The 144,179-nt window shown below is 44.3% G+C and overlaps 8 protein-coding genes across 11 annotated transcripts; all 8 read left to right on the forward strand.

The window, feature by feature from the left end:
* Positions 1–8,826: 8,826 nt before the first annotated feature.
* On the forward strand, positions 8,827–17,358 carry LOC129323534 (olfactory receptor 1019-like). Its single transcript, XM_054970068.1, has 3 exons — positions 8,827–9,728; positions 10,849–10,892; positions 17,309–17,358. The coding sequence occupies exons 1-3, from the start codon at positions 8,827–8,829 to the stop codon at positions 17,356–17,358; spliced, it is 996 nt and encodes a 331-aa protein (XP_054826043.1).
* Position 17,359: 1 nt separating this feature from the next.
* Positions 17,360–18,847, forward strand: LOC129324177 (olfactory receptor 1019-like). 4 transcript variants are annotated; one of them, XM_054971235.1, is made up of 2 exons: positions 17,360–17,809; positions 18,476–18,847. In XM_054971235.1, exons 1-2 carry the CDS (start codon positions 17,360–17,362, stop codon positions 18,845–18,847), a joined length of 822 nt encoding a protein of 273 aa, XP_054827210.1. The 4 variants fall into 4 exon arrangements, with proteins under 4 accessions (XP_054827210.1, XP_054827209.1, XP_054827211.1 ...); XM_054971234.1 differs by having other exon boundaries at positions 17,360–17,791; positions 18,449–18,847; XM_054971236.1 differs by having other exon boundaries at positions 17,360–17,788; positions 18,458–18,847.
* A 17,016-nt stretch (positions 18,848–35,863) lies between these two features.
* LOC129323535 (olfactory receptor 1019-like) lies at positions 35,864–36,820 on the forward strand. The gene has a single exon (XM_054970070.1). The coding sequence runs from the start codon at positions 35,864–35,866 to the stop codon at positions 36,818–36,820; it is 957 nt and encodes a 318-aa protein (XP_054826045.1).
* Positions 36,821–51,391: 14,571 nt separating this feature from the next.
* LOC129324222 (olfactory receptor 5I1-like) lies at positions 51,392–52,330 on the forward strand. Its single transcript, XM_054971354.1, has one exon. It carries the CDS (start codon positions 51,392–51,394, stop codon positions 52,328–52,330), a length of 939 nt encoding a protein of 312 aa, XP_054827329.1.
* An 11,315-nt stretch (positions 52,331–63,645) lies between these two features.
* LOC129324221 (olfactory receptor 5I1-like) lies at positions 63,646–64,584 on the forward strand. The gene has a single exon (XM_054971353.1). The coding sequence runs from the start codon at positions 63,646–63,648 to the stop codon at positions 64,582–64,584; it is 939 nt and encodes a 312-aa protein (XP_054827328.1).
* A 34,053-nt stretch (positions 64,585–98,637) lies between these two features.
* Positions 98,638–99,603, forward strand: LOC129323536 (olfactory receptor 1019-like). Its single transcript, XM_054970071.1, has one exon. The coding sequence runs from the start codon at positions 98,638–98,640 to the stop codon at positions 99,601–99,603; it is 966 nt and encodes a 321-aa protein (XP_054826046.1).
* A 14,072-nt stretch (positions 99,604–113,675) lies between these two features.
* On the forward strand, positions 113,676–124,211 carry LOC129323537 (olfactory receptor 1019-like). Its single transcript, XM_054970072.1, has 2 exons — positions 113,676–113,735; positions 123,285–124,211. The coding sequence occupies exon 2, from the start codon at positions 123,318–123,320 to the stop codon at positions 124,209–124,211; it is 894 nt and encodes a 297-aa protein (XP_054826047.1). The 5' UTR covers positions 113,676–113,735; positions 123,285–123,317.
* A 17,214-nt stretch (positions 124,212–141,425) lies between these two features.
* LOC129324149 (olfactory receptor 1019-like) lies at positions 141,426–142,385 on the forward strand. The gene has a single exon (XM_054971180.1). The coding sequence runs from the start codon at positions 141,426–141,428 to the stop codon at positions 142,383–142,385; it is 960 nt and encodes a 319-aa protein (XP_054827155.1).
* The last annotated feature ends 1,794 nt before the right edge of the window (positions 142,386–144,179 follow it).

Here is a 144,179-nt window from a genome sequence, read left to right on the forward strand (position 1 = left end):
TCCTCCCATAAGAAAGCGAAGGAGCAGCATATTGTTAGCATGCTGCTGCTAATCTTTCTTCATTATCTCCTATGGGGGAAAAATGAAGAGGCAGGCTTCCTTTGCCAGGGGTGGCATTTTGCATGCAAAATGCCCCCAAGCCCTCAGGGGCCCTTCTCCCACCCCTCCTCCCACCCCCCACCAAGGCTCAGCCTGCTCCCACTTGGGGGGGGCCATTTCATGGCCTCCCCAAGTAGGTGCTCTAATCTCTACCGCTGACAGCTGGGGGAGGCTTGTGTTGCCAGGGGTGGCATTTTGCATGCAAAATGCCCCCCAACCCTCTGGGGCCCTTCTCCCACCCCTCCTCCCACCCTCCACCAAGGCTCAGCCTGCTCCCACTTGGGGGGGGCATTTCATGGCCTCCCCAAGTAGGTGCTCTGCTCTCATCTCTACCACTGACAGCTGGGAGAGGCTTGTCTTGCCAGGGGTGGCATTTTGCATGCAAAATGCCCCCCAGCCCTCTGGGGCCCTTCTCCCACCCTTCCTCCCACCCCCCACCAAGGCTCAGACTGCTCCCACTTGGGGGGGGCCATTTCATGGCCTCCCCAAGTAGGTCCTCTCAGCCCCTAAAGTCCACCCCTTACAGCCCCACACAAACCCAATTCCCCCCCAGCTGCCACACACAGACCCAAATCCCCACATTAGCCCCTCACAGACCCAAATCCACCCCCACCTGCCCCACACCCATAACCACAGGAACAGGCTGGCAAAGGCCAGCCCTCTCCCTTTGTTCCCTATGCTGGGAACTTCTAAACTCTCTTTCCCTGGGCAATTCTGCACAGCCCAGGGGTGCCACAATGGTGGGCACACTTCTGAGTGCCAGCTGGTCCCTGTGAAAGAGCACCTGAACCACAGACACCCTCCCTCAAATTCCCCCACCACCTACAGAGATGGCTGGCCAGCCAGCCCCATTGTTCCCTATGATGGGAACCAACTGCACAACAAAGAATAAAACAAGAACAACACAAAATAAAGTTTTAAAAAAATTATTTTCTCCCTTCCAAAGTACAAGTAGGCAAAGCATTATGACACATTACACCAGCAGTCCCCCACACAGAAAAATTAAAACAAAACTCACTTAACATCAGAGAATCACAAAACACGATTCCTGTCAAAAACACTTTATTTCTTGAACAGCTTTAGGTTACACAGCAGGGGGGAACACCAAAGGGCATGGCAGCACTATCTTACACAAAAATAACACAACTCACTTAACATCAGAGAATCACAAAAGCACAATTCCTGTCAAAAACACTTTATTTCTTGAACAGCTTTAGGCTACACAGCAGGGGGGGAACACCAAAGGGCATGGAAGCAGTATCTTACACAAAAATAACACAACTCACTTCACATTAAAGAATCACCCCAAAAATTGCTGTCAAAAGCACTTTATTTCTGTAACTGCTTTAGGTTACACAGTAGGAAGGCACCACAGAGCAGGAAAGCAGTGTACTACACAAAAATAACACAACTCACTTCACATCAGAGAATCACACAAACACAATTGCTGTCAAAAACAGTGAAGTGGGTTGTATCATTTTTTGTAGTACATTGCTATCATGCCCTGTTGTGCCCTCCTACTGTGTAACCTAAAGCTGTTCAAGAAATAAAGTGTTTTTGCCAGGAATTGTGTTTTTGTGATTCTCTGATGTTAAGTGAGTTGTGTTATTTTTGTGTAAGATAGTGCTGCCATGCCCTTTGGTGTTCCCCCCTGCTGTGTAACCTAAAGCTGTTCAAGAAATAAAGTGTTTTTGCCAGGAATTGTGTTTTTGTGATTCTCTGATGTTAAGTGAGTTGTGTTATTTTTGTGTAAGATAGTGCTGCCATGCCCTTTGGTGTTCCCCCCTGCTGTGTAACCTAAAGCTGTTCAAGAAATAAAGTGTTTTTGACAGGAATCATGCTTTGTGATTCTCTGATGTTAAGTGAGTTGTGTTATTTTTCTGTGTGGGGGACTGATGGTGTAATGTGTCATAATGCTTTGCCTACTTGTACTTTGGAAGGGAGAAAAAAAATTTAAAACTTTATTTTGTGTTGTTCTTGTTTTATTCTTTGTTGTGCAGTTGGTTCCCATCATAGGGAACAATGGGGCTGGCTGGCCAGCCATCTCTGTAGGTGGTGGGGGAATTTGAGGGAGGGTGTCTGTGGTTCAGGTGCTCTTTCACAGGGACCAGCTGGCACTCAGAAGTGTGCCCACCATTGTGGCACCCCTGGGCTGTGCAGAATTGCCCAGGGAAAGAGAGTTTAGAAGTTCCCAGCATAGGGAACAAAGGGAGAGGGCTGGCCTTTGCCAGCCTGTTCCTGTGGTTATGGGTGTGGGGCAGGTGGGGGTGGATTTGGGTCTGTGAGGGGCTAATGTGGGGATTTGGGTCTGTGTGTGGCAGCTGGGGGGGAATTGGGTTTGTGTGGGGCTGTAAGGGGTGGACTTTAGGGGCTGAGAGGACCTACTTGGGGAGGCCATGAAATGCCCCCCCCCAAGTAGGAGCAGTCTGAGCCTTGGTGGGGGGTGGGAGGAAGGGTGAGAGAAGGGCCCCAGAGGGCTGGGGGGCATTTTGTATGCAAAATGCCACCCCTGGCAAGACAAGCCTTCCCCAGCTGTCAGTGGTAGAGAAAAGAGCACCTACTTGGGGAGGCCATGAAATGCCCCCCCCCAAGTGGGAGCAGTCTGAGCCTGGGTGGGGGGTGGGGGGAAGGGTGGGAGAAGGGCCCCTGAGGGCTTGGGGGCATTTTGCATGCAAAATGCCACCCCTGGCAACACAAGCCTCCCCCAGCTGTCAGTGGTAGAGATTAGAGCACCTACTTGGGGAGGCCATGAAATGGCCCCCCCAAGTGGGAGCAGGCTGAGCCTTGGTGGGGGGTGGGAGGAGGGGTGGGAGAAGGGCCCCTGAGGGTGAGGGGGCATTTTGCATGCAAAATGCCACCCCTGGCAAAGGAAGCCTGCTTCTTCATTTTTTCCCCATAGGAAATAATGAAGAAAGATTAGCAGCAGCATGCTAACAATATGCTGCTCCTTCGCTTTCTTATGGGAGGATGGGGGGACCTGCTTTGGGGGGCCATAACATGGCCCCCCAAAGTCCAATCTGTCTGAAACTTGGGTGGTTGTTAGAGAAGGGTTAGAGGAAGGTCCCCACCAATTTTGGGCTTATTCGGTGGGAAAATGCCTCCCCCAGACGTCCGGGAAGACGGAGGCATTTTCCCATTGAAAAGCCGAAAGAAAGCCGAAAGAATCCCGAAACGTTTCGGCTTTTTTCTTTCGGCTACCCGAAACGTTTCGGCATTCCCCGAAACGTTTCGGCATTCCCTGAAAGAAGCCGAAACACTTTTATTTCGGCATTCTTTCGGCATTCTGAATGCCGAAACGCACATCCCTAGTTGCCACTTATAATTTAGTGTATCTCCAGGACTGGAGCATCAGAGAATGAATATTTTAAAAACTGGCTGAATTTTTTATATATCTCTGTGGAATTATTAGATGTAAACCTCACATGCAATGAGGAATCTTTATTCTTTAAAGTTATAAAGCATATCATAAAGAATAAGTCATAAAGAATAAGTGATCAGCATTTTCACTGCCTCTCAGAAGGTTTCACAGTATCTGTGAAATGATTTAATAGCCCCTGAGAATCAATATAATAACTGTTTAAAATGTACACTATGAGAAATCAGGAGATCTGACCACAAGGGACATCCCATATGAAAAGCATCTCCAAGGGCAATAATATCAGTATGAATGCTGCTTTGATATCAAGGTCTCCTCTATCACACTCTTGGTTTGGATGAGTAGAGCTCTTCATCACACTTATTACACCACCATTATCCCCATGTCCTTTAACATTTTTCCATATTTCATGAAGGTCACAGAACAAAGGTAAGTCAGCATTTACTTATTAAGGAGCTAGCCAGCCCTTTCTAAAATATGTTAACTGGGTGTTATACATGTAAAGAAATATAAGGAGTTGCAAAAGATATTGAAGTTCTGCTTTGCGCTAAACCCTAAAAATATGATATTAAATATTTTACCAAGTAATATAATAAAAGAGCATAGTAAACTTTTTAAATATATGGTGACAGCAGCGATAGTAGTATATGCAACAAAATGGAAGGTAGAATCTTGTCCAGACCTGACTGATTGGATGAATAAATTGTATGAATATGCATCAATGGCAAAATTAACTTCTTATATACATAATAGACCAAACCAAGAATTTCAGAAAAAATGGAAAGTTTTTTTTAATATGTAGCTGCAAACCAAGGAGAATTAAATATAATTGATATTAAAATAGTTCAATTGTTAGGTTAAATAGTTAAATTAATAAGCAAATATGCTGAACATAAGAAACTGAAATAATATTGAATATAAAATGTAAAATCTAAAAGGTTGTCCATAAAGTATCTTAAGTATGTATGGGGATGGAGAGGAGAAATATTATATAGTTCCACTATTCTGATATCCCCCTTATCCCACACTGGCTCAAAGTGCCAAGGGGATGGCAACGTATGACTTACCATTCGTGGCTGTCATACGGCTAAGTGTGTTGGGTTGGGGAAAGCAATGGTGAACTACCCTGTAAAAACTTCACTGCGAGACTCTGCGGATCTCCCTCGACGCGCTATAGGACAGAAAGGCCTGGAGGGGGATCGGGATTCTGATATACATTTTGTTTTTATCTTTAATGTGTTATTCACTGTTTATTGTTTAAATTAAAAACTGAAAAATAAAAAGGTAAGATTAATAGGGAAAAAAAGAAATATGAATGATAATTTTTCACCCTCATTGTACCTATTGCAGAAACATGGTTTAGGGAGAAATATGACTGCTTCACATGTATATTTGTTGAAAAAGAAGGTGGAGGAGCTCAGTTGTATTGAATAAATATTTGACATGAGATTTTAAAGACTTTTAAAATAGCTAAGAGAAGAATGTACTGAAAAACTTGAGCCAGACTTCTTAAAACTGGAAATAATACAAAATTTACATACATTTACCAAAGACTGTTCTTCAGTAACATGGTAGAGAAGTGATGCAAGTCCCTCTTGTTCACCATGCAGCTGTGCATTGGTAATGTAAGGGGGAAAGATGCACATAGGAACTGAAGACTGTGGCCAACTGCATATGTTCCAGTTCAGAATTAATTTTAAAAATTCTCCTACTGATACCAGCACTGAAGAGGAGTGGAACACCAGGCAAACCAAACTCCTGAACAATAAAGGAATGGCACTGAGGCCACTCATCCCTAGTTTGTGTTATAAGCTATTTGTATGAGGCAGAAACTCATGTATTCTTCTGTCATGCTCTTACAGCAACCACCCATGCTGAAATGTATTATCCAGTGCAGTGTTTTCAGTAAGTTTATCAGCAAGAAGGCACCTCACTTTGCTGCACCTCGCTGCTGCACACAGGGGAAGAAGGTGGGCATTGTCTTCCTGCCTCCTCCCAATTGGATACAGGGATGAGGGCATCTTGGGCACTGTAGCCGAGAATACCCAAAATCTTTGAACCAGCCCCTCTTAGAAGGTGCACAGCTCCATCAAAAAAAATAGGTCACATGCAGGAATACAGCATACAATGCAGCACCTAATGGTCTGTAATATAAGATGGTCATACAAGATTGTCATAACCCTACTTTCTGAACGTAAAATCTACGAATTTATGAAATTAAACAACAGTGAATATTCTCATATATGCTTTTACTGGACAGAAGAATGATTCTGTTCAGAAATGTTACAGGATCCCCCAAAAGTCATTCAATAAAAATATGGATATAATATGACCAAAAATAAAAATTGTGATCTTACTGTTTATTATTCTGAAATCCACACTGGTTTAATAACCATAGTATATCATAGCAATATGTGACTATAACAAACACTGGGAGAAATTTAGTTCAGTCTGGATGGCATTAAAGAAGTACTTAACCATTCAAAAATTAAATAATAAAAATGTACATCCATTTATCTAAGAGCAAGAATCTATGCAGATAAATATTGGGCATCCATTATCAGTGCAATCCTATGGAAAGTTACTCCAGTCTAATTTCATTGACTTCAATGGGTTTAGGCTAGAGTAACTCACTATAGGATTGCACTGTATATCTATGGGGTGCATGTTTCCTTCCTTCTACTCAAGCATTAAAAACATCAAGAAACATCTTTTGCTTTAAAGAAATAGTCTTTCTTCTGAAAGAATCATGAGGGACATAGTACAGCTGAATTTCATAAAAAATGTATCTGACAAATTTTTCAAAATTCAAAATAAAATAAAAGTATGAATTATAGATTTCTACATGTAAATTTGAATCATGTGTATTTGCATGAAATGCCCCCCCCCCCCCAAAAGAATTCCTTTCAGCTCTATGTTGAATGTTGGTCTATCAAACCAATCCCCTTCTCATCAAGAAAAAGAGATTAAAATATTAGGAAAAGGGAAATAAGTAAGAGAAATCTAGCATGGGAGTTTTATAATCCAAATTCTTCAGAAATTGACCATAGGAAAATTTTGGGATCAAATGCATCAATGTGATAAATGTTCATCAGACTTTTAAAATTAAGCTATCAAATTTGGATTTTGAGACACAGAGTAACGGAATGCCTTCAGAGATGGTTAACATAAAAAAGAATCAAAGCAATGTACAATCAATAAAACACAGTGGCCGTTTCCACACACGTTGAATAATGCACTTTCAATGCACTTTAGTTATCCTTTAGAAGTGGATTTTTTGTTCCACACATGGAAAATCAGTTACAAATGTGCACTAAAGCGTATTGAAAGTGGATTATTCAACGTGTGTGGAAACGGCCAGAGAAACGTACAAAATAGAACAGCAGTGTAAAGGAGGAGGACTGTGGGAGCTACAGTCTGAGGCTACTAATTAGAAACTCTGATGAGTGGCACAACATATACAAAGAACAGGAACACGCAAAACTAACAATGCAATCATAAAAAGAATTATACAGAGCAATCCCACTAACTTTGAGCAGTATTAAAAGGAGCAGTAATTAAAGCATTAAAAACATTAGAACCAAAACTACACAAGCATATTAAATAAATTATAACAGAAATAATAAAATGCTTGATAAAACATCATCATATTTGCGTGGCAATCAGAGACATTAGATTTGGCATCAGATTAATAGCAATGTGAACAACATTCCATAAATGAAATGCAACAACACAGAAGACCCTGTCGTTGCTGTCATCTTCTTGGTCTCTAAGCGTTGGGGTACATGGATCAGGGCCTCTCAAGTAGTAATAACTACTTGAGAGGCCCTGATCTCAGGAAGGCTCATATAGACAACACTGCATGGGACTTTAATGGTAAGAATTCACAGTTTCAACTGAGTCCAGAAACAAATTGAAAGTGGAGGTTTTTCAACACTGTCAAGATTTGTTCCCAAATATTGGTACGTGGTAGCTGTCTTGTTGCCATATTTTGAGCAAACGGAATTTTCTGGACCATCTTCAAGGAAGCCGCACATAGAGTACTTTGCAGTAATCTAATCTGTGAATAATTGGAACTTGGATAATGGAAGACAGATCACATTTTCTCAAAACGATTAGTTAGGTTCATGTTTCAACAGATCCCAGGGCTCTACAATGCCCCCTTTCATACCCAGAGATGCCAAACTCACAGGGAGACTTCAGCAGGCTCTCCTCCAGCCACCCTCCAAGTAGCTCTCTTCAGGATCTCTTTGCTGACTTTTCCCTACTGTTCTCCCATCCTCCTGCTGCTCTGTCATGCCCTCCCCTGCCTCCAAGTTCTCGAAGGAAAAGCCAAGCAGAGTGGATCTGCTCAGGATCTGCTCCAGGGAGCTTGGGGGCGGGGGGGGGGGGGGGTGAGAAGGCATGTCAGAGCAGCAGGAGGACAGAAGGTAGAGAGTCAAGGAAGGGATGCTGAAGCTGGCAAGCAGCAAGCAGTGGCAGAAGGAGTTGCTGAGGCTGCCACCACCGCTGCTACTCCACCATCCCATTCTTAAAAATGGAGAAGGAAAACAGAGAGGGGAAGGAGTCTCCTACAGTTCCCAGGTAAACTTGCACAGACCCACCACATGCAATTCATCATTTGTGGCTTTGCTCAGCGATCAGGTTGGCAGGGAGAGCTGCCTATCAAGCTTATGTGGGCTAAGATAAGGGTTTCCACAGCAACAAAAGGTCTGCTGACATTCCAGGCCTACATTGCCTAGGGAATCAATGGATTGGCGCCAGCTTGTCTGGCATCATGAAACATTCACAAATCGAATTAATCAGCCCCAAAAGTAGTGAATTTCATGAAAAATGCAGCCCTATGAAACTTGTTTTCGTGATCCATGAATCAGCCCAATTCGTGACAAAATTTGATTCATATTTTGATTCGTGCCCATGTCTAGTAGCTATGCATTTGCAGACATGGATCTAATAGCAACCACAAGCTGCAAGACAGCTGTTTTAGGGCAAAAGTAAAGGGTAAAGGTAAAGGTAGTCCCCTGTGCAAGCACCAAGCCATTACTGACATCATGATGTTTTCTTGGCAGACTTTTTTGTTATGGGGTGTTTTGCCCCTGCCTAAAACAGGTAGAATCCCAATATGCATTTCTCTCCATAACTTTTAGAGCACCTACCTTCTATCCAATTTTCACTGCAATGTTAGTTTCCTACCTCAGCCCAAAGCAGCCAATTAGTTTAACTTTCACAGTCCATTCTGAGTTCTGTAATGGTCACTGTTTCTAACACATGACTTATTATTTTTCTATATTACAGATCTGATTTCATCAGTAAATCAAATTCTATCAAGAGATTACAGGTATAGCAGGGAAATGGATAAGCAAAATCACACAAAGATGACAGAATTCATCCTCTTGGGATTAGTCGACAATCCAAAAATGAAGCAACTGTGCTTTGTTGTAGTGTTAATTATGTATTTAGTCACTCTGACTGGAAATCTTGGAATCATTGTGTTAATCAGGATGGATTCTCAACTCCAGAACCCCATGTATTTCTTCCTCAGCCATTTGTCTTTCTTAGATTTTGGATATGCCTCAGCCATTGCACCCAAAATGCTGGAGAATTTTCTAGCAGACAAGAAAACCATTTCATACACAGACTGTGCTGCACAAATGTATTTCTTTGTCTTCTGTGCAAGTACTGAGTGCGTTCTCCTAGCTGCAATGGCTTATGACAGATATGAGGCTATCTGTAATCCTCTCATGTATATGGTTAATATGTCCCCCAAAAAGTGTATCCTGATGGTAGCCGGATCCTACTTCATTGGCTTTCTGAATGCAATGACACAAACAATTTCTACCTTCACATTATCTTTTTGTGACTCCAACATCATCAACCATTTCTTCTGTGATGTTCCCCCACTGTTAGCTCTTTCTTGCACTGACACAAGCCTCAATGAAATGGTGCTCTTTGTGTTTGCCACAGTCCTAGGGATATTCACTTCTGCAGAAATTTTGGTCTCATATACATTCATCCTTTCTGCAATTTTGCAGATTCGTTCAGTTGACGGAAAGCAAAAGGCCTTTTCAACATGTGCCTCACACTTAATGGCTGTAACCATTTTCTATGGAACAACGGTCTTTATGTACTTACGGCCAAGTTCTAGCTACTCCCTGGACCAGGACAAGTGGGCCTCCGTGTTTTATACTGTGGTGATCCCCATGCTGAATCCCCTGATTTACAGTTTGAGGAACAAGGAAGTGAAAAATGCCTTAAGAAGAGTTCAAACACTGGAGATGGCTTTCTTGAGGGGCATCAGGAAGTTATAACCATTTGTCAATGGAAATCATTTTGCTGCATGTCACTGGGCAACTGAGATAAATGAGATTTAAATATATTTGTTTGTATCCAAAATGTTCAAGTAATTGAACAAATCTTCCTGGGTAAATTAATGTATACTACAGAACTGAGTAAAGTATGATTTTTTAAAAAAATGCATACCTTGGTGACTTGGTAAAACACCTGCTGTTTGCCTAAAGTTCATATACATGACATCCTAAGAAAAGAGCTGTACCTAGGAATAAGGAAGATTATTGAACAGAAGGTACAGTCCTCAAAATATATTAAACACCATCCTTTTAAAATTATAATCTAGCCCTATTTGAATTGACACAAGAGATGAAAATGCCTGCATTTCATTCTAAGAAGACTTCCACTAATTTAAGTGACCCATGGATGGCTTCAGCTTTGCTAATTAGAGTGGTGAGGTTTGGCCTGTAAGCTTACATCATTTTCAATGAAAACCAAAAGTGACATGACAGATGATCTAGCAAGTTGCAAAAACTCTGTGGTTTTACCTAATGAGGACCAGGTATTGAAATATAGTTAGAAGTCCAGTAAGACAGTTGTGTTAGGGGACTTTATTTTTCCCAGAAAGCCTCTTTCTGCGGGTGTATTGCTCTATGTTTATAGCATACCCTCAGTTCATTCTTCTCCATTTCCATAATTGTTCTCTTATTTAGTCAATTGTTTAATATCTGGCTAATAAATGAATACTTTAAGTTCACTCTGCCTGGATCATTCATGCCTTGTTAACTCACACTTGTCCTTTAAGTAAGGCAAGCCCCAACAGAAGAAGGAGATTCTGGGGAAGGTGTTATAGGGAAGGTGCTCTGGGACCTCTCTAGTCAAGCCCTTGAAGCAGGATGGTGGTAGCCAGCCAAGGCCCTTGTCTGTTCTGGGGATTAAGCTCAGGAGGGAAGGAGTTTGGTGGGGGCTGGGGGCTGGAAGGCTCCTTTCCAAGGACTCCTCTCACAGCCTCATCTCTTCACAGCCATATCTTTTCCTAGAATAATGAATAATTAATGTATGCAATAATTCAGCCATTTTTGCAGGAAAAACACAGGCAGCAAATTCATAAGAGAACCCTTGAAATACCGCATTGAAATCTGAAGGGGGAGTTAATCATCCAGAATTCAGAAGAAAATTCAAAGATGTATGGGGCTAAATGTGGCAAAAATCACCCGTGCAAAAAAAGCCAACAACTCAGCATTCCATGCCACTCAAAAATATCCCATAGACTATCCAGCAAACTAATCAAACATCAGATCAGGCAGGATGGCATCATCACCTTAAAAATTAGCATTTCCCCAGGCCTGACATTGGTACGCTGCAGTACTTTCTATCTCCATTAACCTTGTCACCTGAGCCACCCCAAAAAAGCCAATAGTATTAGATTCTTAGGTATTCTATGAGGGTCTTGACTAGACATGGGCACGAATGGCGGGGGGGGGGGTGGAACCCAAACACCCTGTTCGTCGTTTGTTGCCATCCATGAACAATGAACAACGAACATGGACGAACATGAACTGTTCCAGGACATGTTCATTGTTTGTTGTTCGTGCGGGCCAGAACCACCTCCCAACACCACCACTTAGCCCCCCTTCCCTCAAACCCACTTACCTGGCCCTTTAAAGATCCCTTTAAACTATCAGCTGGCAGGTGGGGGGGGCTGTCCTGGCAAAAACAGCAGTGTCTGCTGGCAGCTAGTTTGAGGGGTTACAAAGGTGACCTTCCCAATGTCCAATACACACCAAATTTGCAGGGGACATAGTCCTCACTGTCCTCTGAAGACCCCCCCCCCAAGTTTCAGAAAGATTGCACTCCGGGAAAGGCATGATCCATGGGTCTCCCCATTGGCTGTCATTTTCTCTTCACAGTGGCAAAAACGGGACTCTCTGCTGGAAGTACTTTGAAGGGTTAAAGCCAGAAGGAAAGCCAGAAGGAGTTCAGACAAAGTTCAATCCCTCCCTGCCTCCGGTTGCCAAGGGGATTGATTGCAGGTGCCAGACTGTCTGGCTTGACAAATGGCTGCGAAGGCAACTAATGAGGCTTGCAATGACCACCTGTTCATTTAGGATGGGGCCTCACGAACTGCTTGTTCAAGAACAGAAAATTAGGCTGGTCGTGCGTTTTTTCTGTTTGTAATGCTGTTTGTGCCCATGTCTAGTCTTGACTGAGTCCTCCTGGACACAATTACTTGGTACTAACTGAAAGAACTGGTACAAAAAGGGCTCATAGCACCACCATCATTGTAAGTTTATTGTTTTCCAAACCCTTTCCTACCATTTACAAAAGAGTCCCTTCTTTAAGACAAGCAGAGTATGACAAAATTTCCCCCTTTTACCTTTCTTCTTTGAACCTCAGCTTCATGCCCTGCCTTTCCTTCCCACAGCATAGTTCTGATCTCTCCACCCCACCCAACCTTTAGCTGGCTGGTTTTATTATCCTCTGGTTTCCTGCAGCCTTCCCATTATTCCTTGCTCTACTAAGGACTCTTTTTCCCCCTATCCTGCCTTCCTCTACCTCCTACTCTCCACATTTGGGGTTATTTCCATAAACTTTCTATTCTTCCCAAGTGGTTTTTCTTTGAACTAGACAAAAGGAAGGAACACATTATTTTGGGTTAAAGTAACTCTACCTGGACACTGCATTCTAGAAAGTGAGTGCTTCTATTACTAAACTAAACTGTTACTAAATTATTGCGCTTATGAGAATTGCTGATTAAGACTGATTTTTACTTTAAATCTATTGTTTTCCTTTTCTTTTGTTACTCTGTATCTTGGTTAAAACTATAAAGTTACCCTCTGATTGAGCGCCTATTTTTCTCTCCTTCCTTGTTTGGTGGTATATGAAGCCTTGTTTTATCTGTATATACAAAGACTTCAAGGTCTTCCTGGACTCCCAGGGAAAATATTTTAGGGGCCATTTGAGGCTGTGAGAAGGGTGAGACAAAAAAGGAGCACTATGGGTGGATATCCTTCTGCCCATAGAAACGCTACTCTGAATTCCAGCCATTGTCTGGACACAATCACTGAGATAGTGCACTATCATGCTTCCATTGCTATGGGTACATGGATCAGGGCCACAGCAGAAGGTCAATGGCCATGGCCCTATTTAAAAGTCCATCTCTTTTGTCTATGTGTAGACCTGCTGACCAACTTGAATCACCCTAAGCTGCTTTTAAAGATCATTCCTTCCCAGGAATTCTTTTAGCCTTCTTTATATCATTGTCCTTATTCATGGTAGCACTTGTCTTGTAGAACAACCCACCATAAAAAGTATATGAAGTGCCTTCTCTAATTAGATTTCATAAATTGCATGAGATCATCTTATTACAATAACCATTTGCCACTTTGGCACTGGTTTTTTATGGTCTTTGCTTCCTAATTATGGCCAATTAGATCATTGTATTTAGCTGGGCTGCTGTTCTTCTGTCATGTTATGTGATGCTAGTCTTTAAAAAAATATATAATTTTGGACACAGTTAACACTAGGGAATATTTTTTTAAAAAAATAAATAAATAAATGGATAAGTACATCATACGGATATACTTATGGTCCTTTGGATGAGAAGTCTCAATTTCATGGACAGATGTCCTTTGGTTCACAGAAATTTTAGATAAGATCTAACACAGCATTTCAAATTGAAACTAACACACACTGACATCATAACCAAAGTTACACTCTTCTAAGTCAATGAGCTCAGAAGGGTATAATTCTGTATAGGATGGCACTTCCAGCCTAGAATCCACATCAGAGCCTTAACACTATGCTGCTTTGGTGAACAGAAATGCCAAGAAGTATAAAAGAAATTAGGAAAGTTAAACCCTCATATTGTGTTGCCATTTGTAATGTAGAAACGCTTCCTAAAAAATCTTGTGTTGAGTTTTTGAGTATATCTCTGGTGCATTATTAGATACAAACCTTTTATTATTTTACAATGTTTAATGTACAGTGTCATAAAGAATAAATGATCAGCATTTTCATTGTGTCTCACAAGATAGCACTATATCTATGAAATAATTAACCCCCTCTGAATCAATGTATTTGTTTTGTTAAATGTACACTCTAAGGAAACAGGAGATCTAAACCACAAGGGACATCCCATAAGAATTATAGTTCTAAGAGCCATGATATCAGTATGAATGCTGCATTTACTAGCAGGAGTCTAATCTCGATCATTCTTCTGGTTGGGATGAGAAGGACTTTCTGCAGAGACTGACTCAAGTATACATGTTATACATGTGGTTATCCCAAACTTCATGAAGTCTGTGTTACGAAGGTGAGTCAATAATATGTTTACTTAAGGACTGAATCAGCCCCTGTTGCAGTCTTTAAACTGAGGCTCATACATGAAGGAACTGTAAGAAATAATAATGATGTTTCAAATGCAATGTAATCAATTGTAGAACTGGCAGCTTCTCAGAGTGGAAATACACGTTGCGAAGTACCTGGGGAAGCTCAAGTGCAGGATTTTATTTGTGATCCTCAATTCACATGCAGGCTGTTTCTTGCTTGGCACAGGCTTTCACCAGAGCTCTCTGTGTGATTTTATTTACAAGTGAGTCAGGAGAGCAGAGCACCAATTCAGCTATTTTTGCAGTGAGAACTCTCTAGGTTGCATACTGTAGAGGAAGTATTGTAGGCTCCTAACTTGTCAATTTGCATTTCTTTAAGGTATGAGAAAGCGTCAAGCTCTGTATATCAATGAATGGAAGTGGGAGGTGAGGAAAACTGAGAATTTGGCAGTTTTAAACAGAGAACCATAATACTAGAATTCCAGGACACCCAATGAAGTTGACAGGCTATAGACTCTTGTCAGGATTTAGTTTCCCCTTGTTCACCCTCATTCAGCTCATTACTAACTCCAAGCACTGGTTAAGAACATCAGCAACATCCATGGAACTAGGTGGGAAAGAAATGTAATATTAGATATAATCTGCATATTGGTGACACTGCATCCCAAACCTCCTAATGACCTCTCCCAGTGGCTTCATATAGCATGGGGAATAAGATTGAACCTTGCAGAACTTCCTAGGTCAAGGGGCAGAGGAGGAATCCCACAGCACCACCTTCTGAGACCTACCTCCCAAATAGGACTCAAACCACCATTAACACAGTGCCCCTTCATCCCAGTTCCAGGAGGCAGCTCAGCAGGATACTACGGTGACAGATCCAGCAGGACAAGCACGGTCACACTCCCCCTGTCTAGTTCTTGTTGGAGGTAGTCAACCAAGGCAACCAAAGCAGTCTCTGCTCCAAACGCTAACCTGCAGCCTGATTGAAATGTCCGGAATACCAGTCTCTTCGAAGACCCCTGGAGCTGAGAAGCAACCACTCTCTCTATGTCCTCGCTCAAGAATGGAAGTTTGGACTCTAGCCAGAAGTATTCCAACATAGCAGAGCTTTTCAAAATTAGTCTAATCACTACCTAGAAATAATACACAGCAAACCTGTTTAATTAGCCAATGCACTGCTGTAGTAGCATGGTTTAAAAAACTGATGCAAGTCCTCTCCTCCTCACACATAATTGCAGTATAATCTAAGCCCTTACAAGAGCACACAATTGCTTGAAAGACCACTTCACATTACCCTGGTACATATGCTTAGCTAGATGTGGTGCAGAGGAGTGTTGTGAGTAGACATGGGCACGAACCACAAAAAACCCAAACCATGAGGTTCGTGGTTCGTGGGTTTTCATGAACCAGGAACCATGAACTAGCACGAACTGGGGCATGTTCACAAATCAGTTCGTGGTTCGTGGTTCATGGGGTTTAAATGCCCCTTTCCAGCCACTTAGCAGCAGAATGGAAAGGGGCATTTGACAGTTTAAAGGGCCCTTTCCTGCCTTGCAAGGGGCAGGTCCCTTTAAACTATCAGCTGGCAGGCAGGGGGAATCCCTCCCACAGCCTGCCAGCTAATAGTTTAAAGGGACCTGCCACTTGCAAGCTGCAGGAAAAGTTTATATGGCCATGTCCCTGGGGAAATGGCCATTTAAACTGCCCATTTAATATGAATCAAACAAACCAGTAGACCAGTTCATGGAAGTTCATGGAAATGAGCTTCCACGAACCACTGGTTTGCGAACCACAAACCGGGCTGGTGCGTGGGTTTTTTTGGTTCATATTTGAGTTCATGCCCATCTCTAGTTGTGAGCCCTTATCTCTACTGTGAAGACATATGGTAACATGACGTAAGGATGAACATATTTTCCTTGTTCAGTAATAACCTTAGATACTTGAATGCCCTGACTATCCTGCCCCCTCATTAATTTCAGCTGAAGTTTCAATTCTGGAGTATCAAGCCAATCGTATCACAGATTATTAAGACATCTATATTAAGTAACCCCTCTCTTTCATCAGGAAGAAGAGTTTAACATGTTGCTCAAAAAGGAAAAATAAGATGATTAACCACTGAGGATTCTTGTATTTTAGTTCCACAAAAAATGACTTCTAAATATCTTCTCAGACTGAACATGAATAAATTTGGGAGTAAATTCCAATCCAAAAGATAACAGTTCATTATAAATTTTAAAATTTCAGTCTCAGATTTGGTTCTTTAAGGGGTAATTTGTCAAACGTCACAGGGAACTAAACGTCTTTGGCAAGGCCCTTCTTTCTCACACTGAGCATTTCATCTGAAAAACAAATACAATAAATAGAGTATGAAGCAGGCTCCAACCACTACAAAATGCAGCCAGTGATATGGAAGGTAATTTTTGTACCTTAAGAAAATTAAACATTGCCTCAAATTACTTCCAGGAAGAATTTCAGCATTCTCCAAAGCCATGTTCACTTTAAAATGCACACTTTAACACATGCATTGACCCAGATTGTAATATTTTAGATACTGTGCATAAGTTTTAACAATGAATTTCAAATGGTTATGGACTTCATTGATTCAATATGGTAATGTGCAATTGTGAATTGATAGACCACTACCAGTTGCTATAAGCAGTTGAAAGGGGGGGGGGGTGATATTTCTATACATAAGTAACAAAGAAGGCAAAAAACCAGAGCCAACCATTAAGGCCAGTTTATGATTATCTTGATTTCACACTGAATTATGAATTGCAGATTCATAATTCTGAATTTTGAATTTTTGTTGTACAAATTCTTACCCAAAAGTTTATACAACAAAAATTTAAAAAACTTCAATTTTTCTGCATGAATGTGGCTTAGGTCTAGTAACTTGTGATAAAGTCTAGATACTGAGAGAAACAGAATATATTTGCCTTGGTCCAGTAAATCTTGGTCCAGCAAGCATCTGAAACATACCAGAAAAGCTCTATGGATGCAAAACTATATACTATGATTAAGTTGGCAATACTGCCAAAGTCTGCCACTGACAGGTCCCTCTGCCATTTCTGTAACATCTACTCCTTTGCAAATAGTATCTGACCTTCAATATTAAAGTGCACAGTACCAGATAATTATATTCTTCCAATAAATGCCACATTACATCAGGATTCATATAATTGTATCTTACCGACCTTTTTTTCCTAAATTGCAGGTAAAATTTCATCAACAAATTCTAGCAAAAGATATCAGATACAGCAGTGAAATGGCTGAGAAAAACAACACAAAGATCACTGAGCTTGTTCTTTTGGGATTGGTGGACAATCCAGAAACAATGCCCGTGGGCTTTGTTGTGGTGTTAATTATGTATTTATTTACCCTGGTAGGAAATCTTGGAATGATTATGTTGATCTGGATGGACCCTAAGCTCCAGAAACCCATGTATTTCTTCCTCAGCCATTTGTCTTTCTTAGATTTTGGTTATGCCTCAGCTGTCGCTCCTAAAATGCTGGAGAATTTTATAGCAGAGCAGAAAACTATTTCTTTCACAGGCTGTGCTGCACAAATGTATTTCTTTGCTTTCTGTACATGTACTGAGTGTATCCTCCTGGCTGCAATGGCATATGACCGGTATGATGCTATCTGTAATCCTCTTATGTATATGACTAACATGTCCCGGAAAAAGTGTATCCTGATGGTAGCCGGATCCTACTTTATTGAAAAAGAAAAGTATGGCCGTTTCTGCAACCGCAGTAGAGACAAGGGAGGGGTTACCCACAGAAACGTTTGCACTCTGTGTGCACGCCGCAACAATAATGAATGATTATACAATTTTCAAAGTGCAAGTGCCTCTTGTTCGTTGAGCCAATATTGCAATTCATACAAAGACCATTGCTCCTCCTAAGAGGAAGAGAACAAGCATACCTACTAACCAGGCGATGAGAGAAATGTAGTGGTGACATTCTATTGGGGAGTGTTTATGGCACGCTCCTGAAGAAGGTGGCACGAAATCTGCGTTCGTAGCCGGCCCCAGATTGAGCGTGGCGGTCTCCACTCCCTCCTTTGGAATACATTTGGGCTTTACACCACCTTTGGGAAGAACTAGTTGAAGGAGAGGAAGGAGTGAATCTGTATAAAATTCATTGTATTACTTATATACCTGGTATTGTAGAGCTGTACTGCACCAGAAATGAAATTGCACATGTATGATTTTGCACTTGTACGATTTGCACATGTATGAATTGTCCTATGAGCAATGGTCTTTGTATGAATTGCAATATTGGCTCAACGAACAAGAGGCACTTGCACTTTGAAAATTGTATAATCATTCATTATTGTTGCGGCGTGCACACAGAGTGCAAACGTTTCTGTGGGATCCTACTTTATTGGCTTTCTGAGTGCAATGGCACAAACAATTTCAACCTTCACTTTACCTTTTTGCAGTTCTAATATTATCAATCATTTCTTCTGTGATGTTCCTCCTTTGTTAGTTCTTTCCTGTACTGACACAAGCCACAATCAAATGATACTCTTTGTATTTGCTATAGTTCTAAATGTATTCACATCAATAGAAATTTTGGTGTCCTATATGATGATCTTGTCTGCCATCTTGCGAATCCGCTCTACTAAGGGGAAACAAAAGGCCTTTTCAACATGTGCCTCGCACTTAATGGCTGTAACCATCTTCTATGGAACAACAGGCTTTATGTACCTGCGACCAAGTTCTAGCTACTCCCTGGACCAGGACAAGTAGGCCTCCGTGTTTTACACTGTGGTGATCCCTGTGCTGAACCCTCTGATCTACAGTTTGAGGAACAAGGAAGTAAAATATGCTTTGAAAAGAATTCAAACACTAGAGATAGCTTTCTTAAGAGGTATCAGGAAATAATAAACTTCCAATTTGGTTTAGCGGTTACAGTGACAAACTAGGATCTAGGAGACCCAAGTTCAAATCTCCACTTTGCCATGGAAGCCTGCTGGGTGACTTTGGACCAGTCATATACTCTCAACCTACCCTACCTCACAGGTTTGTTGTGAGGAAAAATGGAGAGAAGAGCAATAATGTGGTACACTTTGGGTCCCCATTGGGGAGAAAAGTGAGTTATAAATGACTAAATAAAAAATGGCAAAAATATTTTTTGAAGAAGTGGACATTCGTCCCTGTTTTGATTAGCTGGCAGGAATGAATACTAAAATATTTTTTGCTAGGAAATCCCCACTAAGCCAAGTTCCATAATCCCCAAAATGATAGTGTAAATTTATTTTAGGATTAATTGAAGATTACTTTTCCTGTACACTTTCCTGTCATACCACCAAACACAGCTGTGAAAAAGGCCAAAGAAATATTTATGTCTGCCCAGTGCCTAGCTTCTATTAATCGCTAGCTACCCCTGGAGTAATTTCTGATGGCGCTTCTGAGGTAATCTCTCAACCTCAACATGATTGGTTATAACCTTTTCCACCTTTAATTCCAAGGGGGGAAACAGCAATTTAAAAACAGTAAGAAAAAATTTATTTTACAGTGAGGAGAAAGTATATTAAGGATGTTTAGGATCAACTTTATACAAATGCAGCTTAGACAGTGAGATACAGATATGGAAATACAGTTGCTTTATTGATATATATGTTGGCTTGTTTTTTGTTTGTTCATTCGTTTAAAATATTTATTATTATTTCCACCTTGCAGGAACTCAAGGTAGCTTACTAGATAAATAAAATAAGAATAATACAAATACACTTAAAAACCTAGAATTTCAAAACACTGGTAAGTAAAGAAAGCTAATTTAATTAAAAGACGTTCCAAATAACACTATCTTCAGCTGGCTGCTAAAGATCAATAGTGAGGAGGCCAGGCATATGTCCCTGGAAAAGTTATTCCATGTTCATGGGACTGCCATCAAAAAGATCCTCTTTCATATACCGAAACAAGTCTGATTCTTTACATATGGAGATAAAAAGTACTAACATACCTTTATATGTGTGAGTGTACTTTGTGTATATATATGTATTTAATACAAGGGTATGGTACTTATATGTTGAACCACAGAAATGAAAGGCACTGGTAGCATCTCTGTGCACCATGAGGAATTGGCAGGGGGTGCGGAGCAAGGGTTTTCTCCTCCTTGCAAAGGATCATGTTATGCAAATGAGGGTAAACTTAAAGGGACCACAACAAAAAAGTAAACATAAAGCTGGTGGTGCTGCTCTCCTGTTTAGGTGTCAGCCCACTGCTAATGATTTGCTTGCAGTTATTTGCCATAGGAGTCAGTGAAATGACAAGTCTACACCATCAATGCCTACTCTGTGGTCACCCAACACCAACCACCTTGTTTGTGTGTTCTGGAAACTCAGTGAGTCAATGGCTCAGAGGGATGACTGTATTCTGTGAGATTTTGGTACCATTGAATTCAAATACAGCTGTCTCAGAATCCCCAATTGGTCCCCCCTTCCTCCATTGAAAAGAATGGCCATGAAAACCACTAGAACAAAAGAAAACAAAATTGAGTCTGACCTGGTAGCCCCAGATATGAAAATGAAATGGTAATTTTCAAAATGTACACCCCTAGTCACTAGCGTGTAGAATGTGACATATTTGTGGGGTATCTTTGTGGTTGTTGGAGAAATCTTTATCTCAAACAAGATTTTTGATGAACATACTGTTTCAGTGCAGCTGGAAGCAGCTAGCTATGGGTTTGGGATTTATCAAAGATGGCCAGCATCTAGCAAGGATATTCTCTGCCTAACTAATCTCCATAGCATCCTGAAAGTTGACATTACAGGGACCCCCATTTCATCCACCTCTTCACTAATACTATGCATGACCAGGTTGGTGAGGCACAAAACTGAACTCCTCACCAACTATCGCAGGAAGAGGGTATTGACCTGGCTTGCATAACAGAGATGTGGTTAGAATAAAATGATGTGGTGTATCTGCCACAATTAATTCTGCCTGGCTATGCAGTCCTTTACCAACTCTACACAGGTGAGTGGGAAGGAGAGGCTGCTGTCATTCTCCATGCGTCCTTTAACTTCCACAGACTCCTAGTACAAATTATAGCTGGCATTGACTGTATACTCCTTACATTGGGAACTAAGGAGAGATTAGGTTGTTGCCAGGGACCCCCCTCCTCCTGTTATGGGGCCTGCCATGGACTATGTCAGTTTCCTGTGTTGCTGTTTTAAAGATCCACCAAAGACTCTGTTTTGGGGCAGCATTGCCCATGCCTGTATCCTGTTCTCCCTGCTCCAATGAACTGTGCCATCTATGTCTGTTTCCTGCCTCCTTGAGCACCTATCTCACCTGGGCCCAGAGCCATGCTACTAGCAGCACAGTGCCAGCTGGAGGGAATCTCCACGAGCCTGGCCAGGCACCCCCTGGTCAGGTCCCACGGAGAGGCCCTTGCCGGACAGTCACTGAGTCTGCCCTCACCACTGGGCAGCCTGCTAGCAAACCCCAAACTGTGCCAAGGAAGAAGCCATGTTCCCAAGCAGTAAAGAGCCAGCCTGGACAGTTTACTTCAAGGCTGCCGTTTCGTGAAAGCAAGCCGGTCACATCCGCAGCAGCCAGCCTCGCCCTGCTATGCATATCTCGGAAGCTGCCCCAGAATGGAAGCTACGTGCCGGCTGTCCAGGACACTTAATGGACGCATCTCAATACAACTGTCGCATTCCAGAGCTGATGCCATCAAGACAATGCCAGCTTCCTGGCAGATCCAATCAACCCGCCCGACACTCCCCTCCCCTCCTTTGTCCCCTCTTCCCGAGGTGTCATGATCATACAATTAGACACTAAAGTGGCCCATTAGGGATAGTTGTAGAGCCATTAAGCCTTTGTTCCCCTTTTGAGAACCACATGGAAGGCACCAGCCCCAGGGTACGTATTGGGGTACTTAAGCAGGCTTCCCCTGCCATGAGGTGCGCGTGCCATTCCTATCCTGAACCTCTGCCATCTCTCTGCATGTCTAGTGCAGGCATTAGATACTGCCATGCTTTGCTGCTACATCTTTCTTCCACACCATGACCAGGTGAGTATACCCAGTTCCGTCGATCTCAAGTGGGTCCTCCTGCTAATGCAAATGGCTCTATTTTTCCTACTCTTTATTTCCTAGTATCTTGTATGTACCTTGTTTGTGTGTGTTATTATAGGCATACGCAACACTATTAGTAAAACACATTTTATCTTTATTAGTCTCGTCTCTTTATTGCATGAGTAATCTGGAAGAGGGACTCTGGTATAGCTGGTTAAGATCTGCAATAATTAAACCCAGACTGCAGCTAATTTCCCCATAAAACAGCAGTTCTGGTAACAAGGTATTCTGCTTGTTTACTACTTCCCCAGTTAGCATCCTTTCTGACTGACAGAGGTGCTCTTGGACATGGTACGCTCAATCACCTAATCTGATTGTCTTGGGTGACTTCAACATGCATGCTGAATGCACTCAGCATTACTGACCCAGGATTTTATAACTTCTTTGGCAGTCCTGAGTATCTTGCAAATTGTGTTGAGCTCCACACATGACAAAGACCACTAGCACAAAAAAAAAAAGGTATTATTTGGATCCAGATATTAGGGATACCATAAATATTCTGTATTCCTGATGTTGGAGTTTGAATGAGCATTCAGATTTGATTTTATTTGGGAACCCCAAATATATTCAGCCGTTTATTCTGTATGGAGGAAATTATCCAAGTGATTGGAGGGGCCATTTTTCAAGCAAACTCCACCAAAATTTCAAGTAACCTAGTCCTTACTGTCCACTGAAGACTTCCCAACTTTTAAGAAGATTGGTCCCAGGGGTCACCTAGCCACTCTCCATTGTTTCCTATGGGAGTAAAATTCTAAGGCTTTCTAGGGCAAAGAAACTTTAACCAAACACACAGGGCAATCCCTGATCAAAAGCCAGGCCCAACACAAGCAAAACCAACAAAGACCAACAGAACCCATGCCAAATCAGAGAATCTCAGCAAAACCAATGTGAAACTGGAGATTCCCAGCAGAACCAAACTGAAGCAAGGGACACTGTTGCAAGCCCACCAGAACCAACATCAAACCAGAGAATCTCAGTATGCAACCTAACAAGCCAGTAATAGCAAGGCAGCAGCCAAATCTGGCAATAGCATATAGCAGGCAACACAGATACACACACAATGACCAACCCACCTGAAGTCTTTGAGTTGACTTTGAGGGGAGACCTATGTTAAGTGCATTGCAGTAGGGGTGTGTGCTTCAGGTTCCCTGTTTGGAGAAAAAACGAATCAGGCCCGATTACTAAAGATTCAATATTTCCTAATCGGGGCCGGTATGATGGCCCCAATTTGGAAATACCGAGTCAAAGCTTCCCAAAGCAATTCAGGTCACTTTGGGAAGCTTTGGGGACTTTTTAAAGAGCTCCCTCCCACCACCACTCCACTTATCTGGGACATCCTGGTGGTGGTGGTGCAGGTAGCACGGGTGGCACAGGTGGTGGAGGTGCTGGCTGCGGCCTTCTCCGCCACTCAGCTGGCCACTGTGGAGGAACCTGCTCCAGCCTTCCCACCACCCAGCTGGCCACTGCAGAGGTGGAAGTGGCGGTGCGGGCAGCAGAGGTGCCAGCTGCAGCCTGCCCCACCACCCAGCTGGCAACTGCGGAAGCAGAAGCAGTGGTGGAGATGGCAGAGGTGCTGACTCCAGCCTTCCCCACCACCTTGCTGCCTGCTGCAGCAGAGGAGGCACCTGCTCCAGCCTTCCCTGTCACTGAGCTGGCCACTGCAGGGGCAGAGGAAGCAGCGCAGGAGGTGGAGGAGCCAGTTCCTGCCTTCAGGATTCAGTAAGTGGAGTTGGGATTGGGGGTGTCAGACTGTGGCTTGAACAAAAGTTGCAATCCAGACTACCCCTTGCAATGAGACAATAGTCCATCGATTTCAAAAGGCTTTACTGTAGATAAACAACCAATATAAGTCCACACTCCAAGATACAGAGATCATGGCTGAGCTAGATATTGTTACGAATGACAGGCAAAAGCAAAGGTACAGAATAGCAGTTCCCTGTGGGCCCCATCCTCCCCCTCAGTTCTCAAAACAATCGGCCCGAGGGTGAGAAAGTGAAAGTTTCCCAAGGGTGTCTGAAAGGCAGAAATATGTAGACACAACATTCCTCTTCTCTCTGTGATCTTACAGCGGAAGGCTTGCCACCTGCAATGAAAACACTTAAAATACAGACAGGATCAAAATGGAGTTTCTTTGGTTTAAACACAGTCAGAACCTGACAGGGGGAAGGGGGCTTGGTGGTGGGGGGCCTCACTTCAGTATGCTCCGAATCATTACGAAGAATACTGAAGCAATTCCGATAACCTGAATCCGAAGTGGCTTGCCGCTTCTGGTTTTGTGTTATTCCAAATCTTTTTCCCACTTCGGGTAAACCCAAAGCGGGAAAACCAAATATTTCCCCAGTGCACACCCCTACATTGCAGTAATCAAGTCTTGATGTTACCATATTATGGAATCATATTATGGAACTCTGTCTTGTCTGGGTTCAGTTTCAATTTGTTTGCTTTCAGCCAATTGACCACAAGTTGTCAATAGTAGAGGCTTAAGACCTCTACTACATCATCCAGGGATTTGCATAATGAAATATAGAGCTGGGTATCATCTGTGGAATGATGACTTCCAGTTCCTTAGCTATAAATTATTTCTCCTAAAGGCTTTATGAATGGGGATTTATTATAGAGTACTCTGCATGCCAATTCAACCCCCCCCCCCTTCAGCCAATAACCTCACACAGAATTAAATCACATCAAATCAGTGATCTATAAAGAAAAATGGATTCTTTATTGTTTATCAATAAGCCAGATGCATATTTTCTCTCTCTTTGGATCATATGTATAAAGACTAGTTACATCAGGGGATCTTATATACCCTTGGTGCTAGTTGTTTACAGAATGGCTATTTGTTTACAGAATAAAGGATTAAAAAGGTTAATACAAACAGTTCTTCAGAATTACACTTCCCAGGATACATGGCACCCAACAAGTCTGATTGACAGGACAGTCAGATCTCACTGTATTGTAAACACCTCAATGCTGAAGTCATACTTTTGTTATGGGTTCGAGACCTCTCTGGAAAACTGTTCTTCCAAGACCAAAACTTAGTTGCAAAGTATAAAGAAGAGAAAATGTTTACAGTTAGAAGGAATTTTCTTGCTTCACTATAAGATTCAGCTGACCTGTAGTTCCATCTCTACAGTTAAGGAAAAAGAATTTGCCCACCGAGGCAAATTTGCCTCTTGTGTATGTGTCTTTTGCTTGAATGTGCTCACACATAGATTCTAGAAGAGAGCTCCTAAAATCCCTTGTCCAGGGTCTGGGACCCAGCCCCCAGACTTGCCAGGAGGGAACAGTGGGAGGCAACTGGGAGGCAGCGGCCCTGCCACCCCAGCCAGCAACCAAGTCCAGAACCTGCCTACTCCAGGGGTATGGGGTGAAAGGCCAAAGCCTCAGAGAGCTGGAGGAAGCAGGGAGAGACCAGCTAGTCCCACCCTCCAGGAGGAAGAGAGGGGGCTAGGCAGGCCAGAGGAAAAGGGCCAAGGCAGGGGGAATAGGGGCCGAGCAGCAGCCCAAACAGAGCTCTTACCAGCCAAGGAGGAGAAGCAGCCACTACGGCCCAGAGCCACACCCCGGCTAGAAGACAGTAGCCTGGCTCAGGAGTTGCTAGGAGCCAAGCCCCTCCAGGTGGAGCTGCCACAGGCATTCTGGGGAAGGAGATGGGTAGCCCAGCACAGCATCAATGAGCAGGCAGCCCAGAAGCTGGCCAGGGCAATTCCTCACGAGCAAGGCCAGGGAAGCTCAGCAGCACAGAAGCCGGCTGGGGCAGCTCCTCATGAGCAAGGCCAGGCAAGCTCAGCAGCTCAAAGGCCTACTGGGGCAGCTCCTCATGAGTAAGGCCAAGGAGACCTCAGCTGGGGATGGCTCGCATTTAACCCCACCCTGCCAGCAAGGCAAGGAAGCCTAGAAGGGATTAGTGATAGGAGGGAAACACCTGAGGGAAGGCACAGCTGGGCCAAGTCAGGAGAGGGAACAAGCCTGGAAGGAGGGCGGGGCAGAGACAGGAAACCCTATAAAGGTTGGCTACAAAGAGCGCTGAGGTGGTGGGTGTGAGTAAGGAGTGATGGTGTGGAGTGAGAGCAGAGCAGTGTGAGAGTAGATGCTTGGAGGAGAGTTCTGGGAGGAGGAGATGATGGAGGATGCAGGGGGTGAGCAGGCCAGGTTGAGCAGGCCAGTGAGTGGACTGAGAGAGAGTCTGGGTGATGTATACTGCCCCTTCTTCCACAGAGCAGGGTCCTGCAGCATCCCTGGCGCCCCTCTGATGTCAGGGCTGGCCCAGATGGTGCCCCGCCCAGTGGTGGCAGCAACAAGCCCTGACATCCCTTAACATTTTACATACAGGTTGAATAACATGGGGGTAAGATTGCTTCCTGTGGAACCCCATAAGATTATTTCTAGTCTGAATATAGCTGACCTCCCACAGCAATCTTTTGAGGTTGATCCATGAGGAATAATTTAAACCAGTCTAATGTGTGTCCCCTGATACCTACTTGTCTCTAGGCATCTTAACAGGAAGCTATGATCTACTGTGTCAAAGGCTGTGGATAGATCTGGGAGGGGGGAAAGAAATGCATGGGCAAAAGATCTACTGTGATCAAAGGCTGTGGATAGATCTGGGAGGGGCAAAAGAAATGCAAACAAGAAGTTGTCAACTAAAGTCTCTAGAGCCATCACTGCCCCATAGCCAGGCCTGAAACCAGACTGAAAAGGATCCAGATCATCAGAATTATCCAAGAAGGCATTGTGTTGTTCTGCTACTATTCTCTCAATCACCTTGCCAGATTAAAGACTGGGCAATAATTGGCCACAGCTTTTTTGTATAGGGATAATTGTTTAAAATAAAAGTAAAGGTAAAGGTAGTCCCCTGTGCAAGCACCGAGTCATTACTGACCCATGGGGGGTGTCACATCATGATGTTTTCTTGGCAGACTTTTTATGGGGTGGTTTGCCAACTGCTTTTTTGAGTGGCCAAAGGAAGCATCTTTAGTTAGTGATTGATTTATGATAGACATTAAATGTTCATCGATGATTTTAGCAGCCATGATGAGCAAGGATCCAGGGCACAAGTATTGACCTTCAGGGACACCAAGATCCTGTCACTTTCCATAACTATAATGGGATCAAAATGCTCCAAAAGTGGACCAGGTGGTATATCAAACATTTATTCTGCCTTATCTAACTTACATCTAGCATCAAGTTCAGAGCATATCCATGCTGTTTTATCAGTAAAAAATCTTTGCAAAGGTGTCACAGCTAATTATCTGTTTCTGAGCCAATAGAGATTCAGATTTAGAAGTCAGATGATGTCAAGATACTTTAAACAACTGGGATGGTAGTGAACAGTTGCAGAGAAATGATGTTTCTTTGCTGCCATCACTGCCAAATTATAGGTCTTCCAATGAGCTCTGTAGTTACATGCTATCAGATTCAGCATGAGTTTTCTGTCAATGTCTTTCTAGATGTCTTCCAGCCTTCTTTAGGTCTCCCGGCTCTGTAGTGAACCACAGGGTTGGTTTCTGCCCTAAGGGTCGAAGATGTCATTGAAGAGCAATATTGTCAATGACTTCAAGGAACTTTGCATTCCAGGCTCCCACTACAGCTTCAATCAAGCTTGTGTTTGAAATTCTATAATCCCCTAGAATATTTTGAAACCAGAAGGATCCATGAGCCTCTGTGGACAGACTATCATAATGGGTTCCCCTCCTTTTGCAGTGTATTGGGCAGTGTATTTGCAGTGTTCACCTTTGCCTTGTAGATAATGATCAGACCATGGTTCAGGATGAATCTCTAATCCTGAAAAAAAACCCTCCACTCCATGTGCAAAAGATTAAGTCCAAGGTCTGGCCTCTAGGGGTGTGTAATTCGGCTGAAGAATACCAAATATCCAAAATACATATTTGGAATTATTCAGATATATCCTGATAAACCTGTCTTATTCTGATATATTCAGAAAAAAACAGTATTTACAATTCCTAATTATCTGGATAGATTCAGGAATATCTGAGAATCACATTTCAAACGTTGCAGCAGCTTGTTTCCCTTCCTGTGCAGGCTTCCCAAGCAACAGAAGAATGGTAGAGAGAGGCAGCATTACCAGTAGAACAGCATAATTTGAGTACAGTGACACTTCAGAGATCAAAGCTTTTACCCTGAAAATCTTGTTACTGTACTCAAATCTCAGCAACTTCATTTGGTGTAGAATGTCTCAGCTGAGCTCAAATCCTGGCTGAATCCACATTACCTTGGCACGTCCTGGTGTTGCACTAAATGTTTGCTAAACACACGGAAGTATAGCGTCTTTCAAGCGAGATTTCTGAATCACGCTAGAAAGATGCTATACTTCTGGGTGTTTAGTGAACATTTAGTGCAACACCAGGACGTGCCAAGGTAATGTGGATTCAGCCATTATCAGAAGCTAGGCAAAGCATGTACATCACACCCATTCTACAATCACTCCATTGGCTACCCATCAGTTACCAAGCTCAATTCAAGGTTTTGGCTATCCCATACAAAGTCCTCCAAGGTCTTGGTCCCTCATACCAATGGAACTGCCTCTCTCTCTGTCATCCACTGTGGCAGCTTCACTCATCTGAAAAGGACTTTTTGCAGATCCCACATCAGGGCCACAGCAGAAGTTCTATGGCTATGGCCATATTTAGAAGTCCATCTCTTTTGTCTATGTGTAGACCAGCTGACCAACTTTGGAAGTTCATTTGGCCTTCTGTATATCGTTAACCTTATTCATGGTAGCACCCATCTTGTAGAACAACCTACCAGAAAAAGTATATAAAGTGCGATGTATTGTCGAAGGCTTTCACGGCCGGAGAACGATGGTTGTTGTGGGTTTTCCGGGCTGTATTGCCGTGGTCTTGGCAATAATAACACTTTGTAAGCCGCTCTGAGTGGGCATTAAGTTGTCCTGAAGGGCGGTATATAAATCGAATGTTATTGTTATTATTATTGTAGTTTCTTCAGAGGTGTAGCACCAAAAGACAGAGTGACACTGAGAGATCTCTGTCTTTTGGTGCTACACCTCTGAAGATGCCAGCCACAGCTGCTGGCGAAACGTCAGGAACTACAATGCCAAGACCACGGCAATACAGCCCGGAAAACCCACAACAACCATATATAAAGTGCCTTCTCTAGTTAGCTTTTATAAACTGTGCAAGCCCATCTTATTTCAATGACTCTTTTCCTGGTTTGGCTCTGATTTCTTATTGCTTTTGCATCCTAATTGTGGCCAATTAGATTATTGTATTTATCTGGGATGTTGTTCTGCCATGTCATGTGATGCTATTTGTAAAAAAATTCTTTTTATAATTTTGGGTGCAGTTAAAATTACAGGATAATTTTTAATAATTAAATAAATGGATAAGTACATTATTTTGGAAGCTTGGTCCTAGGCTAGGATGGCTATGATATCTATAACTACGTTGACAAGCTTTCTGCCCAAAAGAGTTAATCTTAACACAAATGCATATTGCATATGTTAATGAAGCATAATAGTGCAGACAGAACCAGTACTTAAGCTTCCAACAGCAATCCATCTCTGAGGGATCTAATACATTCCAAATCAAGATATCTCTCTATATATACACTATTTTTGGAAAGACAGAGAAAGCACCTAGTTCTAAATTATTAATCAATAAACAGCCCGATTGCAAATACCAGGCCCACTATCATTCCTTCCAGAGTATACGTTTGTTATAATTTTAAAATACTAACTTGCACATCAAAATCCAAACGCTTTGGTTATGCACAACAATTGAAATAGGTAAACCATGTTATTTCCAAAGCTAGAAAGAAGTTGCAAGACCAATAAGAGGTTATAAATACAAATTATATCCTACTTAAAACTTCCATACATTTAAGGGGGTGATTTTTGCCAGTTCATCCCTCCTGCAGCAGACCTCTGACCTCCCCAGCTATTCCTAGGGGTCCCCATCCCATAGAAACAGCATTTCATGGAGTATTTCAGATTGCAGATAGACGGGAAGGCAGGGAAATCCCAGTTTCACAGACAGATGTCCTTTGGTTCACAGAAATTTTAGATAGGATCCAACCCAGCATTTCAAATTGAAACCAACATACACTGATATCATAAGCAAAGTTACACTCTTCTAAGTCAAAGGACTTAGAATGGTATAATTCTGCATAGGATGGCACTTCCAGCCTAGAATCCACATCAGAGCTTAAACACTATGCTGCTTTAGTGAATACTCTGGAAGGAATGCCAGATAGTATATAATAAATTTAAAACCCTCATATTGTTTTCTCATTTGTAATGCAGGATATTTTGAGTCTCAGGCAACCTTCCTAAAAAATCTAGTGATGAGTTTTTGAGTATATCTCTGGGACATTATTAGATACAAACATTTTTCATAATGTTTAAAGAACACTGTTATAAAGAGTAAAGAGTCTAGTAGCACCTTTAAGACTAACCAATTTTATTGTAGCATAAACTTTCGAGAACCACAGCTCTCTTCATCAGATCCATGGAGGGTATGAAGAAACTGGCCAGAGGTATATAGGTGGTGAGGGGAGGAGGTAGAGGGAGCAGGAAGTGAGGGTCATGTAAATGTAAATCAGTTGCAAAAGTCATGAGAGAGGTGAAGTGTGCAATCCAGGCTGGGTGTGACCCCTTCCCTCTATTGCTGAATCTGAATGGAATGAGTGAAGGCAATTACTTTTGGTAATGAGGTAACAATCCAGAGTCTCTATTCAATCCAAGTCTGATTGAGTCAAATTTACATGTGAATTCCAGTTCAGCAGCCTCCCGTTGGATTTTGGTTTTCAAATGTCATAAAGAATGAGTGATCAGCACAGTTCCATTGTGTCTCAGTAGATATCACTCTATCTGTGAAATAATTTCATAGCCCCTGAGAATCAATGAAAGCACTTTGTACACTACAAGGAATCAGGAGGAGATCTGATCACAAGGGACATCTCATAAGAAACATGGTTCTAAGAACCATAATATCAGTATGAATGCTGCCTTAAAGTAGCAGGAGTCTAATATCTATCATACTTCTGGGATGAGAAGAACTTTCTGCAGAGACTGGCTCAAGCATACATGTGGTTTTCCCATACTTCATGAAGCCCATGTTACAAAGGTGAGTCAATATTATGTTTAAGTGAGGACTGAACCAGCCCTTTTTGCTGTTTTTAAACTTAGGTTCATACAAGGGGAAACTATGAAAAATAACAATGATGTTTCAAATGCAATATAATTGAACTGGCAGCATCTCAGAGAGAAAGAAAATTTGGGGTTGTAATGGACAGCTTGAGGAAAATGCCAACTCAGATTGAGGCAGCAATGAAAGGCAAACTCTACGTGCAGGTTTATTAGGAAAGGTGTTGAAAATAAGCCAATATTGTAGTGCTGTTGTATAGATATAGGGTGCAACCTCATTTGAAAAACTGTGTCAAAAATGGTATTGCAGAACTCAAAACAATGCAGAAGAGGCAATCTGACTTGGGTCTTGAGGTATGAATTTTAAATAGATAAATAAAATAAATACATCAAATGGTTAAATGGTTAGAAAACCTTTCTTTTGGTGAAAGGCTGAAAAGCCTGTGGCTTTTCAGTTTAGAGAAAAGAAGACTTTTGCAGTGGAATGAAATTTACATTAAGCATGGGGCGAAACAAATGGACAGAAAACTTTTTCCTTCTTGAACCATAATACTGGAATTCCAGGACACCTAATGAAGTTGACAGACAATAAATTCAGAACAGACAAGAGGAAGTACCTCTTCACTTAAACAAATTATTAAGTTTTGGAATTGAGTGTCAATTCATGTAATGGCTAGCTTTCAATGAGTATTAGACAGATTCATTGAGAATATGTCCATCAATAGCAATTAAACATGATGACTGAAAAGAATTTTCACATCCAGAGGCAATAAATCTCTGAACACCAGCACTAGGAGACAATGGAAGGCAGAGGGTTAGGGTTAGCTTAGCTATGCTCTATAAATATTGAATTGAGGAAAAATATTTCTGCAGGCTTTTGAAGTATCTAAGAGGAGCTAAGATTAACTGTATTGAAACAGCTGAGAGCCAGTTTGGTGTAGTGGTTAAGAGCATGGGACTCTAATCTGGAGAGCCGGGTTTGATTTCCCACTCCTCCACTTGAAGCCAGCTGGGCGACCTTGGGCGAGTCACAGTTCTCTGGAGCTCTCTCAGCCCCACCCACCTCACAGGGTGATTGTTGTGGGGTAATAATAACACTTTGTAAACCGCTCTGAGTGGGCATTAAGTTGTCCTGAAGGGCTGTATATAAATCAAATGTTATTATATTATTATAATACTGTTTATTTTGGCAATGAGGCAATAGCATGGCTAAAAAAGTGGAGCAACTCCTCTCTTCCACGCATACCCTTCAGTTGTTTGAAAACCTACTTCACATTTCCCTGGCATGTACATTTAGCAGGATGTGGTGGAGTGGGAGAGCATGAGCCTTTATCTCTACCATGTAGACAAATTGTAACATGAAGAATGAATGTATTTCCCTTGTTCAGTTATTTTTCTAGATGTTTGCATTGCCCTGAGAATCCTCCCCCCATTACTTTCAGCTCCAACTTGAATTCTAAAGTATCAAGCCAATCCAATTACAAATTATTAGGATATCTTCATTAATCCCTCCCTATTTCATCAGGAAAAAGAAATATGTTGCTCAAATAGAAAAAAGATTATTAACTACTGAAAATTTTTGTATTTCACAAACATTGATTTCTAAAATTCTTCTGAAACAGAACATGGGCAAATTTGGGAGTAAATTGCATCCCAAATGATAACAATTCATCATAAGTTTTAAATTTTCAGTTCCAAATTTGGTTCTTTAAAGAGTGATTTGTCAAACATGTCGGTCCTTCTTTCTCACACTCTGTCAATTCATCTTAAAAACAAATCAAAACATCTATAGCATGAAATGGAGTATGAAGTAGGCTCCATCCACTACAAAATACAGCCAGTGATCTGGAAGGTAAATTTTGAACTGTAAAACAATTAAGCATTGCCTCAATTTACTTCCAGGAAGAATAGTTTTAGGGGGTAGCCATGTCGGTCTGCAATAGAACAGCAGAATTTGAGTCCAGTGGCACCTTAGAGACCAACAAGATTTTCAGGGTCTAAGCTTTTGAGAGTTGGAGTTTCTGAAGAAGGAAGCTCTGACTCTCAGAAGCTTATATCTTGAAAATTTTATTTGTCTCTAAGGTGCCACAGGACTCAAATCCTGCTGTTCCAGCCAGAATTTCAGCATTCTGCAAAACCATAGCCCAGGGATGCCTCCATTAAAGAGTATACTTTTATATGTGTGATAAAGATCAAAATATTTTAGATATTGTGTGCATAAACTTTTACAATGTATTTCAAATGGTTATGGACCACTGAATTAAATGTGGTACTGTGCAAAGGTGAATGGATAGACCGACTAGCCAATTGCTATAAGTAGTTGAGGGGCCAGGCTATAATTCTATGCATATGTAACGAAGGTGCAGAAAAGGAGAAAGCCAGCCATTAAGGCCAACATATTATTATCTTTCTTTCACATGGATATCCTATTGCAGATTCACAGTTTTGAAGTTTGAAAATTTAAGAAATTTCCACCAACAAATTTGGCTTAAATCTAGTAATTGGTGATGACTCCAGATAACAAGAGAAACTGAGTATTAGCCTGGTCCAGCATTACTTTGTAAGTAGAGATGGGCATGGACCAGGAGGCGGCTACGGACCACCGGTTTGTGGTCCATGGACTTTCATGGACCACGGACCACGGACCATGAACTTTTAAACAGACTGGTTTGATTCAGAAAGGCCTTGTTTTTCCCACAGATTTTCACTTGAGTAGACTTTCCCCACCAAAGGTTCTCATGTAACACACCTAAATTATCACTTTTCCAAAGACTTAGACAAATAACAACTTCCCCTCCCCTATTCTGACTGACCCTTACCCGCCCTTGGTGGAAGGAGGGAGACTTGTGCTCCTGTCCAGGAGAGGTGGCTGTCCACAAAACCCACCTACATGGGGCTGCATCAACAATAGATGCCCTCCCCGGGGGCGGGGAGACCAACTCCCTATGATGGGAAATGAATGGATCTACTTGAGTGAAAGCCAACTCTGCAACAGGAGATCATGTAGCAATTCAAAGGCCCCTTGCTGGAATGGAAAGCATGGGAGGGATGGAAAGGATGTCTTCCACAGCTTGAGGGAAGGAGACTTATGCTACCCTGTTCAGAGGGAGTCTCTTTGGGCAATGGACAACGAGTCCCACCTCAGTGACGTGGTGTGTCTGCTTGCTTGGCATGCTGCCAATTGTCAGAGAGTGGGTGTTTCACAGAGGCCAGTAGCAGCCCTCCCTTGCACCTCAAAAGCCAGGCAAGAAAGCTCCCCCAAAGTCACCCACTATTTAGGGAGAGAAAGGCTTTGAAAGAAACCAAGCAGAGAGAGCCCCCAAAGTGAGCTGCCGGTCGCCAGAGAGTAGGTGTTTCACAGAGCCCAATAGCAGTCTCCTCTTACACCTCAGTAGCCAAGAAAGGAAGTGGGGGAAAGAAGGAAAGAACTCAAGCAGACAGCACCCAAAACTGCCTTGCACCCACTGCGGGTCTGCAAGTGGGTGGGGTCAGAGCACAATAGAACCCACCGGCAACCCAGAAATAAGGGGGGGGGGATTGAGCCCCAGAACCCAAGGATTTGAAAGTGGAAAGAAATCAGAGTAACCCGATAGTACGGTAAAAGGATTTTTTTAAAAAAGTGCTCTCAAGAAAACCAGAATTGAAAGGCGAAAAAAATTAAGCAGGAATGGAGAATAGAGTAAGCTCTTTTGCAACCAAAGCCCCAAAGCCCTTCCTAAGGCACAAGCCGCTCTCTCGCAAAAAGAAAAACTTCCCCGCAGCAAGCAGTTGCTAAGCTAACTTGTGTCCCTGCGCCAGCAAAATGAAGCGGGGCTTCGCACACTTTGTCTTTTATACAGAAACGCTAGGTTTCTGTATAACCTTGACAGAGCTGCCAATCAAGGTTTCCTGGGCTGAGATTGGTGTATTCCAAATGGGGAAGGTGGCTTCACACCGTTGCCTAGGAAATTGTTTGAGCAGGGATGGCAGGAATCCTGGCATAACGAGCCAATGGACAGACGGACAGAACGCCCCAAAGTTCGGCGCTTTTGTGAAAAGAACACGCACCCACGGCCCGCATGTAGGTAAATTTGTGGGGAAATTAGGTCCATTATGCAGTCCATGCCCAGCTCTATTTGTAAGCATTTAAAATATCTCAGAAGAGCTCTATCTATGCAGACCTAGATATTATGATTCAGTTGGCAATACTGCCAAAAAGTCTGCCAATGACAGCTCCCTCCTGCCATTTCTGTAACATCTACTCCTTCACAAATGGTAACTGAGGGCCAAGCTACACATGGCGAATGACACTTGAATGGCAAGTGGATTGAGTGGAGGGCAAGTGAACAGGGAGAAATACACTTGCTGTTCAAGTGTCATTCGTCGTGTGTAGCTTGGCCCTCAGTTTCAGTATTAAGTACTAGTCCACAGTACCAGATAATTATATTCTTCCAACAGAATCCATGTGAGATCAGGTTTCCAATAAGTATATCTTACATGTTGTTTTTTCCCCTAAATTGCAGGTAAAATTTCATCAACAAATCAAACTCTGCCATAAGATATCTCATGCAACAGTGACATGGATGAGGAAAACAACACCAAAGTCACTGAGTTTGTTCTTTTGGGATTGGTGGACAATCCAGAAATGATCCCTGTGGGCTTTGTTGTTGTGTTAATTATGTATTTATTTACCTTGGTAGGAAATCTTGGTATGATCATGTTAATCTGGATGGACCCTAAACTCCAGAAACCCATGTATTTCTTCCTCAGCCATTTGTCTTTCTTAGATTTTGGATATGCTTCAGCCATTGCCCCTAAAATGCTAGAGAATTTTTTAGCAAAGAAGAAAACTATTTCTTACACAGACTGCGCTGCACAAATGTATTTCTTTGTCTTCTGTGCAAGTACTGAGTGTATCCTCCTGGCTGCAATGGCTTATGACAGATATGAGGCTATCTGTAATCCTCTCATGTATATGGTTAACATGTCCCGGAAAAAGTGTATCCTGATGGTAGCCGGATCCTACTTCATTGGCTTTCTGAATGCAATGGCACAAACAATTTCAACCTTCACTTTACCTTTTTGCAGCTCTAATATTATCAACCATTTTTTCTGTGATGTTCCTCCTTTATTAGCTCTTTCCTGCGCTGATACAAGCCTCAATCAAATGGTACTCTTTGTATTTGCTACAGTTTTAGATGTATTCACTTCAGTAGAAATTTTCGCGTCCTATATGATGATCTTGTCTGCCATCTTGCGAATCCGCTCTACTAAGGGGAAACAAAAGGCCTTTTCAACATGTGCCTCACACTTAATGGCTGTAACCATCTTCTACGGAACAACAGCTTTTATGTACCTGCGACCAAGTTCTAGCTACTCCCTTGACCAGGACAAGTGGGCCTCCGTGTTTTACACTGTGGTGATCCCTGTACTGAACCCTCTGATCTACAGTTTGAGGAACAAGGAAGTAAAAAATGCCTTGAAAAAAATTCATACACTGGAGATAGCTTTCTGGAGAGGCATCAGGAAGTTATAGACTTCCAGTGTTGTTTAGTGGTTACAGTGTCAGGCAAGGATCTAGAAGACCCAGGTACAAATCCTCACTGTACCATGAATGCTTGGTCTCAGCATAACTTACCTCACAGGTTTGTTGTGAGGAAAAATGGAGAGGAGGACAATCATATAGATACTTTGTATCTCCACAGGGGAAAAGGGTGAGTTATAAATGAAGTAAATAATTAAACATTGACAAAACATTAATCAGGCATGGAAATTTATTCCCTGTTGAGATAAGCTGGGTGGCAGGAGTTGACACTAAAATAGTTTTGCTAGGAAACTCCCAGTAAGCCCAGTTTCACAATCCTCAAAATGGTCATGTGAATTGATTTTGGGATTAATTGAGGATTACTTTTCCCAATGCACTTCCCTGTCACACCACCAAAAACAGCTGTGAAAGAGGTCAAAGAAATGTTTATTTGCCTGTCAGTGCTTGGTTTCTATTCACCACTAGCTACCCCTGAGGTAACTTGTGATGGCGCTTCTGAGGTAACCTCTCACCTCAACAGGGTTAAACCTGGTTATAACCTTTTCCACCTTTAATACTAAGGGGGAGATTTAAAAATAACAAGAAAAGTTTATTTTACAGTGAGTAGAAAATATATTAAGGATGTTCAGGACCAAGCTTATACTAATGTAACTAGGGGTGTGCAAGCCAAAAAATTTCGGCTAAAGCCGAAAGCCGAAAGAAGAATCTCTTTCGAATAAGCCAAAAGCCGAAACGGCCAGCCGTTTCGGCTTTCGACTTTCAGCTTTGTTTCGGCTTTCGGCTTTCAGCTTTTCAATGGGAAAATGCCTCCGTCTTCCCGGATGTCTGGGGGAGGCATTTTCACACCGAATCAGCCCAAAATTGGTGGGGACCTTCCTCTAACCCCTCTCTAAAACCCCCCCAGGTTTCAGACCGATTGGACTTTGGGGGCCATGTTATGGCCCCCCAAAGCAGGTCCCCCTATCCTCCCATAAGAAAGCGAAGGAGCAGCATATTATTAGCATGCTGCTGCTCATCTTCTTCATTATTTCCTATGGGGAAAAATGAAGAAGCAGGCTTCCTTTGCCAGGGGTGGCATTTTGCATGCAAAATGCCCCCTTACCCTCAGGGACCCTTCTCCCACCCTTCCTCCCACCCCCCACCAAGGCTCAGCCTGCTCCCACTTGGGGGGGGGGCATTTCATGGCCTCCCCAAGTAGGTGCTCTGCTCTCATCTCTACCACTGACAGCTGGGGGAGGCTTGTCTTGCCAGAGGTGGCATTTTGCATGCAAAATGCCCCCCAGCCCTCAGGGGCCCTTCTCCCACGCCTCCTCCCACCCCCCACCAAGGCTCAGCCTGCTCCCACTTGGGGGGGGGGCATTTCATGGCCTCCCCAAGTAGGTGCTCTAATCTCTACCACTGACAGCTGGGGGAGGCTTGTCTTGCCAGGGGTGGCATTTTGCATGCAAAATGCCCCCCAGCCCTCAGGGGCCCTTCTCCCACCCCTCCTCCCACCCCCCACCAAGGCTCAGCCTGCTCCCACTTGGGGGGGGCCATTTCATGGCCTCCCCAAGTAGGTGCTCTGCTCTCATCTCTACCACTGACAGCTGGGGGAGGCTTGTCTTGCCAGGGGTGGCATTTTGCATGCAAAATGCCCCCCAGCCCTCAGGGGCCCTTCTCCCACGCCTCCTCCCACCCCCCACCAAGGCTCAGCCTGCTCCCACTTGGGGGGGGCATTTCATGGCCTCCCCAAGTAGGTGCTCTAATCTCTACCACTGACAGCTGGGGGAGGCTTGTCTTGCCAGGGGTGGCATTTTGCATGCAAAATGCCCCCCAGCCCTCAGGGGCCCTTCTCCCACCCCTCCTCCCACCCCCACCAAGGCTCAGCCTGCTCCCACTTGGGGGGCCCATTTCATGGCCTCCCCAAGTAGGTCCTCTCAGCCCCTAATGTCCACCCCTTACAGCACCACACAAATCCAATTCCCCCCCAGCTGCCACACACAGACCCAAATCCCCACATTAGCCCCTCACAGACCCAAATCCACCCCCACCTGCCCCACACCCATAACCCCAGGAACAGGCTGGCAAAGGCCAGCCCTCTCCCTTTGTTCCCTATGCTGGGAACTTCTAAACTCTCTTTCCCTGGGCAATTGTGCACAGCCCAGGGGTGCCACAATGGTGGGCACACTTCTGAGTGCCAGCTGGTCCCTGTGAAAGAGCACCTGAACCACAGACACCCTCCTTCAAATTCCCCCACCACCTACAGAGATGGCTGGCCAGCCAGCCCCATTGTTCCCTATGATGGGAACCAACGGCACAACAAAGAATAAAACACGAACAACACAAAATAAAGTTTTTTAAAAATTATTTTCTCCCTTTCAAAGTACAAGTAGGCAAAGCATTATGACACATTACACCAGCAGTCCCCCACACAGAAAAATTAACACAACTCACTTAACATCAGAGAATCACAAAACACGATTCCTGTCAAAAACACTTTATTTCTTGAACAGCTTTAGGTTACACAGCAGGGGGGCACACCAAAGGGCATGGCAGCAGTATCTTACACAAAAATAACACAACTCACTTAACGTCAGAGAATCACCCCAAATTATTGCTGTCAAAAGCACTTTATTTCCTTAACTGCTTTAGGTTACACAGTAGGAAGGCACAACAGGGCATGAAAGCAGTGTACTACATAAAAATAACACAACTCACTTCACATCAGAGAATCACACAAACACAACTGCTGTCAAAAACGGTGAAGTGGGTTGTATTATTTTGTGTAGTACACTTCTATCATGCCCTTTGGTGCACCCCCCTGCTGTGTATCCTAAAGCTGTTCAAGAAATAAAGTGTTTTTGACAGGAATTGTGCTTTTGTGATTCTCAAGTGGGAGCAGTCTGAGCCTTGGTGGGGGGTGGGAGGAAGGGTGGGAAGGGGGTGCAAAAATGCCACCCCTGGCAAGGAGGAAGGGGTGCAAAATGCCACCCCTGGCAAGACAAGCCTCCCCCAGCTGTCAGTGGTAGAGATTAGAGCACCTACTTGGGGAGGCCATGAAATGCCCCCCCCAAGTGGGAGCAGGCTGAGCCTTGGTGGGGGGTGGGAGGAGGCGTGGGAGAAGGGCCCCTGAGGGCTGGGGGGCATTTTGCATGCAAAATGCCACCTCTGGCAAGACAAGCCTCCCCCAGCTGTCAGTGGTAGAGATGAGAGCAGAGCACCTACTTGGGGAGGCCATGAAATGGCCCCCCCAAGTGGGAGCAGGCTGAGCCTTGGTGGGGGGTGGGAGGAAGGGTGGGAGAAGGGCCCCTGAGGGTAAGGGGGCATTTTGCATGCAAAATGCCACCCCTGGCAAAGGAAGCCTGCTTCTTCATTTTTCCCCATAGGAAATAATGAAGAAGATGAGCAGCAGCATGCTAATAATATGCTGCTCCTTCGCTTTCTTATGGGAGGATAGGGGGACCTGCTTTGGGGGGCCATAACTTGGCCCCCCAAAGTCCAATCGGTCTGAAACTTGGGGGTTTTTTAGAGAGGGGTTAGAGGAAGGTCCCCACCAATTTTGGGCTGATTCGGTGGCAAAATGCCTCCCCCAGACGTCCGGGAAGACGGAGGCATTTTCCCATTGAAAAGCTGAAAGAAAGCAGAAAGAAGCCGAAACGTTTCGGCTTTTTTTCTTTCGGCTAGCCGAAACGTTTCGGCTTTCTCCTAAACGTTTCGGCTAACCCGAAAGAAGCCGAAACACTGTTGTTTCAGCTTTCTTTCGGCATTCAGAAAGCCGAAACGCACATCCCTAAATGTAACTTATTGAGAGAGAGATGGAGATACAGTTTCTTTATTGATTTACATGTTCTGTGAAGAGAAACGGAGAGAACACCGGTAACAACCAGACTACCTTGGATTCTAAATGCTATTACTTTCTTTCACAGTCTTCTTAACTATTTAGAGTATATGAGAGTCTTCTTAAATTACAACCCTCCATCTGTCCCACAGATTCCAAATAACCGTGAAAGACAATGAATAAGAGCCATAATCCAGTATTTGCCATGCCAGACCTCCACACTAAACAGCCCACTTCTACTTGAATTGACTGGAGATGATTGACTGGAGATTTCTAACTTACCTAAGGAACTTCTAAACTCTATTTGTCTCAAACAGCAGAAAAACAACTTCCTTTTCCTCTATACCTCCCCTCCCTCCTAATGATCCAAGAGCCCTGATTGGTAGTATCTGGCTTTCTCTCCAGACCATCAAGGTACAAAAGGGGTTGGTTGGCAGTAGAGGTTGGCATGGACCAGGAAAACTCCATGGATTCTCGGCCCATGGTCCATCGCATTTCACAGACCAAGGACCATGAACTTTTCACAGACCCGCCCAGGTTTGCAGACTGTTTCGTCAGTCTGTGGTCCATCAATTCCGGGGGCCCTAGGACCACCCCCTTTGCACTCAGAGATGCCAAACTCACAGCGAGTCTTCAGCAGGCTCTCCTCCAGCCACCCTCCAAATTTGGCCAAGATTGCATTTTGGAGGTCCAAGTTACAGACCTTCAAATCAGCCACCCCAGGTAACTTCCAATAGATAGAATAGGAGCCGCAAATGCCAATTGACTTGCATTGGCTTGCAGCAATTGGCAGAGCCCTAGGCAAGCCCAACACTCCACAATCAAATAAGAATTAAAAGGGGGGAAAATGAGATAGAAGAGTGAGCCCTCAAGGAGACCAATAAGCTTGGTCCCAGAGCCTGACTGCAGCTCTGAGACTGAGATGGGGCAGAGCCCTAGGCTAGCCCACCACCCCATAAGTAAATAAGAATTGAAATTTTTAAAAAACGAAACAGAAGAGTGAGCCCTCAGCCAAGGAAATCCAATAGGCTTGCTCCTACCCAGAACCTTGCTACAGCACAAGGACCAAACCTCCCTCTGGCGCAATCCAAAAAAACTCCCACAACAAGCAGTTCCTCCCTCGTAACCAGCTGGAAAGTGAAACTGTGGCTCAGCACTGGTTGTTATATATAGTACTTGCTCTTATAGAGAATAATTGAAGCTCTCTTGGCAACCAGAGCTGCCTATCAAGGTTTTCGGGGCTAATATTTATTTGTTCCAAAGGCAGCAGAAAGTCTGCAGGTGACTCCCCTACGTTGCCTAGGGAATTGATTGTTCAGTGCCAGGATGTCTGGTTTCATGGACCAACAGACTGACAGACTAGCCCCAAAGACATCACCTCCATGAAAGATGTGCATCCCATGACCCACCACTTCACAAATGCCAAACCGGGTTGGTCCATGTCAAATTTTGGTCTGTTTTTTGGTCTGCGCCCATTTCTAGTTGGCAGATATGAAAAAGGGGCAGACCTGGCTGTGTCCATCAGCATTAACTGTTACACAAATGGAGGTCTCATTAGGAGAGGTAAGGAGAGACAGAAAGAGGGAGTAATGAGCAAGATGTCCACCTGTGTATACAGGGATCGTTCCTCTAGACAATTCTTTTAATAAACAAATGGATGTTCAATCAAAAAGTTTTTATTTATAAAATAATAAAAAACAATTGCTCACAAATCACACAGCGCACACACACATAGCTAACTAGAAACACAGGGAGGAGAATTGGAGAGAGTTGTAGAGTTGGGTGACAGTTACATATGCAGAAGACAAGGGGGCATACATGGGAGATTAGCATTGAGCAACCAGTGCTTTGCAACATGAAAATGAGAGGCTCAGACGGGGGTCTGAGGGTGAATGCTGGATCAGAAGGCATGCACACAACTATGGCAGAAGGGTAGCCCAATTATACTGAGGAATGTACCCTGGGGTGGGATTGCATCTTCTGCCCCAAAACAATAACTTAATGGCTGTCTTCAGAGCAAGACAAAGAACTGGGAAAGCTTGATTAAACGTATCTGGGCAAAACTAAATTTATCAATGATAACTGATGATCCGTAATGGCTGGATGGGAGCAGCTATCAAAACCCTCAATAGCCTGGAATGGGACAGTGAATAAGGAGAAGATCGAAAGGGTGTGGAGATTAATTCAGGAACTCCTGGAAGACCCTATTGACTTAGGATCATTGCACATCCCTGAGGTATGGGGCTGAAAGCTAGTTTTGCCCAGTGAATCACATGCCAGTTATTTTCCAGTTCCCAGCCAGGAGCTGGCAGCAATTTCATGCCTTGCTAGGCAGTGTTTCTGTGTCTAAAACACATGAGGAGAGGAGCTTATGATGTAGCCATATTCATAAACTTTCTATTAACGTGAGGGCAGGTCTGACTGCTAACATAACCTCATAACCCTAATGGTTAGAAGTACGCAGGGTGAAAGGGCTGGCCTCCCCCATCCCTTTCTGAGTGTCTTGAACTCTCAGGAAGTTCCATCATTTAATTTATTTTAATTTATTAGATTTCTTGCCTGCCCTCCTCATGAACAGGCTCAGGGTGGGTTACTACATTATATAGTAATACAATAAATTAAAACAACAATACCTAATAAAAGAGAAAACACACAATTTCATAATTCAGTACAAAAGTTAAAACCACAGACTAAAATGCAGCATGTGATGATTCACCATAATACATCCCACATGCCAGTATCATGGAGGTAGGACAGGCAGATCGACAGAATGTAAAACAAATGGACCAAAAGGTCACAGCAGACAGGCCGACCGGGCAGTTCGCCTATGCCTCAACTACCACCGTAAGCCTGACGGAACATCTACATTTTATAGGCATGGCAGAACTATAAGAAGTCCCACAGGGTCCTAGTCTTGACTCAGAGAGAGTTCCACCAGGCTGGGTTCAGGGCCAAAAAGGCCCTGGCCCTGGTCAAGTCTAAGCGAACGTCCTTGGGGCCAGGGATCATCAGAAGGTGTTTGTCAGCAGAGCAAAGTGCCTTCTGGGGAACATATGGTGAGAGGCAGTCCAGCAGGTATGTTGGTCCCAGTCTGTTAAGGGCTTTAAATGTCATAGTCAGTACCTTAAACTTGACCAGGGAACTCAACTGGGAGCCAGTGCAGCTGACGCAAAACAGGTTGAATATGCATCCTAACCAGGGTCCCAGTACATGCCGCTGTATTCTGGACCAGCTGTAACTTCTGGATCAGTCTCAAGGGTAGCCCTGCGTAGAGCGAGTTACAGTAATCTAATCTGGAGATGACCATTGCTTGGATCACTGTAGCTAGGTCACCAATCAAGAGGTAGGGAACAAGCTGCCTAATCTGATGAATAATAATAATAACATTCGGTTTATATACTGCCCTTCAGGACAACTTTATGCCCACTCAGAGCAGTTTACGAAGTGTGTTATTATTATCCCCATGACAATTATCCTGTGAGGTTGGGTGGGGCTGACAGAGCTCTGGAAGAGCTGTAACTGGCCCAAGGTCAACAAGCTGGCTTCAAGCAGAGGAATGGGGAATCAAACCTGGTTCTCTAGATTAGAGTCCTGCCACTCTTAACCACTACACAAAACTGAACATAGAAGAATGCAGATTTGGCAACTGTCATGACTTGGGCCTCCATTTAAAGAGAAGTATCCAGGACCACAGCCAGGCTCCTCACTGTTGATATAGGTACCAGCAGTGGCCCATCTAGGGCTGAGAGCCATATTCCCAAACCCATCAACCCTTGATCCAGGTGCAGGACCTCTGCCTTCATAGGGTTCAACTTCAGTCAACTGCTTTATCCATCTGGTCACAGCTTCCAGTGCCCTGATCAGAGTATCCAGTGCAGCATCCAGCAGGAAGATCAATGGGCCTCATGTACAATGCAGCAGAATTATGCATATCAGTACTTACATATACATGCATAAATATATTGATTTATTGGCTGAATTTTTAAAAAGATAAAGAGAAAATGGGGGGAGTGTTCCACTGACACATGCAAGGCTATAGTGGAGAAGGATAGCATTCCTGCAGTGGGGGCTGCAGGTAGATTTTGGGGAGGGTGCCCCTGATGCCTGCCTATCTTCACACATAGGTCTAAAAGGGGAGTAGTTCCACTACGCATCCATTTATGAACCATATGAGAAGCACTATGTTCCTTTCAAACGGCACCACTTTCTCAGGTGCCAGAAGAGGCCATCCCTCTCCCATAGGCCAGCAGGGCTTTTGCATTTATTTAATTTAAAAAGTCAGCACTTTAATACTGCTATATCACATACCATTGTAATGATAGGTTTAGCAGGCTCTCTGCATGCCCAGCTATCTTTTTTTTTAAGCAAGTCCTGTGGAGATAGGGCTTTTTCTGGTGATAAATGCCAGAATGCAGTACCAGCACCTCTTTCTGCAGTACTAGCACCTCTTTTGGCTGGTGGCCTTGGGTCCCCAAGGTGGGAAACTTTATGAGAACTGGCACCTCTTTTTTTTTTTAGAAAAAAAGTACTACACAGAGATATAAGGGGAAAAGAAGCCAGAGATTTACTTTTTTTTTAGGACAACTGGAAATTCAGAGAACCTGCTAAACCTTTTGATATTTTTTTGTATATGCTTACATATACAAAACTGGCCCAAGGTCAACAAGCTGATTGATATAACGGTTGAAATTTTCTTTAGGGATGGAAAATGAAACCACTCATCTTCAGATTGAGGCTGGGGAGGAGAGAGTGGCTTGATGATGATAACAGTCCAAGAATTGAAAAGTGGTTTGGAGGCAGGTGGATTGGACAGTCCAAACAACACTGAAAGAAACAGTATGCTTGAGGAACACAGGTGACTCAAAATCAGCTTCTAGAAAAAGATCAGGATAAAAGTGTTGGGGGGAAAACGGAAGGAGGGGAGAAAAAAAGTGAATACTAAAGGAACACAAATGCATGTAGAAGGGCATGTAGAAATCAGGAACAGAGGTGGGCACGAACAGCAATACGAACTAAAAAAACCCACGAACAGCCCGATCGGCTGTTGGCAAACAAACCATTCGTGAGGTGCCATTGTAAACAAACAACCAGTCGTCGCAAGCCTTGTTCACTGTGTTTGTTCGCTGTTTGTGAAGCCAGACAGTCAGGAACCTTCAATCAATTCCCTTGGCAACAGAGGCAGGGAATGTCTGAACTCTGTCTGCAGTCCGTCTGTTGCCCTGAAAACCCCAAACAAAGCCCAACTTAGCTTGACAGGCAGGTCTTCCTTCCAAGTGTGGAGCTCCTAATTGGTTACAATTGGTTACATGGGAGCAGAGACCGGGGGGGGGAGAGGGGGAGGGGGTGTTCTGTAGCCATGGGCACTCCAATGTCATCCCTGCAAACCCTGTTAGGCAGTTCTGACTGCCAACCCCAGACCTCTTGCTTTTCTCTGTGGGACCTCTGGTTATAAAAGGAAGCGTGCTCCAAGTTCTGGCTTTCAGTTTCAGCAAGCAGTGGAGTGGGAGAGAGCTGTTGCTAGCATTTTGGGAGAGAGACAGGGAGAGTGCATTGGAGCTTGAATTTTTTTTTTGTGTGTAGTGGGATAGGGATCTATTTCCTCTGGTTCCAGGGCTGCTTCCAGGCCCTGGGGCCAAGCTCAGTGGGCAAAATGAGGCTTCGGGCAGGGGCCAAGGGTGGTTGTGTGGGGGAAGTGCAAAGATTGCCCTGGTTGCCCCGTGGCAAGCAGTACTAGGTGAGGCTAGGGGGCAGTAGAACCTCCTGCTCCCCAAGATTCAGCTGAGGGGGCCATGGAGGAAGCCGAAGAGCTCTTGCCGCTGTGGGAAGAGGATCTCCTTAAACATTTTGAGGAGGAGGATCAGGGTTCCATGAAGGAATGGTTGGGGTTCGATGAAACATCCATCCCGTCCCCATCCCAAAATCTCAGTGCTGTCCCTGCCTGCAGTCGACCCCTCACTCCATCTTCTAGTGCCAGCTCTGCAGAGCAGCCTGTAACCCTTCGTCCTCCTTCCCCCGGAACAGTTAGTGGGCCACTTTTCAAGCTCTCCATGTGGAGGCACTTTCAGGCCCTTCTGACTGACCCCCATGTGGTGCAGTGCTGTATCTGCAATGGCCTGGTGCACAGGGGCAATGACCTGAAGCACCTGTCATCAATGGTCCTGAGCAGGCACCTGAAGAGACACCACCCAAGCCTGTGGTCTCCGTCCTCACCCAGTGAAACATCTGGCGGAGGGAGAAAGAGGGCTACTAGCTCTTCTGACCAGGTATCAGTGGGAGAGTCACCAGAATCCACCCCAAGCAAGAAGCCTTGCCCCGAGGCTGCTGTAGATGGGAGTGGAACAGTCAGGCAGGCCACCCTTGTGGAGGTTGTTCCCTTGGGGTCAGGGACAGTGCCGCTGAAAAGGGTGAGGTCGAGGGTTCAGGAGGCAAGCATTCGCATCATGGCAGATTCCCCCTATCCATCGTGGAGGGTGTAGGCTGCTTCAGCATTTCACCCCATGGTTCTGGATGCCGTCACGACGCACTGTTGGCCATTGAGTCCTGCCTGCCCTCTACCAGTACATGCAAGACATGGTGCTCAGGGAGCTGTCGGCTGCCAAAGGCCATACCGTACACTTCACGGCAGACCTCTGAAGCAGCTGCCATTATGGCTAACTTGGCATCACCCCCCACTGGTGGCAACCAGGTGCAGCCTTAGCGGAAAGTAGCCTCTGGGTGGCCTGGCAAGCGGCAAGCGGCCAACCCCCCCACCCCCTAGAGGGGACATGGCCCACCATCACCTCCCGAAGCCTGCCAGGCCCAGCAGCCACCGACATGACCCACATTAATGCCTTGGCAGAAAGTAGCCTCTGGGAGGCCTGGCGGGCAGGCACATGGGGGGTGCAGCCAGCAAGTGGCCAACCCCCCTTCCCCTTAGAGGGGAGGCAGCCCACCACCACCTCCCCAAGTCCGTAAGGCCCAGCAGTCGCCAACATCACCCACCTTTCTGCCTTGCAGTGGAAAGTAGCCTCTGGGAGGCCTGGCGGGTGAGCACATGGGGGGTGCTGCCAGCAAGTGGCCAAACCCCCCACCCCCTAGAGGGGAGGCAACCCACCACCACCTCCCCGAGCCTGCCATGCCCAGTGGCCACCAACATGACCCACATTAATGCCTTGGTGGAAAGTAGCCTCTGGGAGGCCTGGCAGGTGGGCACATGGGGGATGCAGCCAGCGAGTGGCCAAACCCCCTGCATCCTAGAGGGGAGGTGGCCTGCCAACACCTCCCCGAGCCTGCCAGGCCCGGCAGCCACCAACATGACCCACATTAATTCCTTGGCGGAAAGTAGTTTCTGAGAGGCCTGGCAGGCGGGCACATGGGGGGTGCCGCTGGTGAGCAGCCAAACCCCCTGCATCCTAGTGGGGAGGTGGCCCACCACTGCATCCCCGAGCCTGCCAGGCTCAGCGGTCACCAACATCACCCACCTTTTGGCCTTGCAGCAAAAAGTAGCCTCTGTGAGGCATGACGGGCAGGCACATGGAGGTGCCACCAGTGAGCGGCCAAACCCCCTGCCCCCTAGAGGAGAGGCAGCCCAGCACCACCTCCCTGAGCCTACCAGGCCCGGTGGCGGCTGACATAACCCACATTAATGCCTTGGCGGAAAGTAGCCTCTGGGAGGCCTGTTGGGAAGGCACATGGGGGGTGCCGCCAGCGAGTGGCCAACCCTCCACCCCCTAGAGGGGAGGCAGCCCACCTTCAAGTCCACCGTTTGTACATGGGGCTAAAGTCAACTGCTGGCTCTAATTGTATCGAATGGGAGTTTCCTCGGGGTGTTGGATTTGGGAATGTATAACTCCAAGATATGTATTGCAATCTTGACCAAACTTGGGTGATGGCTGGAGGAGAGCCTGCTGAACACTCCCTGTGAATATGGGCTCTCTAAGTCTGAAGGGGGCCATTCTGGCCTCCACGAACAATGAACACTGAACATGTTCATTAACGGGTCATCTTTTGTTACTGTTCATCTTTTCATGTTCGTCGACGGCAACAAACAGCATGTTCATTTTTTTTTCTTCATTCATGCCCATGTCTAATCAGGAATAAACTGAAACTGTAGGGAGACAGAACTGATGGGGGGGGGGGGACTGTGGGAAAGCTCATGGTGTTGTTCCCAAAGGAGTTTGCCTGGCGGTTTTGAATGTTTTCCGTGTTTGAGAAATTTACAAAAAAGAGCTGCATTTTATGTATTGTTAAAATAATGATGCAAAAAATGAACAAAATTAAATCAGGGCTTAATTGCCTGGCAGATTGTACTCCTGAGATCTTGAGGCTTTCACTCCCTTGAGAAGTTATGTCCCAAAGCTAAAAGCTGCACATATATTCTCTTCTCTGTAGAACAGCAACTCAGTTCACAGGAGACGAGTCACTGCAGCAAAGGTACATTCGGTGAGTTTACATTTTTGTTCAAATGATTAGAACAATTTTATGCTCCTTCTTAATGAGTTAAATAGGCTATCTTGTCAGAAACTGCAGTAGCATTTATGCATCATCTCATTTTCAGGCACTCTGTGACTCCTAATCAAAGTGTTACCACGATGTGGCCTCTTTGTAACACATATGTGAATGCAAATTTAATACAAATGGAGATTTTAGATGGTATTGAAAATAAGGGCCTTGGGGTGGGGGTGGGGAATAATACTTCTATCAGAGAAGCAGAAACTAAGGATCATTCTACATGTTACTTTTTTTTAGCAGTTCTCCACGGAGCCAGCCCATGCTCTGTGCAGACAAATGTCAACTCCAGGGATTGGCTTCTATAAAAAACAAGAGTATCAATGGGCTCAGAAAGCTGCTGCTAAGAAAGGGAGAGTTCCTGCCTTTCTTCCAAGCTTTTTTCCTCATGCAAAAACAGTACAAGGGGGGAGAGTTTTCCCCATTTTTCTGCCACATGGGCATACAATACCTATGTGTGGAGCAGCAGAAATGGGGAAATATCTCCGCTCTACACTGTTTTTGCATAGGGAAAAAAGCTTGGGAGAAAGGCAAGAAGTTCTCCCTCCCCCAGTGGCAGCTTTGCTAGCCGATTTGCTCTCTTCTTGTTGTTGTTGTTGTTGTTGTTGTTTTAATAGAAGCCAATCTCTGGAGCTGACATGAGTCTGTGTGGAACATGGGTTTGCTTCATGGAGAACTCCTAAAAGAAGTAACTTGTAGAGTGGCCCTAACTCTTTTCTCCATCCTTCAGGCCTTTGCAGCAAAGCACTATTGCTTCTTCCAGCTACAGCAGAAAATGAAACATAACACAGTCTGCCAAGGTCAGAACTACCAGGCAGATTGCAGGAGGAAAGGGGGGAATGTCAGAGCACAGGATAACTATAATTACCTGTTACTCACTCTCCAATTTCCAGTCAATTAAACTATAGGGATGCCCATAACTGAAGATACATGCCCATCATAGTCAACAGTCTAATAAATTCTGTCAATCATTGGTTTATGTAGTCATATATTTAAAATCGTCAGATTAGGAGTCATAACTCTATTCCTAGGCAGAATTTTCCATAGGTTAATTGCACAACTTCTTTTATGACAAGCTGAAGCTATAGTCCTATATATATTTACTTAAGCTAAATTGAATTCAGTGAAATTTACTTCTGTGTAAACATGCATAGTATTTGGGTACCTATATAATGGTAAAAAGGCTATTTGATGTGTATATATAAAGCTGCTATACCACTGAAATACTGAAATATCTAGCTGAACATTTTAGTCTATCCTTACTAAGCTCTCCTGGGACTGAGGAGGCGAAGAAAGACATTTTCCCGCAAATGCTTCTCTGTCCTAAGATACTTTCAATACATATGTCAGCAATCAGACCTGGGATCTTACGTATGAAAAACATGTGTTCTACCACTAAGCCTCCCAAATCCCCATTCTTCTTTCAATGTAGACAAGCAAATCACACCAAGATAAACTACATAGACTCTCATCATAACTACATTCTCATCTCTGTTTCTTCACCATTTCTCTATGTGATGCTTGCACTATATTAACATATCTTTTGGCATGTCCTATCTTTCATTCTTATTTCAGATAAAAGAAGAGAGAAAATCTTGGGGAGAGAATGATCTGCACTTTACAATGTTTAATGATTCTATTTATTTATTTAATCAAATTTATAATCAACTCTCCCCGAAAACTGGCTCAGGGCTGCTAACAACAAAGGAAAACATCATACACTAAAACCATATGCAAGTATCTAAAACACAAATATTTAAAAGCTAATTGCAATACAAAAAACTAGTGCCATGAACAATCTAGAACTTGAGGAGAAGAATCTGCTGAAATTAATAAAACTTAAACAAAGTATACTCTACATGGAAGGCTTCAGATTTTGTCCTAGAGACCTGTATTTAATGCAGAGTTGAAACAGGTAATTTAATCTAGAAATAAACCATGAATTACTTTTGTGGGTTAAAAAAAATGTATTGATGAAAGAAAAGTAGGGAAACAATGGCACATAATATTCCATGCAGTAGGATGGCAGGTACAATTTCAGTGAGTGAAATGAGCATTTGTTCACTTGGCTTCCCAAAGTTACCTGTTTCTAATTGCCCACTACAATGTGCATCCATTATTAATTCAGTGTAAATTGTTGATGCTTACTGTTATTGAGCCTGCTTTATTAAAAGCTCTGTTGCCTTTCTTTCCCAAAGCACACTAGACTCTGCAGTCCAGCTTCTGCCTCTCTCCAGCAAATACCATATTGTGAAGAAATGCCAGATGATAACAAAACCACTGTAACCCACTTCATTCTCTTAGGGTTTCCTGGCAGCCCAGTCACCCAAGTTGTCCTCTTTATGATCTTTCTATTGCTCTACAGCATGATTCTGCTTGGGAACACAGGACTAATAGTTCTAATCAGAATCAGCCCCCAACTGCACACTCCTATGTACTTTTTTCTTTGCAATTTGTCACTTGTTGATATCTGCTATTCCTCGGTGATTGTACCACAGATGCTTGTCAATTTCTTGTCTGAGAAAAAGGTAATTTCATATGCTGGCTGTGGACTGCAGTTCCATTTCTTCTGTGCTTTTGCTGACACTGAGTCTTACATCCTAGCCTCTATGGCATATGACCGGTATGTAGCCATCTGTAACCCACTGCTATATAGTGCCATGATGTCTCCAAAAATCTGTATCCTACTGGTAACGCTCTCTTATTTTGGTGGTACAATGAGTGGCTTGGTCCACACTTCCTTTGCTTTCAGGCTATCCTACTGTGGCCCTAATGTTATCAATCACTTCTTCTGTGACCTTCCGCTGCTCCTCAAGCTCTCATGCTCAGATACGTCACTCAATGAACTCCTGCTCTTCACCTATGGCACTTCAATGGAAATCTTGTCTTCAAGTATCATCATCATCTCCTATATTCTCATTGTCTTTTCTGTTCTGAAGATGCGTTCTGCTGCAGCAATGCGCAAGACATTCTCCACCTGCGCTTCTCACATGATCTCCGTCATTATCTATCAGGGAACTATCCTCTTCATCTATTCCAGACCCAGTTCCTGGTATTCTCCTACCTCAGACAAATATATTGCTGTCTTCTATACTATCATTGTCCCTGTGCTAAATCCCCTAGTCTACAGCCTGAGGAACAAAGATGTAAAAGATGCCTTTTGGAAAGTCATAGACTCTAAAGTCTTAGCTAATTGATATAGATAAGGTCAAAAAAGGTTGATGATAACATACAAGATGTGAGAAGCATGTCAGAAACACACTGCTTCAAGGGGAAATAAGGGAAGATATTGTATTGGTTTTTCATGGATATCATACCTAGATAGATGTATATTTATTATTTTAAAGTCATAAGTTCTTCCCTTGAATCAGTTCCAGAAAAATGTCAACTAGTGGGTTAATTAATGTCCTTGGTTTTCATCAGAAAGTGATCATCATTCAGGTCACAAAATGCTTTTATCTCAGGTCTTCTTGATTTGCATGAACTTCAAGAAATCAAGAGAGCTATATAAGGAACTCTTTCATTCCATACTGTATTTTCTAAGTTAGGATTTCAGAAAGTGAAAAAAGGTGAAATAAATGGTCTTGGTGTGGTGTTTTATACTCACATTTTATCAGTTTCAGCCTAGCAACATGATGGAGTGGAGTGGAGGAATACAATATTAGGTTGCTTCTAAGGCATGTTCTGTTCAGATGTCCTAGCTATGTTGTGTAATAGACAATAATAAAATACTTTTCCTGGTACAGGTTATAGTTATTGATAAACTCAGAAAAATATTTTTAACTGAGTCACATGGAGAATCTGTATATAAAGGAAATGGGTTGGCAACATCAATGCATCAGGGCTGAATGCTAATGCATCACATTCTTCTTGCATTTCAAAGGTGATTTTGTTAATCTAAGCAGTGTTAAAACTCCTCCAGAAGAATGCATATTTTGACATGGGTCTCCTTTTGGTAACATCTGGTAAGCACAAGGTATCACCATCAATGGCCTTTATTTGGCTAATCATGGCAGAGGGGCGAGCGTTTTATGATCTTATCCCTTTTATAGCCCACACCCTGTGTGTTGGCATGGCACACTGTTTGGTCTTGGGCCAACACGGTTTTTTTTTTCTCAATACAACACTGTTTATGTGCTTTTTTTTACCAGTTTGGGCATTATTGTTGGAGGGGGTTGACCTATATGGCCATGTTTTGGTGAGTATGTGATCTACCATTGGATGTGTAGGCACAATGTTCCTGATTTGGTGATTGTTTGTCCTCTTTGGAGCAATATTCAGGATCCAGAGGTTAACAATGGATCAAAGGGACACAGGACAGCATGTGGTGCAGCACATGGTTGGAGATACTCAGTTTCTCTTGTGCAAGTGCTGAAAAAAAGTTGTGGGTCCATGTGGAAGCAGACTAAGGGATGCCTTGAATTTCTCACTAAACCTTTTTAGCAGACAAATTTAACATGTTTGATACTCATGATCAGACTATGAGCTGATCTGAAGAGATATCTTCAGATTTCATCAAACAACTTGAACAACTGCCAAACAAGTTTGCAGCTGCCTGTTGGTAAAAAGCCAGCTTGCAGCTGATTGGGGAAACAGCTGAGAGAATTTGTCCCATCAGCAAAATAAATACACAGTGAAGTTGCGAAAGGGAGGTCGTCTCTCCTGTCTAAACTGGGCAGGAACAGAAGCAAGGGAGAGAAAGAGCTGGGGTAGAAAGAATTCATTCCACCACCACCCCAGCCCCCCCCCCCCACACACACACAAGTTGGGCAGAGACAGATGCAAGGCTTTTAATCTCTGCATTGCAAAAGGGAGATCCCACTTCTCTCCACCTCCTTCCAAGGTGAGTAGGGATAGATGCTACACTTTTAATCCCTGCATTGCCCTGTCCTCAAGATGGATGGGGACAGATGCAATGCTTTTCATTTTGGTATTGCAAAGAGGAGAGGGTAAAGACTCAGAACTAGTTTATCTCCTTTTTTCTACAACCCATGCTAACATTTTGGGGTGGGGAGAAGTGAAGTAAAATCAGATTGGCTTTTGGTCAACCCCTTCTCCAAATTTGGGGCATTTTAGCAGATTTGGGAGACAACAAAGCTTGAAGGATGGGAGATTATCCCAATTTTCAGTTGGGATTATCCCAATTTTCAGTTGGCATTAGCTTCCAATCCCACTCATTAAAAGCTAGGTACAGAACAAATTTCTCCATCAGGAGATCAGAAGCCAACTCTCAGCTGATCCCTTATTAGCTTAAAGTTTCTTCTGATGGCAGCATGTAGCCTGTTCTTGGGAATACATATATGCAAGCAATCAAAAAGCCTGTTGCCAGAAACCCACATCCAACTCAGGCTTAGGCTGACCTTCCCCTACCCTGAGGTAAAACTTCTCCTCTTTAAGCCTATGAAACTGTATACTGGGCTGGGAAGCCTCTAGTAGTTTGGTTGGTGATGAGTTTCAATTTTCCTTCTTGTCCCACCCTTAGGAAATATTAAAAATGGTTACCCAGCAAAGTCTTAGTAGGGAACAGATCAGGGGTTTGTGTTTCCCTTTAGCAGAAACTGGCACACAAGGCTTGGGGAGGTTCAAAACGGAACTGAAGGTTTATTTACAGAAGGTTAAAATCAAAAGGCAGGTAGGCAGATGTTTGAATTTAAGTAACAGAAAGGTTTTTATACAGCAACTTCACTGCCATTTCAGGCTAGCCACATTTGGGGAGGGGGACATGTCAATCATATGCTCACTGACTGGAAATCTCAGCCTCTGAAGCTGAGTCCATCACATGTCCCACCCTTAAAAGGCCATTGCATTAGGAGTGGTGCTACAAACCTCTCCGTTGCAATGTTGTGAACCATGTGAAACCAAAGTTACTAACAATTAAACAGCATTAACACTTATATACATACACATATTTACAACATTTGGTTTATCATAACCTTACACGTAGTTTCTCTACAGCCCACACAATAGCTAGGCATTCCCTTTCAATGACAGAAAGATGTTGCTCTCTGTTTGGCTTTATACATTTCACCCCATCTGATAAGAGACTCTGTATCTCTGACTCCTGAGATGTACTTGTTTTCTTAGTACTTAATTTTGGTTTCTGAATTTTGAATCTCTCTGTTCCTTTCATATAACCTTTTGAATTACTGGCCAGCATACTTACACAGTTTATATCATTTAGATGTTCAATAAGTAACAGATAGCAGACTATTCCCCTGACGGATATTATAATGCCAGGTGCTACAAAATATAGACCCCAGTAGGTAGATTTCCAGTAGCTAGCCTTTAAGGATCCCACAATATTTCTCACTGAAGGGTGAGAATTCCATAATCCCATTATTAAGCCTATCCTTACTTTCTGTAACCAATTGCCAATGAACATTAAGACTGCTTGTAACAGCATGTGATTCCATTTTGATAAGCTAAAGACCAAAATGTGTCCCAAGTCACACGGGAACCAATTCATTTGGCACTTAGCAGTAGCCAATAATGCAACACATATGAAGAATGGTACCAAACATGTTCCAAAGTACGATACAGTAAACCAGGTAGCAACATCTAATATCACAATATGGAGGAAAATCAGGAAAAAGAAAAGGTTGTTGGGCTTCTGGAGTCCTGTCTTCTCAACAGGGAATCGCAGCTTCGGAAAGTTCATGGTTATCAATCGATCTTTGTTGGTCTCAGAGTTAGGTTGATCTGGTGCCAGCTCCACATTCAAAAATGTTCTCACGTTTTTGCTTTCCTGATTTTTATCAAGGTGTAATGCTGGAAATGCATCGGTGGTGTCTTGTTTGCCTGATCACCTGGGTGCCTCCCGGGTGTTTCTTGTAGAAGTGGCTGACATTGTAGACTTTCCTGTTGCTCACCAGCCAGTGCTCCTCGTAAGGCTAGACTTGTCCTGTGCGCAGCTCGACCTCTTCCCCAGTGAAGACATGGAGGGGAGGTCTGTTCATGCCGCTGCTCACAGCTTCCTTCTTCCTTACGGGTGCATTGTAGTTCAACTGTAGCATAGTCATCTGTGCTAGGCCTGATCGTCCACCTGCTATCTTTTCTCGGCCATGCCGCTCTCTGGTCTTGTTGATGCCTAAATGTCTGGCCCTGGATGTTTCATAGGCCAGCTGTAATACTTGCAGCCGGTACCATCTGGGAACCACCAATTGTTTTCTCTTATCCCAGATAACAGAACATTTCTGCCTCATTGTCAGTCTGCATAGTCTCTGTTCTAGGACCCTGAACACATTAGGAGGTTCTGGGCTCAGTTCCTGGGTTCTTGCTTCTGCTTTCTCCCACAAGTCTCTCAGCATCTCATCTGCTCTTTGCTCAGCTATGAATTCTTCAGCTTGAGGTCCCTGTAAAAATATATCAACTTCACTAACATTGCGCTCTGCTAGCACTGCCTGCTGCTCTTCTAGTACTGTCTGTTGTTCTGGAGCTTGAGACCTACTTCTGGTAATTCTGTTTACATTTCTCACTTGTGCTCCCAGGTTGTTTCCCAAAAGAATAGGTATGTCTAAATCTTTCCATACTCTCATAACCCAGTTCCCTTTGAAACCTTGGTACTTGATTGGGATTTCTGCTAAGGCCACTTTGAATTCAGGGCCTCCTATCCCCTTGAAGCTGCATGTTTGCCCAGGCAAATACTGTTCCTGCTTCACCAGTTCTGGTTTAATCAATATGATCGAAGCACCCGTATCTCTCAAGCCTATTATCTTCTCCTCATTTACTTCCACAGCTTCCAAATAATCCTTATTTAAATCATTTTGGGCTGTCCATTCTTGCATTACCCTTACAGGCTGTTCTGTTGGGGCAGTCGCTAGATGTGGCTCTGAAAGCTTTTCAGCCATCTCCTCTGGCCTCTTAAGGATGTTAACAGTTTTAGTTTGGCTGTGGTAGGTTTTTCCCTTGCCTAGCTGAGGACACCTGGATTTTGTGTGTCCTTCCTGACAATGATAACAAGTAATCACTCTTCTCCTGAATGTGGTTGGAGTGTCCCGCCTTGCTGGGTTGGTTTTTGGTTGCTCAACTTTTCCTTGGGGGGGGGGGGTTGTAGTAAATCTCCCATGTGCCCTTCAATTTCATCTAGCATAGTGGCAGCCTCTTCCACTGTCTGGAGTTTCTTATCTCTCAGGAACCATCTTAACTGGGAAAGGACCTGCCTGTAAAATTGTGCTAGCCCCATCAAGTTCTTCAGTTCCTGTAAAGTGTTCAGTTTGCTCCCCTCAATCCATCTATGGAGAGCTCTGTCTAACCGACATCCCAGTTGGGAATAAGTCTCTCCTGGTTTCCTCCTGATCTCTCTAAAAGCCTTTCTGCTTTGCTCTGCTGTCAGGCCAAAACAAATTCTGACCCTTTCTTTAAACAGCTGGTAATCTGAGATTTCCTCATCCCTCATCTCTGCATAGATTTCACTTAGCCCTCCACAGATCTGTGGGCATAAATATAGCATTCTAGCATCATCAGGAATTTGTAAATCTTTGTATGTTCTTTCAAAACTAAATAAAAATGCTTCCACATCAGCTCCCTTCTGATACGGGGACATTTCTTTTGCTCTACTGAGGAGATTCCCTCACTTCTATGTGGAATTGGTAGTTCTGCCCACATTTGTAACTCTTACATTCTTAAAATAAACATATCTTTCTCATGTTCTCTCTCAGCCTCTCTCTCAGCCATTCTCTCTTCTGCTTGAATTTTGGCTAACTTTGTTCTTTTTCTGCCTCTATTCTTGCCTTTTCTTTTTCTGGCTCTACTCTGGCTTTTTCTTTTTCTGCCTCTATTTTTGCTAGTTCAACCTTTATTCTCATTCTTTCCAACTGCATGTCCCATAGCCTAAAACCAGACTGAAAAGGGCCACATGACTCAGCATGCCATCTTTGGTATGAATAATTCTGACCTGGTTAAAGGAGATCTGTGGGCAAATGAAAAACTGTTTACCTTGATCTCTTCAACCATCCCTAGCTAGTCAGCAAGTCATTAATCCCACCTGATCCCTTGTCCAACAACTTAGCATGTGAAAAGCAAGACCACCTAGATTCCTGTAGTATTCTTCAAATCTTTCCACCTGAATTTGACAGTAGTTAATTTTAAGCAGTCTAATAGAATTCTAACTCTTTCCCACAGTCCAATCTCAATCCTGGGGGACCAAACACCTCCAGATGATAAAATTATTTACCATAAAAGTAGCTTCAGTTCCTCCTGTAACTTTGTAGGAGGATTATCCTACTTGCTGCCCCTGTGATACTGCTCAAGAAGACTCCTAATGGAGTCTCTGAGCAGGCCTCGGTCTCCGATTTTTCCTTCTTCAACCTCTGGATCCCCAATCATCGCCTTGGAGCACAGCACCATTGCGCATCCTTCACCTCCCTCTGCCAGATCCTCCTTGACTCTCCCTCTCACCAGGATTAGGTTCATAAGAATTCTTTTTCCCTTTTAGCCTTCTTAGCAATCCCCTCCTAGAACTTAGATATATTAGGTAGTAGGTTTTGATTATATATCTGCTGTGGGTGTGCATGCATTACATTTGGCACTCATTTTATTTTTTGCCATCTTTATTTGTGTCATATTTTTCAATAAAGTTGAATTTCTTCTAATTTCCTGCCTGTTCCTTGCTAATTTCCCTTGTACCTGTTTACAAAGCACAGCACATGTTGGGATCCTGGTATGCACCAGGCAGTGATTCTAACTATAAATTGCCCATAAATGTATATGTTTGACCTGAGACTCCAAGAGGGATGCTCTGAAATTACAGGCCCACACGTGTACCCCATTTGGGTAGCAGTCTGATCAGCCAGCCCTGGGATAAGGTGAAGAGGGGTCATAGGGGCAACCTGACATGTGTACTGTCTCATAAAGCCCAATGTACTGTCAGCCAGGCCACACAAGCATATGTCATGGACCACAGCATGAACTCCTCATCAGGCAGAGATACCAAAGACTCAGATAAATAGGGAGTTGAATATCTCATACCACCACAGGAGGAGGCAGTGTAGACAACTCCAATAACTCCCTTTGATATGCATCAGGAGCCCCAGGAATCTGAGCCAATCCTCTCACCTTGGAATATATCTCTATCTTCTGACTCAGACTTGGACCCTGAACCCACCACCCCAGAGCTCACTGCAGCACTTGAGATCTCTCCACCACTGTCCGCTCAAGCTTTACAGGACCCTGAACCACTCCAACTCCATCAGAGTACTCATCAATGTAACTGGGCACAGCACTTTCAAGAACTGGTAGCCTACTCCTGTAGGGGCAGGGCTTCCATCTCCACCTCCTTGCAGGAGTATTTAAGGTCTATGTTTACCCTCAGCCTTGGCTGGAGCAACATTTAAGTTCTGTTACTATTGGCTTCAGTGCCTTGACTTCTGTCCCTTTCCCTTGAGCTGGTAGGGTTGCCAGATGGGGTCCAGAACAATACTGAACCCCAGGAAAAAGGGAAGAGCAGTACTAACCTGTTTTATCTGTGCACATGCACACTCCCAACTGGTGTGATGATGTCACTACAGGAAGTGATATCACCACATCGACCCACTTCCAGGCACAATGGCTGGCCATCCACTCCCAGGCAGTGCCACACGGCTGCAGGAAGCCATCCAGGCAGCCCATTCCTGCCAGCAGTGTACAGGAGGGATGCCAATTGCCTGGGCTGGGCAACAGAACTGCCAGTGGAAGAGATAAGTGTCTGGTATTTGAGGTACTTCCCTGCCCCCCAATAGTCCCCCAAAGTACCAACTGTCTAGGTGAATTACCGCAAACACCTGGCAACCCTATGAACTGGACAGATTGTTCCAGCCAGGTCTTCCAGGTACCTGCCCCCATCCCCCACCCTGCAGCCACTCACCTAGCTTGCAAGGGGGAAAGTTGAGAAGAGGGATGTATGCAGGCTTCGCAAGCCCAGGAGCTATAGCGTTTCAGCAGGGCCAATTCTCTAAGAATTCTCTGCTGAGATGCTAGAGTTTCCAGTTAAAACAGAAGTGACATCATTGGGTATGTGGAATCTATGTGCAATGTGCTCCAACCTGCCTCTGCTCACTGGTAGAGGAGGATCAGCACCCCTGCACCCCCACTTTTCAGGTAGGGGGCCTGGCAACCCTAGTTCCAGTCCATTGTGCTGCACACACAGCTACTCCTACTGATTGAGATACATCACTCAGGAACAGAAGCTACCAATGGCCTCAATTAGGGGCATAATACCTAAACCCCCAACAGGAAAATGTCTTCTCAGCCTCTGTGAAAAATGTGAGGGTGACTCAGTGCTAGTTATATATGGACTTGTGACCACAAGATTTTCCTTCAACCAAAACCAGGACTTGTTTCCATATCAATCTGCTGAAGTGCTGCGTAGCCAATGGTTTATGCCCTACCTGTTGGGAGTCCAGCTTGCTCTTGAATGATTATATAGCATTTGTGAAAGAACTCAAGTATGCTTTTCAGGATCTGTATAGGACAGAAGTAATCCATTTGAAGAATCCAGTGCCTATAACAAGGGATTGGTATAGTACTTGTGTATGCTGGTGCCTTCTACCTGCAGGACCAGCATCTAGGCTGGAAAGAACAAACCCTCTTGGATCAGTTTCAGGAAGAACTGAGAGATGCTCACCAGGTTGAATTGGGCCATGTGGAGTTGCCTGAAACCCTTGAAGATCTGACTAATTTGTGATGTCAGAATGAAGAATGCCTGAACTCTAGAAAAATGGGACATTGGAATAACCCATTAATTCTTTGGAACCCGTGCACATCCTATAGGACTGAGTCCTAGTCAGAGACCACTGAGGAGTCCAAAGAGCCAGTGATTTTGATGGGACTCATCAGGCAAATTCACAGTCAGTGTTGAAAGAGCCCTTCCGTGAAAACCAGGGGCCTTGTGCTGAGGAAACAACAACACCCTGCAGCACTGGGGCCCACAGTGGTGAGGCACAGTCCTGGGCATCCATCTTAGTATTCAGCAGCATGTGCACTTTGATATGACCTTGCATATTCCTGGAAGAGACACTATGCCAGTCAATGCTAGCACCTCCAGCAATTTCATTGACTGTGAAAGTCCTGAACAGGCACCTAGAGAAGGTAATAGGATGGATGAGGGCCAATAAACTGAAGCTCAATTCAGACATGACTGACAATTCATTGGTCAATGGAAAATCTGCTAAAGGGTTGTGGAGTCAGCCTATCATGGAGGAGGATGCTCTCTCCCTGAATACAAGATTGTAATTTGGGGGTGGGGGTTGATGCTGCTGGATCTTGGTCTCAGGCTTCCTCCATGGCATGTCGCATCTTTTATCAGATTCAGCCAATATGACAGCCTGATAATATTTGACCCATTTTAAGTTGTTCTGTATTTTATGTTACATTATGCACTGCCTGAGTTTTTAATCCTTGTATTTAATTAATTAGGTTTAAGATTTACTTTAAAGCCAGCTTGGACAGGTTTCCTAGAGTGTAAGCATCTAGATTTTCTGAATAAATATTAATTTCTAGAAATTCAGGGGGGAAAGTTCCATTTAAAATCTCATGACAATAACAATAGAAAATGCACAAAACAAAGTCAGGTTTTAATTGCTCATCAGATGGTACTCTCGAGACCTTGTGGTGCCACATCCTTGACATCTTATTCCCAAAGGCTGAAAACTGCATATATAACCTCTTCTCTGCAGACCAGCTGTTGGTGAATTCATGGAAGTCACTGCACCAAAGGTGTACTAGGTAAGTTTACATTTTGGTTCAAAGGACTAAAATTTGAAGCTTAATGAGTTAAAATTGGCCATATTTTTAGAAGTGGTATCAGTATTTGTGCATTGTGTGATTTTCAGAAGCTAACAGTACAATCCTAAATGGAGTTACACCCTTCTAAGCCCATTGAAATCAGTGGGCTTATAATGATACATCTCTAGTGAGGATGGCAAAGACACTACTATGTAAAACAAAGACGCTACTAACCCAGATCTTAGTATAACTTTTGGTCTCCTTGCAGTATATATGTTAAAATGACATACAAATGGAGATTTGGGGTGGCATCTGGTAAGAAACAGGGAAATTTGGGGGTGGAAGAGTAGCAGTTCTTCAAGTGAAGCAGAAACTAACTTTTTTTCTCTTTCCTTCAGGCCTTTGGAAATATGCATTTTACTTTTCACAGCTGCAGCAGAAAACACAGTCTGCCAGGTTCACAATATAAGGCAGGTTGAATGATGGGGAAATGCAATTTCAGCGCACAGGCTAATAATATTTACCTGCTATACAATCCAAGTTTTCAGTTGGCATGTCCCAAACTTGAAAATATATACACATCTTGGCTAACAGCCTTAATATTGTCTTGAATTCATCTACACAGTCATATTTTAAAAACCGAGTCAGAATCCTAACCAATGCCATTTTTCATGGCAGAATTTTCCATAGTTTGTATAACTGCTTTGGTCACTGACTAAAAATGCAATCCCAAACAGAGTTAGTCTAGTCTAAACCATTGATTTCAATAGGTTTAGACTGGAATAATTCTTCAGATTGTACCGTAAGGCAGCAATCCTATACACATTTATTTAAGATTAAGTCACACTGAACTCAGGGAAACATACTTCTGAGTAAACATATGATTGGGGTGTTGCTGTGATTGGGGTAAAAATAAAGTCTTTTAAATATATTGGATGCTGCATATATCTAGTTAACATTTTAGTCTATCTTTACTTAAATCTCCAGGGACTCAGGTAGAGGAAGGTTTTTTCCTGAACACTATTTTGCTATCAGAGATCCTTTAACAGAAGCTGTCAGTAATAGAACAAGGCTCTTAAGCAAGTAAAGCATGTGTTCTACCACTGAGCCTCCCAAATCTCTATCTTTCTTGCCAATTTAGTAAAGCAAACAGGAGCAAAGCACACCTTGATACTCTATATGGTATCCTTATGGCCACATTCTCATTTTCTGTATCTTTACCTTTTCACAATGTAATGCCTAAACTACATTATCTTCTCTTGTTACATGTCATTTTTTAAATTTCTCATTTCAGATAAAAGGAGGGACAGAATTTTTGGGAAAGAGGATGATTTGTACTTGACTATATAATAGCTCCTTGTGGAGCATGAGATGAGGAAATAAGTGAGATAATAAAGGTTAGAAAAAGGAGACTTCACATTGACTGCTTCAGATACTGTCCTCAAGACCTGGACTTCCTGCAGTGTTGGGGGAGCAGGGTTAACAAGAAATAGTTCATTACTCTTGTTATTTAAAAATGCATTAATGAAAGAAACATATAGAAACAATGGCCCACAGTATTCCCTGATATAGAATGGGTGATATAACTTCAGTGATTTGTACTAGGTGAACGTTTGTTGAAGTGGGTTCCCAAGGTACCTGTTTCTAATTATACTCCACTGAACACTAGCATTTGCATATGTAGTTGCTTCACTGTCATTTTTGCTGACAGTGTCTATGTAATTAAAACCTCAGTTGGCTGTCTCTACCTGAGCACTTAGAGCTCTGCAGTCCAACTTCTGTATCCCTCCAAGAAATAGCACATTGCAAAGAGATGTTGCATGGTAATGATACAACTGTGACCCACTTTGTTCTCTTAGGGTTTCCCAGCAGCCAAGCCATTCAAGTTGTCTTCTTTCTGACATTTCTGATGCTCTACAGCATGGTTCTGCTAGGGAATATTGGGCTGATGGTTCTGATAAGAACCAGCCCCCAACTCCACACCCCTATGTACTTCTTCCTTAGCAATTTATCTTTTGTTGATCTCTGCTATTGCTCAGTGATTGTCCCAAAGATGCTTGTCAACTTCTTGGCAGAAAAAAAGATAATTTCATATGTTGGATGTGGACTGCAGTTCTACTTCTTTTGCACTTTTGCTGATACCGAGTCTTTCATCCTAGCCTCTATGGCATATGACCGTTATGTAGCCATCTGTAACCCTCTTCTTTATACTGTCATGATGTCCCCCAAAATTTGTATCTTGCTGCTTGCACTCTCTTATGTTGGTGGTACACTAAGTGCTTTGGTCCATACTTGCTTTGCCTTCAGACTGTCCTTCTGTGGTCCTAATGTCATCAACCACTTTTTCTGTGATCTTCCACTGCTCCTCAAGCTCTCATGCTCAGACACCTCCCTCAATGAACTCCTACTTTACACCTATGGTAGTTCAGTGGAAATAATGTCTTCAGTCATTATCATCATCTCCTATATCCTTATTGTCATTTCTGTTCTGAAGATCCGGTCTGCAACAGCAAGGCGCAAGACATTCTCCACCTGCGCCTCTCACCTGACCTCTGTCATCATCTATGAGGGAACTCTTCTCTTCATCTATTCTCGCCCCAGCTCTTGGTACTCCCCCACTTCAGACAAGTACATCTCTGTTTTCTATACTATTATTGTCCCTGTGCTGAATCCCCTAATCTACAGTTTAAGGAACAAAGATGTAAAAGATGCCTTCTGGAAAGCTATAGATTCTAAAGTCTTTGCTCATTGATACCTGTGAGTCTCATAACTGGACAAGCTTGGAATGGGCATACTAGATGTGACAGGTTACTTCAAAAAGATAATGCTTCACATTCAGAAGAGAATGGCCATTTTCACATGCCTAAATCTCTGGAAAATTGCACAAAACTCATGGCACGACAGCATCTTCATAGCGCGATTTCCCATTTAATAACTTAATTTCTGACATCATTGTGCCATTAAATGGGAAATCAGAGGCTTTTACAAGTGTGTGAAAATGGCCAATAAGGGAACAAACTTGTCTTCTCTGATTTTCCATAGATATCAGATCTAGATAGGTGTGTAGGTTTTTTTAAGTCATAGATTCTCCCTTGAATCTCTTCTAGAAAATTGTCATTCATCGTGGTTAATTGATGTTGTTGGTTGCCATCAGAAAAGTGGTCACAACAGGTCATAACATGATCCTATATCCTTCGATTTTTTTACTTCTGTGTAGCCTGAGAAATTAAAAAGATTGCTGTTATGAACTCTTTGAACTCTTGCTCTATTTTAATGAAAAGGGGTAAAAAAAATTCTTGGCATAGTCTTTTATATCCCCATATTTTTAGTGTCAGCCAAGTAAGATGATAGATTAGAGCGAAGGAATCAAATGTTAGGATGCACCTGGGACAGTGGTTCTCAAGCTTTTTGGTATGATAGCCCAATTTAGTTTGTATGGTGAACCACGTAAAAAAACAGCATGCACAAATCAGTAAACAATAAAAGCATGGGACCCACTTTCACAGGCCTCATGACCCACTTTTGGATTTGGGACCCACAGGTTGGGAAAAGCTGACCTAAGGCATATCCCGCATACAAAAACTGGAGATGTCATATAACAGGAAATATGGGGAATTTTTTTAGTATACAACACAACTTTTAACAAGTTCAGGGAAATACATCCTTTAAAAGCACCACATAGAGACTGTAAGAGTATAACAATTTTCAGTGTTAAGCTGTCCTCTTAGGAATCATTACAATGTCACACGTATGCCCAGGGTTGCATAACTGACAGACTGATTCTCATAGTGGGAGAATCTGAGAAAGGATTACTAAACACTGGGATCTCTGATCCTTTTACTCCTTTACTCTACTGCCTTCACCACACTGATAGGGATACTGGAAGTGTGGCCCTCTGTTTAGTCTCTACACTTTCCCAGTCTGGTCACCCCTGGACTCAAACCCTGAAGATAAGGTTAGCTGGTGTCTCAGCTTTCTCCCTTGGTCATCTCTCCCATCCATAACATATTGCCTCCCTAAAATAGAATAATCTGCCTAACACAGGATATCTAGGCCTATTCCTATCCAATTCCTACTTCTCTGTATATCTGGATGAGCCCTCATCTTCTAAGTCCCTCTCATAACCTCCCCCCTCCTTCTCACATAGGATTCATTGTCTCTTGTTGGCTGGAGACGCTAGGAATTTGCATACATCTCAGAGATCAGGAATTGGCTGTCACACCTGGAATGCGTCATGACCCTCCATCACAAATGGAGGGTCAATTTAGAGTTCCCTTATAGCTAGAACAATCTCCACACTCTGTCGCAAAATTACCAGAGAATCTGTACACCATATTGAAGTAAAAGTGAAACTAATTGTACTTTTTCACATTATATCTCAAGCCCCTAGTAGCCATAATGGTAATACAATTACCACCACATCCCCTTTTCTAGGAGGATGGTGGAGAGAGCTCTCATAAGAACATAAGAACATAAGAGAAGCCATATTGGATCAGTCCAATGGCCCATCCAGTCCAACACTCTGTGTCACACAGTGGCCAAAAAACCAGGTGTCATCAGGAGGTCTGCCAGTGGAGAAGGGACACTAGAAGCCCTCCCACTGATTGCCCCCCACCAACATCAAGAATACAGAGCATCACTGCCCTAGACAGAGAGTTCCATCTATACCTTGTGGCTAATAGCCACTGATGGACTTCTGCTCCATATGTTTATCCAATCCCCTCTTGAAGCTGTCTATGCTTGAAGCTGCCACCACCTCCTGTGGCAGTTAATCACTCTTTAATCACTCTTTGGGTGCGTGAGTGTTAATCACTCTTTGGGTGAAGAAGTAAGTCATAGCTGACTTATGGTGACCCCTGGTGGAGGTTTTTTTGGCAAGAGACTAACAGAGGTGGTTTGCCATTGCCTGCCTCTGCAACCCTTGTCTTCATTGGAGGTCTCCCATTCGATTACTAACCAAGGCTGACCCTGCTTAGCTTCTGAGATCTGACGAGATCAGGCTCACTTGGGCTATCCAGGTCAGGGTTTCTAGGAGGATACATGACAGCTAAATATATGAAACAAAAAATTATTACACAACAATATTTGTTTCTGTACTGAATACTGTAAACTCCTGTGAAGGTCCAGGTAGACAACCTGAGCCTTGAGCTTCATGTCATGGGCTATTCTGCCATGTTGACATTGGTACTTATCATCTTGCACTATGGTGGCAGCTCAGCTGCATACATTCAGGCACAGAGTGCACCATTGGGAAGGTCTGCTCACAAAGAGAGCAGACAGATGAGGTGAGCAGTTGCAAAGCAGGACTCTGTTGATCTGTTTCCCCCTAGGGGATGGTAAAATACATCTGCAAGGGCAACCCAGTAACTCACTATCCTCACACTCCCGCAGGCAGGCTGAACTGCTGGAGCTGTGGGAGCAGCAAGGCAACTAGACCACTCACCATGGACAAGCTGCCACTGAATGGCCCCCAAAGCAAGGAGCAAAGTAAATCAAACAACCAAACACATCTCTTCTGCCTCACAGACTGGGGCTGTGTTCACACACAGGCAGCTGCATCACAGGGCCCTGGGGCACACAGTGCCACACATGGACTGATCCTAGGGTAACCAACATAAGGAGGAGTCCCATGATTCCCCATGGGGGACACATTCCTGGATGATGGCTGCAGTACCACTGCCCCAGGGTCCTACTCACTACCAAGGGACAGCCCTGGCCTGACAGAGGCTTTACATGATTCACACACCTGTGCTTCAATTTGGAATCTTAATCGGATGCCCCTCCAGGTACTCAGCCACTTTCCTCAATGCTAGCCACCCAGCTCCCAGAAGGCCCCCTGAGAGTGCTTCCCCACTACCCTGGCAGAAACCCCTGCCCACGTGGAGGACAGCCACACCGCATGGTGTCCATATATAATCCAAAGGCAGGAAAGCTTCTGGCTGAACACAAAGCTTTGTTGAGAATGACGTGTTAGTTACATGTTGCAATATATCAAACCCTCCTTTCTGTCCCCCCCCCGCCCCATGTCTAGCTAAAGCAGAGGTTTGGGAATGCGAAAGTAACTCCTCCAAGGTCTGTGGCTAGCTGCGTTAGATAAGGCCGTCCTGGGAACACAGATGTTTCTGTAGCTCTCTGTGAACCTGCAGACAAACAACACTCAGAATACAGCAGTTAAAGACACTCAAAAACAATATGGCAGTACTGTGGATAGCAGGCCTGACATTCTGCTTCCCCAAAGGCCCCCCCTTCATCCTTCAGCCCCCAACTTGTGTGGGTATTGTTTGTGGAACTTAGCTATGAGTTTAGGAGCATTTAGATGGGATGATTCTACCCACTCTAGGAAACTTTCATCAAAAACTTTCCATCTGATAAGATAATACAGCTTATTGTGTTTCTTTTTGGAGTCTAGTATTTCCTCCACCTCGTAGTGTATTTGTCCATCTATGAGGGTGGGATGGGGCACTGCTTTTTCTGGGTGCCATTCATCTGGTGGTGGTGCTTTCTTCAGTAGACCGAAGTGAAAAGTAGAGTGCATTTGGCGTAGATTCTTTGGTAATTCCAATTCAACTGTCACGTCATTGATTACTTGCTTTACTGGGAAAGGTCCCATGTATTTCAATCCTACTTTTTTGCCGGGTTGTTCACTTCTAAAGTTTTTTGTGGAAACATAAACTCTATCCTCAGGTTGCAATTTCCATTGCTCCACACGGTGGCGGTCGGAGTATTTTTTGTAATCCTCATTGGCTTTACTCAATGTCTTTTGGATAAGAGACCATTGTTCTGTTAAGGAGGACCACCATTCTCCCAAATCTCCCTATTTTTTGAATTCGGGGTTGATTTCGAATGGTATGGCCTGTCCTTCATATCTGTGTACAATTTTAAAGGGGGTCTCTCCAGAAGAACTGTGAACAGAGTTATTGTACGCATATTCAGCATAAGGGATAAAATTTACCCAGTTGTTTTGTTGGTAGTTTATATAACATCTGAGGAACTGTTCTAACACTTGATTAGTTCTTTCCGATTGCCCGTCGGTCTCTGGATGATGGGCGGAGCTTAAACCTTGTTCAATGCCTGCTACTTGTAGGAGCTCCGGCCAGAAGTTGGCAACGAATTGTGCGCCTCTATAAGAAATCACCTTGGTGGGAAAATAATGCAATTTTACTATGTGTTTCATGAACAAGCTGGCCAACTTCTTTGCTGTAGGGATAGTGGTACACGGTATGAAGTGAGCTTGTTTGGGAAACAAATCGACCACCACTAAAATACAAGTGCAACCTTTTGAGGGAGGTAAATCCTTTATAAAATCTATTGAAATCACCACCCAAGGTCTGGAGGGGGTTTCCAGTGGTTGCAATAATCCCGGGGGTTTTCCCCTCCTTGCTTTGGCCATTATACATGTGGGGCAAGAGAACACATATTGGGAGATGTCCCGTCTCATAGTTGGCCACCAGAATTGTCTTTGGACTAGGTGGAGGGTTTTTAGATAGCCAAAATGTCCTGCAAGTTTGGTATCATGGCATTGCTTGAGTATTTCCTTTCGTAAACTCAAGGGGATGTAGAGTTTAGAGCCTTTGATCCATTTGCCTGCCTCCATTTGTGTGAGTTCAGCTGTGGGCACTTCCTCCCCCTCTTTTTCCACCTCGCTTTTCACTTTTCCTCTCCACCCATCGGAATCAGGTTGCCGTCCCATTCATGCTTTGGTTGCTTGGCTATGAGTAGTTACCGCCCCTCCCAATTGGGTAGGTAAGAAGACGGTGTCAATAATCTCCTCCCTCTGGCTTTCATGTTGGAGCATACGCGAAAGGGCGTCTGCTAGGAAGTTGGATTTGCCAGGCAAATAGTTCAGTGTGAAGTTGAATTTAGAAAAGAATTCTGCCCACCGCAGTTGCTTAGCATTGAGGCGGCGGGGGGTGCGGAGGGCTTCTAAATATTTGTGATCTGTCCACACTTCGAAGGGGTGGCGAGCCCCTTCCAACCATTGCCTCCAGGTTGTGAGCACTAACTTCACCGCAAACGCTTCCTTTTCCCATACACTCCAATTTCTTTCTGCCTCAGTGAATTTTCTTGAGAGATAGGTGCAGAGACGTAACTTTTTACTCTCGTCCTGCTGCAGCAGTACCCCTCCCATGGCTGTATTGCTAGCATCCACTTGCACAACGAATTTGCGATTTTCGTCAGGATGCTGTAGCACCAGCTCTGAAATGAATTTGCCTTTCAAGCCTTCAAAGGCTTGCTGACACTCTCCAGTCCAATTTCATTTCGCTTGCGGTTTGCTCGCTTGCAATTCCTTCCCTTTCATTTTTAATAAGTCAGTTAAGGGCAAGGCAATTTGAGCAAAATTTTCTATGAAAGGTCTGTAGAAATTGGCAAATCCCAAGAATGATTGTAATTGTTTTCGGGTGTTGGGCACTGCCCAGTTATTAACTGCCTGGACCTTGGCCGGGTCCATTTTTAGCCCCTGACCCGATATGCGGTAGCCTAGATAGTCCAAGTCCTCCTTGTGAAATTCCCACTTTGACAATTTGACAGGCAACTTGTGCTTAATCAATGCTTGTAATACCTTCCGGATCAACTCCACATGGGAAGCTTTATCTTGTGTATAAATCAAAACATCATCTAGGTACACAATTACTCCCTTATATAAATATTCATGCAGAATTTTGTTTATGAGTGTCATGTGCACAGATGGAGCCCCTTTCAAGCCAAAAGGCATGACTAAGTATTCATATTGTCCCAAAGGCTTGTTGAAAGCGGTTTTCCATTCATCCCCCTCCCTTATTCTGACATGGAAATAAGCATCTTTAAGATCTAATTTCAGGAATATCTTACCCTGCGCCACCACACTGAGTAGGTCTCAGATTAACGGGATGGGATAGGCGTTGGACATCAAGACTGCACTGATTCCTCGAAAGTCGGTGCATAGTCTAAGTCCTCCATCCTTTTTCTTTACAAATAACATGGGAGCTGCATGGGGGGAGCTCACAGGACGGATGAAACCTCTTTCCAAGTTTTTGTCAATGAATTTTCGTAACTCCTGGTGTTCTGCCGGACTCATTGAGTATAATTTGCCCTTAGGTAATTTTTCTCCTGGTACCAGTTCAATGGCGCAATCTGTGGCGCGATGTGGGCGGAGTCCATCAGCTTCCTCCTCACTAAACGCTTGTGCCAAATCTCTATATTCCGAAGGTATCTGTATTATTTCTTCCTTGCTGAGTAGTGCAACCTCTAAAGGAGAGGAGGGCCTCTTTTCCCCATTCTTTATTCCATTCATGGTGTTGGCAATGTTCACGGCTGAATACCATCATCCCCTCTGACCATTTAATGTAGGGGTTGTGATCCCAAAGCCAACGGCTCCCTAAGATCAGGGGGTACTTGGCCACTTGGCTAATGATATAGGGTCGAGCCTCCCAATGTTTTCCCATGCTGGTTGGTATAGGTTCAGTTTCAAAATTGGCAGGATTCATATTGGATCCGTTCATTTGCTCAAATACTATGGGATTTTCCAACTCGTGGGTTTCCAACCCTAAACCATTCACTAGAGTGGGAGATATAATGTCTCTAGAGCTGCCAGAGTCTATCAGAGCTTTCACTCTTACATGGGTCCCATGCTTAGGGTTTACCAGCACCACTGGCATGAATAATATGGCCCCCCTTTCCCTCACCTTGGTAGGAGTGGTTTCCTCTTCTACCTGCCGTGGGGGCCTCTTCACAACAGATCCTGTTCATTTCCCATCGGTGAGTACGAGGGAATTGACTCTTGCGCTTGGTAGGCGTTGTCTCCACTTATTTCTTCAGCTTCCAACCCAGCCTCTGACTGCCCACGCCGTACCAGAGGTTTCCGCTCAGCTCATCCCGTGTGCAGAGCTGGGATTGGTCTTTGAGCAGCTGGCTCAGGAGTCACTCTGAGTGCGCATTGGGCCACAAAATGTCCTCCGCTCCCGCATTGCAGGCACAGTCCTTGTCTCCAATGTGTGTCCCAGGTCCCTCTAGCTAGCCCAGGACCTATCGGCATTCCCCTGCCTCTCCCCAGGGTTGGAGTGGGCTGCTTCACACCACCGGCTTAGTGTTGTTTCACCAGACGGACCACCTGAGTGCGATTTTCAACTTCACAAGCTAACTGAATCCACCCCAATAAGGTGGGTGGATCATCTTGCATCAGAGCCCAATCCAATAACTCTGGATTCAGCCCATTGCGAAATACTTCGATTTTTACCCCCTCGTGGTAATTTGGGCATTTGGTGGCCAGTTAACGGAATTGAGCCGCGTATTCTTGGACAGGTTTGGAGCCCTGTCTGATCGCTCTTAGCTCTGTGCGAGCCCTCTTGCTTTCCAGGGGGTCTTCGTATTGGGCTCTCAGAGCTGCTATAAACGCTTGCAGGTCCCAAAGTTCTGGTACCCCCATATCATAAAGGGTTACATACCACTCCGCTGCTATCCCCTCCAGCCTTGATGCTAGGTGAATGATGCTGCTTTGCTCCATTGGAAACAAGTGTCCCCGCTCGTTGAAGAATTGCAGTGCTTGAACAATGAAAAACCCCAACTTTCTGGGCTCGCCATCGAATGTAGCCTCCAGCTTAATCCATCCCATGAGAACCTCTACCCCTCGTTCCCTATTTCGAGTTGGTGCTTCTCCCTGTACATGTGCAGGACGTTGAGGGGCATTGCGCATGGGAATTTGTGGGGCAGGTCTCCTGGGCCCATAAGGCGCGGGAGAGCGGGAGCTGGAATGGTTCTGTGGCAGAGATTAGGTCCAGGGATCGGTCCAGCTGCTGGAATGGGCAGCAGCTGCAGTTGTGGCACTGGCCCCCTTCCATCCATCGGTGGCCTCGGAGGGACTGCTACCGGGACTAGAGGGCCCATCCGGTCCACTGGATTTCCAACTTGCACCAGAGGAGGCTGTGGGGGCATCACAGGAGCTATGGGAATTGCAGGTGCAGCTGGTGCAGCTGGTGCAGGGGGACCTGCGGGTGACACTAGCATCAGCCCCATGGCATGGGCCGCTTGGGTTAGCTCCCTTCACATGGCCTCCACCTGCACTTCCATGGCTGAGTAATGAGCATCGTCCATTCTCCTCCTCTCCTCCGCTACTGCCCTCTCTGCATTTCTGCGCAATTCCACCTCCCATGCTTGTTGCAGCTGTTGGGTGCGTTCCACCTCCTCTTCCGAAAACCCAGTGTCAACACCTGCCCCCAGGGTGTTGGCGTGGTTTGTAGCCCCACTTTTCACAGTTCCTCCATGGGGGGAGCCACCGTATCATGATAACTGGCTGTTGAGGATGTCGAATCAAAGGACCCTTCCTCTCGATCCTCTCCTCCTTGTAAATCCAGCGGTGCCGATTGCCCCACAGTTACATTATCCCAGGGGATCCCCTGGCCGAAGCCTGCCGCTTCTGATGGTGATACAGGGCACCTGTGCCGCAGCTGTACTGTCCACCCAGCCTTTGGTAAGGCTGGTCACCGCTAACATTTCATAGCGCATAAATTGTACTTTCTCCATAAGAACACTCCACCGGTCCCCAGTGGGCTGAGCTGATCTGCTTCCTAGGTCTGCTGACCCGATGGACCCTAGGTCGAGATTATCCCAGCTCTGTAGTTTGGGGCGGGGAACCGACCAGTCCTGAGGCATTTCCCCTCCACTTCCAACCATCAGGGGTGCCTCCACTAAACATCCTGCCGCTTCATCCCACACATATTGGGGAATCACGCTAATCCTGGCGGCATTGGCGGCTGCCATGGATGCTTGTAGGGCCTCCCACACCGGATCTCTGCTGGCGCTAGTTCCCTGGGCCTCCGTAACCAGGGATACAGGAGCATCCTGGATGAGCACTCCCAATGGGCGTGTGAACATAGTCCCGAAGCGCCTTTCTCTGCTTTCTCAGAATCGAGGTCCCCACTGCCGAGGCATTGGTACCGAAGTGACAGGGGTGATGCCTCTCCCTATGGAACTCCTCGGTCGGGCACCCAGCTCACCCCACGATACAGCTCCTGCGGGGCCCAGTTGGATACCCCCAACACTAGGTAAAGAGGGAGTCTCTCCACCCTCCAATCCAGGAACAGGAGGTTCAGTCGAAGTGTATCCGGTAGCCATCCTTCCCAGGTGTGGGTCAATGGAGAGAAGATAAGATTCTCAATAAAATGTCAGTCTATGGAATTCAAGTTACTCTGATTTCATCTCCCAACCCCTTGCTGCAAGATATCCAAGGTCTCTTGAGTCAAAGAGTCTTTATTGAAAGATTATATTCAAAGTACAGGTGTCCATATATAATCCAAAGGCAGGAAAGCTTCTGGCTGAACACAAAGCTTTGTTGAGAATGACGTGTTAGTTACATGTTGCAATATATCAAACCCTCCTTTCTGTCCCTCCCCCCCATGTCTAGCTAAAGCAGAGGTTTGGAAATGTGAACGTAACTCCTCCAAGGTCTGTGGCTAGCTGCGTTAGATAAGGCCGTCCTGGGAACACAGATGTTTCTGTAGCTCTCTGTGAACCTGCAGACAAACAACACTCAGAATACAGCAGTTAAAGACACTCAAAAACAATATGGCAGTACTGTGGATAGCAGGCCTGACAATTATCTCCTTAAAATTAACTAATCAAACTTTGCTAGCACCTACTGATTGAGGAATAAATTGGATTATTTTAATTGCTGACAATTTATTAATGGAATTGTTTTACCATCTATTGGTTGAAAAATAAATTGTATTTAATACACCGAAGTTAATCAAGAGAATTTCTTTGTTATTTTTTATTAGGTGGAAGCTGAACAGAATTCTGGATGAAGCTAAGAAAAATAGTATCAAGTTGTTTTTATTGGTTAATAAAGTTTAAAAGTTGAAAATATATATATATAAATTGCTTATATGGTTATAAGAGTTTTAAATTTTATGTTTATATGAGTTTTAAATTTGCATTCTTTAATTATTAATATTGATATGTATAATGAATATTAGTGTTTATTAACTATCCTGAGGCATTAATCATACAGTATTAACAATACAATATAATAACTCTAATATATAAAGAAGGGAATGATCCATTACTATCATAATCATATAGGTTAATTTCTTTATTAAATGTGGATTATAAAATCTTTACAACAGTAATGGCAGAGAAATTAAGAAAATGTATTCCAGATTTAATACATGAAGATCAAACAAGATTTGTCCCTAAGAGATATGAGAAATAATATCAGATATGTATTTGATGTAATTGAATATTCAAGAAGGAAAGGACAAAAAACAGCATTCACATGTTTGGATGCAGAGAAAGCTTTCTATAAAATGTTTTGGAAATTTTTGATGAAAATATTACAAAATATGAAGTGTGGAACTGAATTTTTAAATTGGATTTATATTGGTCAGCAAGCTAAAGTTTTAGTAAATGGCTTGTTGACAGAGAAAATAGAAATACCTAAAGGAACTCGACAAGGATGTCCAATTCTCCACTATTTATTATCATTTTGGAAATACTGGCTGTGAAAAGGCAAGATAAAAGAATTGCTGGAATAAAAGGAGGTAAGGAAGAATACAAAATGAAAAGCTATACAAATGTTGTAATTAGACATGGGCACGAATCGAAAAAAAACCCCAAACAAGCTGTTCGTTGTTTGTTGACATCCATGAACAATGGACAATGAACAGTAACGAACATGACCCTGTTCACAAACATGTTCATTGTTCATTGTTTGTGGCCCTTGAAAGATCCCTTTAAACTATCAGCTGGCAGGTGGCAGGGGGATCCCCCACTGCCGCCTGCCAGCTGATAGTTTAAAGGGCCCTTTCCTGCCATGTGCAAGCGGCAGGGCCCTTTAAACACCCCAAAAACTGACCTTCCCAATGTCCAATACCCACCAAATTTACAGGGGACATAGTCCTCACTGTCCTCTGAAGACCCCCCCCCCAAGTTTCAGAGAGATTGCACCCCGCAAAAGGCATGATGCATGGGTCCTTCCCTTTGCTGTCATTTTCTCTTCACAGTGGCAAAAATGGGACTTTCTGATGGAAGCTACTTTGAGGGGTTACAAACTGACCTTCCCAATGTCCAATATGCACCATTTGCAGGGGACATAGTCCTCACTGTCCTCCGAAGACCCCCCAAGTTTCAGAGAGATTGCACCCCAGGAAAGGCGTGATGCATGGGTATCCCCCTTTGTTGTCATTTTCTCTTCACAGTGGCAAAAACGGGACTCTCTGCTGAAAGTACTTTGAAGGGTTAAAGCCAGAAGGAAAGCCAGAAGAAGTTCAGACAGAGTTCAGTCCCTGCCATTGCCAGGGGAATTGATTAACATTAATAATAATATTTGATTTATATACTGCCCTTCAGAAAAACTTAACATCCACTCAGAGCAGTTTACAAAGTGTGTTATTATTATCCTCACAACAATTACCCTGCTCCCAGAAGCTGTGACTGACCCAAGGTCATCCAGCTGGCTTCAACTGGAGGAGTGGGGAATCAAACTTGGTTCTCCAGATTAGTGTCCTGCTGGTCTTAACCACTACAAACTTAACCACTACACCAAATATAGGGAATTGGCTGCCTGTCTGGTGAAACCTCTGGAAGAGGAGAGAGGGGAGCCTGTGAGAATTTGGGTAAGGGTTCTCTGCCTAAAAATTAGTTAGACAGGGGGCATGAGGTGACTGCCTGTTACTGCCTGTTGAAACCCCCAGACCTGTGAAGTGAGGTTAAGACAGTGTTCTGCATAGATTCACAAGTCCATGGTTTTTCTAATGAAAGATGATCCTGATGGAAGAAGATCTTAAGAAGGCTTATCACTTTCGAATTCTGAACCAATATTAATTCACCGTAGCTCAAAAATCAAGCTAGTCTGTGATACTAACATAAATTTGAACTTTCTCATTATCGAGCTGTACCTAGACAACCACAGTCAAGTTACTGGAAAGAAGATATTTTTAGTGGGGAGACATGGAAGGCCAGCCTCAAGTACCAGCATACGCACACAAACATCTTTTCTTTTTTCTTTTTTATTCCTTTCTTTTTAAAAAAAATTTATTTTATTACAGCAAACAAGCAAAGGTTCACATAAAGAAACAAAAACATAAAAACAAACAAATAAACAAGAACATAGAGGGAGACATACCATTTAAACATTTTACAGAATTTTTTTCTTAGTACTTAATAACTCTTCCGTAATACCCTTATCTTAACTAAACATATAACTTCAACATTACTGCAAATATATCAGCATTTTTTCTGCTTACTTCAACCTATCATTTGTTGCCAACCTTATAACTCTAATTTTGAAATCCACAGATCATTAGTTCTGACTTCTCTTTTATATACAGAAAGTCCATGAAAGGTTTCCAGATCTTCACAAAATTTGCTGTCATTTTGTCCCTAAGCAGTTCCGTTAATTTTGCCATTTCCACAATTGCCAACATGTTTATTAGCCAATCATCTACTGTTGGCAATTTATTCGATTTCCAATATTGTGCATAAATTATTCTTGCAGCCATTGTCATATATCTAATCAAAATTCCAAATTCATTTTCTATTGAAATATCCACTAAACTCAATAGACACATCTCTGGCTTTAGTTGTAGGTTGCTCTTTAATATTTTTTGCATTGTTAAATGTATTTGTTTCCAATACTTTTTTAGCAACTGGGCAGGACCACCACATATGGTAGAAGGAACCCTCATTTTTTTGACACTTCTAACATTTGTTTGACACCCCCTTAAACATATTAGCTAATTTTTGTGGGGTCATGTACCACCTATACATCATTTTATATAAGTTTTCTTTCAAGTTATAACTAGGGGTGTGCAAAGGCACACTGTTTCGGGATTCTCGTTTCGAGTATACCCGAAACGAGAATCTATTTCGGCAACCGCTAAATCCGAAACGGCAAGCTGTTTCGGGTTTAGCGATTCAGGTATTGTTTCGGGTTGTTTCAGGATGCTTTTCAATGGGAAAATGCCTCCGTCTTCCCGGATGCCTGGGGGAAGCATTTTCCCACCAAATCAAGCCAAAATTGGTGGGGACCTTCCTCTAACTCCTATCTAACAACCTGCCAAGTGTCAAACAGATTGGACTTTGGTGGGCCATGTTATGGTCCCCCAAACCAGGTCCCCCTATCCTCGCCTAAAAAAGGGAAACATGAACGTCTTTTTAGCTTGCTGCTGCTAATCTTCTTCATTATTTCCTAAGGGGAAAAATGAAGAGGCAGGCTTGTCTTGCCAGGGGTGGCATTTTGCATGCAAAATGCCCCCCAACCCTCAGTGCCCCTTCTCCCACCTTTTCTCCCACCCCCCACCAAGGCTCAGCCTGCTCCCACTTGGGGGGAGGCATTTCATGGCCTCCCCAAGTAGGTGCTCTTTTCTCCACCAATTCCACCTGGGGGAGGCTTGTCTTGCCAGGGGTGGCATTTTGCATGCAAAATGCCCCCCAACCCTCAGGGGCCCTTCTCCCACCTCTACTCCCACCCCCCTCTAAGGCTCAGCCTCCCCAAGTAGGTGCTCCTTTCTCCACCAATTCCACCTGGAGGAGGCTTGTCTTGCCAGGGGTGGCATTTTGCATGCAAAATGCCCCCCAACCCTCAGTGCCCCCTTCTCCCACCTTTTCTCCCACCCCCCACCAAGGCTCAGCCTGCTCCCACTTGGGGGGAGGCATTTCATGGCCTCCCCAAGTAGGTGCTCTTTTCTCCACCAATTCCACCTGGGGGAGGCTTGTCTTGCCAGGGGTGGCATTTTGCATGCAAAATGCCCCCCAACCCTCAGGGGCCCTTCTCCCACCTCTACTCCCACCCCCCTCTAAGGCTCAGCCTCCCCAAGTAGGTGCTCCTTTCTCCACCAATTCCACCTGGGGGAGGCTTGTCTTGCCAGGGGTGGCATTTTGCATGCAAAATGCCCCCCAACCCTCAGGGGCCCTTCTCCCACCTCTACTCCCACCCCCCTCCAAGGCTCAGCCTGCTCCCACTTTGGGGGGGCCATTTCAGCCCCACACAAACCCAATTCCCCCCCAGCAGCCACACACAGACCCAAATCCCTACATTAGCCCCTCACAGACCCAAATCCACCCCCAGCAGCCCCACACCCATAACCCCAGGAACTGGCTGGCCAGCCCTCCCCCTTTGTTCCCTATGCTGGGAACTTCTAAACTCTCTTTCCAAGGGCAATTCCGCACAGCCCAGGGGTGCCACAATGGTGGGCACACTTCTGAGTGCCAACTTGTCCCTGGGAAAGAGCATCTGACACACAGACAACCACCCCCTGACACCCCCACCACCTACAGAGAAAGCTGGCCAGCCTGCCCCATTGTTCCCTATGCTGGGAACCAACCTCACATCATAGAATGAAGCACACACACACACAATGATTCAAATTTTAAAAAATTATTTTCTCACTTTCAAAGTACAATAGGTCAACAACACATCATGGCAAATCACACAACCGTCCCCCACACAAAAGGACAACACAATTCACTACACATCAAAGAATCTTAAAAAAATTTTTTTTTACAAACTCTAAATTTTTGAACAGATTTACGTTACATAGTAGGAGGGCATAACAGGGCATGGGAAAAGAAGTCCACTAGACAAAATTAACATAACTACTAGCTTCAAATAAGAGATACAACAAAACCACAAGACCTTTCAAAAACACCTCATGAACAGCTTAAATTTACACAGCAGTAGGGCACAAAAGGGCATGATAACAGCATGCTTGCAGTGAGTCACACTACTCAAACATAACACAACTCAATAAATATCAGACAATCACCAAAGCTTCAAAACATCTGTACAAGATGTGTGTTACACAGCGGTAGGGCAAAATGGGTCAAAAACACTTTCGTTCTTGAACAGATTTAGGTTACACAGTAGCAGGGCACACCCACAGGCAGGTCAGCATTGTCTTCGTCAGAAAACAACACAACTATCATGAAATAAAAAACTTATTTGCTTAACCCCTCAACACCTCCGCCATAACAACAAAAAACACACACAAAGACATTTTCTCTTTCAAAATTTCTTTATCTCTATGCGCGTGAGCCCATCTCCCAACCATCCTTCCATAACGAAACTTAATGGGGGGAAACCACTGCAACAAGGTCCAGCAGAACCAATGTCATTTCCTGCGGCTGTGCTTTCAGTTCAGCCACACAAAGCTGGACTGGGCACTGCCCAGGCACTGCACAGTGGTATTTCTGGAGCAGTGTTGCAGAGGTTTCCCCCCACCCCCACACCAGCCTCAGCATTTACCTGGAAACATCTGCGAGACATCATCATTGGCTGGTGCCCATCCCCAACTCTTCCCGCATCCCACCCACCCACTCATGCAAACCAAACAGTAACATTTCAACCTTTTTGCGGTTTTTTTTTTGTTTTTTTATAAATAAACATTTCAACTTTGAAAAAACATTATTACAACTTTTTTTGGTTTTTTTTTTAAAGAAAATGTCAACTCTTAAAAAACATTTCAACTTTTTTGGGGGGGGTTCAACAAAGATTTCAACTCTGAAAAACATTTTAAACATTCCAAACAGCAGGATCTGACATTTTCCCATTCCCTAATCCCCACCTAAGCAATCCCCATCTAACCTATTTCTCCCTCCAGTGGCAATCCAAGTTTCTGGGCCATTATTTTTCAGAATAAATTTGGTCCCACAGGGTCTGTCTCAGTGCTGGGAGATGTTTTGAATTCCCTTGGGGGGGCGGCTTTCAAATTGCTGGGTGGATTCCCTTTGCCACTGGTTCCTAACCACCCTCCCGGTGGCCGGTTTTAACTGCGTCTACAGGGTTTTATGCAGGGGAGAGCGCGATTCCAAAGGATTGGACTCGCAGAGGATGCAGGCCACAAGTTGGGCTCACCTTAGTCACTCTGGAAGTCCAGTCCTGAGAAATCGAAGAGGCGAGAGTTGACCTTCAGGAAGGTCAACTGCTCGACTCTCCATGGGAGAAGGCGAGTGTGATGTGGGTTGACAATGTCGCCCGCATGAGAAAACACGCGCTCACTCTCCACGCTCGTCGGAGGGCATGAGAGCAGCTGCTGCGCCTCGAGGGAGAGGACCGGCCAGACCGACTCCTTCTTGGCCCAGTAGCTGAGTGGATCGGTGGAGAGCGACTCGCAGGGCTCCGCGAGGTAGTCCCTGACCATTGCCTCCACCAAATCCTCTCTCATGTTCCTCATGACCCCAGAGGGGACGAGGGCCCACCGGAGCATCTCCTTCTCCATCGGCACTCTGGTAGTGGTCGTGGGGGGGGTCCTGCGCAGAGGGGGTGTCAGAGGGAACCGCATGGCAGGGCCCCTCTCGCATCCCCCCTGTCGACAGGTGTCCCCTCTCGGCCTGCCTGCACCTCACCCAAGAGCAGAGCCCATCTCTGGCTTGGGTGAGGTTCCCGTCCCGCTCAGCGAAATTGCCCTTTATGCGCAGGTCACACATGGTCGCCAACATGTATGACTCAATCTGCGTGAGAGGAGTTAGCCTGGCAACTATGCCATGCTGCAGCCTTCTCACCAGTGCGCGCACCGCTGGAAGGAGGTCAGCACGAGGTGCGACCCGGTCTGCAAGGGTGGCCAGATTCCTCTGGAGCATGTGCACCAGGGGAATGACCAGACCAAGGGTCGCTTTGTCTGACGAGACCGCCACAGTGAAGTCCTTGAAGGGCTTCAGGACCTCCACTGTCTGGGTGACGGTGAGCCAATCCTCACGGCTGAACTCACCCACCTGACTCGCACCGCAGCTCTCAGAGAGCCATGTGTGGAGTGCAGCCTGCTGCTCCACCAAGCGCTCAAGCATGGCACAGGTGGAGTTCCAGTGAGTGCTCACGTCAGTGATCAGAGCATGCTCCGGCACACCTGTCCTGACCGGCCTCTGGCGCAGTTCGTGCGTGGCTGTCATGCTGCGCGAGAAGTGACTCGTGAGCCTCCGACATTTCTGGATCAGTAACTGGAGTTCACGAGTCTGGGTATCAAGGGGTTCCTTCGAGGAGCCCAACCCCAGCGCATCTCTCACCACTAGGTGAAGTTTGTGATCCACACAGTAAATGCACTCTTGCCTCACTAGATGCACCGCTGCCCTCATGTTCTTGCCACCGTCCGTCACCATGCATCCCACGGTGGCGGGTCCCTGGCCTACCCACTCTTCCAACTGTCTCCTCAGGGTGGCAGCGATGTTCTCCGCAGTGTGGGACACGTCGAGCACCTCGGTGTGAAGCAAGGCCTTGCAGTAGCCGGCCTGGTGGTCTCCCATCCTTTCCTGGCTAGCCGTTCTAGGCACCTCCCCCTGGCCCCCACCCAGTAAGCAACAGGTACGCTTGCTGCACACTTGGGCAGGTCCAGATGTCGGATGTGAAGTGCACAGTTCTCCTGGCAACCCAGGACAGCTGTGCCTTCACATTGTCCCTGGCAGCCCTGTAAAATGAGGGCACCACCGATCTGCTCAATGTCGTGTGAGCAGGGACGGCGTACCAGGGAAAGAAATCGTGGAGCAGCCCTGAGAAGCCGAAGTCTTCTACTATGGATAACGGTCTCCCATCCACCGCTACCATGTTGACGATGTGGCGTGTGAGGTGCCGGCTCGCCCTCTGGATCCCCTCTCTGGGCACACTAGGGCCCTGCGTACCAAGCATTTCCAGGAGAGAGGCTTGGCATCCCTTCCCTACAGGAACCCTTGGGGGGAGAGCACCAGAGGAGCATGCCTCCTTCTGGCTAGCTAGCGGCCGTGTGGCGCCACTTGAACTCTCCCCCCGAAGAAGCACCGCCTGGTGGTGCCTCTTCATGTGGGTCCTCATCCCAGACGTGGAGAGATGGTGCACATCTCTGCCACGGCTGACGCGCTGCCTACAATGCAGGCACTGGGCTGCTCGGGGATCCTCCGTTGTCTGGAAGTGCTTCCAGATTTTGGAGTAACAGGACAGCCCACGCTTCACAGGAGAAGCGCTTTCGGGCCCACCCTGAGGCACCTCCTGTGAGGTGCTCTGGCCGGGCACACCGTGTCCCACTCTTGGCCGGGCAGTCAGGGATGGACGAGGCTGAGGGGGCAGAGATGTGGGCTCTTCCACCACAGTCTCTGCCTCTTCCTCCTGCATCCTCTCCTCCTGCACAGCCGCGAGAGGCCTGCTGCTGGCCTCAGAGGAAACTGGGGTGGACCACCCCACAGGGGGTCTCACGGGCAGTTCCTCCAACATCCTCCGGGTTCCTGGGGTGATCGTGAGGGATGGAAAAGTCACATGCCCCACATCCATCCCAGGAGACACCACATGCTGCCCCTCCTCCAGCAGCTGGCTCACAACCACTGGAGGAGGAGGAGCCTCAGCAGCAGGCCCCTGCCCAGTGCCAGCCCCTGCCTCACGCACCCAGGTTGGGGGTGGCCCTCCAGCAGCTGCGTCAGGAAAGAGAGCCTTGCGAACGCTCTTCCTGTCACCAGAAGCCAGGCTGGTGAATGGCAGCGGTGCAGGGGAGGGCCTCCTCCGCTCAGATGGGGGGGCTGCTGCAGCAGTCCCCCTCTTCTTCCCCTCCTCCCATCTAGATTTCTCCCTAACCTTTCCCCCGGGGCTCCTCTCTGCTTTCCTCTCTGCCATCCTTTCCCCTCATGGAAGCGACACTAACTACTCAGAAACCAAGGGTAAACAAAGGTGCACTTTGTTTTCAAGCCCTATCTAACCTGCTTCTAAATCTGTTCTTCTTGTGGCTCTGTAACTTGTCTTGGAGATGGTCACTCAAATCTCTTTTTAAACAACCCTATTTATGTTGGGGGACCTGAGCCTGCCAAACAGCTGAATTCCTCCGGAATTGAGCTGGCCCTATACCCCCAATAACAACAAGTGAAAGCCTTATACACTAACAACACTAGTATGCCCAGGCCAGCCTGGCTCCACCACGGGTGCCAGAGATGGGCAGTGGAACCCTAGTTAGGGGGTCAGTAATGGGAAGCCTATTAACAGCTATTCAAAATTTGTATGTAGAAATCAAATATAACCTAACTCTCACTCACTAATGTTTTTCCTGCTGAATCCCTATTTAATGTTTAAAAAAAACTAATCTTGGTTCCCTGATCGATTAGGTTGAGGGCAATTAGCCACTGAATGCCTACTAACTGGCCTACCTACCTAAGACACTATTTAGCGGGAACAATGTTTCTGTGGTGTGTCTGTGTGGGGTGTGGATGCGGTGTTCTGAAAATGTACCTCCCCCCTCCCAAGCTAGCAAAAACCCACCCCTAAGCCCACCCTGCTGTAAACCCACAGACTCACTCACCAGTCCTGCAGTCCAGCGAAGTTCAGGCAGTCGTGCAGCTGGTCCTCCTCTCCTCCGCGATGCTGTTAAGAAAGTTGGAATGTTAACAGAGTCACACACGCTGCACACACAACCCCTAAAAGTCAAGGCCCAGATCTGCTTTGGGCCTAGACAGTCATGAAGCCACTGTGGGGAAGCTGTGCCAGAGGTAAAAGTCAGGTGGCATGCAAGAACCCCCTCCCCCAGAAAGGCTAGGCCCAGCCAGTGGAAAAACACAACACACCCACCCTGCAGAGCAGGCCTGTGTGGGCCAGAAACTGGCACACTCATTTTTAAGCCTGGGAAGCATTAAATCAAGCCCACAGTCAAGCATAACACAGGAAACATTAAATCAAGCAAGCACAACAAGCAGTACTGAACCCCCCTCCCACCCCCAAACATCGTCCTCTTGCCCAACCAGAAAATGTCCCCCTAGCCCAAGCCATGAAGACCGAACTGAAACATATGCTAGCAGATTGGCCCAGCAGCAGCAATAAATTCCCAAAAAGAAATTTTTAAAAAATCCCTACCAGTCCTCCTCTCCGTATGTCCAGCAACAAAGATGAACCTCCACACTCAGAGGTCTCCAGGCCGATGTCCTCCAGGTGCAGTCCAGTCCAGAAGAAGACCACGAAGACAGTCTCTCAGCAACAGTCAACTGCAACCTGTTTGTGAAGCATAATTGTAAGTGCCAGCCAGCAGAACGACTCCAGAGCCACCCAGCAGAGCTGCAGGCCTGTGTGTAGTCCAGAAGCTGGCACACTTGTTTAAGAGCCTGGGAAGCATTAGCTCAGGGGCACCAGAAACAGCAAAGCAAGCTACCAATCCTGTTTGTGAAGCAAAATTGTGAGTGCCAGCCAGCAGAAAGGCACCAAAGCCACCCAGCAGAGCTTCTGGCCTGTGTAGGCCAGAAGCTGGCACACTCATTTTTTAGGCCTGGGAAACATTAGATCAAGCCCACACTCAAGCATAACAAAGGAAACATTAAATCTAGCAAGCACAACAAGCATCATTGAAACCCCCCCACCCCCAAACATTGTCCTCTTGCCCAACCTAAAAATGTCCCCCCAGGCCAAGCCATCAGAAACAGGCACACTGGTTTTTTAGGCCTGGGAAACAGTAGATCAAGCCCACACTCAAGCATCACAAAGGAAACATTAAATCTAGCAAGCACAACAAGCATCATTGAACCCCCCCACCCCCAAACATTGTCCCCTTGCCCAACCTGAAAATGTCCCCCCAGGCCATGCCAAGACTAAACTGAAACATCTTTTTGCAGAGGCAGGCCACAGCAGCACATTGGCCCAGCATCAATAAATTTACAAACATTAAAAAAAAGATTCCTGCCAGGCCTCCTCTCCGGATTTCCAGCACAGTTGATCCTCCAGGCAGATATCCTCCAGGTGCGGTCTCTCTCCTCTCTCAGACCTCTCTCTGTCAAGTCAGTGAGCAACAGAGCTATCCCAGTCTTGCCACAAATTTAAATCCCCTGCTGCAGCCTCAGCCAAAGATTTGAATCTATTGGCTGGCAGAAGCATGCAGCAGTGGGATTGGTGACTCCTAAAGTCCCCCCTCCCTTGCATGACCTCCCACAGTCACCCTCCCTCCTGCTTCCCCTCCCCTACCTGGTCATTTTGGCGGGAATCTCTGCATGCTGTCATTGCTTTGCAAATGCAAAGTGCAATGCTATCAATGCACCTTGCATTTGCAAAGCAAAGGATTCCCTCCTATGCAAGAGGGGTGAGGGGTGAAAGAAGGAGTGAGTCACTCACTCCTTCTCCCCCCCCTCTTCTAAGAGCCTGCAGGAAGCTTTAGCTTCCAGCAGGATTTTGCTAGACGCTTGCAAAGGCAAACGCCTAGCAAAATCAAAATGGCGATTCTCAGTATCCGAAAAAAACCTGAAACAACCCGAAACATTTCGGGTATCGTTGTTTCGGGTTATCCGAAACATTTCGGAAAACCAAAATGTTTCGGAAAACCTGAAACTGTCATGTTCAGAATGCTTTTAGGTATGCTAGTGCCAAAGAGACTCCATTTTAATCCTTTCAGTATTATGAGTGCTTTCTTCACAGGTGCCAGGATGTTCCCAGGCAGCTATCTCCCAGAGGAGGAATGTTTTGGCTATCGCTGTTCCAGCCTCGAAGGACTTTCGCATTCCGAGCTTCAAAGGGATTGTTATGAGAACTATGGGGGGAGGTTGGGCCTGCTGGGATCTGTTACTTTGTGCCTCATGCTTTGCCTGTCATTGGTAACAAAATGTCAGAACTGTGGCTAGATAATGTCCTTACTCCAGACTACCTTCTGCAATCAGACAAAAGCCCGTTGTTTTCAAAAGTTTACTGAAGAAAGAATGCATTATAGTCCACGAGCCTGAATACAATATTCAGGATGGTACATGTGAATTGTTACCAATGACAGGCAAAGCATGAGGCACAAAGTAACAGATCCCAGCAGGCCCAACCTCCCCCCATAGTTCTCATAACAATCCCTTTGAAGCTCGGAAAGCGAAAGTCCTTCGAGGCTGGAACAGCGATAGCCAAAACATTCCTCCCTGGGAGATAGCTGCCTGGGAACATCCTGGCACCTGTGAAGAAAGCACTCATAATACTGAAAGGATTAAAATTGAGTCTCTTTGGCACTAGCATACCTGAAAGTATTCTGAACATGACAGAAACAACCCGAAACAGGTTGGGGGGGGGGGGGTTCGGGTATCTGAAACCCGAATTGCACACCCCTAGCTAAGAGCATTTGCAGACGATGTGATATTTATAGTATAAGATCCATTACAAGCTATGCCAATACTACTTGAGAGAATTAAGGAATTTGGAGATTTAGCAGGTTTTTATATAAACAAAAAGAAGTCAAAAATAATAACCAAGAATATGACCAAAAAGAAGCAACATGAACTGAGTGAATTAACAGAGTGTGAAGTGGTACGTAAGACTAAATATCTGGGAATAGAGCTAACAGCGAAAAATATTGATTTATTTAAGAACAACTATGAAAAGCTCTGGACACAAATAGAAAGGGATATGATAAAATGGAATAAGTTAAACCTATCGTGGTTAGGTTGAATTGCCACAGTTAAGATGAATGTGTTACCTAGAGTGATGTTCCTAATGCAGACAATACCGATTATAAAAGACAAAAAACAATTTGAAAAATGGCAGAAGAAAATATCGGAATTTGTGTGGGCTGGAAAGAAACCAAGAGTAAAAATCAAAGTTCTTTGTGATGCCAAGGAAAGGGGCGGAATGCAGTTACCTGATCTTTGACTTTATCATGAAGCGATATGCCTTGTTTGGCTAAAAGAATGGGTGTCTTTAACCAATCATAAATTACTAACTTTGGAAGGCTATAATAAATCTTTTGGATGGCATGCATATATGTGGTATGAAAAGCACAAAATAGACGCAATGTTCCAGAACCGCTACTTAAGAAGAAATTTATTATCGACTTGGCTAAAGTACAAAAAATGTATAGACCAGAAGAAACCACTGTGGATTATACCAGCCGAGGTGATCAACCCAAACTTAGAATATAAAGGAAAGGAATGGCTTACCCTCTAAGATTTAACAGAAGTAACAGATAATGAGTTGAAGCTTAAACCAAATGAGGAGTTGCCTTTTAAATATGGTTGGTTGCAATATAGACAAATTAAAGACTTAGTTGACTCAGACCAAAGAAAAACAGGCTTTAGAATCAAGAATTCAGAGTTAGAAGAATTATTGTTGGGAGGTAATAATAAAATAATTTCTAAAATGTATAAAATGTTATTGAAGTGGTTTACAGAAGATGAAACAGTTAAGGTGCAAATGATAAAGTGGGCTATAAACTGTAATAATGAAATAACGATGGAAGCATGGGAACAATTATGGAAAAATACTTTAAAAATATCAACATGTACCAGTATTAGGGAGAATGGCTATAAAATGTTATATAGATGGTACTTAACACCGAAAAAATTAGCCATAGCCAACAAACAGCTATCCAATAAGTGTTGGAAATGTAAGGAGCATGAAGGTTCTCTATTTCATATGTGGTGGACTTGTCGTAAGGCTAGAGACTTTTGGACCAAAATATGTACTGAGATGTCTTTGATACTTCGTTATAATGTTGCAAAAAATCCAGAAATGTTATCATCATTGCATTTGGAAGATGTTAATAGAAATGATAAGATATTGTTATATTATATGATATCAGCAGCTAGAATAATATATGCTCAGTACTGGGAGAGAGAAGAAATACCTGAAATTGAAGAGTGGACAAGAAAATTGTTGTACATGGCTGAAATGGACAAACTAACAAGAAATTTGAAGGAGCAAGATCCAGAAGCATTTTTGGAAGATTGGAAAAAGCTGAAAAAATATATGGAAAAGAAATGGGATGTTAAGGGACAATTATGGTCTTTCGAGGGGTTTTAAAGAAATTAAGTAAGATAAGATATAATTAAGATCTTTACTAATAGTAAGAAAAGAATAATATTAATATAGTAATAAGGTATTATTAATAACGGGGGGTTGGAGTGCTGTTGGGAGTCATTATTGAAAAGGGGGGGAGGGGAGGGGGGGAAATATATACAGGGGTATTGAAATGGAGTGTATTTGTATTTGAATTTGATTATATATTGACCCATCCAATAAACATTTATTAACCAAAAAAAAAAAGAGAAAGTGGGCAAGTGACTGTCCGGGTCTTCACAGCTGTAATTTCCCTTTAAAGTTTGAGAACTGCTACTCTTATATCAGCAATGGAATATCCCGGCAAACTGAACTGTTCTCCCGCTGGTTTTTGAATGCTGTGATTTTTGATATCAGATTTATGTCCATTCATTCTTTTGAGAAGGGACTGACGTGGTTGTTCAGTATAGAGTTGAAGGGCATTGCTGACACTTGAAGGCATGTATAATGTTGGAAGATGAACAAGTGAATGAGCCTGAGATGGTATAGCTGGTGTTGTTAGGTCCAGTGATTGTATTGTTGGAGTGAATATTGTGGGCGAGGTTGGCATCTTGGTTTATTACAGGCCCTGGTCCCAGAGTTTGTATCCATGTTGGAGAGTGCATTGCTGTGAGTGAGGAGTTGTTTAAAGTTTGGGGGCTGTCTGCAGGTAAGAAAAGGTTCACCTCCCACTGCCTGTGTGAGAGCAGTATCATTGTCCAGCATAGGTTGCAGATCATTAATGATGTGTTGAACTGGCTTGAGCTGGGAGCTGTATATGAGTACCAGTGGTGTTCTTTTGTTGTTCTGTTTGGGTTTATCTTGTAGCAGGTCATCCCTTGGCATCATTCTAGCTTTGTTGATCTGGATATTGTAATTCCAGAAATCTTTCTTGTAGATCATACAGGTGAGAATATGTCAGAGGGATTAGAGCAGATGCATCTGTAGTGTAGAGCTTGGCTGTAGACAATAGATTGTTTGGTGTGTTTTAGATGATGACTAGAGGCATGTAGATATGTTTAGCTGGTTTTTGGTATAAGGTGGTTCTTAATTTTCTGTCATGCATTTGTACAGTGGTGTCCAGAAAATGGATTTCCTGTGTGGATTGATTCATGGTTAGGTTGATGGTAGGATGGAAGCTGCTGAAGCTGGTGAAATTTCTCCAGGGCTTCATTCCCATGTTTCCAGATGATAAAAATGTCATCAATGTATCTCAAGTTCATTGGGGTGTACTTCAAGAGGGGTTCAAGAGGGATGTTAGTGGGTGGGAGCAGAGGAAGTGCTGCTCCAAGTCAGGCATGAATATATTGGCATATTGTAGTGCCATGAGAATGCCTATGGCTGGGCTATTGATCTGAAAAAATAAATTTTCACCAAATCTAAAGTAGTTGCAGGTGAGGACAAACTTGGTAGAATGGGCATATGTTGTTTTGTTGGATATAGTGTTCCTAGGGGCTTGTATTCCATCCTTATGGAGGATATTGGTATATAGATAGTCAACAACCGTGGTGGCCAAAATGGTGTTATCTGGAAGATTGTCAATAGATTGTATTTTTCTTAGACAGTATCTGGTGCCATGCACATAACTGGGGGCATTGATGGTGTAGAGTCTGAGAATGTATCCAGATTCCCCAACAGTGATGGTGCCTATGTGTGAGACAATAGGACATTTGGGTTGCCAGGCTCTATGTTTTGGACAGAAGATAGAAAGTACCTGGTTGTGGTTCCTGCGGTGTTTTTATTTGGGTGTAGGTAATTCCTTTATAATCTTGTTTAGTTCTTTATAATGTTCCTGATTGGAGTCTAAAGATAGCCATTTGTAGAAAATAGTGTTGGAGATTTCTCTATGATGACAACTGCTCCCCCTTTGTCAGCTTCTTTAATTATGATATCTGGATAGTTTCTGAGGTTGTTTATTGCATTTCTTTCGGCATGGGTGAGGTTGCATTGTGAGAGATTATGTTTCTTGATCACGTCAGTTTGGGCTTGGCAGTGAAAGCATTCTATGTAGAGATCTAGTGGCATTGTGACCATCAGGTGGGGTTCATGTACAGTCTTTTTTTCTGTAGCATTGGATGAATTAGAGAGATGGCAGTTGCTCTGTGAATTGTTGTGTTGTGAAGATGCCATCTAGTTATCCATGTTCTGTTCTGGAGCTGTATGAAAGTACTCCCTCAAATGCCGATGGCGGGAAAAGGCCTTCAAGTCACCGCAGAACTGTATCATCTGTGTGGATTTGGTGGGGTATAAGGTAACTTGATTAATGGTTGTTGGGGGTTTTCCGGGCTGTATTGCCGTGGTTTTGGCATTGTAGTTCCTGACGTTTCGCCAGCAGCTGTGGCTGGCATCTTCAGAGGTGTAGCACCAAAAGACAGAGATCTCTCAGTGTCACAGTGTGGAAAAGATGTAGGTCATTTGTATCTACTCAGGAGGGGTGGGGTTGAGCTGAGTCATCCTATGAGAGTTTCCCAGGGTGTGGAATGCTAATGGCGGGAGGCTTCACTGTAACCTGAGGAGGTTCTTTTGCATATGGATTGGTGCTTGATGTGCTAATCTTCTCTGCAGGGCTATTGTCGGGTGTGGAGTGTTTTGTTGGCCTGGTGTTTTTCAGAACTGGAGCCCATGCTCTGTTCATTCTTAAGGTTTCTTCTTTCCTGTTGAAGTTTTGCTTATGCTTGTGAATTTCAATGGCTTCCCTGTGCAGTCTGACAAAGTAGTTGGAAGTGTTGTCCAGTATTTTGGTGTCCTGGAATAAGATACTGTGCCCTGTTTGAGTTAGGCTATGTTCAGCCACTGCTGATTTTTCAGGCTGTCCAAGTCTGCAGTGTCTTTCATGTTCTTTTATTCTTGTCTGGATGCTACGCTTTGTGGTCCCGACGTAAACTTGTCCACAGCTGCAGGGTATACGGTATACTCCTGCAGAGGTGAGGGGGTCTCTGCTGTCTTTTGCTGATCGTAGCATCTGTTGTATTTTTCGGGTGGGTCTGAATACTGCTTGAAGGTTATGCTTTTCCATAAGCTTTCCCATCTGATCAGTAATACCTTTGATATATGGCAAAAACACTTTTCCTGTAGGTGACTGTTTTTCCTTGGTTGTTTGATTCATCCTGGGTTTGATTGCTCTTCGGATTTCATTTCTGGAGTAGCCATTTGCCTGAAGTGCGTGGTTTAGATGATTAATTTCCTCATTGAGAAAGCGCGGCTCACATATCCGTCTTGCACGATCCACTAATGTTTTCATTATGCCTCTTTTCTGTCGGGGGTGGTGATTGGAGTTTTTGTGTAAGTACCGATCAGTGTGAGTTGGTTTCCTGTAGACCTTGTGACCTAACTGAAAGTTTGCTTTGCGGATGACCAAGGTATCCAGGAATGAGAGTTTTCCCTCACTTTCTTTCTCCATTGTGAATTGTATGTTCAGGTGGATGTTGTTGAGATGATTCAAAAACTCCCTCAATTCTTCCTCCCCATGGCTCCAAATGATGTCTGGATCTGCATTGAGGGTCTTGATGGCATTTCTCTCCTTGCGTGTTATATTGCTGGTGGGAAGCTTTGCCTTTCGTAGAAGGAGAGAAATGCCATCAAGACCCTCAATGCAGATCCAGACATCATCATTCTACCAGCTGATAAAGGCAATGCTACAGTGATCATGAAAACGGAGGAATACAAAAAGAAGATTAAGGAACTCCTGGACCCCTCCACCTACAAAAAACTAAAACGAGATCCCACTTGCAAAATCACCAGGCTAACAAATGCGCTGATCAAGAATTCCTCACTACATCCCGACACGCACAGAAAACTATGCAAGACTGAAGCACAGCCACCTAGACTATATGGACTCCCCAAAATACATAAAGATTCAGTCCCACTCCGACCCATTGTGAGTGCCATTGGTTCACCGACATATGAATTAGCTAGACATCTGGCAGATCTCCTGCAGGACCACATCGGGAAAACCTCGTCTTACATCAAAGATTCAGCAGATTTCATCAACAAAATCAGTTCTCTGAAACTCAATCCACAAGACATACTTGTCAGTTTTGATGTTGTATCCCTGTTTACCAAGGTTCCAGTAAAAGACACTATTGCACTGATTAATCAGATTTTCCCAGAGGATGTAACAGCCTTATTCCATCATTGTCTGACAACCAGTTACTTCCAATGGGACAACGAATTCTATGAACAGATGGATGGGGTGGCCATGGGGAGCCCACTCAGCCCAGTTATAGCAAACTTCTACATGGAACATTTTGAAAAAACAGCTCTAGAATCAGCACCCCACAAACCCAGTGTATGGTTCCGGTTTGTGGATGATACATTCATCATTTGGAGCCATGGGGAGGAAGAATTGAGGGAGTTTTTGAATCATCTCAACAACATCCACCTGAACATACAATTCACAATGGAGAAAGAAAGTGAGGGAAAACTCTCATTCCTGGATACCTTGGTCATCCGCAAAGCAAACTTTCAGTTAGGTCACAAGGTCTACAGGAAACCAACTCACACTGATCGGTACTTACACAAAAACTCCAATCACCACCCCCGACAGAAAAGAGGCATAATGAAAACATTAGTGGATCGTGCAAGACGGATATGTGAGCCGCGCTTTCTCAATGAGGAAATTAATCATCTAAACCACGCACTTCAGGCAAATGGCTACTCCAGAAATGAAATCCGAAGAGCAATCAAACCCAGGATGAATCAAACAACCAAGGAAAAACAGTCACCTACAGGAAAAGTGTTTTTGCCATATATCAAAGGTATTACTGATCAGATGGGAAAGCTTATGGAAAAGCATAACCTTCAAGCAGTATTCAGACCCACCCGAAAAATACAACAGATGCTACGATCAGCAAAAGACAGCAGAGACCCCCTCACCTCTGCAGGAGTATACCGTATACCCTGCAGCTGTGGACAAGTTTACGTCGGGACCACAAAGCGTAGCATCCAGACAAGAATAAAAGAACATGAAAGACACTGCAGACTTGGACAGCCTGAAAAATCAGCAGTGGCTGAACATAGCCTAACTCAAACAGGGCACAGTATCTTATTCCAGGACACCAAAATACTGGACAACACTTCCAACTACTTTGTCAGACTGCACAGGGAAGCCATTGAAATTCACAAGCATAAGCAAAACTTCAACAGGAAAGAAGAAACCTTAAGAATGAACAGAGCATGGGCTCCAGTTCTGAAAAACACCAGGCCAACAAAACACTCCACACCCGACAATAGCCCTGCAGAGAAGATTAGCACATCAAGCACCAATCCATATGCAAAAGAACCTCTTCAGGTTACAGTGAAGCCTCCCGCCATTAGCATTCCACACCCTGGGAAACTCTTACAGAATGACTCAGCTCAACCCCACCCCTCCTGAGTAGATACAAATGACCTACATCTTTTCCACACTGTGACACTGAGAGATCTCTGTCTTTTGGTGCTACACCTCTGAAGATGCCAGCCACAGCTGCTGGCGAAACATCAGGAACTACAATGCCAAGACCACGGCAATACAGCCCGGAAAACCCCCAACAACCATCGTTCTCCGGCCGTGAAAGCCTTCGACAATATAACTTGATTAACTTTGCATTAAAAAAAGGAACTGTAAAGCTTTTGTTGTGGGAGGGGATGATGAAAGGCTTAAATGCTTATTGGCCTTTGGTTTTAGAGAGTGTTTTTAGAATGGGCAAAAATCATTTTGGCAAAATGTTTGAATTCTATAGCCTCCGTCCTGAGCAAGCCACTCCCTCTGCTTTGGTTGTATGTCCATTAATCCCTATGGGGGACTTTCGGAGTGCTGTAGTCATTGTTTTTCAACCAAATGTCTTCAAAACTGCAGTGGCGTGTCTTCTCCCTGTCCTCCAAAGAACTATCAAGTTTCAAGCAAACTGGGCAAAGCATTTGAATTCTATGGGCCATGGAACAAGCCAAGGTTTTTCTACTTTCACAATTAAAAAAAGGTCCCTCCAACACATAAGGAGGGGTGAAGGGGGAAGAAGTGGGGAGGACAGAATAGCATCTCTCTGTAGCTTAGAATTGGCTGGGAGTGCTCTTTTCTCCTCCACTGTAATGATCTGATTGGAAGGCAGAAATTTTCCAGAAATCAGTACATGTTAGACATGGGCACGAACCAGAAAAAAAAACAAACCATGGAGTTCGTGGTTCATGGGGTTTCCACGAACCACAAACTGGCACAGAACTGGCCCAGTTACAAACCAGTTTGTTGTTTGTGGATTGTGGGGTTTAAATTAATCGTTTAAAGGGCCCTTTTCTGCTGCTTGCAAGGGGCAAGACCCTTTAAACTTTCAGCTGGCAGGTGGGGTAATTCCCTCCCTGCTGCCTGCCAGCTGATAGCTTAAAGGGACCTGCCACTTGCAAGGCAGGGCCCTTTAAACAGCCAAAACCTGAGCTTTCCAGCCCCAACCTCCACACCGTCAGCCCCAGACCCTCACCCCCCCCAAGCCCCAGCCTCAGCCCCACTTACCTTCCCTCTGATGCTGGGGTGGTGGAGGCCTCCTTCGCTGCCCTGCAGGCCTGCGCAGCAGAGAAGAAGGCCAAAAATGCCCTTTCTGCCTCTCAAATGCTAGCCACGTACCCTCAGGCCAGCGGAGGAGGAGGAAAAGGGCCCTCCCGCCCTTCAAATGGCAGCTGCGGCTGCCATTTGAGGGGCAGATAGGCCATTTTTGGCCTCTTCCACTACCCTGCATGCCAGCTGCTTGCAAGGGGCAGGACTCATTTAAACGGCCCTGCTGCAGGTCCCTTTAAACTATCAGCTGGCAGTGAGCAAGGGGGGATCCCCCCTGCTGCCTGCCAGCTGATAGTTTAAAGGGACCTGCCACTTGCAAGTGGCAGGAAAAGTTTAAATTTAAACTGGCCCTTTAATATGAACCAAATGAACTAGTAGTCCAGTTCGTGAAAGTTCGTGGAAATGAGCTTCCACAAACCCTGGTTTGCAAACCCCGAACCGGGCTGATTCGCAGGGTTTTTTTGGTTCATATTTAGGTTTGTGCCCATCTCTAGTACAGATTCAAAGTGAAATGTGAGCTCATGCTGCATTGCTGGTAAACTCAGGAACTAAATTTTTTTTTCCAGAGGTGGGGTTCATGACTAGACATGGTCACAAACAGAAAAAAAATGAACATGGTGTTCATTGTTCATTGCCATCCATGAACAATGAACAACGAACACTGACGAACATGATCCTGTCATGAACATGTTCATTGTTCATTGGGGCCAGCAGGCTCTCCTCCAGCCATCAAAAAACCACTACCATAAACCTGATCTGAGCAGGCAGCAGGAAATGTACCAATAATAAATAATAGCTTGGCCCAGAGCCTGGCAGCAGCCCTGGAACCTGAAGCGGTAGATCCCTATCCCACCACACACAAAAAAAATTCAAGCTCCAATGCACTCGCCCTGTCTCTCTAACAGCAGCTGTCTCTTCCTGAAAGCCAGAGCTGGGAGCCCCCCTTCCCCCTAGTCTTTTCCTCTTGTAACAAATTTGGAGCTCCAGTCCACAGAAGGAAGACCTGCCTATCAAGCTAAATTGGGCTTAGATTGGGGTTTCCAGGGCAACAGCAGGAGTTCAGACAGAGTTCAGACAACCCCTGCCTGAGTTGCCATGGGAATTGATTGCAGGTGCCAGACTGTCTGGCTTGATGAACAGCAATGAACAGCAACGAACGAGGCTTACAACGACCACTGTTCGGTTAGAATGGGGCCTCACAAACAGCTTGCTTGGAAACAGCAGATTGGGCTGTTCGTGGTTTTTTTTAGTTTGTATTGCTGTTCATGCCCATCTCTATTCGTGACTACCAAGCAGCCAGGACTAGTATTTCTGTTCCAGGGAGTAAGACCCAGAAACAGTTATTTTCATGATTTTTACAGCTAATTTTCATTACACACACCCTTAGAAGACAATATCATTGATGAGTCAAATAGTATTAAGTGGAAGAACTTATAAGAAAGCAAGTTCAAAATACCTTTTACTTCCATGCAATTTCCAATTAAAAGCAATTTCCAATTAAAAGCAGGAAAGATCATTCAAAATACACACAACAGTGTTTATTATTCCTATGATCTGGGGATCTCAGATACATCAGGGATGATGTCCCAGATGGAACTCAGTGGCTTTTAAGTACTTTTCTCTCGCTTACATATTCTGAAATCAGAGAGGAAACCATCATTATTCTACAGGGTATGTATGGTAATTTACAAAATGATGTTTAAAACATAGGTAGGCATATGAGGCTGGACTTGCATGTTTTTACAATCACTTGGCTGTAGTTGTCCTTGTGGGATTTGATAATGAGAAATTTCAAACCCACATTAGTATCACAGGCTGGCTTGATTCTTTAGTTATGCCGAGTTCATATTGGTTCACAGTTCCAAGTGAGAAGCTTTGAAAGATCTAATTCCATGAGAATCATCTTTTGGTTTTAAAAAAGAAACATAGACTTGTGAATGCATAATAGGATGTAGTTTTATACAATGTCTGACGAACAGTTGGCAGGTATGTTCAATGTAACTGAATGCAAGTTAAATGACCACAAGTAAGCTTTCTAAAATTATTCCGTTTCTATTCATGGATACATCGTAATCTTAGGAAATTTTGTAGAAGTTGTCTTTCTGTAGGGCATAGTTATATTATGATTGATTGATTTAGAAATATATATGCTGCCTTTCTGGAGGACCTACTTGACATACATCCTTAGGTATCAGAATGCTGCCCCCCCCCAAAAAAACCAAGCAGGTCTGATACACTTCAGTTACAGCAAACTCTCGTGAATTTGTACTCTACATGTTTTGCCATATTATTATTATTCTTAAAAACCTGTCTTAAAAGAAGCTGCCACTACCATATTTTAAAATTAAAATTTCCCTTTGACCCATTGCACTGCTTTTTAAAAATTATAGTATTTTATTATAAAAACATAATAGACATATAGATACAAGCATAGAGCAGAATATAGATATAAAATAAACAGAACAAAATGAGAAAGTAAAAAAGAAAAAAAACCAGTATTTCCTAGAAAGCAAACAGAAAAACTCTCTCGGCAGCTATGCAGTTGTAGGCTGGCAACCTATTGGAGAAGACTGTATACTCTTTTAAATAACTTAAAACTGGACTAAAACAAATAAAATGAACTTCAACAGAGATAAATGCAAAGTTCTGCATTTAGGTAGAAAAAATCAAATGCATAATTTTAGGATGGGGAGACTGGTCTTGGCAGTAGTATGTGCGAAAAGGATCTGTGGGTCTTAGTAGACCATACACTGAACATGCGTCAGCAGTGTGATGGGGTAACTAAAAAGGCAAATGCAATTTTGGGCTGTATCAACATGCAGGACAAAAGAGAAAAGTAGAAGATGGTTTAGTCTGCCTTAAGATGATGAAGGCATCAGATGATGAACCCACAGTTCTTCATAAGTGTACCCATATTATTACCATGAAATCCTAGAGGTTTATGCTGTAGCAAAGATTATCCAACTCATATTATCAATAAAGCTATATCAAATAATCCCTTTGTATATTTGTGGAATGATAAAGGTGCAAGAATCAGGTGGCAAAAGGATCATGCAGGAACATGTTCAATCAAACAGATACCTGGAGCTTCCAAGACAGATTGAGAGCAGATACCATGAGTTGTGTTAATAGTTATATTTGGTAGCTGCTTCAGCTACATCTCTCAACAATCATTTAGCATTCACACTTGTAGTAATATTTAGAATCTATCTCTTGCATTTCCTGGGACTTCTCCAGTGGTCACTGAATCACAGAGCTAGGATCTGCTTATACTTTTCAAGAACAACAAGTACTAGATGTATCCAAGAACAACAATAGGTCTAATCCATGGCAATTCCTCAGATGAATGACCAACAGAGTATTTTATGCAATCATATAAATACTCCCTTATTTCAATTTTTGCATTATGTTTCTAGATATCAGAAAAACCACTGCTGATACTAGCACTAAGGTATTTGCAGCATAAATAATTTTGGTTTTCTGTAACAGTTCTCACATAAATGCCCCAGGGATTAAATTCTAAAGAAAATAATTCTTCATTCCTACCCTAACAGGAAAACATCAAAAGGAAATTCTACAGACAACTAACACCTTGAATCCAGCATACATCGTGAATGATAATGAATAAAGAAAACCACTCTTCTTTAAATGAATTTATTCTTTTGGGACTCACAGATAATCCCAGTATACAGCTCCCTCTTTTTGCCATGTTCCTGCTGGTTTATGTCATTACTGTAATAGGGAATGTCGGGATGATTTTGTTAATCTGTACTGATTCCCAGCTTCACAATCCCATGTATTTTTTCCTGGGTAATTTATCCTTTGTTGACCTCTGTTACTCCACAACCACTACCCCCCAAATGCTAGCTGACTTCTTAGCTGACCGTAAAAGGATATCATACAATGCCTGTGCTTTACAACTCTATTTATTTGCATTCTTTGCTGATGTAGAGTGTGCATTGTTGGCTGTGATGGCCTATGATCGGTATGTAGCTATCTGTAATCCACTGCTCTATACAGTCATTATGTCCAAGAAGGTTTGCAAAAGGCTGATGGCTGTAGCGTATATTATAGGTACAGTGGATTCAATTGCGTATACCTGCTCTACGTTCCAGCTTTCATTCTGTAGCTCCAACATCATCAATCATTACTTCTGTGATATGCCTCCCCTCTTTGAGCTCTCATGCTCTGACACTTATATCAGTGAGATTGTGGTGTTTGTCTTTGATGGCTATGTTGAAGCAGGCAGCCTTGGAATTATTCTTGTTTCCTATATATTCATCTTGACCACCATTATAAGAATGCGCTCTGCTGAAGGTAGACAGAAAGCCTTTTCCACCTGTACCTCCCACCTGACAATTGTTGGGATGTTCCATGGATCAGCACTTTTCATGTATCTTCAACCCAGCTCTAGCCACTCAATGGAAAAAGACAAATGGATCTCAGTATTCTATGCAGCAGTAATCCCCATGCTAAACCCCCTTATCTACAGTCTTAGGAACAAAGATGTGAAACATGCCCTGACAAAAGCACTTTGTAAGATAGGACTTTTTAAAAAGAATGGTATTGCTTCAAATTAGACAGTGATGTATGAAAAAACCAAGAGCGCATATGGAAAATATATTGGTTTTTAAATGTTCTCTTTTTTTTTTTCAAAAAAATCCCTGTGATCAATGGAACTCTCTCATTCCTCAAAAAGGTATTAAAGAATTCCTTCCTGTAAATTAATGATGGCATACATACTATTTTGAAATCCAATGTGTTCACTGTTAACAAGCTTCTCCTAATAAATGCAGAGATGGTGAAGTACTAGATGTATCCTAGAGCTCACAATTCAAAAAAAGCAAGAGTGAGGCCCAACAGAGCTGGTTAGCAACTAGTATGCATTTTGTGAGTTCTAGTGAAGTCCACAGCATAGTCTACAATACAGAGATGTTCCACAGCTGATGTGCAAGCATTATATTTCAAATATCAAGGTGGAAAAGGTTTCATAGCTGTAGAACTTTTGAAAAAATGTTTTTGTTATATTTTTCTGGTGTTTGTATTGTATTTTTACAAGGCTTGAAAGGGTTTTGGGGACTATATTGTTTAATTTTTATGAATCCATACCAAAAAGAGCAAGACATTCACATTAAAATTACATAAGCTATTACCTTAGATCTATTATCTTAGACATTAATACTTGACCCAAAATATGTGTCCCAAATATATGAACACAGTCTAACAATTGGGAATCTCCAACAAAGATCCACTGGCTTTTTTCATTTCTGATATAGGCTACAGCATTTAAAATACCACTTGGTATAGACTTTATTTCATAAAAGTAAATAAATGAATGCATTATGTGTCTGAAGCAATTTTTCATTATATAAACATACAACATGCACCATAAAAAGTATTCCTAAAGCTATGGAGGGCCATCAGAATAAATATATCCATCCTAATATACAATATAACATCATAAAATCCTCAAATCCAGAAACAAATATATACACTGTTAAACACTTTCTAATACCTCCATCTTTACCATATAGGATGGATTGTCATGATTCTTGAATTTAATAAGCATTGACCAAGTTCTTAAAATCTGTCATATGTCATTAGTCTTCAGGGGCAGGCAGCACGATCGGCCCACTTTACCACCTGTAGGTGTGTGCCCACATACCTGAAGCACTGCTCATCTGCTCCCTATGGACCTTCGTGGGAGAGCTACGTGAGCAGCCAAGCCTAGCAAGCTGCTTTCCCTTCTGGTTTCTGACACCTACACTTTACCACTCTTCTGTAACATTTCCTCCCACTGCCACCTCCTACTCCTATCTTTTTCCTTTCACACCCTATTTCTTCACCTCTCTTACCCCAACACTAGTATTGACCTCCCCCTTTCTGTTACCCCAACTTTCCTCTAACTGACCTCTGTGCCACCCACCACTCTCCTAACTGCATTGCCTGCCCATCCCTTTCCTTGCCACTCCACCTTCCCGGCCCTTCCTGGCCATTACAACCATCACCACCTTTTACTGCTCTGCTTCCAGGGACATATGGGGAAAGAAGTAGCACTAGGAAAGGGCTCTGGCTCCAGCTCACCATGCTCCCCCAGTTGCCAGGCCTTCTGATAGTAACGCCTTTTCCTGCCACAACTTGGAGTAATGGTGGGAGAAAAATGGGAAAACGTTATTGCGCCAATGGCATGACACAACTTCTGGGGTAGTTTCTGGTGATTCCTAGAGAGAACTGATAGCAATCTGAGTTTCCATGGGAAGAGATGTCATGTCATGACCACCAGCAGCCCCTCAGATTTCCACTGGCTGCCAGGCCTGCCTCAAGCCTGCCCCCCGCCAAGGAAGGAGGGAGCACCTGTCCCAACTACCACAGCCCCAAGCCAAGATGGGTGAGTGGACAGAGTGAGGTTGGGCAGGCACATTCTTTACTGGGCAAAGTGAGCCTGGGATCACCCATTTCACCATTTGCCACAGCGAGGCCATGGCAGATGGGTGTGTCCTCAATGCAGCAGCGCTGGGCTGCACACATTCTATCCCTTGCTGTGGCAAGGCTAGGCTTGAAGCATCCCATCTCTCAGCATGGCAAGGTTGGGATAAGCATGTCCTACCCCTTGCCACAGCAAGGTGAGGCCCTGCAGGAATTGCCTCTGAGGGCATGTTCCTCATTGCAGCAAGTCCTCCTTCCCCATGACTCCTCCTTGCAAGACTTGCTTTAGGTTGAGGTAGCCCTGGCAGGTCTGGGTTGATGCAGTTGGGGAAGGCACAGGCCATCAGCTCCCTAGGAATTTTCACAGTAGCCTTAATGATCAATCCACCCCTTCTGCCTGCCCATTCAACCATTCCTCGCCATGAGCAAAACAGGCAAGCAACTCTACTGACTCTGCAGAGGTGCTCAATGAGGATGCTTTTGGTGCCACTATTAGCATTTCAGCTCAGACCTCAGGCCAATCACCCACTGGTCACTCAGATGCCTGCCAGGGAAAGAAGCAGGGCCAGAAGCAACACTGCTTCTTCTACACCTGACCCTGCTGACACTTGACCAGACTCCAGAACTACCATTATGGTGAGCTACTTTAATCCCCCACCCCACCCCAAGAAAGAGAGGGAGGTGGTGGTAGCAGCTCTAATAGAAGTGTGTTGCATGTGTACACTGTCAGGTCCTGATTGTGTTTAAGCCAAAGATACTCCATTTTAAAACTGTGTTAGTGTGTTAAGTGTGCTTCTTGCAGGTGGGGAGACTGCTGCTGGGAGCCTGGAGGAGGGAGAGAGACTGTTATCATCTGCATGCCTTCGTCTTCCTGCTGCCCTTGAGAAACTTTCCTTTTCTCACCCTCGGGCCATTTGTTTTGAGAACTAAGGGGGAGGATGGGGCCTGAGGGAAATTATATACTCTGTACCTATTCTTTTGCTCAGTATTCTTAACAATGCTATAGATCAGCTAAGATCAATGTATCTTGGAATGTGTACTCCAGCTGTTGACAATCTTCAGTAAAGCCTTTTGAAACCAATGGACTTTTGTCTTATTGCAAGAGGTTGACTAAGTTGCAACTTTTGGGCAAGCCACAGTCTGACATTTTGTTACGAATCACATCTGTTCCAATGCCTTGGCCGGAGGAGACAGATACCAAAGCCATGCCCGACAGGGACCCTTTGTTTGATCCATATGTCCCCAGCCCATGAGGCGAGGAAACTGTTACAACCAGTCAACCTGTTTCGGGGGAAATGGAGTCTAGTCTTACTACAGCGATTCCCCTCGTAGCCATGCGAGCTGGCACCCAGGACGTCCAGAGGGAGTTGGGAGCTCGACCGCGGGTGAAGGCGGAACCCCTGATATCCCTGCCTACGCCGAGGCAGTGGGGCTCCAGGCCCAGGGAAACGAGGGAAAGGAGATCGAGTACGGTGTTCTCCAGGTCACTCATCGACGTGAGACGGACGGTCGGTTCGTCAATGGAGGAAGGGCCGAGTATCATTTGGGAATTGCCCAAACAGTCCAAAACACCGATCGAGGCGCGGGCCAGCAATCAGCCATGGTACGTGTGGAATAAAGAATCGGAACAACTGGAGGAGTGGGACCCCAGAGGCGCCGACAACTTCCAGGACTGGGAGACCACGCGACACGATTTAATGAGTTGGGACTATACCGAGATGGCTATGTGGAATGCCCGCTGGTGGGACAGCGGGTGTTGGCTGATCAGAGTTGGCAGCAGCTACAGAGCCGAACCCAAGCTGTCGATGCGGGAATTTCAACAGTGACGGGCCTAGCTAAAGGAATCGTTGCTAGAATATCGGAGGAAGAGGAAGCGGCCGGAGCTGCAGGAATGGGTGTGATTCAGCCCTGGTCCCGAGCCACCACCTCCTCTGAGGAATATGTGGATATGGTACAATTTCCGGGCGAACTGCCCCAAGAGTTACCTTATGAGGACATCGATACATCAGTACCAGTTCATGTCCAGAAACTTGAGGATAGAATTGGGACAATGGAAGAAAGTCTGGCCCATGCAATTCATCTTTTGTCGGTGTTAGTTGTGGAAGGTAGGAGTGAAAGACCGCCGCAGCTTGGTGGTGAGCATCCGGGATCTACAGTGTGTCAAGGGGTGGCAGCCCTACAGCAGTTGGTGCAACAGCGCACGGAGCCAGTTCCGAGGGGCTCCCCTGCTTTGACGCCAGCTCAGGAACAAGTCCCTCCTCGGCCCGTAGAGCTTCCGATAGCACCGGAGGATGACAGGCAAAGGCCAGCAATGCCACCGCCCAATCCTCCGCAAGATCCGCCAGAAGTTCTGCCTGATGACCTCCCGCAAGGACCTCCTTCACCTCCTCAAGACGATATTCATCAGCCGGCGGGGCCCCCGGGGGGAAGAGGGGTGAGGGGTCAGGAAAGACCTCAGGAGCTGCCTCGCCCGCTACTTCAACCGCGAGAGCAGCCACCTCCCCTGCAACCACAACCGCAGGAGCAACCTCCGAGGTTTCTGCTGCCACAGGAGCATCAGCCTCGACGTCCACGGCCAAGGAATCTGGTGCCGCAGCCGTCTCGGCTTATCAAGTACCTCCAGTCCCATTGTAGCCCCCCCCAGCCACGACCCCAGCAAGTGCCGCACACACAACCAATGCCGGGGCACCCAGGACCACAGCCAAGACCACAGCAAGTGCCCTTGCAGTATTTACCTCCGCCAGCCCCAATCCAAGTCGCTCAGCAACCAGAACTACCGATGGGATGGGTGAAGCTGGAGGCTATGTTTGACGGGGATCCTGCAAAACTGGGATTTTTTCTAGTACAAGCTTTGCAATTTTTTAATCGTTGGGGGCATTGGTTCGAGGATGAAGCGAGTCAAATTGAGCATCTAGGGTCCAGATTACAAGGAAAAGCGGTGGAATGGTATGTAACTTTATATGAATTGGGGGCCCTGGAGTTAGACACCTTGCAAGGCTTGGTGGCAGCTCTCAGAGCGCAGTATGAAGATCCATTGGAGGAGGATAGAGCCCACATGGAATTACAAACCATAATACAGGGCAATATGTCTGCCAGAGACTATGTAACCAAATTCCGGCAATTAGCGGCTAAATGCCCCAGGTGTGAAGAGTCAACCAAAATAATTCTGTTTAAACAAGGCATGAATCCAAAATTGCTGGATCGAGCACTCATGCAAGATAATCCCCTGACCTTATTGGGTTGGATACAATTAGCCTGTGAAGTAGAGAAGTAGAGTAGCTCTCAGAGCGCAGTATGAAGATCCGTTGGAGGAGGATAGAGCCCGCACGGAATTACAAACCATAAGGCAGGGCAATATGTCTGCCAGAGACTATGTAACCAAATTCTGGCAATTAGCAGCTAAATTCCCCAGGTGTGAAGAGTCAACCAAAATAATTCTGTTTAAACAAGGCATGAATCCAAAATTGCTGGATCGAGCACTCATGCAAGATAATCCCCCGACCTTACTGGATTGGATACAATTAGCCTGTGAAGTAGAGAACCGTATGCAAGAGGTTCGCCTGATAGAGCAACAACAGGCAACCGGGCACCGAAGAACATCAGTTATTGTTCGAGGGGGGAGAAGTTCAGGCGCAAACAGAGGAGCGAGAGAAACTAGATGGAGACAAGGATTGTCCCTAAATTGTGGTCAAAGTGGCCACTACACAGCGCAATGTCCATACAAGTCGGTTCAACCAACTCCGCTCCCACCAGCGAGGACAGCATCGGCCACCCTTCCCCCACCTTATCACCCAACCCCCGCTCCCAGAGTTTCTAGAGGTCGGGGCGCAACACGTAGAAATCCCCTGGAGAAAGGGTTAGAGCTGGAAGGAGTCATGGAATTGGAAATACCAGCCCTAACTGGGGAGGAAGATCCAGCCAGCCCACACTCGGGAAACAAGATGGATCTGTCGTAAAAGTACCCAAACGGCAGATCAAAAAGACTTCCATCCCTGTGGTGGAAAGAGCGAGAGGGTCCGTATTATTCATGCCTGTCACGCTAGTGAACCCAGACAGAAAAACACATATTAGAGTGCAAGCGCTCATTGATTCTGGGTGCTCCTGAGATATCATTGCACCCGCTCTGGTTAATGGATTGGCACTCAGGGTGAGAGACTTAGAAATACCCGTCATTTTTGAACAAATGGATGATTCGAATATGAATCCAGTAACCACTGAAACTGAACCTGTGATAACAGGGTTAGGGCAACATTGGGAATTGAGATAGTTTGTAATCAGCCTTACAGCCAAATATCCTTTGATCCTGGGCAGTCGATGGTTATGGGACCACAACCCGGACATCCACTGGGTGGCTGGGAGAGTCACGTTTCGACAGGATGGTTGCAAACACCACCGCTGGGACCAAAATTGGGGTAACAGCCCTCCCCAGATGGAGGAAGCCCTCCTATCTAAAGAAGAGATTAACCAAAGGAATACCAAAGGAATATCATACATTCTTTCAAGCCTTCACAGAAGAGGAGGCAAACGCCTTACCTCCCCATAGGAGAACAGACTGTGCAGTCAAAATCCTTCCTGGAGCTACATTACCCAAGGGGAGATTATATCCAATGAGTCCCCTAGAAAGAGAAGAACTACGCAAGTTCATCGACACCAACTTAAAAAGAGGATTTATCAGACCAACTAACAGCCCTCACGCAGCACCAGTTCTTTTTGTAAAGAAAAAAGACGGAGGATTAAGACTGTGCACTGATTTCAGGGGTCTTAATGCTGTTTCTTCCACAAATGCATACCCAATTCCTCTCATCAGAGATCTCCTCAATGTCGTGGCACAAGGTAAGATCTTTACGAAATTGGACCTAAAAGATGCATACTTCCATGTTCGTATAAAAGAGGGGGATGAGTGGAATACGGCATTTAACACGCCCCTCGGACAGTATGAATATCTCATTATGCCATTTGGCCTGTCCGGGGCTCGGGGCTCCCTCCGTTTTCATGTCCATGATAAATGAAGTTTTACATGAATTCTTATATAACGGAGTAGTGGTTTACCTAGATGATGTGTTAATTTATACAGAAACGGAAGAAGAGCATGTGAAACTGGTACAACAAGTGTTAACCACTCTTATGTATAACAAGCTATCCATCAAACTGTCAAAATGTGAATTCCACAAGACAGAACTCAATTATTTGGGGTATTGTATCTCTAAGGACGGGCTAAAAAATGGATTCAGCCAAGATTCAAGCAGTACAAGACTGGCAAACCCCCACAACACGTAAGGAACTACAATCTTTTCTAGGGTTTGCCAACTTTTACAGAGAATTTATTGAAAACTTTGCCCAAATAATGCTTCCCCTTACTGAACTATTGAAAACCAAAAATAAGGGGGAGCAAGCTAAAAAGCCCTCTTCCAAGCTAATTTGGACCCCGGAATGTCAAATTGCGTTTGACCTATTAAAGCAGCAATTTGTCTCCGAACCACTATTGCAACATCCTGATGAAACTCGCCCCTTTATTGTGCAAGTGGACGTGAACGATACAGCGATAGGAGGGGTCCTATTGCAAAGGGGGGAAGACAATAGCCTTAAACCCTGTGCCTATCTTTCTAGAAAATTTTCAGAATCAGAAAGAAATTGGAATGTATGGGAGAAGGAGGCGTTTGCAGTCAAAGCAGTGCTTTCCACTTGGAGACATTGGCTAGAAGGGGCGCGACACCCGTTCGAAGTTTGGACGGATCATAAAAATTTAGAAGCTTTGCGTAGCCCCAGAAGACTAAATGCTAAACAGTTAAGATGGGCAGAATTCTTTTCCAAGTTCGATTTCACTCTAAAGTTTTTGCCAGGCAAAACAAACTTCCTAGCTGATGCTCTTTCACGCATGCCCCAACTAAAAAGCAGGCGAGAGGAAATCATAGACACAGTATTTTCGCCTACGCAACTAGGGGGCATGGTGATGACGCGTAGCCATACCACACAGCATACCCAGCTGGAAGAGGGGTGGAGGCAAAAACTGAAAAGTGAGGTGGAAAAGGAGGGGGAGGATGTACCCAAAGAAAAACTGTCTCAATCCACACAGGGGGATTGGCTCTGGAATGATCGTTTTTATGTCCCGGCTACCATGAGAAAAGAAGTGCTACAACGTTGTCATGATGCACCGACTGCTGGCCACTATGGTTTTTTAAAAACACTTCATTTAATACAAAGACAATTTTGGTGGCCCAGTCTCAGGAAAGACGTTTCTCAATATGTGGCTTCCTGTCCAATCTGCATAAGTGCCAAAACTAGAAAAGGGAAGCCTCCGGGACTACTACAGCCCCTTGAAACCCCAAATAGACCTTGGGAAGTTATTTCGATGGACTTTATTACAGACCTTCCTCCCTCCAAGGGCCACACTTGCATATTGGTAGTAGTGGATTTATTTTCCGAGCAAGCCCACTTCATCCCCTGCACCGCAGTGCCCTCAGCTAGAAAGCTAGCGGACATTTTCATGAAACATATTGTAAAATTGCACTCTTTTCCATTGAAGGTGATATCTGATTGCGGAGGACAATTCGTTGCCAACTTCTGGCGGGAGCTTCTAAGACTACTGGGCATGGAACAGGGTATTAGCTCCATCCATCATCCCCAATCTGACGGGCAATCGGAAAAAACTAATCAAATATTGGAGCAGTTCCTGCGTTGCTATATTAATTTCCAACAAGACAATTGGATCGATCTCTTACACCTAGCTGAATTCAGTTACAATAACAGTTTGCATAGTTCCACTGGAGAAACGCCATTTAAAATAATATATGGATATGACTCTAAACCGTTCCTATTTGATGCTCCGCCCACTCAACAAACGTCCAAAGAAGTTAAAGATTGGTGGGAGGACACTGAGAAACAATGGAGGTTAATTCAGTTAAATCTACAGAAAGCTAAACGGGACTATAAGAAATATGCCAATCGCCATCGTGTGGCCGAATGGGAATTACATCCTGGAGATCTTGTATACATTTCCACCAAGAATTTGAGGATCGACCAAACCAGTTGTAAATTGGCCCTAAAATTTGTAGGCCCTTTCTCTGTTCGTAAAGTGATTAATAAAGTGACAGTAGAAATTGATTTGACAAAGAACCTGCGTCACATCCACCCAACATTCCATGTCAGCTTACTGAAGAAAGCTCCTCCTCCTAATCAATGGCATCCTTCTACTCCACCTATTCCTACCCTGATTGATGACCAAATACATTATGAGGTGGAGGAAATATTAGATTCCAAGATCAGACACAACAAGTTGTACTATCTTATCAGATGGAAGGACTTTGAACCTGGCCATAACGAATGGGTAGAAGCCATTCATGTTAGTGCTCCCAGATTGCTAAAGGCTTTCCATACTCAATACCTTCATAAACCTGGGGGAGGGGCATCTTAGACAGGGCAGAATGTCAGGTCCTGATTGTGTTTAAGCCAAAGAGACTCCATTTAAACTGTGTTAGTGTGTTAAGTGTGCTTCTTGCAGGTGGGGAGACTGCTGCTGGGAGCCTGGAGGTGGGAGAGAGACTGTTATCATCTGCATGCCTTCGTCTTCCTGCTGCCCTTGAGAAACTTTCCTTTTCTCACCCTCGGGCCATTTGTTTTGAGAACTAAGGGGGAGGATGGGGCCTGAGAGAAACTGCATACTCTGTACCTATTCTTTTGCTCAGCATTCATAACAATGCTATAGATCAGCTAAGATCAATGTATCTTGGAATGTGTACTCCAGCTGTTGACAATCTTCAGTAAAGCCTTTTGAAATCAATGGACTTTTGTCTTATTGCAAGAGGTTGACTAAGTTGCAACCTTTGGGCAAGCCACAGTCTGACATACACAGACAAATGCTCATCTCTTTTGGGTGATATCACTACTACCTCTTCATTTTTCCCCAGGTTTCCGATTTTTCTGCAGACTTGGGAGGGTCCCAATCTACAGATGGTCCTGATCCATGGATCTAAGTGGCAGATGGGGCAATCGTGACCAGCGTTCCCTCTAGTGTGCGCTGTGCGCAATTGCGCACAAAATATTACCTCTTGGCGCACATGATTGCTTCAGGAGCGCAGAGATGATTCCTCTCTGATGGTCTCGACTTCCTGCTCAGCTGGTGCCCTCTGAATGGTAAGGATGCGGCAGGATGGCACTGGAGCAGGCTTGACCCACACCACTGAGGGCCCAGGGTGAAGGATGGCACCGGATGGTGCTGGGGCAGGCCTGGCCTGCGACACTGAGGCCCCAGGATGAAGGATGGAGCAGGATGGCACTGGGGCAGAATTGGCCTGCAATGCTGAGGGCCCGAGGATGAAGGATGGTTCTGGGGTAGGCTTGGCCTGTGACACTGAGGGCCCGGAGTGAAGGATGGCACGGGGCAGGCTTGGCCTGCAACAATGAGGGCCCGGAGTGAAGGATGGCGCCGGGGCAGGCCTGGCCTGCAACAATGAGGGCCTGGGGATGAAGGATTGTGTAGGATGGCTCTGGATCAGGCCTCACCTACGATGTTGAAGGCCCGGGAATGAAGGATGGCTCAGGATGGTGGCAGGGCATGCCTGGCCTGTGACAATGAGGTCCTAGGAATGAAGGATGGTACTGGATGGCACTGGGACAGGCCTCATCCATGACGTTGAGGGCCCGGGGATGAAGGATGGCACAGGATAGCACTGGGGCAGGCCTGGCCTGCGACAATGAGGGCCCGGGAATGAAGGATGGCACAAGATAGCAGTGGGGTAGGCTTGTCCTGTGACACTGAGGGCTTCTTGGTAAAGGATGTGAAATTCCTAGAGATTTAGGTCATGGAACCTGGAGAAGGCAGAGTTTGGGGAGGGGAGGTACCTTGGCAGGGTATAGTACAATAGAGATCACCCCCAAAGCAACTATTTTCTCCGGGGGAAGTGATCTCTGTTGCCTGTAGATCAGTTGTAATTCAGGGAGATCTCCAGCCACCACCAGGAGAATGGCAAGCCTACTCCCCTTTTGCACATGTAGAAGAAATTCTTCCTCTGCCACCTTTGAGTTTGAGCATCAGGGCATTTCTCTGAGCAATCTGACACCTTTTGTCTAAATGTAAGTAAAATCCACCTTCAGTGGCTTGTTGCAAGCACAAAACTAGCTCTCCGTCTCTTTCTCATTCTCCCTCCTTTCCTTTCTCTTTGACTTGCCCATATCCTCTATTCCTTGACTCTGCTGCCAGGGAAGACATTTGTCCTGTATTTTATAATCTGGTCCTTTCACCCCCTTCTTTTTCAGTCCTGTTTGGCTTGGTACATTTTTCACGTGAGTAGCTTTCCTCCCAGACTCCCCTCTGCTCCATAGTAAAGTGTCCAATAGCACCTTTAAGACTAACCAACTTCATTGTAGCATAAGATTTCAAGAGCCACAGCTCTCTTCATCAGATGCATCTGATGAAGAGAGCTGTGGCTCTCAAAAGCTTATGCTACAATAAAGTTGGTTAGTCTTAAAGGTGCTACTGGACTGTACTATTTTTCTACTACAGATTAACACGGCTAACTCCTCTGAACCCTCTGCTCCAGCCTCCTTTGGCTCAGTATCAATAAAATACCAGTGTTTTCAAGTTCTGGAAAACAGAAAGGAAGAAGAGAGAAGTTAAATTGAAATCAAAAAGAGTCCAGTAGCACCTCTAAGCCTAACCAATTTTATTGTAGCATAAGCTTTCGAGAATCAAGTTCTCTATGCTACAATAAAATTGGTTAGTCTTAAAGGTGCTACTGGACTCTTTTTGATTTTGCTACCACAGACTAACACGGCTAACTCCTCTGCATCTATGACCATGTTAAATTGAAAGTCTCTGTAATGAAATGTGACTTATGTTTACAGCTATAATGTATAAAACATTCTTTAAAAACATGCTTAAAATACAGTTTAAAAATTAATTCTCAGATATTTATAAGGTTGTGGTTATAAGCTTCTACAAACTGATTTATGTGGTAGCCAAATGTTTGTATGTTTGTAGATTGCAATTTTTTTTCTAAAAAGGCGCTCTCAAAAATTTTATGCAAGTCAGCTCACAAAACAAATTTTTATGCATGTTTCAGCTCACAAAATACATTTTTGGCTCACAGCAATGCACATCTTAGAGGGAACATTGATCGTGACTATTAAACACATTGATGTCTCTGGCACCAAAATGAATAGGCTTTTCCCTGTGTTCCACTTTATCTGAAAAGCTCAAGATAGCAAAATGCTTAAAACTCTTAAGTCTACAAATATTAATATGCACCCTGATACTTCACTGTTCTCAGTTACCAACAGCCAGCTAAAATATAATGGACTGGCCCCCAAGAAAGAGAGACAGGTGGTGGTGGCAGCTCAAATAGAGGTATGTTGTGTGAGCACACAGAAACATACGTTCATCTCTTTTGGGTAATATCATTACTAAAGGTAAACGGCCACCCTGTGCAAGCACCAAGTCATTACTGACTAGACATGGGCACGAATGGGGGAAAAAATCCCGAACACACTGTTCGACATTCGGTGCCATCCACGAACAACGAACAACGAACATGGATGAACATTAACTGTTCCCGAACATGTTCGTTGTTCGTGGGGGCCAGAACCACCCCACCCCCCAACCACCCCCTCACTTAGCCCCCCCCATTCCTCAAACCCACTTACCTGGCTCTTTAAACATCCCTTTAAACTATCAGCTGGCAGGCATTAGGGGGGAATTCCCCCTGCAGACTGCCAGCTGATAGTTTAAAGGGCCAGGAGAGCAGTTGCACAGCCAGGCTACCTGCCCAGTGCAAGAGAGGTGGGGAGATTCTCCCCGTCCCTCTTGCACCTGGGAGAATCTTCCCAATGTCCAATAACCACCAAATTTGCATGGGATATAGTCGTCACTGTCCTCTTAAGACCCCCCCAGTTTCAGAGAGATTGCACCCCGAGAAAGACATGATCCATGTCTCTTCCCCTTTAGTCCTCACTGTCTTCTGAAGACTCCCGCCCCCAGTTTCAGAGATATTGCACCCCAGGAAAAGCATGATCCATGGCTCTCCCCCTTTAGTCCTCACTGTCCTCTGAAGACCCCCCCCCCAGTTTCAGAGAGATTGCACCCCGGGAAAGGCATGATCCATGGGTCCTTCCCTTTGTTGTCATTTTCTGTTCACAGTGGCAAAAACGGGACTCTCTGCTGGAAGTACTTTGAGGGGTTACAAATTGACCTTCCCAATGTCCAATGCCCACCAAATTTGCATGGGACATAGTCCTCACTGTCCTCCGAAGAACCCACAAGTTTCAGAGAGATTGCACCCCAGAAAAGACATGATCCATGGGTCATTCCCCTTGTTGTAATTTTCTGTTCACAGTGGCAAAATCGGAAGTGCCTGTTGGAAGGCAGCTACTTTGAAGGGTTACAAACTGCCCTTCCCCATGTCCAATACCCACCAAATTTGCCGGGGACATAGTCCTCACTGTCCTCCGAAGACCCCTGAAGTTTCAGAGAGATTTCACCCCGGGATCCATGGGTCCTTTTCTTTGTTGTCATTTTCTGTTCACAACAGAGCCGTATCTAGGGCCACGGGTGCCCCGGTGCAACCCTTGCCCAGGTCTCTGCGTGTGCAGGCAGCATGCGCACACTCCCAGCCTTGCGTGATGACATCACTTTCGTGACTGCCCAGGACCTGTGCTCAGCCACCCATGTGGCAAGCCAGCTGTCCAAGTGCATGCCCTTGCCGCCGCTGCTTCTGCCACCGCCGCAAGCTCCACGGCGCACCATGCGCTGGGGCGGCTTACTTGCTGAACGGGCAGCACAAGGCAGCGGGGCATGCGAACTGTGTGGAAGGCCTCCCAGCCCTGTGCTCAGCCACCCGCGCGACAAGCCAGCTGCCCCAGCACACGGCCTCACCACCGCCAGCTCCACGGCACACCGTGCGCTGGGGCAGCTGGCTTGCCACGTCGCCAGCTGAGCACAGGGCTAGGAGGCCTTCCACGCAGTTCGCGTGCCCCGGTGCCCAGTGCTGCCCGCACGGCAAGCCGGCCGCCCCAGCGCACAGTACGCCACAGAGCTGGCTGTGGCGGAGGCGAGGGCATGCGCTGGGGCAGCTAGCTTGCCACATGGGTGGCTGAGCACAGGGCTGGGAGGTCCTGCGTGCACAGCATGCCAGCCACCCCATCGGCAGGGCTGGCAAGGGCCTCCCAACCCTAGACTCAGCCTCCCGCGTGGCAAGCCACAGCACGGTCCTGGGTGGCTGGCAGCCATGCCCGGCACCCCCTCTTTGGCGGTGCCAGGGGCAGGCTACCCCCCTGCACCCTTGATCTGTCCCTGGTTCACTGTGGCAAAAACGGGACTCTCTGGTGGAAGCTACTTTGAGAGGTTACAAACTGACCTTCCCAATGTCCAATACAATGTCCAAATTTCAGAGAGATTGCACCTCAGGAAAGGCATGATCCATGTGTGTCCCCCCTTTGATGTCATTTTCTCTTCACAGTGGCAAAAACGGGACTCTCTGCTGGAAGTACTTTGAAGGGTTAAAGTCAGAAGGAAAGCCAGAAGTTCAGACAGAGTTCAGTCCCTCCGGTTGCCAAGGGAATTGATTGCAGCAGGCGCCAGACCGTCTGGCTTGCTGAACGGCAGCCGAAGGCAACGAACAAGGCTTTTAACGACCACCTGTTCATTTAGGATGGGGCCTCACGAACACCTTGCTCGCGAACAGCAGATTGGGCTGTTCATGGGTTTTTTCTGTTCGTAATGCTGTTCGTACTCATGTCTATTACTGATCCATGGGGGGACGGTTTCTTGGTAGACTTTTTACGGGATGGTTTGCTATTGCCTTCCTCAGCCATCTACACTTTACCCCCAGGAAACTGGGTACTCATTTTACCGACCTCGGAAGGATGGAAGGCTGAGTCAACCTTGAGCCAGCTACCTGAACCCAACTTCCGTAAGGATTGAACTCAGATCATGAGCAGAGCTTGGGCTGCAGTACTGTAGCTTACCACTCTGTGCCACGGGGCTCTTTTATTGCCATTGCCATTGCCATTGCCATTGCCATTGCCATTGCCATTGCCATTGCCATTGCCATTGCCATTGCCATTATTATAGAGTGGTAGTAATATCATTACTTCCACTCTATTTTTCTCCAGGTTTCCAATTTTTCCACAAACTTGAGAGAGTCTCAGTCTACAGATGGCCCTGATCCATGGATCTAAGTGGCAGATGGGGCCATCTTGACTATTAGATATATCTTGACTATTAGATACATAGTATCTATTAGTTCACTTTATCTGAAAGGCTCAAGATAGCAAAATGCTTAAAACGCTTAAGTCTACAAATATTAATATGCATCCTGATACTTCACTGTTCTCAGCTAACATTAGCCAGCTAAAATATAATGGACTGGTCCAATAACAAAACACAATTACCTTGTATTTGAATTTTTTCTGGGTTTAAGCAATATTATTTTCTTCCATTGCACAATTGGGAGTTACTAATTAGAGATGGGCATGAACAGCAATATGAACAAAAAAAAGCCGTGAACAGCCCAATCAGCTGTTTGCAAACAAGCTGTTTGTGATGCCCCATTCTAAATGAACAGGTGGTCGTTGTAAGCCTCGTTCGTTGCTGTTCATTGCTGTACATCAAGCCAGATAGTCTGGCACCTGCAATCAATTCCCTTGGCAACTTAGATCCAGAGGAGTTAGCCGTGTTAAGTCTGTAGTAGCAAAATAGAAAAGAGTCCAGTGGCACCTTTAAGACTAACCAACTTTATTGTAGCATAAGCTTTCGAGAATCACAGTTCTCTTCATCAGATGCATGGATCTGATGAAGAGAACTGTGATTCTCGAAAGCTTATGCTACAGTAAAGTTGGTTAGTCTTAAAGGTGCTACCGGACTCTTTTCTACTTGGCAACTTAGGCAGGGATTGTCTGAACTCTGTCTGAACTCCTGCTGTTGCCCTGGAAACCCCAATCTAAGCCCAATTTAGCTTGATAGGCAGGTCTTCCTTTCAAGTGTGGAGCTCCAAATTTGTTACAAGGGAGCAAAGACCAGGGGGGGAGGGGGGATCCATGCATCAGATGAAGAGAACTGTGATTCTCGAAAGCTTATGCTACAGTAAAGTTGGTTAGTCTTAAAGGTGCCACTGGACTCTTTTCTATTTTGCTACTACAGACTAACACGGCTCTGGCTTAGTTTGCGGACAGTAGAGAGGGAGAGAGTTGCTGTTGGCATTTTGATAGAGTGTATTGGAGCTTGAATTTTCTTTGTGTGTGGTGGGATAGGGATCTATACCTACAAGTTCCAGGGCTGCTGCCAGGCTCTGAGCCATGCTATTATTTATTATGGGTACCTTTCCTGCTGCCTTCTCAGGTCAGGTTTCTGGGAGTAGTGCAGTAGGGATCTTGACTTGGATGATGGCTGAAGGAGAGCCTGCTGGCCCCCATGAACAGCCAACCACGAACATGTTCATGAACAGGGCCATGTTCATGGTTGTTTGTGAGTCCCTGTTCATGGATGGCAACTAACAATGAACATCATATTCGGGGGGGGGGGGTTCTGTTCATACCCATCTCTATTGCTCATTCAGTATTGTACCACATATTTTGTTGTCTCCAGATGTCATGTGTAATGGAATCAATATAAAAATGTCAGTATTGCCAAGTGCTGAATCCAGCAAGAGCCCAGTTAAGGCTTGAAACAGCAGCAGGAAGGGAGGCTGATTGACAGAACCCTTCCCCCTTTGGTGGCTAGCCAGAGAGAGAGAACAGCAGTTGGTGATAGAATGATGAGCTGACAGTTGGTGCTAACAGAAGGAGGGATTGATAGCTGGAGTTAACTGAAGAGTTAGGGGAGTTGAAGCTTGGCATCTGACCATAAAGGGTCATCCAGAGAGTCCGCTGTGTGAGGAAGAAAGATAAAAGCGTACTCTTAAAGTAAAAACATTTTGTTTATAAAATACTTTTATTCCTTATACTAAAGTGGGACAGACAGCACTAAATTTTACTGAGACATAAGAAATCTGGGAACCTGTAGTGGACCAAGGAAGTAGGTAGAAAAGAGACTTCGGCTAAAGGAAAAGGGTTATAGCTTTGGTGTAAATATAACTTCTGCCCAGTATCTGAAGAGAGTTTTAACTAAGTGGAATACCCTAAGTTCTATAGTAAAACAGAAGGTGTGCTGTGTGTGTGCATAAACTGGAGCACCTAATCTGTGAAGGGGTGAAAAAGTAGGAACAGTACTTCAAACAGATCAAGCCTGATTACACCAATCTCTCCCATCTAAGTCAGCAACTTAATAAACCATACCAAGTGTTTTGTCCCTCATGCCAGTAATCTGTGCAAAACCCTCCTACTTACTTCAGCTTTTAAGTATCTACCTACTTATCTAACTATCTATCCTACCTGTGAAGAAACATCTTGTTATCTTTTACATTTCAACAAGCCTTGTGTGCCAGTCTCATTTCTAAGAGGTACGTACGTAAACTCTTGTTTTTCCCTCTACTTAAACTTGGCTGAGTAACATCACAATGCATATGTTTCTTAAAGGTGGGACAATAAAGAATGTTAAAGTTCTACAAACACAATCACTGTCCTGTAAACAGCTTCATATGCTTTGGGAGGAAAATTTTACCTCAGAGTAGGTAAGCGCAAGTCAGCAAAGGGTTTGTAACATGGTGTTTTACAATTCAAAGTTAGTTATTGTAATACCCACCCTCATTCAGGCAGCACAGAGTCAGGCTATGGGGGAAGGAGCCAACCATCATGGCTTTCTTGTGTTCCAGAAATTCAGATCCAATGAACCCTGTGCTACAGACTAGCACAAGGCCTCAGCCCACACCTCTTTGCTGGCGACCACTTCCATGCTGTCACAATAGATCTACTGCCAGTAAAAGTGAAGGGCACAGAACCATGAAGTGTGTATCTGGGCATTGCTGAGAAGTTTGGTGAACCCATTTGGATATACAGGGCTGAGGCTAACTAGCATAGGAAGGGATTCAAGGGGCAGGTGAGAGGCAGAGAGAGAAGCCCTAGAGGAGGGAGAGGCTGGCCAGACATATGACAACAATTCTGACCCCATCTTTGATAGGTCACACACAAATGTCAGTGGATATTCTGAGCCTAGCAGAAGCAGACATCAACTTGCAGGTAAAATCATAAGGAAATCTACAGTAGCTCTTGAGAGACTTGTTCCCCCATAATTGCCTTCCCCCTCCTGGCACCTAAGTCACTGTCACCCTCAACACACCTGCAGCCTTCCCAAACTTTCTTCTCCCCACACTTTCCCCCTACCCACAGATTTGCTGAGGTAAAGCCTGGGCCTTGGGCAACCATATCAGTTGGGCACAGTCTGCTTATCTGCAGAACCAGCCTGCTTTGAAATTTGTGTCTTTCCTAGCTAGGAGGAAGATCAATAGGAACCTGCAATTGTGGCAGGCAGGTAAACAATGATTCCTTGTCCTCCCATCACATCTATCTTTCCACACCTGTATACAGATGATGGGGTATATTTGTTTGGGCCAGCCCTTTCTTGTGGCTGGATTAGAGTATATTATGTGCTTTAATTAAATCAGCAACCACCCTGAAATATCTGTGGATTGGGGGAACCAATCAAGCTACATATTGGGGGTGCAAAGGCTGAAGAGGGAAATCTTGTGGTGTTAGGCATCATCATTAGAACAAGCATGCTGTCCGGTGTATGGTAACAGTGCTCTTCAACAGAGTCTCTTGGCATGCTTCACTGTGCAGACAAAGAAAAGTGAAGAGCAGCAATATTATCACTTTGAACCAGTGTGGATATGCCCAAATGATGATGAACACACACTAAGAAGATAGAAAGAGTGAATAATTCACAGTTCTTCTGTTTAAATCATGGTAACGAGCATTCGTTTAACCATGTTATCTGGCATCATCATTTGGAGGATATGGGAGCAACCATATATGAGCATTAGAGTTAAAGATAGAAGTTAAAGTTAAAGAAGATAGAGTTAAAATTCAACAAGACCTGAATACTCTGGAGAAATGGGCAGTTGTGAACAGGATGCAATTCAACACAGATAAGTGCACAGTATTATATCTGGGCCACAAAAATGGGAAGCACAAATACAGGATTGGGGCTATACTTCTGGGTAGTAGTGTATACGAAAGAGATCTTGGAGTAAGAGTGGACTGTAAATTAAATATGAGCAGTCAGTGTGATGCAGTGGCAAAAAAACCAAACTCAGTCTTGGGTTGTATCAAAAGAGCCATTGCATCAAAATCGCAGGAAGTCATAGTCCCTCTTTATACTGCCTTGGTCAGGCTGCACCTGGAGTAATGTGTGCAGCTCTGGAGGCCTCAATACAAAAAGGATGTGGACAAAATCGAGAGGGTGCAGAAGAGAGCAATGAGAATGATCAGGGGTCTGGAGATGGGTACGAACTGCGTTACGAACTTCAAAAACCCACAAAATTGGCAATCATGCAATCGCGATCCGGCGGTTCGTGATTGTCCATGGCCAACGAACCAGCGTTCAGGAGAGGCTTGGTTCGGTGCATTCGGTTGCAGTTCGGGAAGGCAGACAGTCAGGCACCAGCAATCAATTCCCCTGGCAATGGAGCCGAGGGAATGCCTGAACTCTGTCTGCACTCCTTCTGTCGCCCTGGAAACCCAAATGGAAGCCCGGCTTACCTTGATTGGCAGGTCTTCCAACCACGGAGCTGCAAAGCTGTTACAAGTTGGGAGAAGACACCCAGGGGAGGGAGGGGGAATGGTGTGTTCTGTAGCCATGGGCACTCCAATCTCATCCCTGCAAACCCTGATAGGCAGCTCTGACAGCCAAACACAGACTTCCTGCATTGCTCAATGGGAACTGTGCTTATAAATAGCTGTGGGCTCCCAGGCTGGGTTTCACTTTCAGTGAGCAGTGGAGTGGGACAGAGCTCTTGCATGCCACTTGCTAGCCTTTGGGGAGAGAGACTGAGCGTATAATTGAGCTTGGATTTTTGTGGGAGTTTCCTGGGGGCCTTGGATTGGAGAGGGTATAACTCCAAGATCCCTTTTGCAATCTTGTCCAAACTTGGGTGATGGCTGTAGGAGAGCTTGCAAAACACTCCCTGGGAATATGGGCTCTCTAAGTGCCATGCGGGCTGTTCCGTGCCCCATGAACTGTGAACCATGAACCAGTTCGGCAACGGAAAATGTTTGTTGTGGTTCACGACTTCGGGATCATCTTCAGCACCAAACCATGAACCGCTGGTTCATTACATTTTTTTGGTTCGTGCCCATGTCTAGTCTGGAGACGGAGCCCTATGAGGAAAGGCTGAGGGAATGTTTAGTTTTGAGAAAAAGAGATTGAGGAGGGACATGATGGCTCTCTTTAAATATTTGAAAGGCTGTCATTTGGAGGAGGGCAAAGAGCTGTTCCAGTTGGCAGCAGAGGATAGGACTCGAAGCAACGTGCTTAAATTACATGCAGAAAGGTACCGGCTGGATATTACCAAAAACGTTTTCATGGTCAGAGTAGTTCAAAGGTGGATTCAGCTGCCTAAGGAGGTGGTGAGCTCCCTTTCACTGGCAGTTTTCATGAAGATAAAGTTCAATATCACTTCACTATGCATGTCACATAGAAAATCACAGTGTAACAGAATATACAAGGGAAGACATCCAGCAGGTAAACTCCCAATGGAAAGAAGAAACAGTCAACGTAAGGCCCAATAAACTCTATGTTTTTTTGCTTTCCAGGTGGAGTAGGAGAAGGTGGGGTGCCAATAGCAGAGCCCACGATGCCCTACAGGCAGCGCCAGCTTGAGTCCGCTGTTTCATGTCTATAACCTCTTCAGGGGTGAGAGACTTCCACCAAACTATAGAAAACATCAATTTACAAAATGATTTTCTGTGACATGCATAGTGATATTGAACTTTAACTTTTTTGACTTCTGATTAATGTTGAAAATCTACTCTAATACATTGTTTTGATTGTTGTTGTGGGTTTTACGGGCTGTATTGCCGTGGTCTTGGCATTGTAGTTCCTGACGTTTCTCCAGCAGCTGTGGCTGGCATCTTCAGAGGTGTAGCACCAAAGTCTTTTGGTGCTACACCTCTGAAGATGCCAGCCACAGCTGCTGGCGAAACGTCAGGAACTACAATGCCAAGACCACGGCAATACAGCCCAGAAAACCCACAACAACCATCGTTCTCCGGCCGTGAAAGCCTTCAACAATACATTGTTTTGATTGTTTGTACTTGTGTATTTGTCATTGTACCCTACTCATGTGTATTCTCCTCTGTTGGTTTTATATTTGAGTGGGTTCCTCCTTTTCTTTGTAGTTTTCAAGAAGAGGCTGGATGAATTTTTGTCAGGGATGCTTTAGGCTCATCCTGCACTGGGCAGGGAGTTGGACTGCATGTCCCCTTCTAACTCTGTGATTCTGTGATTATCACTTATCAGACTATACGTTAATTAGGAAGTTCCTAAATGCCTATTACATGTAAGCAGTACTCAATTAAATTGTTTACAAAAACAGAATGGAGAGTTAATTATTTGTATATCCCATGTAATATATTATTCCCAGGATTAACAAAGATACGGCATAGATGATTTCCCAGGTGGCACCAAATGGTTTTTTAAGACCTTTTTGCCTGCTCACAGGTACTGAAAACAAGAAACCACTTGCTATACTCCAGGTAAGTGTGATACTTTAGAAAATTTAACATACAGGTAACCACCTGTATTTGAGAACAGTCTGGACTTGCATTTTTTTTCTGTCATGAGTAACTTCTCTACAACAAATTGACTGTGTTTGTCCATGTGGAACTTGATGCTCAGTTCAAATTCACACTAGGATCATAAACCAGAATTACTTTGAGCTATTTAAAATTCATTCTAGTTTCCAAATCTAAACTGCTTAACCTTCTCAAATCCAGATTACCAGAGGATCATCTTGCAGTTGAAGAAACAGGCAGATAAATGCATAGCTTATGATTACACACAAGCTTAAGTGACCATAACCAAGTTGTCTACCAATTATATTATTCTTTTACTCTTTCAAAGGCTACAGCCTCATCTTAGGAGACCCTGAAGCATTGGTCTTATATTAGATGCATGAATATTACATACTCTATATTTCACCATGATGCCTATCAGAAACTCAGCTGCTACAGACCTTTAGGATGAATATGTCTACGTGTTTAGTAAAGAAGTTCCTAATTTCATTTTAAATAAGACAGATCATTAGCTTATCTAATTTTGAGATGAATAAAGTGCAAGAATTAGGAGATAAAAGCAGTCAGGAACTTGCTTGATTTAACCAGAGATACCTATGCATGATTTAGCATTAAACTGGACTGGAATTGCCTATGTGGGTAGAGATCAGCAGGAAGGTTAAAATAAAGATAGCAGCTAGATTTAGAAACAGCCTATGGGAACACTTTCAAGGGCATCCCTGCCACTCTTTGTCCTCTAGTTGGCCTGCTACTTTATCCCTGAACCATCACCATCCATGTAAATTCTTCCATATTTGGATGCAGTAAATACACTGAGAGTAAAGTAGTTTGGTGCCTGAATTATATAAGGAAAGCAGCAAGTGAAGATAAGTTTAACGAGCCACTTTCAAGTTACCACCCCTCTGCTTCTCCACTGGAGCACCACTTGAAGCTGCTCTGTTACTGGCAGCTGCATAGAAGACCTGCTTACCTTTAAAGAATAGATTGACCCATAGCAGATACCTCTGTCCACAATACATATTATGATGTTGCTGAAAACTGTATTTCTGGTGATGCTAGAGCCAATATCTGACCATTTCTCCCAAATATTTAAATTAAACAGGAGTATTTGCAATATTATTTTTTCTGGGCCTGTTGTCTGCAACCAGAATGCTCTCCTGGCTTTGTCTTAATGCTCCTGCTTGTGTCACTGTTTAGAATCCAGCTCTTATGTTTCCAGGGACTTCTGACTCATTTGAGATCACTTGATCACTGTTTCTACACAAGTGGCCCAGTCTATTACAATTCCCCAACAGAAATTACCACCAAGTTAGCTTTCCTCTAGATCCTGTTCTGCTAGAGTCCAAAAGCCCATATGTTTTTAGCTTAAAACTTATGCTGCCTGGTTGTGAAGTAACTCTGAGGGACTGGCACAAACTGTACAGTGGAGAACCCATGCACAAATATTTATTTTCCCGACCTCTTGCTCTAAATCACAAGGGTGCAGCAAAAATCAAGAGAATCATATGTGTAAGAGAAAGAAGAAAGGATTGCTTTCTTCACACTGTTTTTATTTCTTTATTTCAAACATTTATATTCTGCCTTTTCACCAAATAGGGTCCACGATAAACAGAAAACAGTGCATAGATTCCACCAGCCTATCCCATTTGATTTTGAATCACATGAAAATTGCATGGGGAATGTCCCTGTAAATGAGGGTCATCTATCAGATACAAATTATCTCAGATAAGTAATCAAAAGGGTGGATTATTTATCTCTCTGTCAAATACATTTTTCCCCTGCACTCATCATTACTCTCTTCCACATGGCAATATAGTTTTAATTTTCAATTGATTATTACGTTATTTAATAGATAATAAAAGAGTTGAAATAAGAGCCTTCCAAGTGTTTCATGCAGTTCATAAGAAACAATACAAATAATATGTTTGCAATAATTTTTTTTTGCATTATCTGATCTAGGTATCAGCTATATTACAGTATGGTACTAGTGCAGTGATGAGAATTGTATAAATAACTTTGGAATTTTAAAATTGTACTCGCATAAAAGCTATACTGAATGAAATTCTAAGAAAAAACATTTTCTGTCCTTCTCAGGGAAAACCCAGAAGGAAATTCCACTCACAACTAGAATTTGTCATGAATGATGGACAAAGGAAATAGCTCTGCTGTAAATGAGTTTGTGCTTTTAGGACTGTCAGATAATCCACAAATGCAACTTCCTCTTTTTATGATGTTTCTGTTCATTTATGTGATCACTGTAATAGGGAATCTTGGGATGATCGTGTTAATTTGCACTCAGTCCCAGTTTCACAACCCCATGTATTTTTTCCTGGGAAACCTGTCCTTCCTTGACCTCTGCAACTCCTCAGTCATTGTTCCAAAAATGCTGGCTGGCTTCATAGCTGAGAGTAAAAGGATTTCATACAATGCCTGTGCTCTACAGCTATATTTATTTATCTTATTTTCAGATATAGAGTGTATTTTGCTGGGTCTAATGGCTTATGACCGATATGTGGCTATCTGCAATCCACTGCTCTATACTGTCATTATGTCCAGGAAAGTTTGTAAACAACTTATGGCTGCAGTATATTTTGTAGGAACAGTAGATTCAATTGCCTATACCTACTGCACATTCCGACTATCATTCTGCAGTTCTAACATCATCAATCATTTTTTCTGTGACATTCCTCCTCTCCTAGAGCTTTCATGCTCTGATACCTATTTTAGTGAGATTGTGATGTTCATCTTTGTTGCCTATGTTGAAGCAGGCAGTATTGGAATGATTCTAGTTTCCTATGCTTATATATTGAGCACTATTCTGAGAATGCGCTCTGCTGCAAGCAGGCATAAAGCCTTTTCCACCTGTGCCTCCCATTTGACAGCTGTTGGGATATTCCATGGGACAGTACTCTTCATGTATCTTCGACCAAGCTCAAGCTATTCAATGGACCAAGATAAATGGGCCTCAGTGTTTTATACAATAATAATCCCCATGCTCAACCCTCTGATCTACAGTCTCAGGAACAAAGATGTGAAACATGCTCTGACGAAAACACTTGGTAACATAGGGCTTTTGAACAGAAATGACATGGTTTCAAACTAGCCAATGATATGCAGAAAGAGCAAGAGTAGGTGTGAAAAACACAGCTGTACATTGTTTTAAAACTCAGATTTTTTTAGTAGGGCTCAGAAATGTATCCAATAATCCCCCAACTAGAAAATCAGGAATGGAGCTTATATTTCCTAGAAAGCTAGTATGTCCACCACTATCAAAGTTGCCAATCTATGAGCAGCTGCAGAGAACCACTTGGTATGCACTGGAGGACAGTTCACAAAACTGAAGTCCTGTAGATCTGGCTAGAGTTTGGCATGCACAGCAGAAAGGGTTACCATGGCTGATGTGCATGAATTCTTTTTCACATATCAAATGGAGAAGGCTTTACAGAGGTAGAAAGCTTGAAAACTCTTTTCTTGTTGTATGATTTGTACACTTTTTGCTGAACTTTCAAGATTTTTTGCATAATTAACATTTTGTGGTTTTTTTAATTTATAAACCATCATGAGAATGTTTGGTAAAAAGGCAATATAAAAATATCTAGAACCAATACATGAATAGATAAATAAATAGAGAAATGAATACATAAATAAAACCAAAGGCTATACACACTGCAGTATGCAGTGCCTATCTACTAATATGCCAATGAGTAGAAATTAAAAGTACATACATTTTGCATTTAACAAATAATAAATAATTTTGTTAGGACAAATTTACATCTCCATGATATACAAAGAAGATCTGAACATCTTAAAATGAAATGCATGGAGCTGAAGTCTTCACCTCTCAAAGAATTTTGTATTTATTTTTTCATATTTTTGGAGTTTCATATTGATCATTGCTGCTATTTTGATCACAAGGAATAAGAAACCACAGAAGGGTAAAGAGACTCCTTGAAAAAAATTCTGTAAATAAAATTAACCATAAACCCAAGTTTGACTGTCATGTACCAGAGGCCTGCTTTTCTTAGAGCAAGCAATTTTAGCATGTACACTTGCTACTACAATAGATGTGCTACCTGTATCCAGGGCTTTTTTCTGCCTGACAGTTCTCAAAACTGTCCCCCTGTTCCTGGCTGTTTCAGGTCAATTTTTGGCCAAAACGGGCCCAAAACGGCCAGGATCAGGTCTAAAACAGCCAGGATTAGGCGCAAAATGGTGTGTGGGGGGGGGGACACTCTTCCACCAGGCAGCAGCCAGATCCTGACCATTTTGGGCCCAAATTGGGGCAAAAATATCCAAAAGGGGCACAAAATGTCTGAAATGGGCCTGAAATGGCAAGGATCGGGCCCTAAATGGCTAGGTCAGGCCGATGCCGAGTGAGGGAAGACTTTCCCAACAGCAGCCTGATCCTGGCCTTTTCAAGCCTCAATTAGGCCAAAACATGCCCCAAATGGCCAAAATGGGCCCAAAATGGCCAGGATTGGGCCCGAAACAGCCAGTATTAGGATGCTTCCGGGTGGAGGAACACCTCTGCCCAGCAGCAGCCTGATCCTGGTTGCTTCAGGCCAAAATTGGGCCAAAACATGACTAAAATTGCTGAAACGGGCCCAAAATGGCCAGGATTGGGCCCGAATCAGCCTGGGGCAGGGAGGCGAGCGGACTCGAATCATGGGAGCACTTCTAGGGGTGGCCACGTCCTGTGCAATGACATCACTTCCTGGAAGTGACATCATCATGTAGCTCCACACGCTCTCCTATGGTACCTCTGAGTTCCTCCACCTCTTTTTTCAGGAAAAAAAAAGCCCTGCCTGTAACCATGTGAAAATAGAAGTTTCAGTACAGACTAAATAATCCCTTTTATTCTTTGTGCATGACTAAAAGGATGTTTGGCACTAACTATGAAAACTTTATTGTATTTTAACAGTATATTTGCCATCCTGAGCCCACGTGCGGGAAGGGCGGGGTATAAGTTGAATAAATAAATAAGTTGAATGAATAAATAAATAAATAAGTTTGACTGTCATGTACCAGAGGCCTGTAAAAGTGCTTTTCTTAGAGCAAGCAATTTTAGCATGTACGCTTGCTACTACAATAAATGTTGCTACTTGTATCCGTGTGAAAATAGAAGTTTCAGTATGGACTAAATAATCCCTTTGTATTCTTTGTGAATGACAAAAAGGATGTTTGGCACTAACTATAAAACCTTTGTTCTGATTTGGCACAAGAGTTCTTTCCTCCTACTGCGATAGTCTGGTTTTTAATAAACTTACAGTCTTTCTTTACAAAATTATCTTGCTGGAATTTTTTTCATGTTGGTAAACAATAATTCAAACATAATCAATCTCGATGTAATGAATAATTTTTAAATTGCAAGGTTTTCAAATGGGAAATTCGTTTGATATTCACCAATAAATATAATAACAATAAAAATTACAACATAATCTGCCAGCCGCCGGGAGCGTGCGGGTGCCAGTGTGGGAAGCCTCCCAGCCCCCCACACTGCCTTTCGCCTGCCCTGCAGGACAGGGGGCAGCTGGCCACCTCTTGTCCTGTGGGGCAGGCGAATGTCGCGTGGGGCTTTCCAGCCCCCCCTCATGCTGCCTCTGCCAACTCCGCAGCGCGCTGGGGCACCCGGCTTGCCGTGCAGGCGGCACGCTCCGCCCTGTGTGATGATGTCACAGAAGTGACATCATCATGCAGCGCCAGGAGGCCCGGACTTGGGCCCAGACTTGGGTTCCCATGCTACTCTAGATCCAGTCCTGCTGGTTGCCATGCCACTGCTGCTATTGGAGCCAGGCAGCAGGTGGCCAGATCCTCCCCTCCCAGGACCCAGAATACTGGCTTCTATATCACAGTATACCACAGCCCCAGGTGCTGCACTAATGCTGCTGCAGCCAGACATCTAGAGGCCAGTGCCTTTCCCCATCACTAGGTCTAGGATCTCTTCCCCCAACTCTGACAACCAGAAACCACAATGGTAGGGAAATGGGCAAAGTGGGCCTCATCGTTTAAGGTATGGGGTACGTGTTACCAAACCATTCCTATATCCAGGACCTATTGGAAAGACATCTCTTCCAGCTTGAGGGAGCCTGAATATGGGCACAGTCTGGCCAGTGGGAGCTTCTGCTCCTGGGTTTATAAAATGAAGGGCTACAGAAGGGTAGGGATTCTTGTTTCCCATTGCTACTGATAACAGCAGCAGGGGAAAAAAGGAACAAAAAAGGCCATTGGCCCAATGGTGTGACATCACTTCTGGAGAAAAACTGAAAGAGACATCAGACCTTACACCCCAATGTTCTCACTCACCCCTAGTCTCTCACTGGTTGCCAGGCCATGCCCAAGGTCGCCTAGCATGCTTGGCAACCCTAGGGGAGAAGGAGAGAAGCAGCCGGGGAGCTGGCAGCCTAAATCCAAGTTTTGCATCTCAGGCTTTCCCTGCAAAAAAGAAAGCAACTGGGAGATGGGGGATGAACGGGATGGGGGTTGCGAGGGGGAATTGTATTGCATAGCATTGTCTGGGCCTTATTTATTTACTTTACTTTACACCCACCCACCCCCCAAGTGGGGACAAAGTTCCTTACAACATTCTCCTTTCCTCCATTTTAGCCTCAGAACAGCCCTGTGAGGAAGGTTAGGCTAAGAGTATGTGACTGGCCAAGGTCAGTTAGCAAGCTTCCACAGCAGAGTGGAGATTCGAATCTGGATCTCCCAAATCCTAGTCCAACACTATAACAACTACACCACGCTGGCTTTCATTCATGCCCTGATTCTTTTCTGCTTCATGCTAGAGATGCTTTTGTCCCAGCAATCACTCCGGGCCTGGATGGAAAAGACTTCCTCTGCCCAATCTGCATTTTAGGGTTTTAAGCATTTGTGCCTCAGATGGAAAATATAAAAGTGTCTCCCTGTGAAAGGCTCAGAACAAATAACAGTATGTAAAAGCAAAAAAAGTTTACAAATATTAAAATTTACCCTTATGCCTCTCTATTCTTAAGTTTCATTTGCCAAATAAACTGAAACGCTAGCACAATGAAAGTTGCCATTTTACTGTGCTTGCATTGTTAAGTACTGGCTTCACACAAAGCCAACATGAGGTCTCAACTAACTTTACTGGAGATCAAAATATGAGGTTACAAGTATACCTAGAAAACATCAGCTACTTATAAACCACCAGACCCAGAGGATACCACTAATTGCAGCCAACAAGCTAAAAGTACTAGCCCCAATCAGAAAACAGGGCTGCCACTCCTCTACTGGAAGCAGGGGATTCCCGCTCCCTAGCCATCCCCACCCCCACTGACTTGACCAATGGGGGAGAAGAAATGGGGAAATGGAGGCTTCATCACTAAGATTACCAGGTCCCCTTAACCTCCCATTTGGCCCCTTTGGCTCAGGACGGAGCATTCCCATAGCCAGTGTGATGACATCTTTCCTGGAAGTGACATCATCATGCCCAGCAGGAGCGAGCCTGCTGTGTGCTGGCCTGGGAGGTTTTTGGCTCTGGGGACAGTTCCCAGGGCCTTTTCCCCCTGCCGGCGAGGTGAGAGGTGGTAGGAGGCAGAGACTGGGAATGGGTGATCCCTCACCATGGGACTGGCAGCCCTATTCATTGTTCTGTGCCTGTGTTCCCCGGCAACATAATGACATTGCCACCAGATGCACTGATGTTACTTCCCTTGTACCCAGAAGTTGATAGGTATGGTATCTAAGAGCAGGATTCCCGAGGAACCCATAGACTACATGTATACTCAAAACCACTTTGTTCTGAAGCCAATATGTGCTGTCAGTTCTAAAAGCAAAAGTAGCTGACAGAACCTCCTTAGCAACACAATGTTCTTAGTTATACAGGATGCCAGCTGGCTAATCACAATCTTGTTCTATATTAATCTTTGTACATATAGATTTCTGGCTTGATAGAGGTGTACCAGCTTTGCTTTCAGAGGTTCACAAACCACAGTACAGTAATAACGTAAGGGAAAGAATTTAATAGGCAGGTTGCTTATTTTGTGTCCGTGTTTAAGCAACTAAAATATAGTGGTCTTAAATAAACAAATAATTAAGCCTGCCTCAATTGAGAAGTCAGAAAGTTGGAATGGTAGTGATAAAGCAAACCTCCAAAGTGTAAAGCGGAATGTAACTAAACCAACAAAAAGTGGGAAGTGCACCCTCCATCAAAGTCTTTAGGGAGTCCACATAAAGAAAAGGGAAGTCACCAAAATAGATGGTTCCGAGCCAAAGAACTAAGTGACCCAGACCTAGTGAAAGGTACATGCACCAATGGAAATATCCAATCATGAAGGCCCACATAGGTGTAGGTGCTCTAGCAACACCCCAAATAAGTCCTTGCCAGAAGTAGAAGGAAAAGGATATAAAGGGGCAGTTCAGAAGGTGGTGAAACAGAAATCTCATTGCTAGATTTCTCCCGACTGGTTGGTAATGTTCCATCATGTTGGCCAAGACTTCTTTGGGATAAGCATAATGCAAGCTTGCAAGATGATATTTCATTTGTGTTTTAATAAAGCTATAGCTTCTCTTGAGTCACTGGGTATCTCTCTCATCTGTTGCTGCTGACACTGTGTAAAGAAAATGACTTTTCTTTTCAAACTGTGACCATCTTAGAAATCTTTGGTTTAGGAGAAAGGCCAGTACACAGTGACCTTGGAGATAAGAGATTGCTCGTTGGGGAGGCTTTTTCAGCCTAGTACCAATTAACATTCCTGAGAACAGAGCGCATATCGTTTGCACCAGTGGGAAAGGGATGGACCTGAGCTGCAGATAGATTCCATTTCTTCCAATTCACGTTTCATGCTAGCAACTGTTACCAGAACTGCTTTTTATAATGGGGAAATTAGCTTTAGCAGTCTGTAACTAAAATTAGCGCGGATCTAACCTGTGTTTATGGAGGTCCTGATTCCAGACACTCTAGCGATAAAGAGGCAGACTACAAATAGGTTCAACAAACACGTGTCTTTACTAGTAGTGTGGCGTAAGCCTGAACTTGCACATACACATAAGAAAGCATACAAGGACTAGGAAATACAGAGTAAGAAACATAGAGACTGTCGCATTAGCAGGTTCCCAACGATGGTAAGGGAAATACTCACTTATCCTGAAGCGGAGCAGAGACACAACAGTGAGGTGGTCCAATGCCAGCAGTGGAACCACGGAGGGACAGCAAGGAAGTCTGGATAGGGGTGGCACGCGCACCATGAGGTCTGGGAGACCGGCTTAAATACCCCAAAACGTACCCTGGGGCTGGTGCTGTACTTGGTGGTTCTCACAGGTTAAAACAAAGGTTCTAATGGGTTACTGAATGGCTTGGATGGGTCACTTTGGTAATCTGATTGTGATAAGTGACACCTCAGGAAGAGGGGACAAAAGAGGGAGGGGGAAATCCGAGTGGGCTGAATGGATGTTCCAGCGGACAGGGCTTGTCCTGATGTCATCAGCTCTGGAATGCGGAGGTTTCTTTGAGATGCGTTCTCTAAGTGCTTGGGATGGTCGGCACTTAGTTCCTTCTCCGGGGCGGCTCCTAAGATATGCAGAGCGGGGCGAGGTACTCTCGCTGCGGACGTGGTGTGCCCGCTTCGCCGAAATGGCTTCCCAAAGCAGTCTTTTCCTCTTGGTCTTCTGGCTGCCTAAGAACATGGTTGCCGACTGGGCATAGCTGGGGCAGGCTAGCAGGCTGCCTGGTAGCGAGGGCAAGCTCGGGGACCGGCCCGCGGGAGGCTCCAGGCGGGAACTGACCAGGGAGTGCCTAGCCAGGCTCGCTGGAGGTTTCCCCGGCAGGCGCCCGGCTGCTAGCAGTGGCTTGGGCCCAGATGAGGCAGGCTTCCATGGAGGCAGGGGGAACAGCACATAAAACACAGTCCAAAGCAGGGAACAGGCACGGTCCGTGGCAGATGGCACTGCAGGCACGGGGCATACTTGTAATAAATTCCAAACACACTGGGAAGTCCAGATACAGGTCTGGGCAGGGCTGCCCAGGAAGAGAGTCCTTTGTGCTGTTAACCAAACATGGAGTCAGGGAACTACACAGTCTATTGCAGTAGCAAGGTAATCAACAAGCAGACAGGAAACTGACACGTGTACCAGAACACACACGTGCAGGGCAATCTTTGTGTAGCAGCAAAGCAGCAACGCAGGAAACTTTAACACAGTCCATGGCAGGCCTTAAAGCAGGAGAGGGGGCCTACTTGGCAACACAACAGTTATATTAATTTTTGAGGTTATGATTGGCTAAACAGGCCCAAGTGAATTGAGACCTTCACCCTTAGAGTTAGTTAGCAATACCAATGAAGCTAAGTTAGAAGCATGAAACTATGTGCATGAAGCTATGCTGAGAGAGAAACTAGCTTCCTTTTGAAGATGGATTGGCTACCCCAATGCAGCCATCATCTTGTTTTCTGTTTGTTTCTATGGAAGAGAACCTGAGGTAATCTGAGCTTGTGATTAATTGTGACTGCCTTCAGAATTACTGTGGATTGTGTAGTTAGAGCTATAAGCCTTTGTTATTTTTCCCCACAGTCTGTCTTGTCTTTTTAAATATCTTTGCACCAAATAAATATATTTTTTAACTTGTTGTGGTTCTTGACTCCTAAACTTCAAGACAGTTGACCCCAAACCACCTACCAGGTAAAACCTTGTAGAGAAACTCTACTTGCAACTAATCTTGCAGGGTAGACTTTCTGGTTGATTTCCCTGAAGAATTGGGAGATTTGTTCTTTTGCTCCTGGGCTGTTGGGATAAGTAAGAGGACTGGTGGCAGCTACCAGAACTGATGTGAGAGCAGTCTCTCATTAGCAGTTTTGTAACTTTGTTTGCTTCCAAAGAGGTGCCCTGCTTGGATTTATCCCTGGCTTGGAGTGAGGACAGGCAGTGGTCCCCGTCTTTGACACACAGGGATTCAGAAACGAATCCCTATGTGACTGAGAGGATTGAGTCTTTCGGAGGTTGATCTCCTCCACAGTGGACCCAACCTCAGGGTGGAATTCACACATGACATAGTGATGTCAACACATCACAAGTGAAAAGTTGGGGACAAAACCAATAGAGTTTCCCCCCTAAACCATAGCAGTTCCGGAAGACCAGCAACATGATGATGTCACTTCTGGAAGTGATGTCATTAGGTTGCCAGGGAGTGCACAGGGCAGCTGGTAAATCTCCCACCACCACTGCATGTGACCCCCCCCCCCCCCAGTTGCCAATGGGGATCTGGCAACTCTGGAACAAAATCAGGAAGAATCCTTAAAAGTATGTTACACTATATACAGAACTGTTCCATACACCACACTATCATCCCCTCTAATTTCTAAGTTCTTTTGTTTTCACAGATTAAAAAGATCTGGTGGTTTGAGATTCTGCCCTGGCCAAGAAGATGCCTCAATACAAGAAAGAGTAGGAGTCAGAGAGAAGCTTCTAGCTCAGGCAAAGAGAGGAATCACACATATATATAGTATGGTTCTAGTGCAAAGGGGAAAATAGCATCCACTGTATCCAGGCATATTGAATTATGTCTCTTCCAATACTCCCCCTCAACTTTGTATGCCATGAGGTTCACAAGGTTTAGCTTGTCCCACAGACCTTGGTTTAACCATAGAGTTTTGCCCAAATATTGGAGCATCTCCAGCATTCCCCAGTGATGGGCTGACATCACTTCCAAGTGTACAAGGAGTGACATCAGTGTATCATGACACTGCTGATGTTCACCTCTCCCCCCAGTTTCTCACCATCTTTTCCCTCATTGGCCAGCTGAGTGGTGGGACGAAGTGTCCCTTGTTGGCCATATAGAGGATCTACATATAGGGCCATATAGGGCCATATAGGGCCATATAGAATGCCCTACAGGCATTCACCATGTGCTCCTGTCCACTACAGGGAAATATGGGATTAGTTGGTCTCTTCAGAGCCAAGCAGGAATGTTTGGATCTTCTATGACTGACATTTTAGAGGATTATGGTTGTTGGGGGTTTTCTGGGCTGTATTGCCGTGGTCTTGGCATTGTAGTTCCTGACGTTTCGCCAGCAGCTGTGGCTGGCATCTTCAGAGATGTAGCACCAAAAGACAGAGATCTCTCAGTGTCACAGTGTGGAAAAGATGTAGGTCATTTGTATCTACTCAGGAGGGGTGGGGTTGAGCTGAGTCATTCTGTAAGAGTTTCCCAGGGTGTGGAATGCTAATGGCGGGAGGCTTCACTGTATCCTGAGGAGGTTCTTTTGCATATGGATTGGTGCTTGATGTGCTAATCTTCTCTGCAGGGCTATTGTCGGGTGTGGAGTGTTTTGTTGGCCTGGTGTTTTTCAGAACTGGAGCCCATGCTCTGTTCATTCTTAAGGTTTCTTCTTTCCTGTTGAAGTTTTGCTTATGCTTGTGAATTTCAATGGCTTCCCTGTGCAGTCTGACAAAGTAGTTGGAAGTGTTGTCCAGTATTTTGGTGTCCTGGAATAAGATACTGTGCCCTGTTTGAGTTAGGCTATGTTCAGCCACTGCTGATTTTTCAGGCTGTCCAAGTCTGCAGTGTCTTTCATGTTCTTTTATTCTTGTCTGGATGCTACGCTTTGTGGTCCCGATGTAAACTTGTCCACAGCTGCAGGGTATACGGTATACTCCTGCAGAGGTGAGGGGGTCTCTGCTGTCTTTTGCTGATCGTAGCATCTGTTGTATTTTTCGGGTGGGTCTGAATACTGCTTGAAGGTTATGCTTTTCCATAAGCTTTCCCATCTGATCAGTAATTCCTTTGATATATGGCAAAAACACTTTTCCTGTAGGTGACTGTTTTTCCTTGGTTGTTTGATTCATCCTGGGTTTGATTGCTCTTCGGATTTCATTTCTGGAGCCATTTGCCTGAAGTGCGTGGTTTAGATGATTAATTTCCTCATTAAGAAAGCGCGGCTCACATATCCGTCTTGCACGATCCACTAATGTTTTCATTATGCCTCTTTTCTGTCGGGGGTGGTGATTGGAGTTTTTGTGTAAGTACCGATCAGTGTGAGTTGGTTTCCTGTAGACCTTGTGACCTAACTGAAAGTTTGCTTTGCGGATGACCAAGGTATCCAGGAATGAGAGTTTTCCCTCACTTTCTTTCTCCATTGTGAATTGTATGTTCAGGTGGATGTTGTTGAGATGATTCAAAAACTCCCTCAATTCTTCCTCCCCATGGCTCCAAATGATGAATGTATCATCCACAAACCGGAACCATACACTGGGTTTGTGGGGTGCTGATTCTAGAGCTGTTTTTTCAAAATGTTCCATGTAGAAGTTTGCTATAACTGGGCTGAGTGGGCTCCCCATGGCCACCCCATCCATCTGTTCATAGAATTCGTTGTCCCATTGGAAGTAACTGGTTGTCAGACAATGATGGAATAAGGGTGTTACATCCTCTGGGAAAATCTGATTAATCAGTGCAATAGTGTCTTTTACTGGAACCTTGGTAAACAGGGATACAACATCAAAACTGACAAGTATGTCTTGTGGATTGAGTTTCAGAGAACTGATTTTGTTGATGAAATCTGCTGAATCTTTGATGTAAGACGAGGTTTTCCCGATGTGGTCCTGCAGGAGATCTGCCAGATGTCTAGCTAATTCATATGTCGGTGAACCAATGGCACTCACAATGGGTCGGAGTGGGACTGAATCTTTATGTATTTTGGGGAGTCCATATAGTCTAGGTGGCTGTGCTTCAGTCTTGCATAGTTTTCTGTGCGTGTTGGGATGTAGTGAGGAATTCTTGATCAGCGCATTTGTTAGCCTGGTGATTTTGCAAGTGGGATCTCGTTTTAGTTTTTTGTAGGTGGAGGGGTCCAGGAGTTCCTTAATCTTCTTTTTGTATTCCTCCGTTTTCATGATCACTGTAGCATTGCCTTTATCAGCTGGTAGAATGATGATGTCTGGATCTGCATTGAGGGTCTTGATGGCATTTCTCTCCTTGCGTGTTATATTGCTGGTGGGAAGGATTGTTTTAGAGGTGGGAAGGATTGTTTTAGAGGATTGTTTTTCACCTGTTTTATGTTGTTTCTGGGGGAGTGGGATGAATAAACCTGGTCTTTGACTGGTTAGACCATAACTAAGGATGGAATGAATAGGGTGGGTTGGTTAATATAGGTAGGGTGCATTAGCAAACACCCTGAAGCATCAGAAGATAACGGGCTTTTCCTTCAATCACCTATCATTCGCTGTATGGCAGGGCAGGTTGGTGAGGAAACATCCTTGGAGCTGAGCAGCATCAACCAAACATTTGGTTGATGCCAGCCACAGCTGCTGGTGAAACGTCAAGAACTACAATGCCAAGACCATGGCAATACAGCCCAGAAAACCCACAACAACCATCGTTCTCCGGCCGTGAAAGCCTTCAACAATACAAACATTTAATTGTCTTTCCAGCACAGTCCAGAAGAGAAATGAGGTCTGGAGCCTCTCGACACAGAGTGAATTCCTTAGAATTCTGCCCCAGAACTGCATAAAATAAAGTCAGGGCATGTATCATAACAAGAGTTATAATTCCTTTGCCCATAAACCTTATATAGCCAGGTCAACAATATAAAATCCAAGATGGCGCGCTAGATACCAACCAAAGATGAAACAGAAATGAAACAGTTCATGTGCAGACAAGGATTTAAAAAGCTGGCAAAAAGTTGCTGGCTGAGTTTGGAGTCAGGGTGCAGTTACCCAAATAACAATAGTCAGCAGCTTTATAGTACTGTAAGAGAGGATAATATAGATCATTCATTTAAATAAATAAGTTGAACCCAAGCACAGTTGACCTATGTCTTCATTTGGGAATATTCTGGGAACAAACTTTGACTGTTATGGTCTTCATCAGCAAGCCACACAATCTGGAGCCTGCTGCAATCAAACCCCTTGGCAACCAGAGGGAGGGACTGAACTCTGTTTGAACTCCTGGCTTTCCTTCTGGCTTTAACCCTTCAAAGTACTTCCAGCAGAGAGTCCCATTTTTGCCACTGTAAAGAGAAAATTACAACAAAGGGAAGGACCCATGCATCATGCCTTTCTTGGGGTGCAATCTCTCTGAAACTTGGGGGGTCTTTGGAAGACAGTGAGAACTATGTCCCCTGCAAATTTGGTGGGTATTGGACATTGGGAAGGACAGTTTGTAACCCCTCAAAGTAGCTGCCTTCCAACAGGCAGTTCCATTTTTGCCACTGTGAACAGAAAATAACAGCAAGGGGGGGACGCATGGTTCATGCCTTTCTCGGGGTGCAATCTCTCTGAAACTTGGGGGGGGGGGTCTTTGGAGGACAGTGAGGACTATGTCCTCTGCAAATTTGGTGGGTATTGGACATTGGGAAGGTCAATGTATAATCCCTCAAAATAGCTTCCACCAGAGAGTCCCGTTTTTGCCACTGTGAACAGAAAATGACAACAAAGGGAAGGACCCATGGATCATGCCTTTCCCGGGGTGCAATCTCTCTGAAACTGGGGGGGGTGCCTTCAGAGGACAGTGGGGACTAAAGGGGGAGAGCCATGGATCATGCCTTTCCTGGGGTGCAATCTCTCTGAAACATGGAGGGCCAGAACTAGAGGCTATTCATCAAACCCTGTACCTTGACTCAGCTAGTGGATCATTGCAATAGTAGAATTGAAACCAGACTATTGTAATGCACTCTACATGGGTCTGCTCTTAAAGTCAACTCAGAGACTCTAGTTGGTACAGAATGTCACAGCTTGGTTATGGTCAGAAACTAGACGGAGCATGCATTTTACTCCCATTCTGCAGACACTCCATTAGCTGCTCAGCTGCCACTTGTGTCAGTGACACAAGGCACTTACTTGTTGCCTTACATCAGACAACCATTAATATAGTCTGGCCTTAGCCAAAACCTGTTTTATCAGCATTCATTCCCCACCTGTATAAGGGAATTAACAGTATGCTATGGGCATATGTATTTAAGAATTTTCTACCACAAAAAAGTAATTTTCCATCTCTGTTAAAGTAGGAGCAGTACAAAAGGAAGGATGGACAAGTAGGGTAAAGGTGGGGCAAAGGTGAAGTGAAGCGTCTTCCTATATTTTGGTTTTTGAGAGGTAACCATCACTACTGCCTTCATCAATCATGCTGCCACAAAGACAACAATCTTTAGAGCCACCATCCCAGTCTATAGTTAGTATCTGTATGAATTTTAAGACAGGTAAGTAGATGGCAATTAACCATGAAGCCCGCTGATGACAAACACAGCAGATCTGTTTTTCTTCCTTCAGTCCCACCCAATTTTGTGGTATAAGCAAATAAAGGACCATTTATTATGCAAGAATCCACCATGGGCTAGTCTATACTTGATGATGATGATGACGATGACAATATTAGATTTATATACTGCCCTTCAGGACAACTTAACACCCACTCAGAGTGGTTTTATTATCCCCACAACAATCACCCTGTGAGGTGGGTGGGGCTGAGAGAGCTCCAGAGAGCTGTGACTGATTCAAGATCACCCAGCTGGCTTCAAGTGGAGGAGTGGGGAATCAAACCAGGTTTTACAAATTAGAGTACCAGTGCTCTTAACCACTACATCCAACTGAGTATTTTGGTAGAATCTATTAGTTATTCATTGGTGCACAGGTCACTTTCATTGATGAGACATAGAAGCACCTGTGTGAAAGTATCACATGGCTAACTGTACATTATTCAGAAAGGAAGCCCTAGACCTCTGTTTCCTGCAAGCACTCCCCACTTTAAAACTAATGGGAATAAAAGCAGATATGTTATTCCCTGAATCAACATAGGTGCCTCAGGGATGGAGTCCCAGATGGAACCAAGTAGCTCTTAAGATCTCTTCCCATATTTACAGATTCTGAAAGCAAGAGGAGAAACCACGCACTAGATGTCAGGTAAGTTCGCTAATTCAAAAAATGAAGATTACCATAAACAAGTTCTTTGGAGTGACTTCACTATGATTTCCTTGTGGGACTTAATACCGAGAAGGGTCATATTAGGGTTATGGACAAAACTGAATATTAAGGTTTGCCTAATTCAAGTTGGTGAACAATGCCAGAGTGATAAACGTTCTTAAGACCCAATTCCATGAAGAACTTGAAGTTTGAAAAACATACAATGTGAATCTGTCACAAGACACAATCTAAATGTATAAATGTATACCTACTTTGATCAATCTAATGGCAACTGAATCTAACAATTCAATTATTCTCCAATTACCAATCACCTTAATCATAGGAAATCTTGTAACATTTGTCTATAGCTTGACATCCTAAGAAACAATCCTAAGCAGATCTACTCAGAGTCCTACTCTGATCTATTCTGGGGGGCTATCCCTCTAGGAGGATTGCACAGTTAGTACCTCACCCTATTGAATCAAGAAAAAACTCTTTTTCTTTCCTTTAGCTTATCATATACTTTCACAAATAATTAGTCCATATGCTTAGTCGTAAATGCTAATTGTCCCCAAATCACCCTGCATTGTCATGTTTCTCAGATGAGGTAAACCATGATTACTCTTGGGGCGTGGAGAAAGTCAGGTAATACAGCTGCCTTGCAGAAACCAAGGCCTCTGAGTGGTCAGTGCAGTCCAGGGACAGCATTCCAGGACCCTCCGTATGCCACCTCCAGCTCCATGATAGAACCGAAGAAATGTGTTGATTTAACCACATCTTTTTAAGGCAGTCATTCTTTTAAAAGAAGTTGCTGCTATAATAGTTTTAAATTAAAAATTGCTTTTAAATCATAATGTTCCTCCATGCAATACAAATGTTGTCATTGGAAGCCAGACACCCTTGATTACCTGGGCACTACCCATAAAGATTCATAACCATGTCCCTATTTACTTCTGTGAAATGCATAAGAGTGGGATATGGTTTAGCAAACATTTTCCAGACTCAACTATTCAATTAAACTAAATTGTTAACCATCCATCTATGCATGTGTAGGAGGATAAAAGTACAAGATTTGGGGGGTAGCAGGAGCACCACAAGGAATATGTTCAGCTAGGCAGATAGCTTGAGGTCTATGAGCAGGTGGGTAGCAGACCAGGAGCAAGCTTAACAACTACAATAACAACAGCTTCTAGGAAAATGCTATGGGTTAAACTCCATTTTGATGGCAACCCCAGTCACTGCTTCTACCCATGATTTTTCTGCTACTTTCTGAATCACCACTGGTGCCTTCACTGTTTCCCAGTCTGATGCACCAAACATACTTTGGCCATTCAAGAGGAGGGGGAAATGGTTTGGATTTGAAATGCATAGGGAAAGTGGCAAATGAAAAACATTCACATTTCAATCCTAAAGAGAGTTATATTACATCCTAAGTTTTTAGTGTGTTGTTTTGCAGAGTGTAATCCACCCTGAGCCTGCCAGTTCAGGGAGGGCGGAATTGAAATTGAAAAGTAAGTAAGTAAATAAATTCTAAATCTATTGACGTAAACAGGCTTGGTGGGAAGCTGCAGCCTTGCTTAGGATTGCACTGTTCGTTAGCAACCCTCTGCCCAATGTTTCTGATTTGCTGTCTTAGTTTTTGCTGCTCTTTGACAAAAATGGGAGGTAGCATGGGTGACCAGGAAATTGCTTGGTTAGGAGAGTACTGTAAAGTATGGATGGTCACACACACACACACACACACACACACACACACACACTGTTTTCAGTTTATGTCAGCTTCCATTGGTATCAATAGGGGTACACCTAGCATATGAGTCTGGAAGCCTGCTTTACCATCCAATGAAAAGGGTAACAATCTCTAGATGTCAGATATACTGCCCATAGAAAGTAGTGGTAGTAAACCTGGCCTCCAGAAACAGGGCAAATGAACCAATAAGCAACATTCCTGGCACACACACTCCATTACCAGAAATGGATTCCCAAAACTGTGTTAATATCACTGAAGTTTCAGTATAATGGTAATCATGCTGTTTCTGAAATACTGAAATTAAATTAAAATAATTTTTTATGTGCACACCTCTGATACACATTGCCCTTTCATTCTCTTCTGTAATTCTACTTTGTACTGCTTTTGAAAGCAGAAGCTGGAAGCAGAAGCTGGAGCATCTGGGATTTCTTTACCATTAAAACTATGTTGCTCCTAATCCAGAGTAGAGATGGGCATGAACAGAAAAAAAAGAACATGATGTTCATTGCCATCCACGAACAGGGACTCATGAACAACCACAAACATGGCCCTGTTCACAAACATGTTCACGGTTGGCTGTTCGTGGGGGCCAGCAGGCTCTCCTCCAGCCATCATCCAAGTCAAGATCCCTACTGCACCACTCCCAGAAACCTTACCTGAGCAGGCAGTAGGAAAGGTACCAATAGAAAATAATAGCTTGGCCCCAGAGCCTGGCAGCAGCCCTGGAACCTGAAGGGGTAGATCCCTATCCCACCACACACAAAGAAAATTCAAGCTCCAATGCACTCTCCCTGTCTCTCTATTAAAATACCAACAGCAGCTGTCTCTCTCCCTCTCCACTGTCTGCAAAGACTAGCCAGAGCTGGGAGCCCCCCCCCCATGGCTGTTGCTTTCTTGTAACAAATTTGGAGCTCCACACTTGAAAGGAAGACCTGCCTCTCAAGATAATTGGGCTTAGATTCGGGTTTCCAGGGCAACAGCAGGAGTTCAGGCAGAGTTCATACAATCCCTGCCTAAGTTGCCAAGGGAATTGATTGCAGGTGCAAGACTGTCTGGCTTGAGGAATAGCAATGAACAGCAAGGCTTGCAATGACCACCTGTTCATTTAGAATGGGGCCTCACGAACAGCTTGTTCACGAACAGCAGATTGGGCTGTTCGTGGCTTTTTTTTGTTCGTATAGCCGTTCATGCCCATCTCTAATCCAGAGCTCACAAGCACGTTGCAGAAATCATACAGTTCATATGTTAAGAGAAGATCAGACTTAATGGAGGGTTGCTTTCCTTTTTCAACAATGATAACAAGATGGTACATCTAGCTTCCCCCTTCTGGTATTGAATCACATACAATACTGCTGGAAGGTCTACTTTAATATAATTTCAAATTAGATATTATATATTCTAAAATTTAACTGCAATAATAATATTACTTTCAGAACAATCCCAATGACCCCCAATTTTTTCAAGAAAGAAATAGTATGCAGATAATATGTATTGTAATACATTATATTTTCACTTAACTGTTCTTAAAGTACTGTAGGGTGACTCTAGCAGAGTGGAGTTTTGTGATGTAAATGACCTTTGTTTTTCAGAATTTTTCTCACATAAAAGCCACACTGGATGAAACTCTAAAGAACATAATTCTCCATTCATTACTTTACAGAGAAGAATCAGTGAGAAATTTGACAAGCAGTTTAAACTGTGAACCCAGTATTCATCATGAGTGATATGCATAAAGGAAATAACTCTGGTATAACTGAGTTCATTCTTCTGGGATTCACAGATAAACCTGAAATGCAGCTACCTCTTTTTGTACTGTTCCTCTTTATTTATATCATTACCATAATATGGAATCTTGGGATGATTTTGCTGATATGTGCTGAACCCACGCTTCAGAATCCTATGTATTTTTTCTTAGGTAATTTGTCCTTTGTTGACCTTTGCTACTCTTCAGTCATTACCCCCAAAATGTTGGCTAACCTTTCAAATGACAGTAAAATGATTTCATTCAATGCCTGTGCTCTGCAGCTATATTTATTTGGGTTCTTTGCAGATGTAGAATGTATTTTACTAGCCGTGATGGCCTATGACCGCTATGTGGCTATCTGCAATCCATTACTGTATACAGTTGTGATATCCAAGAAGGTCTGCAAACACCTGATAGCTGTAGCATACTTTATAGGCACAGTGGATGCAATTGTACACACCTCCTGTACATTCCAACTAACATTCTGCAATTCTAATGTCATCAATCATTTTTTTTGTGATGTGCCACCTCTGCTAGAACTCTCCTGCTCTGACACCTATATCAATGAGATTGTGACGTTTGTCTTTGTTGGCTACATTGAAGCAGGCAGCATTGGAATGATTCTTGTTTCCTATGTTTACATTGTAATCACAGTCCTGAGAATGCACTCTACTGAAAGCAGGTTTAAAGCCTTTTCTACCTGTGCCTCCCACCTGTCAGCTGTTGGAATATTCCATGGGACAATACTTTTCATGTATTTTCGACCCAGTTCCAGCTACTCAATGGAACAAGACAAGTGGGCCTCCGTGATCTATACAGTAGTAATCCCCATGCTCAACCCTCTGATCTACAGTCTTAGGAACAAAGATGTGAAACAAGCCCTGGCAAAGGCACTTGGTAACATAGGGCTTTTGAAAAGGAATGATATTGCCTCACAGTAGCCACTGGCACCTAAAAATGAGAAGAGGATGTGAGGAAAATGTATAGATGTACATAATGTTTCTAAAATATGTTTCAGCGAACCCTCTCAAAAATGCATCAAAGTATCCTTTATTTTAAGATCAGTAATGGCATATATGCTTTCTTAAAGTCAATGTCCCAACAATTCAAGCCCTCAAAAAGCCATGTAGTGGCACATCAGGGGGAAATTGCAGAGGAAATGATGACTCGCCACATGAAAGTAGCTGCAGACAGTTACATCAATCAAAAATGACATTAATCGGTTGTAAATAAATGCTCCATTTAAAAATCCTATGCTTCAGTTTTTGTCTATATCATCCTTAATAACATCAAGGGCTGCCAATCTGTTCAAATCAGCAAGGTTTTCATGCATGTGCAGTTTTCAAAAATATAACCCACTGCAAATCTTTTTGGTAGGTGTTCAAGTCTTCTGGTTCTCAAACAAACCGACTGGGTGATTGGCTCACATCCAATTATTACAGAGTAATAATTATTCATTAACTATAATGAGCCACCATGGTATTGGATCAATATGTTACATGAGAAGCTGAGACCCATAGTATAGCCAGAAGAAGGAGAAATCTTAATTTGGTTTAATCCAAGAGTAGAACTCAAACAATCAGTTCATCATTTATGTGACCCTGAGAGGCATCAAAGCCTATAAGGATCCCAACCTTGGGAGAAGTTACCACAACCTGGCTCTGCCCCCCCCCATAGTGCTACCTGTGTTTCAGCTGTTTGATTTCCCCATCATCTCAAATGCACAAATAGCTCTTATCGTCTTTATTAACATAGGATCATTTCTATCTATCTATCTATCTATCTATCTATCTATCTATCTATCTATCTATCTATCTATCTATCTCTTTCTTTCTTTCTTTCTTTCTTTCTTATCACTTCTCCTCACAGTGATGACTGTGATCAACTATTCAAGTGGCCTAATGGAGATAAAGGAGACAGATCAGTGCCATGGTGAATCTTTCTGGCCAACCTGCATCTTACCACCACGAGACCTCCATTCCAGACCAGTCCAGTACCTTTCCCTATGACTTTTTCTGATAACAATTTCTCCCTTCACATTCCCCCAACACATCCCCCCTTCCCTTCAATGGAGTTCATTAAACAAATGTTTCCAAGGTGATATGTAGGGAAGTGGTCAGTTCTCCTGCCCTTGCAAGAACCCAATTCACAGGGACACAATGCTGTTGCGTGGGTAGCACGGCAAAAAAACCCAAAACATGTACTCATGCAAACATTCCCCCTTATTATAATTAGGTGGTATAATGTAACGGCCCTGTCCCCCTTGGGACCCAATTTGTAGGATAAAATGTCATAAAGGAAAACAAGAAGCTGCTGGCCCAGTGCCTGCCTGCCTGATACTTCCACTGCATGATAAAAACCAAAACAAACACACAAACTTTTCAGTGGGAGGGAGTTCATTATAACTTGGTTTCCCAGATTTGTTTCACCATTCTGGAAGCCCCTTTAATAAAATGAAACAGAGATTTCATGGTGTATTTTTCAACTTGTTTTTTTTTTCATTCTGCACACCCCTAGTAATTATTTCAGGGCTGACCAATCTGGCATATACTTGGATCCTAATTTGGCACAGCACTCCAATTAGAAAGGAAAAATGAAACAGAGAGAGAATCTCAAAAAGAAATAATTTTTATTCCCCTAGCAAGATATAAGGCTAGAAAGATGAAATACAAAAGAGAGCAAAAACATAAAGCAACATTGCAATACCATGCAATCCTTCTTACTCTTGGTCATTG

This window comes from Eublepharis macularius, chromosome 2, assembly GCF_028583425.1.
Source record: "Eublepharis macularius isolate TG4126 chromosome 2, MPM_Emac_v1.0, whole genome shotgun sequence".
In the NCBI taxonomy this organism is placed as follows: Eukaryota; Metazoa; Chordata; class Lepidosauria; order Squamata; family Eublepharidae; genus Eublepharis; species Eublepharis macularius.

Excerpts from the sequence above, each read along its gene's own strand:
- LOC129324221 (XM_054971353.1), top strand. The coding sequence starts at position 63,646 with ATGTTGCATGGTAATGATACAACTGTGACCCACTTTGTTCTCTTAGGG.
- LOC129323537 (XM_054970072.1), top strand. The coding sequence starts at position 123,318 with ATGCAACTTCCTCTTTTTATGATGTTTCTGTTCATTTATGTGATCACT.
- LOC129324222 (XM_054971354.1), top strand. The coding sequence starts at position 51,392 with ATGCCAGATGATAACAAAACCACTGTAACCCACTTCATTCTCTTAGGG.
- LOC129323534 (XM_054970068.1), top strand. The coding sequence starts at position 8,827 with ATGGATAAGCAAAATCACACAAAGATGACAGAATTCATCCTCTTGGGA. Across the intron at positions 9,729-10,848 it reads AAGGAAGTGAAAAATGCCTT|GAAAAACACAGGCAGCAAAT; the intron begins AAGAAGAGTTCA and ends CCATTTTTGCAG. Across the intron at positions 10,893-17,308 it reads AAGAGAACCCTTGAAATACC|GTAAAATTTCATCAACAAAT; the intron begins GCATTGAAATCT and ends CCTAAATTGCAG.
- LOC129324177 (XM_054971234.1), top strand. The coding sequence starts at position 17,360 with ATGGCTGAGAAAAACAACACAAAGATCACTGAGCTTGTTCTTTTGGGA. Across the intron at positions 17,792-18,448 it reads GGAAAAAGTGTATCCTGATG|AGTGCAAACGTTTCTGTGGG; the intron begins GTAGCCGGATCC and ends GCGTGCACACAG.
- LOC129323536 (XM_054970071.1), top strand. The coding sequence starts at position 98,638 with ATGATAATGAATAAAGAAAACCACTCTTCTTTAAATGAATTTATTCTT.
- LOC129324149 (XM_054971180.1), top strand. The coding sequence starts at position 141,426 with ATGCATAAAGGAAATAACTCTGGTATAACTGAGTTCATTCTTCTGGGA.
- LOC129323535 (XM_054970070.1), top strand. The coding sequence starts at position 35,864 with ATGGATGAGGAAAACAACACCAAAGTCACTGAGTTTGTTCTTTTGGGA.